This window comes from Engraulis encrasicolus, chromosome 7, assembly GCF_034702125.1.
Source record: "Engraulis encrasicolus isolate BLACKSEA-1 chromosome 7, IST_EnEncr_1.0, whole genome shotgun sequence".
In the NCBI taxonomy this organism is placed as follows: domain Eukaryota; kingdom Metazoa; phylum Chordata; class Actinopteri; order Clupeiformes; family Engraulidae; genus Engraulis; species Engraulis encrasicolus.
The window spans coordinates 38,149,470-38,292,199 of NC_085863.1; the positions used below are offsets into that span (position 1 = coordinate 38,149,470).

The following is a 142,730-nucleotide window of genomic DNA, read 5'->3' on the forward strand; positions in this document are numbered from 1 at the left end:
AAGAAGAGGAGAGGAAAGGTAGCAGAGGAAAGAGGAGAGGAAAGAGAGGGGAAAAGATGAGGGGGAGGTAAAATAAGGATGAGTGGGAGTTGAGGTTGTCAGCAGTGATGGTGTGAATTCTGCATGAGGCTGCCTTTAACACAAACAGTTATGTGGCTGTAAAAAAAAACCCTTACCGAGCCATATGTGCTCAGTACAGACAGTAACAGCAGCAGTAGCACAGAATAGACTTTGCCTTTAAGATGGAGGACTATACCAACTGTGCCCAGATTGATGGGGGGCCTCAGAGCTCCTCTGCATCAGTGCCCCTGTAATTGTACAGAGCCATGAGCTTACCACTCTCTCACTCACCCACCGAACCGCCCATCACCTCCTCTCTTCCTCATCCAGCATCCGCCTCCTCTTCTCCCCATCTAGCTCCTCCTCTCTTCTTCACCCACCTACCTCCTCCTCCCCACTTTCTCTTCTTCCACATCCTCACCCTCATCCACCCATCACCCTCCTCTCTTCCTCCTCCATCTCCCTTTCTCTTCCTCCTCCGCCTCCTCCTCTCTTCTTCCTCTTCCTCCTCTACACCTCACCTCCTCTCTCTCTTCTCTATCTCATTCACTTCCTCCTCCTCCTCCTCCTCCTCTCCTCCTTTCCCACCAACCCATCCACCTCCACCTCTCCTACTGTCTTCCTCCTCCTCCTCCTCCTCCTCCTGCTCCTCTTCTACCCATCATGCCCACTACTCTACAGCTCACCACAGAGCAATGGTGCAGCAATAAAGCAATTCCAAATGATGAACACATTCCTATTCCCCAAGGTGAGGGGGAGGAAGCAGAGAGAGAGAGAGAGAGAGAGAGAGAGAGAGAGAGAGAGAGAGAGAGAGAGAGAGAGAGAGAGAGAGAGAGAGAGAGAGAGAGAGAGAGAGAGAGAGAGAGAGAGAGAGATCCAACCTGCAGCTGATACAACACACCCACACACCACACATAACGCAACATACCAGGCCAACAGGAACTCAGACACACACACACACACAAACACACACACACACAAACACACGCACACACGCAAACACACACACACACACACACAAACACACACACACACACACACAGACACACACACACACACACACACACACACACACACACACACACACACACACACACACACACCATACCAGGGCAACAGACTCACACATACAGAAGTACACTTATAGCACATACACACGTGGGCACAGAGGCGCAATCACACATGCACTAACACATGCACACACACACACGTTTTCCTCTTGCACATGCACATGCGTACATACATACACATATGTGGATTCACATGCCTGCCTCTCATATGTGCATATAATTCTCTCTGTCTGCCTGCCTGCCTGTCTGTATGTCTGTCTGTGTCTTTCTTTCTTTCTTTCTCTCTCTCTCTCTGTCTCTGTCTCTCTCTCTCTCTCTCTCTCTCTCTCTCTCTCTCTCACACACACACACACTCACACTCACAGCGAGAGAGAGAGAGAGAGAGAGAGAGAGAGAGAGAGAGAGAGAGAGAGAGAGAGAGAGAGACTGTCCCTCCAGTGTCACTCTCTGCATGGCGCTCCAAATGAAGTGCACACTTAATTACATCCACATGAGGGGCCCAGCAAGCATGCATACTGTATATACTCACACACAAACACAGACACAGACACAGACACAGACACAGACACAGACACAGACACACACACAGACACAGACACAGACACACACACACACACACACACACACACACACACACACACACACACACACACACACACACACACACACACACACACACACACACACACCATGCCCACATCCAGCCACTGCACCATCCAAGCCAGCAAGTACAGTATAGTATATGAGGGCTTAGACCAGAAGAGTATACGTAGATGTAAGGAATTGGAGATCTTTTTGAAGTAAGTCAGAGCTTGAAATATGTTTTGTCCTCAACTGAGGAGCATCAAGATCCAAGAAGAAATCCAATTGTTTGCGCCTTAACACTTTAGACCAGACGTAACCCCTTTGTGCAGAGCCTATGTTATAACCTTATTGTCCTCAGAATTGTAATGACAAAGTCTTAATCTGTGCACTCGGTAATGTCATTACCAATGGTGTTATAATGTAGTTGAGTCTTTCCAGCAAAGTGTGCAAAGAGCCTCAAATAAAGCGCCTCAACATCTGCACAAAGAGGCTGTGCTGGGCTGCACGACTACTGACCCAATTCTCAGCCGAACCCCCCATGACAATTGGTAGGGAATGTTACTCTATGAAAAAACAATTGTTGTGTCTCATTTAACGTACTGCATGAAGTTCTGAGAGTGCAACGACGATTGTTTTTCCATAAAGTTTACTATTGACCACCATGCGCACATGGTGTGCGTTTACTAAAACCAAAGAACGAGGACGTTACTCCCCAGGACTGATTCTTAATATGTGTGAGGCAAAGATACGATACGATTTTTAAGTCGTGCAATTTGAGCCCAGCTTAAAGGACAGTCCTGATGGTTAGACAGGCGAACATGACAACTCAAAAGATGGACGTCTTTCTTCTGGATGATTTATGACCAACAACAAAGAAAATATAGGGGCAATGCAGGAGAAGCATATTAGCAGCTAGAAACAATGGCGCTGCATGACTGGCTGCCATGCATGATTGGCCAGAGAGGGAAAGCTCATACATTACATATTTGTGACAGTCAGCTGTTTTTAAACCTCCGAATACACCCCCCCCCCAACACACACACACACACACACACACACACACACACACACACACACACACACACACACACACACACACACACACACACACACACACACACACACACACACACACACACACACACACACACACACACACACACCACAGTCTGCAGAACAAGCATCCTGTGCTATGGGGGTTGGGAAATAGCCACTGGTAATAGAAGTGTGTGGTATGCTACAAGTAGCTGACTCCTGCCGACTACGCCATAGTGCATGATGATTACAATAATAGGCTACGTTTTATACATAAAGATGTCACAGGCTAATGACTTCTGTTAAAGGTTACTGTGTTACTGTTTATGTACTGTAGGAGATTGATGGTAAGCAGTTAGAAAATGGCCCAGATATGTCACAAGGGATTAAGGCTATACGTTTGTTTGAAATATTGCTCTTACTGCTAATAGTATAGTACATTCAGAATATCCACAGGACCTCGTTTACAGCCCTCTAATTCAGTTTATGTCAGTTAGTGCCCCTTGACCTCGAGCATGTATATATAACACCTTTAAGGTTTCTATGACAACCAAAGCTGTATCTACTTACCGTTACACTGGCCATGGCCCACCTGCCCCCTGCAACCCCCCACTTCCATGGTCTATGTTGGCTACCATTTCCATTCAAGGTTACTGCATTTGAGCCTTTGATTTTTCACATGCAACACAACTACTTCAAATACAAATGATCATGCTGTATGGCAAAAAAGCCTTGATCAAATGAGAGTTCCACCAGGCTCAAAGGCAGTAGCCTTGCATGCAGTGGGAGGCAGTGGTGGTGGGGTGCCAGTGGGCCAGTGGGACTGGGAGACATGGCCAGGGTGGTTTTCTTCAAGTGGACATGAAACACTAGACAGTGTTCCTCGTTGGAAATATGGATTCTTAGTCTATCCATCCGAGTGGTCTAAGCAATGTCAGTGACACTGGTTAAAATAGAAGTTTGAGAAAGTTACAGTACATTCTTGCAACTGCGTAGCGCCATCATATTCCAGCAGAATATTATATCACTGTGTTGGATGTCTTGGAAATTCTACAGTAGTAAACATTGAAGATGAATATAAGTATGCATTTTTTCAGAATAAAAACAGCAGCATTACACATGTATGTGCACAAATACATCATATGTGGAGTGCTTGCGATTATGCCCCCCACAACCCTTGTTCAAAAGTGTTAGGAAGTCTATATCAGCCAGGCAGTTAAGATAGCTTGCAGACTTGTGACCAGCTGAGTATGATGGTGACAGGGCTGCAGACAGTTCTTGCTGGGCCCAGGAAAAGTCATCTGAAAGGGCCCTCCATCGAAACAATGTAATGGGAGCCCAAGTTTGGGCCCCCTCTCTACCTGGGCTCAGGGCAAATAACCCCTTTGTCCCTCCCTGTTGGATTCCCTGCACACACACATGGATGCCATGCCATGCCAGCTCTCCGCTCATGTGTGTGATGAGTTAAATGCAGGTTGCAGTGTTGATGTGTTGCACTGTGAACTGTGCCATGTAATCATTATGACAAAAGGGGAATCACTGACAAACAGTCTGATGTAAAAGCTGAAGGGATGCACAGCATTGAACTGGTTAGGCAATGGCAATGGTTTGGGCGCTGCATGCAAAGCCTCTATTACGCTTGTTGTTACCAAAATGCTAGTCATGGGAAAACAGCTGTCGTGCCACACTCATAACTTCAATGCAATATTTTATTAAACTGTTTCATCTTACATTTTCATCAGGGTCAGGTTTTCAAAACGTTGGTTGAATAGAAAATTGCATTGAAGTGCTGACCGCTTTCTATAAAGGCATAGGCATAGCAATCATGTTCTGATCTGGAGTAGGTTTTTTTTTTTAGCAAACACTCAGTTCACTGGCGATCATATCTAAAACAACCACAACAGATCATAGGAAAAGCTCTATCCATTTCATGCAGAGCCTCTGTTGCAAGCCTGCTACTACCAAAATCACAGCAATGAAATGGTAACCTATTACGTAGCCCCTTAATGCGCGCCGTACCTCCTGAGGCACGCTGTAATAGACATTGAAATGTAACTAGCATAGCACTACAATACTATGACACAACACAGGCCCTTTAGTAATGCACCACGACTTGCTCATTACCATACTGGTAACAATGAATTTATAAAGCCGCGCCTTAAGGGGTTAAGACTATGCAATGTCATAGTAAAGTGGTTCTGATGTACTGTAGTACAGTGTGTTTTAGCAGTGAATTGTTGGATCACCGGCTATCCAATCTGTGCCAAAAGGCTACAACAACCACAACATATCTAGAGGTTGCTAAACTGCAACAATAATAGCAATGCTTTAGATTAGAATAACCACAACGCAGCCAAAGGCATCTAGCCTGCATGGCTATCCAGTGGATGGCTCTTCCAGTCAGACCTCACACCGTGCTGTTTACTACTACTAATCAATATTTTAGTGACCATGACTTATCAGTCATTTAATTAATTATACTAATTATGGCTGTAATGCAATGTCATGAAAATAGCAATGTGCTTTTAATGTATAGTACTGCTAACAGTTGAGTTTAATCGCTGTCAATCCGATCTGTACCTTGAAGCCCACAATAACCACCACAGATCCTGCACCGTGCTGCACCGAACGATGGCGGCTATGCCTCAGAATCACAGCACAACACATTCTGTGAGGATATGTTGCACCACACTGGTTAGGGCAATGGAAATGTTTCCCATAATAACCACAACACAACCGAAGGCATGTAGAGGGCCGCATGGTTATCCAGTGGACGGCTCTCTTCTTTCAGTGGGTGATGGCCTTAATTGTACTGACCTGTTTAGCACTTGATGCCTAACTCACTGCTGCTCTATGCTATTACGTAACGCCTGTGTGTGTGTGTGTGTGTGTGTGTGTGTGTGTGTGTGTGTGTGTGTGTGTGTGTGTGTGTGTGTGTGTGTGTGTGTGTGTGTGTGTGTGTGTGTTAAATACATGTATGTGTTCCCATGTGTGTATGTGTGTGTATGTGTGCACCCATGTGTGTGTGTATGCTGTGTGGCAGTGGGAGCCACCAAGGGGGGAGGAGAAGCAGCCGAAGAGGACCAGGAAACAAGAGAGAGAGAGAGAGAGAGAGAGAGAGAGAGAGAGAGAGAGAGAGAGAGAGAGAGAGAGAGAGAGAGAGAGAGAGTCTTCGCTTCTCTTCTCTATCCTGTGAGATTTCACGCTGAGAGGGACTCATAAGTGTGTCTTCCCTCCTTTTTTCCACTATTTCACTCTTTTTCTCTCTTCTCTTCTCGTCTATCCTCTCTTCTCTCCTCTATTCCCCTCTTCTCTCCTCTCCTCTTTTCCTCTCTTCTCTCCTCTCCTCTTTTCCTCTTCTCCCGCCTCTTCTCTTTTTCCACTCTCATCTTATCTTTACTCCTCTTACTCCTCGTCCTCCTCTCCACCTTCTGTCAGATTTCACTCAGAGATGGCCTTCTCAGCAAACAAGGTGAAGGCGTGTTGAAATATTCATTGTCATTAAATTACAGTGGGAAATGAGCAACACACTGTAAAGAGCTGTGGAGCTGCCTGGGCTTATGTGTGAGGAGGGAGGGAGGACACACACCAGGGAGGGGGGCTATCAAATATTAACATGGCGACAGACTGACAGACAGACAGAAGCACACACACACACTCACCGGCACGCACACACACATCCAAAAACACACTCACTGGCACATACGTTTGACACACACACACGCACACGTACACACAGGCACACGAACACGCGCACACACGCGCACACACACACACACACACACACACACACACACACACACACACACACTCTCTCTCTCTCTCTCTCTCTCTTGACACACTCACACGCACACAAGCTTGACACACGCGAGCACACATGCAAACACACGCGTTCACCCACACACAAACACGCACACACACACGTACACACACACACAGGTGTGAATACAAGATGTGCAGACACAGGCACATAACTTGCAAGAACCCACCCACTCACATACACACACTCTCACATACACTTTCTGTTTTTCTCTCTCTCTCTGTCTGTCTCTGTTACTCTCTCTCTCTCTCTCTCTCTCTCTCTCTCTCTCTCTCTCTCTCTCTCTCTCTCTCTCGCTCGCTCGCTTGCACGCACAAACACACAGCCCATTATTTAATTCTTTAACTGGCTGTTTCCAACTGTGTAACCCAGGAAGGTGTTGGGCGTGAGAGAGAGAGAGAGAGAGAGAGAGAGAGAGAGAGAGAGAGAGAGAGAGAGAGAGAGAGAGAGAGAGAGTCTTCACTTCTCTTCTCTATCCTGTGAGATTTCACGCTGAGAGGGACTCATAAGTGTGTCTTCCCTCCTTTTTTCCACTATTTCAAGAGTAGGCCTACGTGAAGGGTCTGCTGTCGATGGTTATTGGTGGAGCAGTAAAACCCTAATCAGCACTGCTTGACCTTAGAGAATGGCCAAGAGCCTCAGGCTTTGATAAATGACTGCAAAAATGTACAGGCATGCAGGACTTCTCACTTAGCGCATATTGAGCACAAAAGAAACTCAGAGGTCAACTATTTTAAACAGCAATGAGAAATGGGAGGAAAACTAGACGGGCAGGATAGTCCCATATTTCAGCCCAACGGCAGCAGTTTACGTGTCCATGAATTGGGGGGGAGGATCAATACTCTGTACTCTCAAGCGTACGAATTCACTGCAGCAGCCCCATTTGCAGAGTCTACAATCAATACGTGGGCTTCTATTACCGGGGCCTTGGTCACCGATCGGGTTTCTTGTACCCCAAAGACACCAGGCAGGGGCATTAACCAGGTATCAGGTCCCGATGTGAAATTTGAATGGCACCAGGGAATTCAAAGTGTACAAATTCAATTAATCTTTAAAAAACAAAAAAAGATGCTGGCTCTGGGTTCAGATATATGCGTACAAATATTTGATGGGGCAGTTTCAGTTGACCAAGTTTGGCGGACATGCTACTGTGTTGCCCTCTGGAGGAGGTCAGTGGGGGAAGAGCAGAGAAGTATTCTCTTCTGGTGAACTTGCTCCCTCATGTGGTAATTTTGTGCTACTACAGGTCAGAGGGTGTCCTTCATGGAAGTTTAGGAGAGCCCATTGGGAAACTCCTATTTCAACACACCACAGCACACCGCGAACACAATAAATTGATTTATGTCTCGTCCATGTAAATTGGCAGCCTAACTGGCGCCAGTACCATGGATGGTACCATGCTAACTAAGAATACCTCAGTCACCAAGCAGGTTACTGGTTATTCAATGCCCCCGCGCCACCTGATGATGTTGGGAGTTGAACCGGAAAGCCTTGGTCTACACACTATATAAATGTAGTAAATGTAGTAAAGTGTTAACACAACATAGCTGTTGTTTTTAAAATTGCACGTGTGTAGTATAACTATTCTGCCCTACAAAGGCAGAACAGTAACTACATATACTTCATTACACCACCTGTTTTTTGTAAAAAAAATAAATTAAAAAAAAGCCAAATGTGTCCAATTTCAGAGATATTCCTATATGAAATTTGAAGTAACTTAAATATCCAACCTAATACCAATAGCCTACTTTAATGTCTTTTCTCAATTTCCTATTGGTATGTTTACTGCACTTTGCCTTTGTAGGGTAGTCTTAGGCCTACCATGTGATAATGCTTTAAGTGCAGGGGTAAAAGACAACAGTAAGGTGGGAGGGTTGTCGATCTCTCCTACAGGGATGAACTCGGTACAAAAAACTCTGAGTCTCTCTTTGCAGGTGAAGTGAAGAGACTCTGGCTCTGGGTGTCAATTAATCACGAGAGCTCCATCACTGAACAGTGATGCACAAGGTGACCTTGAATACAGAATGGAGAAAGTTTCAATGCAGTATACCATGAGCAATCTATAGGATCATTGTGCCTGATGACTCATTTAGATGACTCATTTGTGCTGATAAACATATTCAACACTTTCCTCTAAGAGTCTGTATTGCTGAGAGATTGCTGACTTTTTGACTTACTATTCATATCTGTACGTCATGCAGTAGCTTATATGTTAATAAATAAACAATAATTTATTTATTTTTTAAATTTACCTTTTCGTTGAAGTGACGCTTGGACGAGGACCTGCTGACTGCTGCTGACAGATGTTTACCGCCTCCTCCACCACCATGGGCGTAACTATAGCAGGAGCAGGTGTAGTCGCATCAGGGTCCGCCACCATCCCAAGAATATAAATAAAATAAGAACTTGATGAATAATAAATTGAGAACTTCATTAAACTCCGGTCTGTGAAAAGTATTGGCCTGTCTCAACTATAAGTTATCAAAACGGCATTACATTTCCTCAATGAAAGTCAACCTTGATGTCCATGTATTACATCACATCAACCTCTCAGGGCCTGTGGTGGATACTTGCACCAGGCAAAACTTGGCGAACTGCATCCTCGTCATCTGTTGGCAATAACATGGTTTTTTCATCCCTCTGGCAGATATGATGAGATAAGGCAATCCTATTTTGGAGAATAGTGTAATTTTAAACGTATTCAAGGTTTGAATGATCCGTCAACATCGTGTTATGTTACATCCACTCACTTAAGGCAACAAACAAATGGGACATTGTTAACAGAAACACTGTGTGTATGAACTTACATGCTTAACTATGTTGTCTTGAAGGCATAATAAACTAGTCTTAGATTAGGCCTACATGTAAGAACTACTAGTGGTGTCAACAATGATCGATTCTGCGATCCAATCCAATGCGGGGCATGGACGATCCAATTCAATGCGGCAAGGTCCAGAATCGATGCAGCAATTTTTTAAAGTTTCAATTACTTCCGGGGATATTTCGGGAGCAAATGAATGTTAAATTAAATAAGAGTACTTCAAAGCATTGCAAGACTGATCCAGACTGATCCAGAAAACAGCCAATAAATTGTTGTTCAGTATCTGACTACTTGTATTGCCTATTGCCTCATCATGACTGATGAAACATTTGCTTTGCTTTCAGTAGAATGTAATGCATTGCAATGCATTGTAGAATTGAATCGGATCGGATTGAATCGCATCGCATCGAATCGAATCGCTACCTCCCGAATCGTGATCGAATCGGATCGCGAGGGCAGTGCCAATCCACACCACTAAGAACTACTAAGCATTCATCAGTGGGATTTTCAATAGCTCTGCAAAGACGCAGGGCAAATTTCCTTGATTGAGCTTGTGTGAGAGCCAGTGTTTGTATAACTTTATTTTTGATAAGACAGTTTGAGAGACAACAGGAAGCGAGTGAGACAGAGAGACGGGGGAGGATCGAGTAATTAGGCCTACCTTGAGACAGAATCGAAACCAAGTCCCCAGCGTGACAGTGCAATGCCATACCGTTTTACCCACAGCAGGGCACAAATGACACAAACTTTACAATTACTGTTCATAAATGGGCCACCACAGTGTCTTAATGTGGTGCTGGGAGGACAATCAATTGTATTTGTCATTTTGTTTATATAATATTATTTTCTATAAAAAATGACAGGAGCGGGTCAAAATGTGGCAATTGTTCTTCTGGAAAACACAACGCAAACTGAAAGTAGAACTTCAGAGCACTACATTATACGTAGTCTAGCAGTTAATTACTGGGATGATATTGCACATCACTGAGCTGGACTGGAACAAAAAAAAAGTCCTGGGCATTTTTGCACAGTCCCCTCTAAGTCCAGTCCTTAAGACAATACAAAAACCCAATGGCATTTGCCCCTGAGAACTGTCATCCCACCAGGAAATTCTGTATATGGCAGATTACAGTCCAGGCCTACTCCTACAGATGTGGGAAATAAAATACAGAGTCATTCAATATATCCAGCATTTCCATATTATACATGAAATAAAAACACCCACATTAATCATCTGGACACACAAGGTGTGGACATGGTATGCATAGAAAATGAGATGGCAGATTAATTGATACAACATGACTTAATGCCATCTGTAGGTGGTTCCTGTTAGCAGCAGGATGGGAGAATGTAATGTTCTTCTGTAAAATGTGCATCTACTCAAAATAACATGATTCAGATATCCTGGAAATCTCAGATCTCCATCTGCAGAGACAGTCTGCTGAATATGATGGCCAATTATGACCACAAATATATGCATTCACTGAATCAGCATCATGCCTCCACATGACTTCCTTTCTGAATAAACAACTAAGTTGAACGGAGATAGGAATCGTCTCATCTTATCACCTGCTGGGACATGGGAGATTAAATCAATATCAACAACACCAATTCAATATATGTCTGCATTATGAAATATGAGCACCCATGTTTTGTATAGCTAATCTTGGTGCATATATGAAAGGTTCTGTTAAACAGCAGTGGGATTTGAGAATAGCCTACATGTAAATATGTAAAGCCTAATTCAGACAAGCAATACTGAGCTTCCCCCTGCAGCGACAAGCTGTTGAATGTGATGGTGAATGATGACTGCAAACATGCACTGAATCAACATTAAGAGTGCGTTGCAATATGCGACCTTGCCTCCTCCACTTGCTTCCTCCACGTGCTTCTCGTCATGATGACATCACTGACAACATTATATTTCAATATCTTGCAAAAGCTCAATTGTAGAGTCTTTTTCTCATTTGCAATTGGGATGGTGAATGAAAAACAGTCCCTCAAAAGTTGTTGTGGCTAGGCTGACAGCTGGGAAACTATCGTTTTCTCCACGGAGGAGGGGCCAGGAGGCGGGACGAGGAGACAAGCGCAAGTGGAGGAGGCAAGGTTGCATATTGCAACGCACTCTAAGCCTACATGCCTGACAGGAAGCGAGAATCCGGTCAGCTGTAAACTTGCTGAAATATTGTAGTTGGTGCCCTCTACAGGCAATACGTAGGAATTTCACCCAGCCTCTGCCTCCTCAGAAATGCCAGGGGGATTCAGAGAGAAGTGCTCAGTAGTCAAGCTGTTATAACAAGTCAGGGGGATGATGGAATGTATTGTTTATCAGACTTTTTGTGTTGATGACTTCACACATAGCAAGAGACACTGTGAAGAGGCACTGTGAAGCATGTTTTTGTTTTCTCGTTTGTCTTTCAGGACGATATGCTATCCTCTTCCATCCCCCCTCAACTTAAGAACTGCAAAACACTGCATCTTCTTCTCATATTCAGAAAAGCCTATGTAAGTGCACATGGTGATGGTTTAAGTGAGCAGAGCAGGGAGAGTAGGGCGGGTGTGTTTCTGTGCGGGTTCACAATTAATTTAAGACATTGATTGGCTTTAAAATCGCTGCCATCTGGTGGAGTGGGTCTTAATTACCAGCTGTAAGATCAACTGCCCAAAACCAACATCCTCTGCTCCCCACAGAGAAGACTGCTTTCCCTATTTTGTCATACCAAATATTAAATCAAATACCCAACATACAGGCTGCAATCAACAATCAAATAGAAATCCATCGAAATGATACTCATGACAGATTTTTTCCCATCGTTATTTTTGTTTTCTGTATTACTGTGACGGGTCTGACAATCACTAAGGTTGTGGGTGCGCTGCCAATTCACACTTTTAACAATGATATCAAACAAGTTCCGTTTTGAAGTGAAACAGGTACCACAACTTGTTTTAGCCAAAAAAAAACAAACAGTGGCATGTGCTGTATGCTTACGCCTGTGTGGATGTAACATACCTGCTCCGAATGCACTGAATCAATGATGTCCAACATCACAAGGAAAAAAGGCCCATAAGCCTGTTTTTTAGGTGGTCAGTGATTTGGTTGGGTAGCCCAGAAGGCCTGGGTTCGAATCCCAGTAGGGTAACTAGACTCTTGTTACAATGACCCTGTGTGTGCTAATGCAAGTAACGCCCATTTTTCCTGGATTTCACCGAGGAGCATCCAAATTATCAATTACACTTAGGACTAGTTAACGGATAGTCCTTGGTGAAATCTGCAAAAACGGGCATTACTCGCACGAGCAAGGCTTGAACAATTCACTTTGAGAAATACCCCGTCTGTCCAATGCAGTGTCAAAAGCGCACAAGGCTTTTGGCATTGCTTATACAAAAAAAAATGGCAATCACACAATTAAGCTATAATAATCAAACGGCAAAAACCAATTCAACGTTTTTAATTTTCAAAATCTTTTGCTTTTTTCATATTCATGTTATTATCTCTCCAACAGAAAGAGTGCATTAGGTCAGTCAGACCCATGTGTCTCACATTTAATTCTAACCAGCCATTTCCAAACGTTTTTTTGACATTAAAAATAGGCTACAAAATGGAGACAAGCTGATTCAAGGACCACTCCACACACCAACACAGTACACAAAAGGCAGAGGAGCCTTCTCTGTGTTTTGTGCGTAGTTGGTCTCAAGTCAGTGCAAATTGAACATTGGAAGAACAAATGATAAAGACTTTTCCTGGTTTAAAGGCTGACAAAACAAATAAAACAAACGTAATCCTCTTCGGTCATGTTCAACATTCAAAATGTCTGGCTCTTTGAAATTCGTCAACTGTTATGTCGGGTTTTGCGTTGTCCTTTTTCGACAGCACCTGAAACATTTCCTTCTGCTAATGCACTCAGGGGGAGTGGACTTGGGTGTCAAGGCTGTCTTCAATTCAAACACCAAATTGGCTCAGAGTTGAGGGTTGTGGTGGAGGAAGCGATTCAGTTTTGTTAATCGAATGCAGAAATTGTGAAAGAGGGCACATGTCTTTTAGCCACAAATACAGCCAATTTTTTTTTTTAAAGGAAAAAAAAGAACTGCACAACGCAGTTTAACATATTAATTGATAAGAAAAAAATCATGTGGCTTAAATTTGGTCAACAACAGTGTAATAGAGCAATTTTGTAAAAATTTCACAGACAGGTAAAAATTAGTGGCGCTTTAGCTAGCATACGTTAATAGACATGTTACTAATAACAAAAACATGTACTTGAGAATTGCTGTCAGCGTACTGCATTACTGTGGCGTTCATTGGAGTTTGAGCTAAGCATATTGCACTTGAGAAATAATTGTGTGCACTGCCTGTAGCTACTGTATAACGGATTATCTTGTTTGCTTGTCAGGCTGTGTTGAATCTGATGCACTTCCATGACCTTTAGTTATTTTGAAGTAAATATTGAACTTATTGAATTGAAAAATTAAACTTATTTTGAAATAAGTTATTGTGGTGATCTGTAATGACTGGCGGTCCTCAAGGATTTGGTCGAGAAAAAAAAGGAAATGAAGAAAAAAAAACATAAAAGAATCCAATAAAATAATATGTTCAGTCAACAGGGGTCAATTTAAAAAGGGGCTCTAATTTTTAAATGACAAAAACCAGCACAGTGTTAGCACTGTGATGTCTTTGGGATGATGTGAAGTTGATAATGACAGGGATAAGTAATTCCTCTGTTCATCCATGGTACCAGCCATTTACTCTATAATAACTAGCTGAAGTTGGCGGCCATTTTAAAAAGCTATCATTCATTCAACCTCTGTGTACCATTTGCGGGGTCTTCTCCACCACCATTTAACATCAAATGAGCAAGCTGAATATTTCTTTTTTTTACCGGCAACAAAAACACTTAAATGAAAAGGGCAGCTGTCCATTAAAACATCTTCCAAAGATTAACATGACTAATAACAAGAGGAAATATGTTTAAGATAACAGACATTTGATTACTTCCAAGAGGGGGGATAAAAGGCTTTCAAATTTTGGGTCTGTGCTTTTTAACTGGTCTTCAGACCTAGTTATAGAAAAAGTGACACATTTCCTCTTGTTCAAAACAAAACAAACTGATTAGAACACAACATATGACACCAAATAGGAGGAGAGTACTGTCTTTTTTTCCGACTTCCTCCTCCCTTGAACGCAAGTCTTTTTTTTGTCCAAAAAATGTTCCTACTAGACATTCTGAAGTTCTTGGTGGTACTGCGATGGTGACCTCAGGCCATCGCAGCACCAAGCCTGTCGTCTCTCTTCAGTGCAACAAACTCTCAGATTAGATTCATGTCCAATTGCAAAAACATCTGATTGAGTTCCTCTTTTGGTCCCTCTATTTTCCCCAAACGAGCAAATGTGTCGTCACCTAATTGTCCAAGACAGCATGACCTTGCGAAGAAGACATGACGACAGCCATAACAAACTCAATGTCTTCTTCCTCCAGGGGCTTCTTGTTTCGCTGCCTTAAGGATGTGACTTGCTCGACGGTCCTTTGTGAAATATATAGATTGGTCTTTGAAAACCTTAGGAGGAAAAAGACAAGACAGTTATGAGATTATAGAGCTTTGACAAACTGGATGCACTGCAAGCAGGACCATCAGCTGATTCAAGACAAGGGCAGTGGCAGCATAATGCAATTGAAGGAATGTAATTCAATGACGTGTCGGACAGCACAGTGACAAATATGGAGCTGCCCAGCTGACCCCTTTCACAAGATTACAACACAATATTGCAGTCTAAAGAGACATCCGCATCCTCTATTTATCATTAACTGGCAATCAGGGATGTTTGTCTCCGAGTCTCTCTTCGTCAGCTTTGGCGGCATGCAAAACTCCTTCCCTTACATTCTGCTACAAGCTCCCGTACATGTAGCCAAGCTCAAAATGGTTTCTACCGTTTTGAATCAGCTTCAAAGAAATGAAGGCAGTATCTCAGTATAAATCCTTCGGCGTACTGCGTTTTACATATTACTAAATTCTTTTCTGCATGATGCAATATGCAATACTAATAATAAGTACATTTAGTATACTTAGATTGGTTCTTAGCAGGTAGAACGTGCACATAAATAACAATCAGCTACCATACCGTATGTAGGAAGTGTGTGTTCATACCGAACATTGGTTAAATATAACTTTTGCATAGTAAACATTTGCATTCTTTACAACTGGCTCGTAAATCACATTGCACAAGTAAGAATGACATCTTGTTAGGCACATATCAAAGATGTTATGATATCATATAACATAAGCATATATCATAACCAAATAACACACACACCGGTTCTGTTTGATGATAAAAATATGTACATAAGCAAAACAACATTTCCCTGCTCAGCGCAATTTCTCAATACAAGTAGTGTAGTTCTTCATAAAACACCCTGCCGCTCTGAAAAAAAAAACACCAACAACAAGAGCTAACGAGTGAGCTAATGAGTCAGCTAATGAGTCATCAGACGTCATCCGCATTACCTTACCTTGCGTTTCATTGTGCGACCTTCCGACCAGCTCGTAGCTCTTGAAGCCCACCTCGGAGGTCAGGTACGTGGAGAAGTGGTCCGGCTTCATGCGGATATTTACATAGTTCTTGTGGATGGTGTCCTGGAAGGGAAGAGAAGGCACGGTGGAAACTCAAAAGGTGCTGAGAAGAGTCAGGGTTTGGGTTTTTCAGACAAAATCTCTCTCTCTCTCTCATCAGTTAATGCCGACGCTGCCTAAAGAGCAGACATTGTGTAATCCTCACTTCATGATAGCACTGAATCTCTGTGGGTAGACCAAAAAAAAACAAGTCTACAATAACCGAGGAATGAAAGTGACTGCAGGGTTTGGAAAGCCCTCCTCCACCCACCAGAGACTTAAAGGGGTCCCCACGTAATCACCACACTTAATCCAGACAACACTGCTGCAGTGCGGACTAGGATGACATTGTAGCACTATGCAGCTGAAGATTGGAAACACATAGAAAAAGCACACCCTGGTTGTATGTGGCTTCAGCAATAATTTTGCAAATGATCTGATTTAAATTGTTTTTCTCCCTGTATCGCCCATATTGTATTTCTCCCATCAATGAGCAATGCATGTAAACGGCCAAAAGTCTACCACTCAATGCTACAACAACCATTATACACAGCACACACGACAAGTATTTGTGGTGAGAGGCAGGACTCGATATCACAACAAGGATTGGTGTCTCCTCCACTGTAACACTGTGCAATGGTTAACAAAGGGCAATAGTTTTTTTAGTCTGACCTGACCCGGTTTCCAGTCTATTTTGGAAACCATAGCAGTGTTGAGGAAATCTAAAATCTTTGGCCATAAGTAGCCCAATAGCCTTCATTTCAATGCATGGTAGTCTTACATTGCATTACACTTAACATTACACTTAGCTGACGCTTCTTTCCAAAGCAACTAACAGTTGTTTGGGTACAAGGTATTGCTTACAGTCCCGGAACTAAGGTCCCTGTGGTGACGCGCCTTGCTCAAGGGCACTTAAGCCATGGATGAGGGGGTAGGAGACTCCCATTCCTCCTACTGGTAAGGCTGGAATCTAAACCTGAAACTCCCCACATTCCCAAACCTTTTCCCAAAAAAACGTTTAGGCGGTCAGTCTTGGAATTAGAAGCTTGACGTTTCAATTCCTAATTGTTCATGGCTGAAGTGCACTTGCGCAAGGCACCTAACGTCACATTGATTCACTAGTCCAGTGGTTCCCAAACTATGGTACTCGTACCCCTAGGGGGTACGCAAGGTGATGGCAGGGGGTACGCGAGACGATTTAGAATTTTGAAAAAAAAAAAATGCAGGAAAAAAAATCAATAGCCTTTAATATTCGAATCAGGCATGGGCATTGATGTTTTGGATATTGGTTAAATTGTTTCCTTGTAAACATCGTTTTCAGTACACATCTTAATTTATTTTTCCATGGTTAATCGCAAAATCAGCTGTTGAGGAGAGTCGCGTGCGTGGCACATCTCTGTGTGTTCCATCTCCAGTCTGCATAGTGCAGCATCAAATGAATGGCTATTGTTAATAAACAAAGTATCATCACGTTACTTTCTGGAGTTGGTGAAGAGTTTCTGGGACTATGTGCTTCAATCCACAAATACCTGCAATTACGCCAAGAGTAAAATAACTACTTTTGGGATTTTGACAAAATAAGCTTCGTCAGGTCTGGTTCGTCAGGCAGACTGCAGGCTATGTGTTTGTTAGCATGCTTTTAGTGAACTGCTATGTTCATGCAATGTCCTTTTTTAGCCAAGAGCAGTCATCCTACCTTCTAACACCACCCTAAATATCCGTAATTAGCCGTGAACAAGTATGTGTGTTCAATTTAGGTGACTCCTATAACTTTTAGCGCAGTCACAGGTCTATATCCAATTTCATTCAAATTTTAACTTTGTCTACTAAGTTGACATGGCAACTAGCCATGGCATGTTTTATTCTACATTCACACCTCTAAGTACCCAATCCTTAATAAGTGCTGAGAGATCGCTTAACAATAATGCCTGGTTGAATTTAGCAACCTTAATGGGCCATTACATCTCTGGCTGGAAGCCTTTCATAGTGACCTACTGGTGTAGCCTACAGAAAATGTTGCAACACTCTATGCCCATTCATCTGTGCACGTTTCTGTTGATGTGCATCGTGGGTTTTTTTTTGGGGGGGGGGGTTGTACGCGGATGGAGCTGAAATGCTCCAAGGGGTAAGTGATGTGAAAAAGTTTGGGAAGCACTGCACTAGTCCAATTGCCTGTTTGGATGATCAACTGCTTGAATCGAACAGGTCAAAAGCAGTTAGTTTGGAACATGTGGCACTGAATTGTATAGTAATGAATGGCTGATCAATGCTCCCCTTACCGTGAGTTTCTTGCGGCGGCTGTAGGAGCTCCAGGGCTGGGGCTCCAGCACGAAGAGGCCGCCGGGCCGCAGGTGCCTGAAGGCCCTGTGAAAGAGGCGCCGCAGCCCCGCGTCACCCCAGTTGAGGTGCACCCACTTGGTGACGCTCAGGCACAGGATCACGTCATACTCCTCACGCTGGGTCAGCAGCAGCTGATCATTCTCCAGCACGTAGTTCCCCTGCGAGGAGATGAGTAGATGAGGAGAGAGGAGAGAGGAAAGAGGGGAAAGGAGAGAACAGGAGAGGACAGGAGAAAGGAAAGAGGAGAGAGACAAGAAGAGAGGAGAGCAAAGAAAAGAGGAGGAAAGAGGGAGGGACAGGAATAAGGAGAGAGGGAAGGAGGGAAGAAGGGAGAGGAGAGGAGAGGAGACGAGAGTGGAGGGAAACCGGACGGAAAAAAAGACTTGATTTTGATGTTTGCCTTGTCTCAGTGTCTGTGTCCCTGAAATAAATAGGCCACTAGAGACATCAGATCAAACAGCGAAGGAACAAACAAGTAAACAAGTAAACAAGCGTGTCTTACCGGGACAAAGGAGAGATTACCCGGGAAGCTTCCCCACTGCTGGCTGCCGGGCGAGCGAGGGAGCGGCGGGGCCGCGATGGGGCCCCTGGAGATGCGCAGAGACACGGGGAAGGTGCGCCTCCCTCTCGGGGACCTCCTCCCACCTCCACGTCGTCGCCGTCTTCCTTCTCCTCCTTCTCTTCCTCCCTCCTTTCCTCCTTCCTCCATTTTCTCACTTGATTGTTCTTCGCTCCTGTCAGCTGCCACCCGCTGCTCCAAACAGTTCTCTCCCTGCTCCGGCTCCATCTCTGCTCGACTGCTTGGCTTTAATCCCCGTTGCGGCTGCTGTGTGCACTTATCCTTTCCTCTGTCCTCCTCCTTCTCCTTCTCCTCCTCCAACGAAGCCTCGTTCCTCTGCTTGTTCTTTTCGTCCAGCACTCCGTCCTTCCTGTCGTCCGAGGAGTGCCCCCTCTGGCTGCTTTCGTCTTCGCCGTGCCGCGCCGTTCGCATCTCGTCTCGCGCCTGGATCTCGGAGAGGTAGTAGCGGATGTTTTGCCGGGCGGCGTGGATGAGGTCTCCGTCGATGTCCAGGCCCACGATACGGCTGGGCCGGCACTGCTTGGCGATGGCCATGGTCAGGTGGCCCGTGTTGCAGCCCAAGTCCAGCACCGTGCGGCCCTGGAACCACTCGGGCCTCAGCAGGCTCAGCCGCGGGTCCTCGCTCCGGCCCGGGTTTCGGTAGCCGTAGTAGCGCGTGTAGTTGCCGTACTGGAACTTCTTCTTGGGCTTCTGCTTGTTAGGCCCACGGTGGTGGTTGGCGTTGGTGGTCTGCTGTCGGCCTATGAGCCTCGGGCCCGAGCTGGACACGGGTGTTTGGAAAGGCTGCCTGTGCTTGTTGTTGTTGCTGCTGCTGTTGGCTGTGGTGGTGGACGCTCGGTCCCGGCCGCTTCTGGCGTGTTTGTTGTTGGTGGGGCCCGTGGAGGAGCCGCGGGAGCTCTCGGACCGGCTGGAGGCCCGTCGCCGCTTGCGCTGCCGCGCGGGTGCGTGGTGAAAAGCAGGCCCTGTCATCGCTGCATATCCGACATCCAAGCTGCTGGTTGGAGCTGTTTGGCCACCGAGAGACCTCTGTGATGATGGAGGTCTCCTATTGGGTAGGCCGAGGTTCCTGGAGTCTTCGACGACAGTGCCAACAGTGGAGGCACTGAGTCCTGTGGATGGTGAAGTGTTGAGCATGGCTGCCCCCTCGGGTAGAGTGCTGCCCGCCGCCGCGTTGCCCGATAGAGGAGGCGGGAAGGAGGAAGAGGAGGAGGACAGTCCCTCGGCCGTGGCAGACGCACCCTCCGCCGACCTCTCGCCATCTGAGAACTCCGGCTGTGCCAGGGGAAACCCGGGCATGCCCGGCCCTGTGGCACCACCACTGCCGCCGTGGTGACGGTTCCGGTGGCGCCTCCGCCCGCCGCTGGTCTTCAGAGGGGAGATGAGGGGCCCCACGTCTCCCCCCGGCACCCCCGAGTTGAGGTTGAGGGGATCGGTGATGTCCCTGGGAATGAGGATCTCGACCGGTTCGCGGCTCTTTGGCGGCAAGGGGGAAGACTTGGGCGTTTCGGCGTTCAGGGCCCGGTTGACCTCCTCGTCCAATAGGCTGTTGAGATTCAGAGGGTCGAAGATGTTGCCGCCTAGCAAGAAGTTGGTGGGCAGGACGGGGTTGCTCTCCGAATTGGCACGTCGACGCCGCTTCCCAGAGATGGGGTGCTTGAAGGTGGCGTTCATGGTGCTGCGACGCTTGTTGAGCCGCTGTTGTGACTGGATGTTGTTCTGCTGTTGCGGGCCGCTGTTCGACTCCAACTGGGCCTGATTGTCGCCTGTTTCCTGGTCCTTGTCGTCCGCCGGTTTTGCCTCCTGTGGATTCACCTCTGCTGTGCTGCCCATTTTTATTACATCTGGAACGCCGGTGTCATCCTGGCTGATGATGTTGTATTTGGCTGCAGGAGCCTGGCCGGACGTTAGAACATTGTCTTTAAAGCTGCTTGGGGGCTGGCGGTGGTGGGGATGGGAGTCAACTGATCTCCCCTCTGGTTGCGATAAAACAGTCTCTTTGTCAACAGACATCTCTATCATCTTCCTTGCAACCCAGCTGACAAAGGCAATGGCATTGACCTAAAACAAATAGACAGACATTCAATACAGGCAAACGTGACAAGGTATTTTGTGACAGCTGTCTACCTGACATTGATAATCAGGAAATGAAGTTATTTTAAGTAATATTAAAATATGTTAACTGGCATATCACAAAGTTTAAAAAGTTCAAACAATGAGGATGACCATCATTAGACTCAGATCAAGTTGTCATAGTGGCTTGGAGCCAACTCGACACACCATGAAAACAGGTGGCTCCGAAGACGTTACCGCAACGTTGTAACTAGATTACAACTACTACTGTAGGAAGAACTGTGCAAACCTACCTTTGTTTTGCGTGTAACCGCCTCCACGTCAGTGTAAAATTTGTGTATCTGCACGTCACGTTCCTCTCACAGTCATGAATAAATCATGAAACATCGAGACAGAGTCCCATTGAAGGGAAACGCGCACACACACACTGTCACACACACACAGGCAGTGCTGGAGCTAAAATCCCCAGCACTTTCAACACCAGCTACAGTGGCGCTTTCTCCGCCTCCTCTTAAAGCGACACTACCTTTAGCCTCACTCGACTTATTTTCTACATCGACAAGAAAGACAGTCGACTGAGAAGGATTTCCAAGATCACGACAGAATGTATGCAAAGGCAACGTTAACACTGCCAGCGTCACTTGAATCAGCTAGCTGTGTTGATTGTTACCTTGCTAGCTAACGCTACCAAAATCAAAATATTTTTTTTAAGCAGACACGCCTCCAGATTTCACTCCATATCTTTTAAAATGGCAGAATCAGCAACGAAACAATTCTGTGTGAGGATGTGTATGTTAGTGAGCGTTATCTGCTTTTCAACTCCTCCTAAACTGCACTGCCAACTTTCAGCTCATCTGCAGAATCTCACCGAACGGTGGGTTGCTTTGCTTTATATATGGCAAGCGCTTGACTATTTAGATTGAGTACTGTTGCAACCAATCGTTGAGAAGTTTGACGACGCCAGCCGTCCAACTGACCAATCGTCTATTTGCAGGGGACGGTCCGTTCGTGCACAGCCTAAACTCGGGCAGTATAGTAGTCCGAAAAGACGCCTGTCAGTAAATCAATATTCCTGAACAATCTTATGTTCATATTATTAACATACTTTTCCAGTGAACAATGAGTTGTAAATAAAACCATATTCAAGTCCATGTATACGTAAATAAATCAACTACATCTTTGTGAAAGGGCGTCGATTATCAGGCAGGCTTGGACGTATAAAACTGCCTTTGCTATGTAGTAAACAAATCATAAACCAACGGTCACAAACTTAACATCGGCTCAATGGTGAATGTTAATAAAGCACTTATTGTGTCGTCGTAGACACCACGTGTTTTACAGTACACGTTCGATGAATGTATAATTGGAAATGTTAACATACGCACCAAATGTCTGTAGGCTATGTTGTCTCCAGAGTCTCCACTAGGGTAGCTACATGTGGTCAGGCATTATTGTGAAGAGGTGGGAAATGAAGTTTCCGCGAGCACAATGGCCTTCAGACTTTAAGAACTTGTCCAGGCAAGAATGACTGGTCTGACTTAGGTTGAGGGGTTAGGACATTGTTATTATTGCCAATCATCACCCAGTTGTTCCTTCTTGCGTGTTTTGAATGGTCACATAGCTTTCTCTGTGAAATGATTAGTGTGTGAGTGATACGCCTATGTGAAAGTCTGCCACACAGGCCTAGTAATCCACCCTCAAGTTGACCTGTGTAGTTCAGATCTTGAGGTAGAATACCACCAGAATACCACCACTCACTGAGACCAGAAACTCACTGCGGAGTCTTCCTCAATGTTTATGAACTCGCATAACCTTTCAATCAATTCTTATCAAGCCGTAGGCCTAGCTTGTAACTATGCCAGACTGTGCTTAAATGTTGTCAGCAGCCCTGACTGATTGCTGTGAAATTGAAGGCAGTCAATCTTGTTTTCAAAGAAAATGCTCTTTTTTTTCTAGTAGGCCTATGAAGCGGCCCCAAGCCTTGCAGGCCTTGTGAACACTTGCTGGAATGTGTGGAAAATAGGTAGGCCAAATGGTAGGCCTATATGAATAGGAAAAAGGTAGCCTAAATGAAAGCCATTTTGTGTGTGTTTTGGTGTGGGGTGGGGTGGGGGTTGAGGGGTAAGAACAGTGTTGCCAGGGAAACCATTCAATGGCGATTGCACAAGAGCGTGAACTCTTGCCATCCCTTCCCCATACTAACACACTTTAGTGAGTTTAGTAACCTACATGTTGTAGATGACACAGCACACACAATGTGACAACTAACTGCTTTTTAGTTTTTACACCAGACAGATATGGCATGTTTGAGTGGTTTTATTGGGCATATTGGGGGATCTTTCCAGTTCAGAAGGAGTTAAAAAAAATCCAGATTGGACTTTGACTGCCTCATGTCATGCTTATCATGCGGCTTCCTCACACTGCTCTGTTGAATGAATATCAGCACCATGTTTTCAAGTACTATTTTAAGCTGGTGTGACAGTAAGATTGTTTTGCTGTTTCTTTTTGTCTTGCTGCTCCTCATAAGCTCACGGAGGAAAAGAATCCGGATTAACTTTCCTCCTGGTCCATGGGTTATTCCCCTCCTCCAAGACGTCTTGACTGGCTTTGATCATCACGCTGCAGATAAGGTAGGCTACTATATCCCGTCTCACTATGAGATGGTGATGTTGCTTGCTTTCCATCCTTAGCCCAACTGGGAAACTCCAACTCCCATTGTCATTGTGACACAGCACTGCACATCACCTTGTGTTCACTGCACACTGCATACAAACAAATTTGCATGTATGCCTTAGCCGTGCAAGGGGGCAGCCCTCAATGGCGCTCCAAGGGAGCAGTGCGGCGGGACAGTACCATACTTAGGGTACCTCAGTCATGGAGGAGGATGGGGAAGAGCACTGGTTAATTACCCAAAGAAGATTTACATTGGAAAATGTCACTTAAGCCAAATAACCACATAGCTGATAATGAATGTTTGTTAAAGATTATTGTGTCTTAATTACAGGCTGCTAAGAAGTATGGAAACATTTTCAGCGTTTGGAGAGGATGTGTGAAAATAGTCTATGTGTCAGGATTTCAAATGGTACATGAAGTGTTGGTCACACAAGGAGACAATTTCCTGGATCGTCCAGTATCTCCTCTATATAATGAGGCATTCAAAGGCAATGGTAGGGAATGTCTATTTGTACTGTGTGAGTGTAGACATTGATCATAAGCTTCATTCAGTGTCATACAGATTTCAATGGAAAATGTCTTCACAAATGGTATAGGCTCTGAATACATCTGCACGATTACATCAGGAATATACTGACATGGTTGATGTAAAGGAATTCATGTGAGCTTTGGTCTAACTTGTATTTCTCAGTACAGTGTTCTGTTAATATGATGTTAGTTTTGTTGACTACTTACATTTAATTGAGAGGGATATTAAGGACACTTGCATATCTAAGGAAAGTATCCTGTCTCAACACATATCCATTCCATAATTTACACAGTCTGGAAGGAATTGCAGAGCAGTCTCCTGATGATCTCTGATAAACATTGAGAGGGCGAGGGTGTGTTGGGATGCTGAATTATTGATTAAAAACACATATACACTGTAAACCCAAACTTTGACTGAAAATAGATGTGATGTGGATAAATGAACATCAAAGTTATTCGTGTTAATTTGATGATGTTGTCTGGTCCATTTACACCAAAGGGATTTCTGTCAGCAATGGATACAGATGGAGAAGGCAGCGGCACTTTTCAGTGAGCCACATGAAAAGCATTGGCAATGGCGGAAGAACCATGGAGCTGAACATCCTGAAGGAATGTGCACTTCTGTGTGGAGCAATCCAAGAAGAGCAAGGTAAATGATAAACAGCAGATGTTTTTTTTTTATTGTTCATTTAACTCTCTCACTGGATTCCCATTCTTGGGCTAAGAGTCTGACCATTCTCACCCCCTAGGCATGGCTGCTTTCTTATAGCCAGATCATTCCTGTGAACTTACAGTAACATGATCCGATGCACAGTACAGTATATAAAAGCAGGTTTGATGATATTATTGCATTGAAGATATAATATCCAACAACATTATGTGATATTGTGTATTCAACAACAGAGTAGAATATTGATATAATTCATATACTATAATTTATGTATTACAGTGTAGTAATGTAGATTATGTAATGTTGTTTCAATTTTTCATCATCAACTGAACTGACATGATTGCATCATTGGTCAGGGGGTGCCTTCGATCCTCACATGAAAATTAACCATGCGGTGGCGAACGTCATCGGATTTTTAATATTTGGGAAATGCTTCAGCAGCAATTCCCCTGACTTCCAGGCACTTCTCAACCTCAGTGCAGAATCTGTTTCACTCGTGCATACACCTCTTGCTCAGGTAGGTATTTTTTAATACTGTGTTACTGTCGGAAATGTTGTTTAGACTTTATTTAAATGTCCCTGTTGTAGTTATGTAATGTAATGTAAAGGACAGTGTGACAAACTATGTAACACCATGTACCATTACGTACTGTATGTGCACTGTAGAAGTCAAGTAAGTAAAGTGTAATAATTACTTAATATACCAAATATTACTTAAAATCACTTATTATTACATGTTACATGTTTTGGACATGGCTTTTTTTAGGCCTCTGGATCAGATTAGAGTGACCCAGAAACATTAGTCCTTTTTGGTCATCTTAATATTTGTCATGTAAACATTCTCCAGTTCTCCAAAGCAGGGGCCACTTCAAATTCCCCCTGCACTTTAGGCCTATATTGAAGGCAGCCAGCTTTAAACCAGACCCCACCTCCTCTTGGTCCCTTGCATAACTTAATTATACTGCAAATGTATTTTCAAAGATTCCTTTACAAAATATGTTATATTTCATGTGAATCTGCATAACATTGAAATTATGTCGGGGGGCGAATAAACTAGCCTCAAGGTCTGTAAACGGCCCTCGAGACATAGGTTCCCCACCCCTGTGTTAAAGTGATGCAGTGATGTGAAGTTCTGCTTCATGTCCACCTTTGGTTACGTCACAAAAGAGGTGTTGTACATGTTCACTAGTGAGCTGGTTCAAACTACATTGGCTTCCCACCAGGGCTTGACATTAACCTTTTCACCCACCGGCCACTGTGGCTAGTGGTTTTCCGGAGTCACTAGCCATTCAGGTATTCCACTAGCCATAGATTTTGTATTGCTTTTTTTTCTTTATCATGATGGTGTACATCTAACCTCAGAAGATAATGTTCTAAAGCAAGATGAGTGTATAGCTTTCTACATGGAAGTATATCAAGCACATAGATACTGAGTTATTGACCTTTTCTTGAACTTAAATACAAACAATTGATACACAAGGGGCAAACAACAGAATACAGGCGACTATGATGCGTATGTCACACCAAGGAATAAGCTGCCAGCCAAATTGCTAGTGACATTGAAAGTATTACTAGCCAAAGCCAAGTTTTACTAGCATTTGGCTGGTTGGCAGGTGCCAGTGTCAAGCTCTGCTTCGTCAATTAGAGATATTTTAATTACTGCTACAATTAGGAAACTAAAAAACAATGAAACTATGGAAGATGGGTCTTATATTCAGTTACTACTGAAAATAGCCAAGTAGGCCCAAAATCAAGCATGTGTAGTAACTGGCTGCAATTAGCATCATTCTTGACCTGTGAATATATGTATGGTGAATATATGTGCAATGTTGTGTGTGATGTCGTTTGGTATTCTTCTGTATTTATAGATGTATGCTACTTGACACCTTAATTTCCCTCTGGATCAATAAATGATTCTCTACTCTCTACTCTACTCTTACCTTCCTTTTCCTTTCCATAAACACATTTCTGACTTTTTTAATTTTTGGAAGCCTAAAAAAATGCAGCTTAGCTTTGATTTGCTTCTTTAATTTTCAGAAATAAATGTTTGAATGCAGATTTTTCTCATTTCTCTGGTCTTTTAGCTTTATGATATGTGTCCATGGATCATGAGGCGACTGCCAGGACCACATGAGATCATCCTGAGCAACTACTCAAAGCTCGCATACTTTGTAAGGAAGCAAATTGAGATCCACAAGAAAGACTGGGATCCCTTTTACCACAGAGACTTTGTTGACTCTTACATAGGGGAGATCGATAAGGTAAGGCAGGATAAGGGACTTGGTTGCCCATATGTGGGTAGCTCATCTAATAATCTAATAATGTGCAATCTGTTTTGCTATTTGTTTAAAAATGTATTGCTATATCTGTCTTGCATTGAATTACTCAGTATTGGCACATGTTTACTTCCGTTTATTTGAGGTCAAATCTCAACGGCATCCATGTGGGTCAGTGGTTTCCTGACCATTTATATCATAGACATATTATGTGCATCTGTCTATATTGGACATGTCACTGCAGGGTTGCAGATTTGAAAACAGAAGTGCCACTGAGATACCCTTGGCCTTCTTCCGTATCCATACACTACTCTCCTGGCACTACTGTTGTACCTTGCCCCCTCCTCAGATGTGTGATGATTTTAATGATTTGATGTATGTATACTTGGCTAATAATAGATCCAATTCTATTCTATGTATTATTGTACATCAGAGAAGGAAGGATACAGAGGCTGGTTTCAGAGTGGAGAACCTAGCCTACTGCACGCTGGACATGTTTGAAGCCGGTACTGAGACTGTGACCAGCACACTGCGATGGGCCCTCCTCAACATGATTAAGTACCCAGTCATCCAAGGTACCACTATTACAGTACAAAGGGGTCACACCCCCACCTCATCACAGTGCAGTTACATTGACCTCAACCCCAACGCATTACAGTTAGCGCAAGGGCACTTCAGCCATGATGAAAGTATAAGGATACACATTTGTCCTAATGGTGAGAGTGGGATTTGACCCTGCTACCCTTTGATCCTATGAGGATCCTCCAAAACCCATTAGCCCATTGTCTAGATCACGGGTGTCAAACATTCAATCTGGCCCCATATCTACGTAGATAGATATAGCCTGCCCTATAGGTAGATATATATATATAGAGATATACTGTATATAAATAGATATAGATATCTGGCCCCATATCATATCTACCAGACCTATAGAAAAAAAAAAAACGAGAATTATCCCCTCCCGCCCGAAAAAGAGGAAAGTCTCCTGCCCGTTACAAAGTTGCTGCAAGTTTTCAATACATGAGAACATCTTTTTTTTGCTCGCCATTTACCTTCAATGCTCCTGATACACCCTCTGTCATCCACCTGGAGATGATTGACTGCAGAATGATACCGATATGAAGCAGAGATTTGTGATATTTTGCAATTGTGTTACCGGTTCGGCCCACGTAAGTTTAAATTGGCTGTATGTGGCCCCTGGACCAAAACAAATTTGACACCCCTGTTCTAGACACTGTAGATGCTTTCACTTTTCACACAGAGCCCCATCACAAATCCTGGGCTTGGAAAATTGATCCTGCCACACATCTGCTGCACCCTATTGGGTAATCAGCTCAACAGACAAGGAGGCCAGCTAATTACTTAAATATCACGTTTGAAGAGCATAGACAGAGGGCAACACCCAGGACCTTTTCATCTTTCTTAGGCTAAATTCTCCATGTTTGTTCAGAGACCAATGGGGTATTGGGACATGTCACCATGTCTGAGCGATGACCTCATGGTTTTTGTGTTTGTTTACAAAGAGGAAGTCCACAGTGAGATTGAGCGGGTGGTGGGGCGCTCTCGCCCGCCATGTCTGGCTGACCGGGTCTACATGCCCTACACTAACGCAGTGCTGCACGAGACCCAGCGACTTGGCAACATCCTGCCCATGAACACACCCCGTGTGGCACGCAGAGACACAACGCTCGGAGGATACCTCATACCTCAGGTAACGGGCAGCTAGCTGAGTTAGTTTGAGTAGAGTAGAGTACTTTTGTTGATCCCAAACGAAATTAAGGTGTCTGTCAGCGTACATAAACACACAAATAGAAAAAAAAAACATCCAAAAAAGACCTTATACACATTATTGTACATTACAGTAGTTGTCGAGACTTGGGTGATTTTTTTTGTGGTAAATTCTCTCTTATGTCAGACTGATCTCTTTTTACAGGATGGAACAGGTGCTGGTGATGAGTGTTGGAAAGGTTCAAGATTCAAAATTGCATTTGTGTGTAATACACATATGCGCACCACTCAGTACAAAATGTCCCTCTGAATCGCTATATACTGTAGCTCAACATATAGTATACAATGTTGTTCAAAATACCATACTTCCAACCAACCTATTTGTTTTGTGATTGCTTTATGTGAAATGTCAATAAGAAACAGACAGATGCTATGTGAGCCAGTGAAAGATGTTGGGAACATGTTCAGTGCTGTATTTCATGTCTTTAATGCCTTTCTCTGTTGAGAGAATGCGGCGCTAAATGATGAAGTGAAACACATTTTCCTTCTGATAAAATGCATGCTGATTCTTGTAGGGGACCATGGTCATAACCAGTCTGTCGTCAGTGCTCCATGACAAGTCAGAGTGGGAGACGCCTCTCCAGTTTAACCCATACCACTTCCTGGACAGCCAGGGTTCGTTTAGGAAAAGGGAGGCCTTCTTTGCTTTCTCAGCAGGTATGTCAGACTGTACTGTACAGTATGTTGTAGTGTATACGTAATTGCTTTGATCTAAATTACAACGTGTTGCGTTTTACTTACATTTACTTTCCCTTTTCATTCATATCCACACTAGGGATGGCGGTAATCTTTAGCCTCTTTTTTTTTAGCTGCACAGAAAGGACCTGTCATGTCCAGCGGCGTAAAAATAATCACTCTAGCAACATCCCTAGAAGACACCAGATAGATTATTTGGTATTTTTCATGTTTGGTTTTTCCAGACAGGCCAGACCTCTGGCTTAAGGATACAAATATTATGTCAATACTATGTGTATTAATTAACCATCCTCAGTATCGTTAGAGGAAAATATAATGCATAGAGATATGAGACCAATGCAAAACATACTGCACCTTACAGGAAGTGTCCATTGCCGTGTCTTTGCCTCAACTCAGAGAAGAGGATGCTTTTTAGTAATACTATAGAAGAGCTGTCCCTCTGTCCCCTGTCCCCTCAAAATATAACCAAATGTATGTCATGTGCGTTGTATGTGTATGCGTTCCTCTACTCAGGGAGGCGGAGGCTTTTTAGTCATACTATAGAAGAGCCATCCCTCCTCACAAAATATAACCAACTGTATGTCGTCGTGTGTGTGTGTGTGTGTGTGTGTGTGTGTGTGTGTGTGTGTGTGTGTGTGTGTGTGTGTGTGTGTGTGTGTGTGTGTGTGTGTGTGTGTGTGTGTGTGTGTGCTCCTCCGTTCAGGGAAGAGGATGTGCCTGGGAGAACATCTAGCCCAGATGGAGCTCTTCCTCTTCTTCACCTCCCTCCTCCAGCGCTTCTCCTTCTCCTCTCCACCGGGGCCGGAGCTCAGTCTAGAGGCCCAGGGCACCGCCGTCATGGCCCCCAGGCCCTTCAAAGTGCACGCCTCACCTCGCTGAGATGAAGCCATGTGGCTGTCTGTGGCCCAAACAGGAAGCTAGCCACTTGCTGACTTGCCACTTGTTTGACTTCACTCTCTGCGCTGTACATCTTGTGGTATTGTTTCAGCACTTAGAGAGACTTAGACCAACAACTATGAACTGAACCATTTTATCAATAGGCAGACAAATTCCTCGGGCCCCACCAAAACAATCCACTGTAAGAAGCCCCAACAAACAGCCCCACCATGGCAAAAATAATTCAAGAGGGCCCTGTGACTATAGTTTGCCAAGGGCTGCCAAATGGTTAGAACCATCACTGACTCTGTATGAGTGTTAAATTAGAGTCTCTAAGTGTTGAATTAACACTGCTAAACTTTACTACGGAACAAGTCAAAACGCACAATACGCAGGCATCAAGGCTGTGGCACTCCCAGTCATTGCTAACTTCTTCTTAACACCAAGGGCCATCTTTGGTTGCGCACAACCAAAAAGGGTTAAAGCTGTTTCTGCAATGTTAGTTTGTACTGTTTATGCTCTATGTAAATACATAATTTCTTAAATACTGCAACGAGCTTGTTGTGCAATAGTTCACTCCACTGAATGTTTAGTATGCATCTATGTATAAGTAATAAACTTGAAACAGTTGAGGGATTTGTTTGCTTATCTGCCTCTGTTGAATGAATGCTCTGTGAGAGGTAGACCTTCACTGCTGCTAAGAAAAGTTAATAACCCATTACATTGTTTTGGTTTCTTGGGGGACTACATGTACGTTATAGTAATATGGACTTACCACAAAACCAGTGATTGTGGCATAATGATACCTGTCCAGCCTAGCCTCCATTGCTCTCCATGGCCGAAATGCTATTGGATTTAACAGTAAATAATGTGTGTGTGTGTGTGTGTGTGTGTGTGTGTGTGTGTGTGTGTGTGTGTGTGTGTGTGTGTGTGTGTGTGTGTGTGTGTGTGTGTGTGTGTGTGTGTGTGTGTGTGTGTGGCGTAGCTAGTGAACAGTAATGTGTTATCACATAATTACAAGCTTATTACAGAAACCATGATGAGCTGTGAATCCTCACCTTCGAATGCAATCATGCAAAATATTTATGCAGATTCAAAGTATACATTTTTATTATAAATTCAAAATATTTACATTTTTATCTGCTAATTTATGATGAATATGGCACATGATTTCAGCAATCACTTCCAAATAATGGCCACCTGGGGGCAGTAGTTGTCACCTAATAGAAGTAGTGTTTCGGTGGGCTTGGAAAGGACTTTCTGAAAACATTAGCTCAAACCCGTTTCAGATTGACCACCTTGGAGGAGCTTGTGTTGTTGTCATAAACGGGTGAGGTGAGTGGGATCAGTACTTTATTGGGTAGTTGGCTTTGTTCTGCCTGCGTATCTTGCAATACACATCATTCGTTGGTTTTTGCTGCAGTTTTAAGGATAAAAGACAAAAGCTTTAGAACTAAAAAAAATCTGTCTCGCATGGTTCGTTCCAAACCTCGAAGGTTTACTACCCAGGCAGGCAGCATGTTAAAAAAAAAGTCCACATGCTGCGTAAATACGTGCAAAAAAAGGTGCATGCAAATCTAATGGGGCCATCTCCAGAGCATGTAACAATGTTAGGCGATTGGCTACATTATTACCACGGGATGTGAAGCAGAATACGCCGCCAACGCACACAATGTTACCTTAGTGCTGCTGAGCTATGTGGAAAGTAGCAGCATAAAAGAAAACAAGGAATATGTTGCTTTTGGCAATGATTGAACTCGTATAGGTATATTGCCTGTGCAACCCTAAAGGATCCTGGGGTCAAAGATCATGTTCTCACCTCTGGACATAGCAGTAAACGGTAGCTATTGGAAATGGGGGCAATTCTCAAGTCAATTCTTTGGTCGAACTAGTCAGATCAGTGTTGTTGCTGGAATCCGTTTTTCTCCTGAGAAGCTCAGCTGTGTTCTTTCTTTTACAGCTACATGTAGTCCTCTGAAGACATACGTGCACTTTATGAGTAGGGGTGACTACTCATAGACTTGTTGGAGTAGGTTGGCTGAGTGCAGCATGCCTCTTGTGGAGTTCATTGCAGGATGGGTCTCAGGTCAGTGTTATCTTGGTATAAGGAAATTATGTATATCTATTTGCTATGCAAAACTTGTGTATAAAAGACCATGCTTTTCAGGTGCAGTGGGACTAGCTGTGGGACACCCCATGGACACAATAAAGGTAAGCAAGCACCACACCTGTGCAATGATGATGAATATGTTTGAATATAAAAATGAATACACACACTTCTAAATGTTCATACATAATGTAAAAGGAGCCCACCCCATTAAATTTGCACGATGTCTGCCTCTGGACAGGTACGGATTCAGACTCAGTCCAAGTACAAAGGAATTGTGGACTGTGTCACAAGGACCTACACACATGAAGGGGTGAGTGTACAGCAGGACACCGCAAGCCAGAGATGGCAGCCAGTGTTGAAACCTTTTACACCACACGCTATGCTAGCTGTCTTCACATTTCATTGACATGATAAATGGACTGTATTTTTATAGCACTTTTCTGCTCAGAGCACTTTACAATGTCTGCCTCACATTTACCCATTCCCACGCCGGTGGTGGCAGAAAAGAAATGTACAAGAAATTGCATAGCGCTCTAGTTGTCCTGCAGACTATCTCACAAGTAAGATTTTGACCAGGCAATGTGGTAGAGGCTGCCACACAGGGTACTAATCTGCCATCAGGAGCAATTCAATCCGCTTACGTACCTTACACATTAATGTAAGAAATAAGTCTTAAAACGAGCTGATTATCATGAAGGTGCCATATCAAGAGTGCTGATTAGTGTACTTATTATCCATAATAGTCTAGTGTTCAATAGTCCATTGGCACCAGTAGACAGACATAGCCTCCTAACCAAGTCAGCTTACAAGTTAATAAGTGACGTCCAAGTGAAGTGTCTGTCCGGCATGCCTTTTCATCGTCCCCATTGTTGTCCTTTTTTTTTACAATCAGATCCATGGCTTTTTTAAGGGCATGGCATTCCCTGTCTTGAGCGTTGCCATCAGCAATGCCGTGCTCTTCGGTTCCTATAGCAACGCTCTGGACTACCTGACTCAGTCTCAGAGGGGCGAGCGCAGCCACGGCAACCAGGCATCCGCAGCTGCGGTCTTCACAGCCGGCTGCATCTCAGGTGTGGCGCAGGTAACACACGGAATACTAATGTCATTAGCCCTCCCTTTAATGGTGTACACACATACACTCAGAGTCATTTGCATTTCATTATATTATTATAATGTGAGTTAATGATTTAATTAGAGGTGTATTATACAATATGTATAAATGTGTAAGTTGGTCTATATTGGAAAAAAATTGTTGCAAGGAAGCCAGGCGGAATACCTAATGCTGAATATTTAAAATAATGTGCATTGATGTGTAATATACATCAATGCACATTATATTTATATATATAATGTGTGGGTCTGCTTTCTTCTTCTTCTTGATCTTCATTTTATTATTTTTCTTCTTCTCTTCTCTTCTCTCTCTCTCTCTCTCTCTCTCTCTCTCTCTCTCTCTCTCTCTCTCTCTCTCTCTCTCTCACACACACTCTCTCACACACTCTCTCTCTCACACACACACACACACACACACACACACACACACACACACACACACACACACACACTGTCTGGTTTCATCATGAGAGTTTTTCATTTGCCGTAATTACAAATGCATTCCATCCGGTCTGCCTCTGCATAAATAAGTCCTGTGTAATTACTGCCCAATACTCTGGGCGCCGGTCTTGTCAAAATAGGCTTGTGTCCAGCCACGCTCGCTGCTCACAGAGGAATGAAGACATTAAAAATCAGTTGCTGCACCCCCCCCCCCCTCTCTCTCTTGTTAAAGATTCCCTTTTTTATTCTGTGCATATTATGTATTTATTATGCTTATCCATATTACATCCAGCACCAACGCTAGCCCTCAGGCAGTAGCTCTCCACCCCACACTTGAGCAACCATGCTGGGCACCGGCGAATGAACACACAGGCTAGATATGGCTGAACCTACCAGGGGGCCCCTGACTGGTCAAAGGAAGCAAAACTACCATAGTGAATGAATTAGTCTATCATGTCAAATAGACAATATTGTTATGTACTCCTCTCCACAAGTTTACAAATTATTTTATATTACTGGCTCAGAATGACAATCTGTTTGTAATTTGGGGGGGCTATAGCAACCTGTAGCCTAGGGGCCCCTGGCTGTCTTACTCCAGCCCTGGCATGGGGCAACCCCTCTGGCATCTTTTCACTCACTCTAGTCTTGTCTAGTCGGGCCTGCCTGTGCCTGCCGTGCCTCTGCCTCTCTTTGTGATTCAGGCGGCTCTGTGTACACCTGTCTGCCTGTTACACACACTGCCAATCATCTGCCATGCGCCGTGTATGATTCCATCGCGAGTCATTTCCTCCTTTCAGAGCAATTTTCAGATACAGAGATGTCTTCTGAAGTGATAACTGGGAGACCGCCACTCCAGAGAGGACTAGAGTGTTGTGTAGGGATTGAGAGCTACTCCTCAAAATGAATACATGCAGCTAGAAATTGAAGTTAGCCCTTGGCGGCAGTGACTAAAATGGAAAAGGCTGTTACGCTGGGGACCTGGGTTCGATTCTGGCCTTACATCATCTCTCAACACCCACCCCCCTCCAATCTTTCTCTTCCAACCATTTCCTGCTATCTTTTCATGGTCACTATCTTAAAAGGCAAAAAGGCCCCAAAAATACTTTAAAAAGAAATATTTTTTGGCAGAACTTTGTTCTTTTTGGTGGTCAGCCACCATGTTGTGTGTGTGTGTGTATGTGTGTGTGTGTGTGTGTGCGTGCGTGCGCGTGCGTGCGTGCGTGCGTGTACAGTGTTTTTTTCATTAGTTATCACATCAGCCCTATTGTAAATAAATGTACATCTGTACACATAGTAATATACCGTCTTAATTCATAAGTAATATTATATGCATATAAGATCATTTTGTCCTGGGCCCTGCCTGCACTATACATGCAGTACTCCTGTGCCCCCAGGTGTTTGTGACAGCTCCCATTGACCTGGTGAAGGTGAGACTCCAGAGCCAGACGAGGAGTGTGAAGTACCGGGGCCCCATGCACTGCGTGGCCGTGATCCTGAGGGAGGAGGGGGTGCGGGGCCTCTTCCGGGGCATGTGGGCCCTGGCCCTCAGAGACGTGCCCTGCTACGGGCTCTACTTCCTGCCATACGAGCTGACCGTCAGGATGCTGACAGACAAGGACAGACAACCAGGTGAAGTGCCAGCTTCGAGAAAATGTTTTCTGATGCACAATTAAGTTGTACACTTAACAGTTTTGAATCTGAGCAACTACTAATTTATTCTTCATTTACTTGTACTTCTAACAATTTAAATGTAGGAACTAGGCATATGGTGCATGGCTATTTGTGAAGCTTTTGTAGCTTGTTTGAAATCGTAGCTTGTAGCTGGTGAAGTTTGTTTGAAATCGTCAGGCTGGCTGGTTGTGGGCTTTGATTTGCATTCTGGACATTTTGGACAGAACGTCGCCTTACCGCCTTACCACATCACACCCAGCCATGTGACACTCTTACATTGAGATTTTTCAAAAAAAGTTACATTTTGACATCCAGCTGTCAATAGGCAGACAAGGCAATTGCTTAGGGCCCTACCAAAACTAGGTGCCCAACAGTCATCCCAGCCATGGTAAATGTTGGAAAAATAATTCCATAGGGCCCCATGTCTATATTTTGCACAGGACTCCCAAATGGGTAGAACTGCCACTGCCAGCCAATCACAATCCAGACAGCAAATACCAAACCGTTTTTCATCTAGATGGAATTGCATCACTGACCTATGGCCTCTTACCCCGCAGGTACGTTTGCGGTGCTGATGGCAGGTGGTGTGGCGGGGGTGGTGACGTGGGCGTGCGCCACCCCCATGGACGTGGTGAAGGCCCGGCTGCAGATGGTGGGGGCGGGGGGCCAGGCGTACCGGGGGGTGCTGCACTGCATCCAGGAGAGCGCCCGGCAGGAGGGCGTCCGGGTCTTCTTCAAGGGCCTCCTCCTCAACAGCGTCAGGGCCTTCCCCGTCAACGCAGTCACCTTCCTCAGCTACGAGAGCCTCATGTCCTTCCTGACGGCAAAAGGAGCCAATGGCTGACCTGGACCGCTCCTTTTGACACTGGCAGAGCTCAAAGGTGCCTGAAGTGTACTGTGGAGGAGGGGTGGGGGTGGCAACATGTCTCAGTGGGCTAGTGTGCCGCTCCATTACACCGGGGAGCCGGGTTCGACTCCTGCCCAAGGTCGTTTCCCTATCCTTCTCCATGTCTCTCTCCACCCTCATTACCTGTCTCTCTCAGTGTCCTATCTGATTAATAATGGTGTAAAAGCACACAAAAAAAACATTAAAAAAGAAACAGGACTGTAGCATCACGGTTGCACACTGGTGCACATTTTGGCCAATTCAAAAGTAAGACATGGCGAAATGTAGCAAAGCGGTACAACACTACAGCTGAACTCATCAGACTTCCTCCCTCTCAGATAAGCCAATAGCCACATCTGGGGGACAAGTGTTCTACAACACTCCTACATTCATGACTAATTTAAAGTAACTCTCAGTAGTTTTTATATTCTACTATCTTCTACAAACAGAAGCAGAATAGTCTCTCATTAGAACTACAGACATGGCCTGCTCTCCAAAAAGCAAATTCAGAAGCATTTTTCATCCTGTTACAAGTCGATGGACCACTGAAAGAATATTAGAAACATTTTAAACTTGAAAGAACGACTTAATGTTGCTTTAAGATGTAACCAAAATGGGACTCTTTTTGTTTTTGCATAGTTTTTTTTAACAGTGCCTTGATCCAGCCAGTCTATTCTGTCTGGTGTGTCTGATTGTTTCATAAAAAAATAATCAACCTCATAAAAGGACACGCACAACTAAAAAGGGAACTTTTGAAGTCAGCTTCAACTTTGTCCATGGGAGCAGTATGTGAGAAATGCCACTGTGAAAATACTCATGGTTGATGGGACCACCACTTGAAATCAAGTTTCACGAGGTTACAGCGCTTGTCGGTGCTGGAAACTTTGAGAACACTACACATAAATGTTTACACCATCATGCAGTAATAATTACAAACATGACCTGTGCCAACATGTACCGTTGTGCTCAAAATAATAACAGTGTCAACACTGCTTTTTAAGATTATTTTTTTTACTTTCTGTAAAATATTATAAAATTAAATTATCTTTTCCCATTTTCTTGCATTGAAGTAGAATGTGCATTTCCCCCGATGCATTTATGTTCATTTAAGTACACTTTATTTGAAGAATTTACATTCACTCACCTTTTTAGAGACACTGCTATTATTTTGATCATAACTGTATTTCTTATCAGTATATTATGTACACTATGTAATAAAATGGCAGATATTCTGTCTACAAATGAATGTTAATGCCATCATGCAGTACGTTGAAACATGACCTGTGCCTACATTAATCGTGTGAAAATGATATCGAAGACGACAGAAATTGATCATTTTTGTCTACAAATGAATGTTAATACCATCACACAGTAATACGTTGAAACTCTGCCTGTGCCTACATGTTTTTTTTATCATTATGTGTATGCAATAAATAAGACAACAAATGTGTATTTTTTTTGTCATCCAACTGTTTTATTTAAAGGGTGGTGGAGCTGACAATGACAATCCTAGGCCGTCAAATCCCAATCCTTTCTTCAGTCCTTCACACACTCTTATCATCCTCCCAGAAGACTATTGGAAACGTGTAATGCTGAATCACTTATTCTGAGCCTAGAGATCCTGTGTATCTATTTCACTTTTCCGGTCTCTTTTGGTGATTGTGTCTGTGAAGACTAAATCAACTAGCCCTGTTTTATCATTTCCTTCGTGGGGGAATGTTATCATTCCCTAATTCCTTTCCTTTAGGGTTTGGAACAGAAGTTCTGGGACGGATTTGGCCTTGTTACCAGAAAACCAGCTATTCAGCGAATGGGGTGGGGTGAGAGAGGGGGGCAGACATTTTGAACATTGACGACGTTCACCTTTCCCATCAGTAATTATTCTTTCATCGTCATGAACAAATGTTAGCAAATGGATAAGAAATGGTGTGTGTTTCAAACACCTCCCTCCATTAAACCCTTCTCTCCAATAATTGTTTCTTAAGACGGTAGTTTCAGACCCTATATATGAATTAAATTATTTAGTAAAGGGATGGTAAACTCAGGCTATAAATCAACAGCTTGAGGTAATAACAGAAGAGCCCTTTGAAAAGGAATGACATGTACACACTGGACAGAATACCCTTTAGATCGACAATACAGTAGCCAAGCTTTGGTCAAGTATCTTGTATTTGATGCTCACTAGGTTTTCAGAGATTGACTACACTGACTACAGTCAATCAGCAGAGACATATATTCTATTGGAAAGGGTGTTTTTAATCATTACATTAATTTCATTTTCTTACTTTTACTTTACTTCATTTTAAATTGCTAAACAGGAAATGCAGACTTTTAAAAATCATTTTAAGACAATGGTAATAATACATAGTTAACCAACATCTCTCACAAGGTTCAATTGTTCAAGTGCAAAGCTCTTGTCACATTCCAGAATGTCTGAGTGTGGTTTTGGTGACAGTTTTTGAAAACAGGAGACAGAAGAAGTTGACAAAAATCGACAAACATTGTTCAAACAGAAATCAAACTAATCCTATGACATAATCTACAAATGTGGTCCTAGCCAGCTCAAGTAAAACCCACGGTCCGTTCTCACTGAAGATAAATCTCTATGGAGGATGAGAGATGAGCCAATCCTATCCCTACAACACCTTTTCACCTCCCCATGGACGGACACCCACCTAATCTCAATCTTAACCCTACAAGTGGTGTGTGTGTGTGTGTGTGTGTGTGTGTGTGTGTGTGTGTGTGTGTGTGTGTGTGTGTGTGTGTGTGTGTGTGTGTGTGTGTGTGTGTGTGTCAGAGACAGAAAGAGAGTATGTGAGAGACACGTCACATGTATGCTTGTGTGTCAAGTTGTGATGCGTGTCCGAGTGTATGCATGTGTAAAACAGCGGTCATGTTTTAAGTGCTGACCCTCCCCTGCTTTGGTGAGAGTAGAGGAAAGGGATGAGATGGAGTCCATGGCCCTGAGCCCTGCGCTACCGCAGGTGGATGGTCCAGTCAGCGCCCGCGTTCACGCCAGGCTTGCGCAGGGTGAGCAGCTCCGCATTGGCATCAAAGTCGAACTCCAGGGCACTCTCGGTGCCATCTGCGGAGAGAATCAAACATGGAAAACACTTTACTTTTAATGGTCCCCAGATGTGCTGCTAGAAATCCTGGTCCCCATGAAGTATTATCAGATTTAGCAAGGCAACACTAGGACAATATAGCTTTACACAGCCCTGTCACTGCTGAACTGTCCCAGCCCCCCGCGTCATCATTGAGTCCCCGTTAATGTAGTTCAGAGGTTTGCAACGCCACCTTGACCTCATCATTAGCCTCCCAATGTCCCCCTTAGTATTAAAAAATAAAATAGACTAATGATCCCCAATTGCAACTGAGCACCTTCTCAACGCTCCCTCCCACCTCTCCCTAACGCCCCCTGGGGGGGCTGTAGAGCAACATGCAACATGTAACATTGTTTTTTTTTGTTTTTTTTACATGTGGTGACATACATGCATTTTCTAAAATGAAGCGTAATGCTGTTGGACTGACAGATGATTGTGATGGAGGAAAGGCACTGACCCTGAGTTTTGAGGGTAGCAGCATTAGGTGAGGAGACTCCCATGAAGACCACCTTCTCCACCCAAGAGGCCGTGGAGAAACTGGAGTCTGGAGACAGGTTGCTGGAAATACAACAGGAAAAAAGCAAATATCTATTATCACTATTCTATACACATGACAAAGTAAAATTGGAGATAATCAGTTAAACATTAAGGAGCAGACTTAAAAAGTAAGTTGACAAATATTTTTTCCAGTAAAGTACAATGTGCCACACGTATTTAAGTATTACTAAGTATACTAAGTATTTGTACTTTGTAAGACATTAAAGTTCAAGCCTCTCCTTGTCTTTGTTAAATCTTTCTATGAGCAAAATCCATTCAACAAAGTTTAGAAGACTGAAGACACAAACCTCGATGTTAGTGCGCCTTCGGCGAACGTCAGACGTCTATGAATGAACTGCCTCTGCTTGTCGAAATTGAAAGAGTGCCCATCGTCGATGTACAGTTCCCCTTCGGCAGTTCCCTGTAATCATTCAGAAAGCATGTTAATGCAATTAACTTCATAGATCAAGAACTTTCAGCTCTTGCGCTACTTCTGGGAAATGTATTTTTCTGTGGCTGTAGGATGATTTAATTGGATCATTAATAAATAGTGACATCAAGACCTCAGTTAAAATATGTTGGAAACAGCTAAAGGAAAAGATACTAACGCACTATTTAAAAACACAAACCCACATGCTGGTTGACCACATATTTCCATTAAATGATTATACATTATTGACATTATATGATATTGCAAGTATATCATTACAGCATATTTACCTGTGCATTTAAAGCCACATAAAGAGTATAGGGGTCGTCCTCCATACAGGCGGATGACCTGCGCATGCGGTCCTTCCTACTGATGATGGAACCACCTCTCTGGAAGACTGGAATCTGAGAGAGACAAAGCAGCCAAATGTTACATTTAGCAGATGCCTTTTCATACAAAGCAATTCACAAAATACATTACATTATTACATTACATTACACTAAGCTGACGCTTTCATTTTATTCAAAGCGACTTACAGTTATTATTTGTCAGGGTATTGGTTACAGTCCCTGGAGCAATGTGAGGTTAGGTGCCTTGCTCAAGGTCACTTCAGCCATGGAGATGTAGGGAGAGGTCAGGGGGGATTTGAACCTGCAACCCTCAGATTGAAAGACCAACTCTCTAACCACTAGGCCACGGCTGCCCCAAATACATAATAAGCAACACACAATATTTGGGAAATAAAGAGTATAGTCTAAACAGCTATGGTGCATATGAGCTGGGTTAGTTCGTCTCTAGTTTAGATCTTGCAAAAATGTGTGGTACAAATACACAGCATTCCTATAGTCCATTTGTTACTGTTCCATTCTAGATTTTGCTAAGACTGTGCTGCATCAGCTTGTATGTTTAACATGCAAAGAATGAAACATGTAATAGTAAAATGCAAACAAGATGCACAAAGATGACTTACGGAGCTCATGGTAACAGGAATGTAAAGGTTTTGGTTCCCATTGTGCTTCTTGAAGGTATGGACATCATACCAAAGCTGTGACACGCAAAATAAGGAGAATCACCATTTATAGAAGAGATACCTTTCATACATTCATTGAAAATAAAAGGTCCCTGAGTGAGTGTATGAGTGAACCTCTGTATTTGAGTGTGTATGAGTGAACCTCTGTATTTGAGTGTGTATGTGTGAACCTCTGTATTTGAGTGTGTATGTGTGAACCTCTGTATTTGAGTGTGTATGTGTGAGAGTGTGAGCGTGTGAGCGTGTGCTTGCTTATGCTTCCACATTCACCTCAGCCTCTCCCGGCAAGTAGGCGGTTACCCCTTGTGACCTTTCATCTGTGACTGGATGAACCAGCAGGTCCTTCCCTGAGAGACAAAAGAATAGGAGGGAGAGAGAGAGAGAGAGAGAGAGAGAGAGAGAGAGAGAGAGAGAGAGAGAGAGAGAGAAAAAAGAGAGAGAGAGAGAGAGAGAGAGAGAGAGAGAGAGAGAGAGAGAGAGAGAGAGAGAGAGAGAGAGAGAGAGAGAGAGAGAGAGAGAGAGAGAAGAGTAGCATACAGAGAAGTAGTAAAGGGCATTATAGCAAGAGTGTATACATTACAATGTGACACAAGAGGCTGGAATGGGATTTGTGTGGCGGTGTTTACCCAGTAAGAATTCATCCTCGATGGCGAAGGTAGCCACGTTCTCAGGGTACTCCACCCACAGGGGTCTGATGATGAAAAACAAATATCACTGCTGATGACTTGGCAAAAACATAGCAATAGGGATTCAAAGTAATAACAGGACGAAAAACATGTGTATTTGAATGCGTGTCATATGCTATCAGGATTTCTCCTCATGACCAAGTGCCCTGTGCACAAAGGAATCAGACAACGGTGGGATCGCCTGTGAGTGCGTGTACAGGTCACATGCTGCTCATGTGTGTGTTAAATTCCTAAGTAGATGACACACACACACATGCACACACGCACACACTGCATGATTCAGTTTGTCTGTGTGTCATGCTCGTAAGTGTTTATCTTATGGCCGGCTGCTTTCTGCCCTAAGAAATAGTGCACATGCCTGTGTGCGTGTGTGTGTGTGTGTGTGTGTGTGTGTGTGTGTGTGTGTGTGTGTGTGTGTTGCTCATAAATTCAGGTAACCTCATGATATACTGACCAGTGCACTTAGAAATTATATAATTGTGTGTGTGCGTGCGCGCGTGCGTGCGTGCGTGTGTGCATCACAAGTGTTCCCATCATAACAGGCTTTGTCTGTGCATGAAAGATAAGACATTGATGCATGCATGCGCGCATGTGTACCTGTTTGTTTGCACATCTGTGTGTGTGTATATATGCGAGAGAGAGACTATCGTGTTCACCTCATGACGGGCTGTCCGGTGCGGTAGGCGTTGTAGAAGAGCTGGTACCAGTAGGGCAGCAGGGTGTAGCGCTGCCTCACCGCCTCCCGGATAAGAGCCGTGTTGTCGGGCCCGAAGAGCCAGGGCTCCCGGCGCGGGGTGTCCAGGTGGGCGTGGGCCCGGAAGAAGGGCTGGTAGGCCCCCGCCTGGTACCAGCGCACCAGCAGCTCCTCACTGGGGGACTTGAAGAAGCCCCCGACGTCGGCTGGGAGTCGGAATAAAAGACAAGCACACCTTGAAAAAGGCTTGTGTGTGTGCGACTCAAAACGCATGCAAAAACATAAAATAAAAAAGGACTGAATGGAGCAGTGGTTCTCAGCCTTTTTTGAATTAACGCCCCCTTCACCTCATCATAAGCCTGCCAACACCCCCTCAGTTGCCATTGGGGGATATTAGTCCATTTTGTTTTGTAATACTAAGCCCAGGCTGCCCCTCTCAACTGTATCCGACTCAACACCCCCCTAGGGTTCCTTAACGCCCCCTGGGGCTGTAGAGCCCCCGTTGAAAAACACTGGAATAGAGAGTGGCTCAGAACTTCTTTTTATTTGATAAAGACAGACACTGTATACATACACTGATAAGCACGGATCATTATTAGGAGAGATGAAAGGGCAAGTAAGCCTTCAAATGCTAATGTTTTGTCTGGGGTGTCTACAGTAGACTCCAAATGAGTGTGAAGTTTAACTGGAGCAGTTGTAAGCAACATTAGACTTCCTGTTGAGGCTTGAAAGATGAAAAGCATTGAATAAAGGAACAAAACATCTTACAACCTCCCGAAAAGAAATCTGGCTGCTCACTGTACAAATTCATTCATTTGGATAACATGATCTAAGAGACTGAGAATCTTCACAGACTTTGAGGACGTGTGCGTCACAGGCTAACATGTGCTAACCTCATAGCAGGATGGCCCTTAAAAATAGAAAATGGTTCACACTTCAGTGTTTTTTTCTCATGATGAGCTGCTTTATGCCTTAAGGAATGGTGTGTGTGTGTGTGTGTGTGTGTGTGTGTGTGTGTGTGTGTGTGTGTGTGTGTGTGTGTGTGTGTGTGTGTGTGTGTGTGTGTGTGTGTGTGTGTGTGTGTACACTGACCTCCGCAGAAGGAGATGCCCACTAGTCCCAGGCTGAGGCACATGGGGATGGACATCTTCAGGTGGCCCCACTCTGCAGCGTTGTCACCTGTCCACACCGCACCTGAGGGATGACATGACAGAGGAATACGGATGCTCAGTGATGTTGTGTACAACAAGTGAAAAAAAGTCATGTGGTCTGCTACATGTACCCCTTGTGCTTCCCTTGCATTTTACAATGTGTTGTTTATGAAATCAGCCTTTGTCCTCCTGTTAATTTATCTTTTTTAATGTTATGTGTGTACTCAAACACATTTGTAAGTTTGTGTGTGTAGAGATTTTCTTCAATGTACATGTACAGTATGTGTGTAGAGATTTTCTTCAATGTACATGTACAGTATGTGAGGTATGTGGGGTGTGGTATGCCCTGGACCAAGGGTAAGTCAACAACATCTTACAAGAGAGATATACTGTATGTATCAATTCACAAACTGTAGTACCCACCATAGCGCTGGGATCCTGCGAAGAAAGCCCTGGTCAGGACAAACGGCCTCTCCACTCCACCAGAGCGCTGGATCTGACCCTCAGCAGTGGCCATTTGCTAAGGAAGGAACACAAAACCCCTCAGTATTCTTAGTCAAGCTATGCTGGGTCTATTGGCTTGCCAATTGTTCTGCACCCACTCTCCCTTCTGGAAGTTACCTGAACACTTTGGCAGAACCGGTGTGCGGTTGGGTTAAGTTTACAAGGTTACCAGAGTTATTAAAGACAAAATACTTTAATTCACAGAAATAAGGGGAGCTGTGGATTATCTACGAAAGGAAAGGGATAGCGGGTGTGCGAATGCTTTTTCTAAAAAGCCGGCAGCGCAAATGGAAAACAAAGGAGAGGAGGGAAATTGTCACCTCTGCTCATTTTCTGCTTGCTTGCCCAGAATTATCCACTCATTAAATGTGTTTATTATTACTTAGCAGTATGGGGTAGGCCTAATCTGCTATCCTCAATGTGATGTGATTAATGTCGGGACAGTCGTTGCCGCACTGGCAGATAAAACAAAATCCTGCCACAACTTGCAAACTTGGATTTATTTTACTAAGCTAGCACCCTGGATATCTTATTAAAAAGTCTACAAGGGGTCCGCAACCTGACATACATCATCCACTAATTCGATTTCTTACAGCGCATGTATACTTCACTAGAACTCCAGTTCAGAGCTTATGGCAATAGTTCAACTATATACTGAATGACAGACTATGAGCAGACAGTCATTAGACCACAGCGGATATCTGAAAAACAATTCTTGTCCTTTAGTTATTGGGTTAGCACATCACACACACACACACACACACACACACACACACACACACACACACACACACACACACACACACACACACACACACACACACATATTGGCCAAAGCCATTTCCAGCGTCTTTGCTGAATTCTGGTTGAGAGTGCAACTGTTCTACAACAAACCAGTGATGGGCAACCTGGATTCAGAAGCTACAATCCCAGTGTCACATATACCAAACAAACTGGTTTTACATGTCCAGTTCGACCAGTTGAGCATTCAACCAGGCAATCACCAGGTTGAATTGGACAAGGAGTTTATTTCAAGCAAAGCCAGGTCATTTCAAATATGTGGTATTGGACTGTAGCTTTGGATTCCAGGTTGCCCATCACTGCAAACAGGGTCGTCCGCTCCACTCCGCTCACCACGTAGAAGCCGTAGAGGTTGTGCACGTCCCTGTGCTCCCAGGGGCCATGCAGCGCGTCCTTGTGCATGGTGACCTCGGGCCCGTTGAACACAGACGGCTCGTTCATGTCGTTCCAGGTGTACAGGTTGTCCATGCTGCCCTGGGACACAAAGGATATTTGTCACACGCACAGAATTACAAAACAAAACATGCAGTGCAATTAGGGTTGTCCGACTGTACTGTGTGCATAGCTGTGTAGGTGTAGGTGTGTGTGTGTGTGTGTGTGTGTGTGTGTGTGTGTGTGTGTGTGTGTGGTGGGTGGCTGGGGGTTATAGTGTAATAGTGCGAAAGAGTCAGCAAGTGTGTGTGTGTGTGTGTGTGTGTGTGTGTGTGTGTCATAGTGGTAGTGTTAAAGTGCAACAGTGGTTAAAGTTCCCTGGGTTGTGGGTCGTGACATGGGTCTCAGGGACATAGTTAATTTAGCAGACAATTAAAAAGTAGCGGTACATGTCCCAAAAGGGACGCAGGTACGGTCCCCAGAGGACCCTGTTGGGGCTAAAATGTCACATTTGTGCTTCATTTAACATTACAATTGTTTATTACCTCCGCCAAGGAGGTTATGTTTTCGGTCGCATTGAGAGTAAATAGAACTTCTATTTACTCTCAATGCGACCGAAAACATAACCCTCTTGGCGGAGGTAATAAACAATCCAAACAATTGTAATGTTAAATGTTTTCGGTCGCATTGGTTTGTCTGTCTGTCTGTTTGTTTGTTTGCCTGTCAGCAGGATAACTCAAAAAGTACGGATTTGGATGAAACTTTGTTGAGTTTTTGGAAATGACAAAAGGAAAAAAAGTGATTACATTTTGGTGGTGATGATACAGGAAGATCATCCAGAAGATTCTTCACCACTGTGGGATAGGCCCAATTTTGACATTCCAGTTTCTAGCTCCACAAAAAGAAGGCAAAAAGACTTGGAAAAAAATAGGGTGTAACGGTCAAATTATCTATCAAACAGCTTCCATGGCGGAGGTCTGCACTCTCTGAGTGCATTTCTAGTTCTTTGTTGTATGCCAACATGAGGTATGGTCGTCTGGCGTTTGGCTTCAAAATAGCAGATTAATCCGTAGAGGAGTTTTGGTGACCTAGGTGAGGTGTTTGGAAGGGCAACAGCTCCATCTAGAAGTGTGTCATGGCTTCAATTCTCCTCATCAAAACCACTGGGCCCTTCTATTATGGGGCTAATGGCAGTGAGGATAAACCCACTTAACCCACTTTCAGGCTGTGTATACAACTACCCAGCTGAAAATGACTCATTTACAAGCTGTATTGATATCTGTGCTGCCCATTACCAAATTTGATCTTTTCATGAATATTTACCAAGTAATTAACTAATATTTACTAGTATGACCAAAGTACAGTACGTTTTGCAGCAAAAGAATTCAATTTATGAAAAGATCCACCATTTTTCCATGTATGAAAAGTGGAATTTTCCCACTTAGAATTTGATGGTGGCGGTAAGCATTCGTCAAAAAGGCAAGATCTCTGAATGGGCAACATGAATTGTGGAAAGAAACGGCTAAACATTTTACACAGTCCACCTTTAATTACTACATGTATGCATATAAAAAATCAGAGTAGTGAGCTGAAGAAGCAAATTACCTCGTACTGGTCGTAAGCAAACTTGCTAGCCCACCAAGTTCTCATCTCAGGGTTGGTGAAGTCTGGATACCCTGCATTCCCTGAAAACACACCACCAGGGTGAGTTAGAAGATTTTACATTATGGATGTGACAAGGCATGAGAACAGAGTATAAAATACAGCCCTCTCTTGCTTATTCTCTTTACTAAAAAGTTGAATGGACCATATCCAGTCCACCAACTTTTTAGTTAAGAGAAAATGCAAGAGAGTGAGGTCTTTTCTACTCCGATTATTCTCACTTTTATTACTGAGCCTTATTGGATGTGGACCCAAAGACCGCATTAATTGTCGCTGAGTTTGAGTGCACCAACAAAAGACATGAGGAAGCACAAAATTTCACATTTGCTGCAAAATCTACGGACCAAAAGAGCTAATCCTGTTAACATTTTCAAGAAGCTTACCTGGCCAGCACCACCCTTCGTAGTCGCCACCATCTTTGTTTTTTATGTAAAAGTCCTTTGAGCGAATCTCATTGTGGATCTTGTAGCCACTGTCTACCTTGATGTGGGGGTCCACAATGGTGACCATCTGTAGGTGAAATTAAGGGGGGGGGGGGTTGTTTGTTTTTTTAAAGGAAAATAAAGAGATGGAAAAGCACATAGCTGACTTGTGTGAATACACAAATGGCAAGTACAGTGTTTGAAAGCAAATATATATTATTATTATTAGAGAGCCAGATATACATATTTACGTAGAGTGTTATTTACCTTTCTAACCGATTAAAATGGGGGTCATTTTAGCTGTGGATGGTCACAGACTAGTGTAGATCACTCCGCCCAGGGTAATATAGTCCTATAACAACATACTGTAACAAGAGCATGCATGGTATTCTTGCTGATGTAGTGCAACAGAATACTTGTTTTCTTTCTAACCTCAATTCAGTGTCCCATTTTAGATTGAATTTAAGACGCTCTCCCTGTTTCAACTACCTGGTGTGAACAGATGTTTCGGTCATTTCCAGTTAATATGAGCCCTTTTTTATCAGACACACCGGTAATTATGGTGTGTGTGTGTGTGTGTGTGTGTGTGTGTGTGTGTGTGTGTGTGTGTGTGTGTGTGTGTGTGTGTGTGTGTGTGTGTGTGTCCAGACCTTTCTTCTCTTGTCCTTGAGGTTCTGCAGCATCTCCCGTGGCTGAGAGAACTTGTTTGGGTCCCAGGTGAAGTAGCGCTTGCCGTCGGTGTGCTCGATGTCCAGCCAGATGAAGTCGTAGGGGATGTCGTGTTCGTCAAAGCCAGCGTCCACCTCCTTCACATCCTCCTGGTCGTTATAGTTCCATCTGCACTGGTGGTACGCCAGAGCGGACAGCGGAGGGAAGGCCTGGGTGCCTGAGAACAACAAAATGTCTCTATTAGTATTGACAAAGACACAAGGGACTATTCAACTCACTGATTTTATCACTGTAATATATAATTTAATTATTTTTCTTTCGCACTTTCTTTAGCACTTTTATGACTACTGTATTCAAAGGTGCTTCACAGTCGTGAACTACACACATAGGGTAATAACATAAGACAAGAGCACAATCATATACCCACTGGTTTATCTACACAGTACATGCATTTGACAAAGAGGTTTGCACAATAAATAGTTAATTTAAGTTAATTAAACATTTATTAGTTAGATAGAACCAAACACACCCGATCAAAGGATAATAGCTGACTCTCAACAGGAGGTGTATGTGTGATTTAGGTTGGCTGCTATCGTATCTGGGGTACTATACCTGTGAGGGAGGCATACTGCGAGAAGACGTCAGTGGGGCGGGGACCAAGCATGATGAACACATCGATGATGCCACTCTCGGAAATCCAGCGTACGTTTGTCTCAGGCACTTCACTGTCACCCTGCACACAAAATGGGAATGGAAATGATCTATGACTCGCAGACAGGTTTCAGGCTAGGCCATCATTAGCGTGTGACATGGTTTAATAAAAGTAAATTAATGTGATGTGGGGGTGCCATGGCTCAGTGGGCTAAGGTGCCGCACCATAAATTCTGGGACCCGTGTTTGAGCCTGGCCCAAGGTTTCTGTCCCCGTCTATTTTTATTTATTTTTTTTTAAGTTTTTTTGGGGGCTTTTCAGCCTTTATTGATTTTTGTGAGACAGGATAGTGGAGGAGAGACAGGAAGTGAGCTGGGAGAGAGAGATGGGGAAGGACCGGCAAAGGACCCGGACCGGGAATCGAACCCGGGTCGGCCAAGTGGTAAACGTGTGCCCTACCATATCAGCCACGGTAGGGCCTGTCCCCGTCTATTTTAACCGACCTGTCATCATGAAGGCAAAAAGCCACAAAAGAATAATAATGTACTAAAGGACTGAATGGGCACCTGTGTGACGGAGCTGGTGCCGATGTCCACCCAGGTCTCAGCGGCATTGAGCCAGAAGAGGCCCATGGTCCTATCGGCAGTGTGGGACAGCAGCACGGGCACGGCTCCGTACAGAGCCATGGGGTTGTAGAGCTCATACTGGAACACATCCAGGTTGTAGAGCCGATACGGATCCCCTCCTCTGTGGTAATAAGAATGAAAAAAAAAGAGAGAGAGTCCAGAGACCATGTGTTAACAAGGACAGAGGAGAAAGAGAGACCAGAGAGCGAAAAAGAGCAAGAGAGCAATCTGGGGTTAAACTGCTGTGAAATTATGCAAAATGGGACTTGTAGAGACTGCCCGCTTTCCATGCATTACATTTACCCATTTAAAAAGAGGCGGCCGTTAAATTTAGAGGAAGAAAAAAACATGCAGCAGATGGAATATTAGATGGAAATAGGTGATGAATAAAATATGACGCACTCTGTGCTTTTGAGTTTGAGGCTGTCGGCGTGCTCTGGAATGCCGTAGACATGTGCAACGTCGGGGAAGGAGAAGTCCAAGCTGATGGAGGATGGACCTGAAGAAGAAACACAATTTTAATTTTTTACACTTTTTCATTAAGATGAACCGTATGGTTTACCCACGGCAATACCCACATTGCAGTTTCTTTACTTAAAAGTACCACAATGAACAGGGGGAAAGACAAGTTACAAACATTAAAATGTGTCATATGTTGGACTATTGTAAGAATTCCTATTTCAATTAAACTCAAAATTTTGTGAAAGAAGGTTCATTCAGAAGGTAAGTTACTCTATAAATGAAAGCTATGAAGAATATTGGACAGAGCCAATTGTACCACTGCAACACCTGCAATACTAGGAATAAATACACATTGAACATTTAACTGGCTCTAGAGAGAGACCTAGTAACGCGCTGGTTTACCATTGGGCTTAGTATCTGCATGAGACTTGAAGGTCTCGTCCCACATGCCAGGCTGATCCTCTTCCTGCACCTCATCTGCAGCCTCGACCTGGGACACACATGGGACCAGACACCAGTTAGATGGCACAACACTTTCAGATACAGGTTTAAATAGAAGATACACATATAACGCTAATGAATAAATGTTAATTCTAATATAATTGTTATATAATATAATATAATATAATATAATATAATATAATATAATACCTGCTCGGGTACATTTTGTGCCACAGCATCTGGATTTTCCTCTGGGTCTGTCTCACTTGAACTGGGATAAAGAACAAAACAATAGACAGATGCACACACAACAAAGGCACACAAAGACAAAAAACACAGCCACACGTGAAGTCAGCGAGAATTTACACCAAACACAGAAAAAGCAGCACAAGTTGTATGATGGTATAAGAGAGTTTGGGCCATAAACATGACTACATACATTTGGCATATCATCACTGTCTGACAGAAACCTCATAACTCCACATTTTAATAATTATTTTATCATTTATTTAAACCTATATACATTTTAAAATATAAAATCAGTACTATTGGTGAGCATATGAGTTTAAGAAATTATCTTAATACCAACTATAATGTTATATTAATTCATTTATTTTGAAAAATAGTGATTTTCAATAATTATACAATACATAAAAGTATAAAATAATTAATTAAAAGTTACAAGGTTATAAAGAGTTACAAGGTTTCTGCTGTACAGTTACGATAGTTAAGACACTAAAAGTTACTTATAAGCATAGTAGAAACTACTCTGATAGCCTTTAGTTATTCCTCTTTCTATGTGTTAACAGCAAGCAATTCATGAATATGACCCAGTCTCCACTGTCCAATCACACTCTGATCAGCAAATGGTAAACGCTGTCATCAGAACAGCATTCAATTATGGCATGCGTCTATGTAGAGAAACATAGACCGTTTCCTATTAGCTTTAGAGGCTGCTCAGTGCAGCGCAATCACGTGTTGTAATCATACCAATCAATTCTCATGGCAACTTCCATCACCAAAACAATGGGATACTGCAGACTATTTAACCACACGATTGGCACAATTTCATTGGAAAAACAAAATGAGGTAGAAACGTTGGAAAATCAATAATGGCAAATTTAAAATGACAAACCACAGAAATCTGGGCACAGAAAGTAAAAGAAAATATAGCTGCAAGCAGCAATGCGGGGCCAAGCAGTAAACTTGCCAAAGTCGCCACGGCAACAGAAGGAACTGCAGCGCCCCCTTTGGCCCAAATCTCGCCAATGTTGGGGTGCATTTCTTGGAGGGGAAAATGGGGAGAGAGACGGGGAGGGTAGGCAAAGGACCTGGGCTGGGAATCAAACCCGGGTCAGCCGCATGATAGACGAGTGCCCTACCGGTTGGCCACGGCAGGGCCTGTGCTGCCCTTGATTTATATTGAGTAACACATTTCCATTCCCTCTCAAATTAGTCTATAAAATATCAGCAAGTCATTTCTATACTTGAGAGGCTTGCTTTTTGGACAGCAATTATAATCCTCTGTGATCATTCTATTTAGTAAAATTGTTTATATGACATACAATATTATGGAAAAGAATCGGGAGCCTACTGAAAATAGATATGTCCTTGAAATCCTAAACATAAGAATCCTATAGGCTGCAATGTAATGTTGGCCAGCCTTTTGAGAGACTGGTCTGAGGAATTGGTGTACATAGAAGTAACGTGTGTGTGTGTGTGTGTGTGTGTGTGTGTGTGTGTGTGTGTGTGTGTGTGTGTGTGTGTGTGTGTGTGTGTGTGTGTGTGTGTGTGTGAGACAGACAGAGGAACCAAGAGAACAACAATGCTCTCTCTCTCTCTCTCTCTCCCTCCCTCCTTCCCTCTCTCTCCCTCTCCCCCTCCCTCTCCCTCCCCCCAGAGACCCCCGCTGAGAATGGTGTCAGTGAACGTGCGCAGGTGCCGTTGGCAAAGGGGACAGAGAGATGAGAAAAATCCCTCCATTCTTTCCACAATTTTGAATGGCTGCTGAGAGCTGATAGTTTTTCCAATCGTTACGAAAATCCATACCTGGGTGCAGCATAGTGTGAAGATGACCTGTGTACCAATATTTTGAAAATTGGGAGTACGGTTCAAAAGCTACAGGCAAAATTGTAGCTAAAATTTTGACCTGCTGGTGGCGCTACAGAGTTTGAGCTGGGGATCTGATTTTTTTTGTGGTAGGTCATGGGATGGACTACTATGTGTGTACAAAATCCCAGCCTGATTCGACAAACGGTTGCTGAGATATGACCTCACTTCCTGTTTCGCCACGTTTACGACAATTTTGATTGGCTCTCACGGCTAAACGATAAAAGATATCCAATATTCCTGAAGACCCCATGTGTAGCTCAGTACAGAGATACTATATACCGAGTTTCGGGCGAATTGGTCAAAAATTGTGGAAAAAATAGCATTTTTATTGAATTTTACAAAATCCAAAATGGCGGGAAAACTATCCTGGCGGAAAATGACGTCATAGGGTGCGTTGGATTCGTCTTGGCCCAAGGATTCCAGGGATACCAAGTTTATGAAAATCGGCCCAGCGGTTCAAAAGTTACAAGCAGAAATGTACCTGCAACTTTGACCTGTTGGTGGCGCTAGAGTGTTGGGGCTGGGGACCTATAAATTGCTGTGGGTAATGCTGAGCCGGGCCCGAATGTGTGTGCCGATTTACAGCATTTTCCTACGTACGGTTCTATGGGCTGCCATAGACTTGCAGAGGGAGAGGAATGGTGACTAGAGAATAATAATGAAGAAAACCTACTAACTCTATAGGGGCCTTCGCCAGCTTCGCTGCTTGGCCCCTAAAAAGAAAACATAAAGCAGCAAGGAGTGCAAGAACAGCACGTAAGATTTCCCGCTGAGCAAGACGTGAAGCTGCAATAGCTCTGGTATTCAAGTTCAGGGCAATCTGTCTTGGCAGTTCTCCAAAAGAGAAGACTTTAAAGGAAATTAGACATTAGTTGCTACAACCTCCAAGACATCACGCCTATTGCTGGAATTTGTCTTACATCTACAGCACAATATGTCACTACCTTTAATACTGTAGCAGAAAGGGCAGTTTAACACGACGATTACAGCATCTAATCTTATCAATTGGATCCCATTTACATAATGCAGATGGCACAGAGGGTGCTCTGGAGTCCAGAAGGGGGCATGCTTTGCTTGGTTTTGGCCTATGGCACAGAGCACAGCCAAGCAGACTGCAATGAGGACTTCTGCAAAGTTACTGGGGGCTATTAATAGATTACTGTGCGCCGTCCCGTGCTGTGACTTTGTTCGAGCAGCAGAAAATGTAATGCATCGCTTTGTGTCTTGGCAAAATTAAAGTTATTGGTAACACTTTATTTTGGGGATACATCTATTAGCACTAATACATACAATGTGCCTGTATAAGTAACTTAAAAGGCATGTACAAAGCAAAATCAAACATTTGTTAGGCGTGTATTCGCAAATGTCTTTTTCATGCACAATAAGGGATTTATTACCAATTTAACCTTAGTAAGGACCTAGTAGGCCTTAGCGTTTGCTTAGTACATGCCTTACAACTTACTTATGCAGGCATTAACATTGTATGTATTAGTGCTAATAGATGTACCCCTAAAATAAAGTGTTACCAAGTTATTTCATAAAGATATTTGTCTGTAACCTTCTTAAAACAGTAACCATGTGTGCAAAACAATGGCATGCTTGAATAAGGACCACAACTAATAACATCTCTCCACATGAAACACAGAACAACATACAGTATCCATGCATCACACATTATAACAAACTGTAGAAAAAGGAGACGTCTTTATAGGATTAGAAAGAATAGTTAGTAACACTGAAAAAATTATTGCAACAGTGCAGCGATGAGCTCTAGTCATTGGTTACATTGATTACATAACAAGACACATTGCAGCTAACTGCACAACCACAAAGGGCCAGATTCAATGTCACCCGATTCCACCATGTTGTTTAAGGTTAGCCTTCACCCATTTCAAGCTATGACATATCTTTGTTGTGAGAATTATTATATTTTTCGATAAACTTTTTTTTTTTTTTTAACAAAGGATGTATTGTATCTGTCCCTTAGTGTGGTGAGCAAGACACATGTAGCATTTTAATCACATGACTAAAACTGCATGTTTTCATTTGGCTGTATGCTGACAATTAGGTCTACAAGCGCTGCTACGCAAACGTCAGCACTATTTTATGCAAAAATTGAAATTGTGCTACTTCAAGCCTTTGATGTACCTGATGGGAGCATACAGACAAATGACCCGACTCACTAAATGTTGTCAACAACAGACAGGATCAAGAACTAGACTGAGCAGTTACCTAGAGAACACGCTCTTGATCTTATCCCACATGCTACCGACTGTGCTAGTTATTTTATGAGAGATACTGGAGAGAGCATGTAGAGATGGAGAGAAAATGGAGGATAGAAAGAGAGAGAGAAAGAGGAAAGAAAGCATGGAAGAAAATAAAAACACAGAAAAAACTCTCATCAACATGTGGCAATGGCTTTGGTACAACAAAATGCATATGTGAATTCATGTCCAATTATTACAGTGTTCCTTTCCTTTAATGGGGATAAGGCACCAATCCCAAAAAAATCATGTGTGAATGTAAAAACAACAACTTTTTGCCTTTCACCCACTCTTCACACCATCCACTATTGTCAATAATGAATTCAGATTTATTAATGAACCTAGGCTACTAAATGGTAAATGGACTGCAATTATACATTGCTTTTATCCAACGTGCTGCACAGCATAAGTAATGTCTAGTGCTTTGCAGATAAGTTTTTCGTTGCTCCGGATGAGGCAAAGCAATTTTCTGCTCTTCAGCTCAAGATAATCAGATTAACGGTAGAAGGATGTATAACGTTTTTAAAGCGATACTGTGCCCTTTTTCAGAAATAAGGTGATTTACACCACCCTTGAGTTAAATGATTGAGTTTTACCTTTCTCCTGTACTACATTCTCTGAGTATGGCAGGCAGTGCACATTTAACCTCCAAGATAGCAATTGCTAGCTGGACCCATAGGATTCAACATGAATTGCTATCTTACAGGTAAAATTTGCACTACCAGACTCAAGAGGACAGCAGGAAGGACAGGAGAAAGGTAAACTCAATTATTTAAATGAAGGAAAGGTTTAATATGAGCTTATCTTCAAAAATGGTACAGTATCGCTTTAAGCATGAGCAGCAATGCTTAGAGGAAACGGCAACACGTTCACACACCAGGGAAAAAAATGGCAGGATGGAGAGTCTCTAGAAAATGGCAATCCAAAAGGACTAAGGCAAATAGGTGTAAGGGTCAGAAGCTAGGAGAAAAGGGCACCGTTTAGCAGGCAATCACGCAATCCAAAGAAAAACTGGCCAAGGTGTGTCAGGCTCGGAAAAGGCATGGCTTTGTCAAACAGGCTACAGTGTATGTGTGAAAGTGTACAGTATGTGTGTATGCATTTTTGTGTGCGTTTTTCCATACGTTTAACAGGCACTTGTGTCTGTATGTGTGTGTCTGTGCAATAGGACTATGTGTCAGCATGTGTATAGAGTGCGTATAGTGTGTGTGAGTGAGTAGAGTATAATGAGCATGTGCATGTGCATGTGTTGCGTTGTGTGTGTGCTAGAGAGACATGAGGCATCGCGTGCGTGTGAATTGAGCAGAGCTGGCCGCAGCCTGACAGACTCACGTGTCCTTGCGCGGGCGGAGGCGCTCGAACACCAGCAGGCCACGCGAGTTGAGGGACAGCAGGACCTTCGCCCCCTCCACCACGTCCAGACGGAACGGACGGGCACTGATGATGACCCGCTGCTCATCTGCCCCCAGGGAAAGAACAACGCCATTCTCATCGCGATCGATCACCGAGAGACTGCAGTACAGTAAAGTGGAGAGAGAGAGAGAGAGAGAGAGAGAGAGAGAGAGAGAGAGAGAGAGAGAAATCATTGGGAAAAAATCATTACAGAATGTAACGACAGTGTCAGTAATTAACAGATACACTAATGAGGATGACTTCAGGCGTTGCGTGAGGTTACAGTCGCGCTTGACCTATGACACAAGAGAGCAGCGGCTGCCAAATATCAACTGGAGAACACATTAAGAGAAAGTCACCTTACTTAAACTACCATCACGAGATGTTATCCACACACCATAAGGTCATAACACTAACCATGTGTACTACACTTCAAGGCAAACAACAAGTAAACCACACATACTGTATATGAAGTATTTTAAGAACCTTATCCACTGATGTATGATTAGTATGCATTTGCCCACCTTGCAAAGTCTGTACAAGCTGACAAGCAGTCATTTAATACACCACATTAGTTATTCTCATGTGCTTAAGACATATTAATCAGTGTAGTTGTTGAAAGCTTGTAACATTTTCTACACTTCTTATTAAATAAGAAAACAAATTGTAGTAGAAGTAACAAATGTTTGCCATTTTTACTTCAGTCTTTATTGCCATCTGATTCTCATTTTATGTTGCACTACAGTTCACAAGCACTCTTCTGTTCAAAGTGAGGCCCAACACAGAATGGCAATCAATCTCAAGGGATTTTCTCAAAACACAGGAAGACAGTGTGTGCATATACTGTAGTTGCTGGTTTGGCAGATACTGAGATGGGCTTGTTTTAGGTGTTTTTGGAAGAAAAGGGTTGCATGAAAATTAAGGATGCACCGATACCACTTTTTTGAAAACCGATACAAGTACAAGTACATTAATGTGTGTACTTGCCCATACCGAGTACCAATACTGATACCTTTTACCACCAAAATACAATGAAAATAAATGCATGGCCTTGTTTTTTTCCATCTGTGATATTTTTATTGTCCATTTCCATGTAGATTTAAATGTTAGTAAATGTATGAGGTGGCACTTTTTTCCATGCTGTCCACAGAACGTGACAAGATTTTGCATTGTTTTGTGCAACAGCAGTATCGTTCCTGGTATCGGCAAGTGCTTGACGAGTACGAGTACGAGTATAGTGAGCAGTATCGGGTGCCGATACCGATACCAGTATCGGTATCGGTGCATCCCTAATGAAAATCAGTTTGTAGCAATTGATAGCTTTTTTTCACCCCAGTCCCCAGGTCATGGAAAAGCAAATTTGTCAGTGGACATTCCCATACGTAGAAAGTGGACAAGGCACAAACAATTATTTACATATAGTAAAACACAAAATGGCTGGTAGCTCAAAAAAGTCGCAGTATCTTCTTAAAGTATATTTGTTGGGTGTTCTTGGATGAAGGGGATCCGTTCAATTCAAAAAAGGGAAAAATCCAGGCAACTCCAGGTGAAAAAGAGGAAGTCCATTAAAAAGCCTTTATTGTCATAGGGCTAAAACATGATTAAAAAAGCCAACATGTTTCGACCGCACTGGTCTTCATCAGGGCTTTGTCATCAGGACAAGGAGCATGGCCTCACCTATAAGGTGACACAAGGGTCATGTGACCCCAGAGTAACTCACCTTATAGGTGAGGCCATGCTCCTTGTCCTGATGACAAAGCCCTGATGAAGACCAGTGCGGTCGAAACATGTTGGCTTTTTTAATCATGTTTTAGCCCTATGACAATAAAGGCTTTTTAATGGACTTCTTCTTTTTCACCTGGAGTTGCCTGGATTTTTCCATTTTTTGAATTATTTACATATATTGTTCTTTCTGTTATGTACAGCATGGGTTTCTGACTCAGTGTTCTATTTTTCAAGAAAGAATTAGACATGGCGAAATTAAATCTAAAAATGGGTGTGGGGTGACGGGGTGGGGTAGAATAAAAAATGAACAAAATTGATTTGTTGTCTCATCGCTGTTTAGAATTAAACAAATTCAACTATGGTCAAACTTACGGCTCGGTCGGCGGGTCTTTGATGAGAACGTCTGGAACCTCATATCTGGGCTTGAGGGGTTTCAGTTCGTTGATTTTAACCCGTGTCATGTTGCCTTGCAGCCGGTACAGCTCCAACAGCAATCGCACCTAGTAGCACAGTGACAGGGAGTTATGGATTTTCATTGAAATGGAACTAACTAGCTTTGATAGATGGGGGGGGGGGGGGGGGGGCTTAGGTACCTTGTTGTTGTCATTGATGAGCTGCAGAGTGAGACGTGAATCACTGAGCTGCATTGTCTCCAGTAGAGCCCTGTATGGAGATGGTCCTGGCTTCACATCTCTTTGACGCCTGCAACAATGCACAGAAAATGATGAATGACACATTTTGTGGTAGCTGCATTTGTCTACAAGTGTCTACATGACACCACAATTACATATTTATTAATAATCTATACCCTACCATCTTTCTTTATAATAGTATCTTTATAACAGTCACCCTTCGCACTCAAGACATTTAATCTTTATATTACAATTTTCCACCAAAGTAAAGTAAATTTACATGGCTGAATTAAATAAAACACAACTTGTGCTAATTGCAGTCCAAGAATATAGGGGTCTATTGTAAAACAACATCTTACTTGCAGAAGGCACTTTGATCACATGTTTTGAAGTTACTACGATCCACCGCGTCGGTACAACAGACAGTCAGCAGCGTCAGGAAAAGCAGCCCCATCCTTGGCAAAGGAAAGAGATAAGGTATAGATATCTTCCTGATCAGTGGCTATCAATAGTAATCCTTCCAAACCATGGTCGTTAACTACTACACAAATACCGTATACAGTATATTACAACTTAGGCTTTAGCTTTAGGCAACACACATAACCGAGCGATACATGTTATGAATGCAAAAATTAGTTCAAATGGTTTCATCGGGACATGTAATACCAGTCGAACGGTGTTTGCCGATTGCGAACTATCGATTCTACACCAAGTTCAGCACAATAGATCTGCTTCTCGGTGGATGGGAAGTCAATTAAATGTATGTGTCTACACATATTTACAAAGGTTAACATGGTGACTATTGCTACAGCAATCCGGGAGCAAATACATTTTCGTTAAGCTCATTAACTTGAAGACTCGTTAATAGTTTCATTACCTGTCAGAGGGAGCCGCCATGTTTCCCAACTGTATTGACCTTTACCCCCCGTATCACATGACTATAAAATCTCTAAACAAGTTCAACTATTTTCGTGGCGAAAGATAAAATACTATATTTTGGCACACTATCAGCCGTTTCTGTGATGTGTGTGTTCCTTTGGGTAATGTAAGCAGTGAGTCTACAGTCTGATTTCGTACAGTAATGTTTTATTTTATTTTTATTTTTCCGGTTGACCATACGTCCTGCCATGAGTCTCAAAATGATTGGACGAGAGCCATTTGGAATCCTTTCTGATTGGACATTGAAGTTAGCTATACTCATGAACGGCGTGACGTTTTCCATGTGCGTTACGCCCATTTGTGGGGGAAAACAGGCAATGCAAGTCAATTGGTGATGTTGGGGTTTAATAAACGACAGATACGGACCTGTAGATAGCGTTGTTCACGCGCAACATGCCGAAAACGTGTTGTGTTTCCGGCTGTTCAAATAATATAGCCAAACAGCCGTGGCTGAAGCATGGGATGTGTTCATTTAGGCTAGCCGATGTAACATGTAAGTCAATGAGACATTCGGTTTGTTTTCACCCATAAAGGGGCGTAACGCAAATTTAAGAGCAAAGTACCCGGATGGCCGTTCATGAGTATCTGGCACCCCACCAGCAGCAGAAGATGGGTCCCACTAGTTTGACGCCCTCTCGTGACTTCACATGGTAATCAAATATTTCTAACAAGCGATTTAAGGTTAGGGTTAGGGTTAAGGTTAGGGTTAGGGTTAAGGTTAGGTTTAGGGTTAGGTTTAGGGTTAAGGTTAGGGTTAGGGTTAGGTTTAGGGTCGTATGACGTAAGCGGTAAGTACCGAAAGGGCGTCGTTCTAGTGAGTCCCGCAGAAGATAGCTGTTTTGCGCATGGTAACTCCTAGCTCGTGCTTTTGCCGAAGCCTAGGTAGTGTGCTCTATAAAGCGTCGATTTGTAAGTATAATGTTAATGTTATATGTTAGTGTGTTTAGGGTGGAATGAACGCATAGATGTTGCCAGGAAGAATACTGAAACCTGTTGCTGAGGGTGGTGACCCAACCACATGGCTTATTGCAACGTGGTTTGCCAGTTTGACGATGGTGGAACATCTCTCTTCTTTCTGTACGCTTGCCACCTGTTTTGAACACTGCTTGCAGGCTACTCGTAGAAAATATATGGTCACAGCCGATTTAAAACCTCTCTGGTATGGTTTACTAATGCATGCTACTTTGTCACCGGACAAGGGAGTCCACCACGACAGCCATTTGCTAGCTGTAGCCCTCGTGCTAGCTAACCACATTGTTTCATAAAATCTGCTGCTACTTTGCTACTTGTGTCGTGCCATAAATCGAGTCCCTTCTAGAACATGACTGCCCTCATTGAAACCAATGACCAATTTCCAGATATTTGTACCTATTTTTGCAGACAAATCCGACACAATTTAAGATGGAAAGCCTATCAATAAAGCATCTACATTCCTTCTGGAAGTACTACAAAGAGCTGGTTACAATTTCAGTATTATTTCTATAAAAGAATTGAAGAATTGTCATATGCGGTTTCATTCAAATAGCTCATATTAAGTAGAGGACGAGTAATGTTTCATAAGCATATGTTTAGTTCATTAATCATGTAATTCATTCTGTAAAAATTAGTATAATTTTCTCTCAAAAAACGAGGGCAGTCCTGTTCTGGCAGGGGCTCGCTTTTTGGCACGACACCTGTACTTAACATAAAATAAAATCCTCCTCATATTGGCACACATGGGATTACGTGTGCCCATGTGTGTAATCTAAAGGAGGGACAGTAAATCCATCAAAGTTAAGACTGTTCATATAATCAGATGTGACTCAGTTCTTATCTTTTGATACAGATCATTAAAACTTTTACTGGTAATTTGAGATCATCATACAGCTATGTTTGTAACGCTTTTTTTTGTCTGTCATTTTAGGTCCATGACAAATGAGGACAACCTTGCATCAGCTACAGAACTAAAGCAAGGGAGCTAGCTGGGACAAAGCTTCCGCACATCCCCTTTCTGAAAGTATTTCAGGTGTGACTTTTTGGTTTAGGGCAGGGATGGGGAACCTTTTTCATTCGAGGGGCCACTTCAAATTCCTCCTAGGGCGGCACTATGATCACAAGCAAGGATTTCACCTTGCACTTTAAGCCTATATTGAAGGCAGCCACCTTTAAAACAGACCCACCTTCTGTAGGTCCCCCGAACGTAATTGTATTGCAAATGTATTTGCTTAGATTCCTTTACAAAATATATCATTTCATGCGAAGCTGCATAACATTGAAATTATATCGGGGTCTGGATAAAACTGCCTCAGGGGCCGTAAATGACCCTCGAGATATAGGTTCCCCACCCCTGGTTAGGGAGTGGTTTACAAATGTTGCCAAGGCGTCCACATTTGTATTTCTTTTGCTCTTTTGGCTCTTTTGGTTCTTTTGAGATGCATAAGGCAAACCCTCCTTTTTCAATGTCCAGTGTGCAGTTTTTTGGCAGTTTTCCAGACTCTGTTCCCTATTCATCAATATAGATAGATCTACTTGGGTAAGCGATTAGGTCAGACTTGTATCCCAAAGGTTGCCAGTTCGATTCCCGACTCACCAGGTTGGCGGAGGGAGCAATTAACCAGTGCTCTCCCCCATCCTCCTCCATGACTGAGGTACCCTGAGCATGGTACCGTCCCACCGCACTGCTCACTTAGGGCGCCATTTGGGGCTGCCCACTTGCAGGTGAGGTGTAAATGCAATTTTGTTGTGTGCACTGTGTGCTGTGGAGTGGTGTGACAATGACAACGGTAGTTGGTGTTTCCCAGGTGGGCTTTAAAAACCTGCAAAACCTACCAATAATTATTTACTTGCTAAGTATTCATGAAACGGATGTTGCTAAGAGAAGCTCATGGGTGAGTTTATGAAGGGTGTAGCTAAGGTGGGAAGTCCGCAGTCTCCACAGAGGTGAAGGGAAATAGTTCAGATAGATGTTGGGGTGGTACTTTGCAGATCTGCACCCACCACAGAGAAAGCGTGCAGGTAAGTGCAGGTGGTCTATGCAGTGAGTGCAGTCACAGGGAGTCCTGTGTTGTGATGAATTGAATAGCTGGATGGCCCTGGGGACAAAGGACCTTCGTAGCCTGAATGAATCACCATGGAGCAGGAGTGCCAGTTTTGACGAACTTAAAACAGTTAAGTTTCGTGTTTCTCAATGGGCCTCTACGGCGGGGCGTTGAGAAGGAAGCAAATTGGGGCGTTCGTTTATTTTATATTAAATACTAAGGGGGGCGTTAGCAGGCTTATGATCAGGTCAAGGGAGAGTTTGTTCAAAAAAGGTTGCAAACCACTGCTTTAGTTAAAGCACAATTCCATTGATATTAGTCGCAGTACTGCAAATTTGAGTTGGTATGCCTAGTGATAAGGTGACGCAAATCCGTAGCACCGTAAACTGCTTCTGAAGGCAGGTTGCTGATGATAAGGCATAGGCTTCAGAGCATTTATCAAATCAGTGATTGGTCCAGCCATTTAGGTATTACTACAGTCAAAGTTGTTAGCACCCTTACATTTGTCTTCATTAAGCATTCTGTGGGCTCTGAAAGGCATAGCCCACTCAGCATCAGGCCAGCCAAGAGTTGACATGAAATCAGCGTGTCTTTGAGCTTTCAGTTGAAAGAGTGAGCAGATAAGCCTGCTTGCATTTCCCACCAACATGGCGGTTTCAGATCACCACAAATGTCCAGTTTAATTTAGCTCATTCCCCGGCACTCTCATCCCTGGTAATTTGATTGTCAGAATTGATGATAAACATCACTTTTTTTCTGAACAAAGCATGTCCAAAATCCTCTTGTGCAGCCAACTGAGATAAAAGGTGCTGGTGGTGAATTGCAGGTTCTCAATTCAATAAAAGAAAGAAGAATCACTGCACACAATTCATCTTTTTTATTGAACTTGAATTACTTTTTTTTGTGTTGTTGCAAGAGTTGCATTGCCCAATACAAGACGGTCAGATTAGATCGTACCCAACCCAATATTCAGCTAAACACCCTGCACAGCCAGGCGTGGATGGATGATTGCAGGGCTGGTTTTGGCTGGCCTCCCTGCTGTGAAACCTTTTGCTGGTCATCTATGCAGCGCTGCATTAGATCTTTAATCAACCAAAGAGGACACACCAATTCCTCTTGTGGGGTTCTGCCATGCATTGGCTTGCCAATGCAGGCCGGAATTAAATTTAAATCCCTCACTGCTAACATACAGGGGTGGTGGTTGGAGCTGCTCCATCCTGTCACTGATATGATGGCTCTATTCCTCCGAGTGCCTGTGGCAGCTGCCTGGCCGGCAGTGCTATGGGGTCAGGACTTCTTTTGTACCTCGCTGGATTAAATTAACAGCTGTCACATCGGATAGCTTTTAGGGAGTGTCAAGAAAAGTGTAAAGGAAACTCCTAACCTTGCTTTAATTCATTTGGATGAGGTCACTTTTATATTTATTTATTAGAAATGTATAACGTTTCAACACTTGCAGTTGAACTTTTCAGTGAGTTCTGTTAATGGATAGATAAACCTGTTAAAATAATTCTTTTTTTTACTCCTGTAATCGACATGTCGACTACCTTCTGTTATCGTTATAGTAATGTTGATGTGTTGACACAAAATCAATGTGATTCCATTCACACACCTCTGCAACCTTAATTTCCATTTTAACCAAATGTACTTTGACTTTTTTTGTTGAAAATAAAATAAAAAATAAAGAACACCTGTCATTTTACTTATTTTCCCCTCCACTACCAATTTCATAACTCGTCTGTTTTGAAAGTGCATAATCCTATTGCATGGTGTGTAGCTAGTGTCTTGTGGGGGCTATATTTGGCTCTCTTTCAGGCAGACTATAGCATGGGAAATGAGTGATCTGAGCGTGGTTGGGTTACACAGAATTTGGTGTGTATTGTAGTAGGTAAATCTTATGTGCAACATGATGCATAATGAAATTATTCAATAAATTATTTACATTTTCCACTTATGCATGATTTCACTTATCATCTGGCACATAGCCCAGTACTATTTTTGTTTTTGTCTTTTTTTATCCTTACATTTTACACTTGGGTAATTGTGTTCCTTTTAGACTAGACTGAAGTCCAGAGTATGAACTCCATGAGATGCTGCTTGTTATTTTAAGCAAACTGGCTGTTAAACTGTTATTGCTACTTGAGAGACTGACTGCTGTGCCCTCATGTGAGGAGCGGAAACGTGCATCCTGTAAATCCAATTACTTGACTAAAGCCTAATGGTGGTGCGATGCAGCTCAGCCTATTTACCTTGCTCTCGTGACGCAGGCAGCAGAAGTCACAGCAGAGATTTGGCTGCGAGAAATGGGGAAGGGATTCTTTTTAGCTAGGTTTTGTGTTTCAGCTGAATGTCGCTCAGTAGAAAAACCGTTGAAAATGAGTCCTATAATGGAAAGAAGACTGGGAATCACTGGGATTTTGAAGACACTATAATAAGCTCATTCAAACTTATCTCGTGTGCAACGGATATTATGTTTGGGGGCCAAGGAATAGTTGTTCCATCATTTGTAAGTAATTCTATTTCTACATGAATTGCAGATATCATTTGAAATGCATGCATGGTAGATATCAGACAGGTGGATCACCTCCATCTTGTGTTTCTAGTGTCGGCCCCAACCTGGAGACTTGATTGAAATATTTCGTGGGACGTACCAGCACTGGGGCCTGTATGTTGGAAGGGGTGAAATAGTTCACCTTGCTCCTCCTTGTGAGTATTGTTGTATCATTTTGGCACCTTAGATATGCATGGTGTGTAAAACACAAGGGACTGCTTTGGATAATAAATGCAACCCAACTTGCTGTGCTGCATAACATTTGAGATGCCAGTTAGTCTATTGGGCTGAGCCATATTCTCAAGATGTTGTCTGTGCATGGCTCTATGAGTAAAGATCCATGGTGTTGTAGGTTGATGTATACCGATATACAGTACCATTTTTCCCCCTTGCATTAATCTGTAAACCAAATTACATTTGAATTAGGGGTGGAACAGTTCACAAAATTCACGGTTCGGTTCATATCACGGTGTCAAGGTCACGGTTTTCGGTTTAGTTCATGATAAATGGTGCACTGGGAATATTAAACCATATTTATATAACTGCAATTATAAAGTGATGATGAGCAAGTTGAATCAGCTGTCGTTAGCGTCCCAAATGCCCTCTTTCAAGTGGCTAATAGAATCAGACTTATCACTAAATATCCTACATGTGGTTTGTATAGGCTTATAATGTGAAAATGGTGTGATTTTAATTGTGTCATCCTCTGATTGGTCTTATATACTAATGTGTTAATCAGAGAGACTGGATAAGATACTCCTAGAATCTCTGTTTTATGTATTTTTCTGGGCAGTACATGAATTGCGGTTTGCCACGGACTGCATTTCACGGTTCGGTATGGTGTGTGAATTGTACGGTTTCGGTTTTCGGTGCGGTTTGTACCATCCCTAATTTGAATATGACTTAATGTAGATAACAAAATGATATATATTTTTAAAAAGCATTGTCTAAAAATGCCACTTTTTTTCTATTTGCATTGTTAGACCTCTGCCTTCATGAATGTTCATCCTGTTGTTTACACTACAACACAGCATGAAGGATAGCTGAAACTAAGCCGGCTGGCCCTAGATGTTCATGTGTGCTTTGCGTGCATATCCAGACTGCTGTGGCTTGTACATAAACCCACCCAAACAAAAGGCTCCCAATTCAGTTACTGTAAATAGACCCCACACACACTGCATATGGAATACATTCAGCATAATCTCACAGACCCCTGAGACATTCATAGCTTTAAATTATGGGAATTTGAGACACCCTGACTGTTAATGGACTGTAACGTTCTTAATGTCTTGTGTGGATTGTGAAGAAGCGAAATATAAGACAAAGTCCTGTGTGAAAACACATGGCTTACATTATCATTTAGCTGGGGAGAACAATGTTGCCCTGTCATGACATGGCCTCCTGGAGAGAGATAAGGCCAGGTATGATCCTGTATGTCCACCCACACTGATTTAGTCACCTCTATCTCTCTCTCTCCCTCCCCATTTCTTTCTTCTGCTTTTCTCCTCCACCCACCACTGTTGTATACCCTATTTCTATTTGGGTGGCGCCAAAGAAACAGAATGATATGCATCTGGTCTTGGGCAAGGGGCCAGGTAGTCATCTCTGATTGCTCTTGTGTTACCCACATGGTTGCATATGTGTGCCCCTCTTAGCTGAGATTGCAGGGCCCGCCGCCTCGACGCGGCTGATGTCGGTGATGTATGACAAGGCCACCGTCATGAGGGAGGAGCTGGCGGAGGTGGCGGGAAGCGACAAGTTCCACGTCAACAACCTGCTGGACAACAAGCACCGGCCGCGGCACGTGGCGGCCATACTGCGGGATGCCCACAGGCTGCTGGGGCTGGAGCTGCCCTACTGCGTGCTGTGGGGAAACTGCGAACACTTTGTCACAGAGCTCCGCTACGGCAGGGCAGAGTCCCAACAGGTACAGAAAGACACTTTCAGGAATGCACCCCCTCACCTGATGTTAAAGGTGCACCGTGTAATATTTTTTAGCAGTTACTTTCCAGAATTCGTGCTCTCTGTTCACAAATGTGACCTTTTTCACACCATCAAGTATTCATTATAACTGGGAAAATTGTACTCTCCATACATGAAAAGGTGGATCTTCTCCATGTCCGCCATTTGCAAAGTTGGCAGTAGGCAGCACTGTTTCAATGAGTTGCAATAACAGTCTCTGGCCACCATCCTACACAGTGCTCCTTTTCATGTTTTGCAGAAAATTCTCTGCAGTAATGACAACCCTGTGAGGATGGTGTATCTTCTTCCTGAATATGTTAGTGTGCTTCATTTACAAACTTAACTTTCCTTATTGTATACTGTCCATTTAATGTTATTAGGGGCCAAGCAGCGAAGCTGCCTGGCACCTTATAGTGTTTCTACTGTTTCTTATTATTTTTCTTTCTCCTTAGGGAGTCTATGGCAGCCCATAGAGCCGTATGGTCGAAAATGCTGAAAATTGGCACACGCGTTCAGGACCGTGTCAGCATTACCCACAGCGATTTATAGGTCGCCAGCCCCAACCCTCTAGCGCCACCAGCAGGCCAAAGTTGCAGGTACATATCTGCTTGTAACTTTTGAACCGCTGGGCCAATTTTAAAAAAATAGGTATCCCTGGAATCCTTGGGCCGAGACGCTGCATTGTCATTTTTCGCCTGGATACTTTTCCCGCCATTTTTAATTTTGTGAAAATCACTAAAAATGGATCTCCTCCCTCAATTTTTGTCATTTTTTTATATCTTTTATCGTTTGGCCGTGACAGCCAATCAAAAACGGCCTAAAAGTCGCCAAACAGGAAGTGAAGTCATATCTTGGGAACCCATGGTCACAATATTTTGCAAATTGTCACAGTCATTCTTGTCCATCCCATGACCCACCGCAATAAATTTCAGGTCGCTAGCTCAAAATCTCTAGCACCACCAGCTGGTCAAACTTTTAGCTACATTTCTGCCTGTAACTTTTGAACCGCACGCTCCATTTTAAATCTGGTGGTACCGTTGAAATCCTTGGGCCAAGACGAATCCAACGCATCCTATGACATCCTCGTCAGCCAATCAAAAACAGCCTAAATGTCGCCAAACAGGAAGTGAAGTCATATCTTGGGAACCCATTGTCACAATCTTCTGCAAATTGTCACAGTCTTTCTTGTCAGTCCCATGACCCACCAAAAAAAAATTCAGGTCGCTAGCTCAAACTCTCTAGCGCCACCAGCTGGTCAAAGTTTTAGCTACATTTCTGCCTGTAACTTTTGAATCGCATGCTCAATTTTTATTCTGGTAGTACTGTTCTATTCCTTGGGCCAAGACGAATCCAACGCACCCTCTGACATCATATCCGCCATAATAGAATGTCCGCCATTTTGGATTTGGTGAAAATCAATAAAAGGCTCCTTATCCTTCAAATGTATGCTGATTTTCACAAAACTTGTTACACATGATCTTTGGAGCACTCTTAAGTGATCCCTAAAAGGGTTTTATTACATCTTTTACCGTTTGGCTGTAACTGCCAATCAAAATCCTCCAAACAGACTCCAAACAGGAAGTGAGGTCATATCTCAGCAACCCATAGTCAGAATCTTTTGGGAATCGTCACACACATTCTTGGCTATCCCATGACTCCCCACAAGAACTTTCAGGTCTCCAGCTCACTCGCTAGCGCCACCAGCAGGTCACAAATCAAATTTTGAGGTATATTTCTGCTTGTAAAAAATAACTGTGCATGTCTCTGACAGTCTGCCTGCTCAGCTCTCTCAGTTGCCATGGCGACTTAGGCGGACGTACTGCTTGCCCCCGCATTGCTGCTTGCAGCTATATTTAAGGTTATTTTCTTAATGTTTGCTGAAATGACAGCAAGGTCAGTTTTCCCGGGCCCAGAGACAAGGTTGGCCCAGAATTGGGTCCTCATTACATTGTATATATTGAGAGGGAAGGCCTCTCAGATGACTTTGTCCTGAGCCCGGCCAAAGCGGTCAGCTGCACTGTTTCTGAATGTTACGTTTTTGCAGTAAAACCTTCCAAAGAGGTGGGGTTGTGGTGTTTATTTTTCCTGAAAATAATGGCACTCCTATATAATCTTATAATGAATATTTACTAATAACTAATAAACATATATATTTCTTGGTCTGACCTACACTAACTTAGTCTAAGTAGCTTACAGTAAGTGTAGCTTACAGTAAGTGTAGCAGTCAAAGATGCCGCTGACTGGTTATTCAAAATGGAGTGCACAAATATCCACATCCACTTTTTCATGTATGAAATGTACATATTTCCAATTCAAAAATAATACTCAGAAATTGAAATAATACAACATTTGGGAATGGATGGTACTACTACTAAAACTACAGTGCTAATAAAATTAAAAAGATATACTCTACCTTTTTAAGTAGTTTATCACTCAATCAGTATTAACTTCATTGCTAATTTTATGCAGTATACATACACATGCATTTACTGTTGGTTTCATATAGTGTGACCCATTGTGTCAAGTGTTTCTGTGAAGCTTAAAATGACAGCCCCACCCTTTGTTACTCATGAGTCATGACCCACTGTGATGGCAGTGGCACAGGGTAATTTCAAACCTCACAACATGGTTAAAGGGCAACTCCTGCCAATTTCATTGTGCTGTTGTATTGCTCACGCTACCCTTGACTTGTCAGTACCCGGTGACGCCGCAGTTTTTGGCCCAGCCCTTTCCGAGATATGAGGTATTGTAATGGGGGCAACTTTTGTTTTTAAATGAGCATAAGCCTACTCCAAATATTTTCCCAAAAGGTATCGCTGTTTGCTAGCTGTCTGCTGATGTTGCATAACATTTTGGATGTTTTGGGAATAAATAAAAAAAATAAAAAATTGAAATGTAAACAAAAGTTGCCCCCATTAGAATAGCTCATATCTCGGAAAGGGCTGAGCCAAAAAATGCGGCGTCACCGGGTACTGACAATTCAAGGGTAGCGTGAGCAATACAACATCACATTGAAATTGGCAGGAGTTGCCCTTTAAGTCAACCCGGCAGAGTCAAGGAAGTCTTAAACCTGCTATTGGATAGGCCACAGGTGTAATTTATTGAGGACTCCAGAGCTCTTAGGCTTCACCTAGTTTACTACTGAGCCCGGTTCTTGGAATACCCCCCAAGTCAAGCTGGTAGGTGTTGTCACGGTGGTCCCCTTAACTGTAAAAAGGAAACCCTACGTCACACACTGTTTGTTTGTCCTCCTCAGATTCATTATGCTGTCAAGATAGGTGTTCGAGCGCTTGCAGTCGGTCTGAAGATTCTGACGGAGGCATCTAGACGACAAGGCAGAAACAGAATCACATCACTGGCATCCACCAAACCAAGTGCAATATGTTCATCCCAGTGCTCTGAAACCCCCTAGCTTTAGCAGTCACATAAACTTCATGTCATGTCTCAATTGTTTGTATTTGATGTACTTTTCATATATTTGCAAAACATAGTGTTTATATTTTTGTATTGTTATTTCACAGCACTGTCTCTCAACAACTATATTAAAATAATTGCATACCATCCTGTCGAGCACTGCTTGAATCTTTTGGTGGGTGAAATTGAAAATTAGGACACAGTTTGCAAGACATCTGGCCTTGCCTCAGCGCCATCTTTCCTCCCCGGCGAAAAGAACAGGGCGGCTTTTAGAGGGCTTTCCCACTCTCAACATCACGATTGCTAATGATTGAAGACGTCTGAATTACTCTATGTGTTGTAAGCTATTGAACAGGGAGTAATCAGAGAAGGCAACGTGACTCCCTTCCCAATGCTTGATAAACACGATGTGTATTTGGCTCCACCTGTAGGTGTGCCGAAACACTGCGGGTGGACACAGACCAACAGACAGGTGGGCCAGATAACCTTCAATCATCGATGACGTTGAGCCTCGCAACACGAGGCTGGAGGAGGACAGGACAGGAGGAATTGGAATGACACCGAGGGGCAACCACTTTATGCACATGCATAGTAGCCACCTCAAGCTGTAGTCAGGGCCGGATTAACGCACAAGCCAGATATGGCTGCAGCCTGGGGCCCACACCAGCCAGGGCCCCTTGATTGGTCAATTTAGCTGAGTTGCAGATGCTGTAATGAAAAATGTACCTCTTGCTAATACTCTCTGTAGTTGGCAGACTTAATTAATAGCTCGGAATTATGACACCTCTTAACCCTCCTGTTACCCTCAAATTTTGGAACATCCGTGATCCTTGGGGTCAATTTGACCCCAACCACTTAAATGTCTACAAAATCAGTATGAAACAACACTTTGGCACATGTTTATGTCTCAGATATGTATTATTGCTCTGTTGGTGACATAAAAAGTCCTTTCAATATATCCTAGCACCCCCACACAAAGCCTATACACCAAAAAACTTAATCCATGACTAGGCGAAAATTAGAAAAAATACCAATAAAATGTCATTAATTGGTATAAAAACAGATGGACAAATATTATTTTAATTTTATTGGCTCCATATACTCCCTAAATATGAATTTCTATAACTTATAACATTTGAAAAGAAAAAAACAAATTTGATTATCAAGGATATTATCTATCTATTACCATATCGGTCAATTTGACCCTAAAAGAAATAGACATATTTCCAAACATTCAGAAGGTTTTTTAAGTCCAACATTCATTTTTTTGAATGTTTGAATGTGTATTTATAGCACAAGTATAACAGTTAGGTAAGAAAATGGATACATTGCCAACCAAGAGTTTCGGGAACAACATAGAAAATCATTGTTTTCTACATTGTGTCTACGCTTGAATTAGTGTGCACATAAGGAAAAAAGTTTTGCATGTGCTCCTTGTAGACATATTACATGGTCATGGTTGTGGGGTAATGTTTGAAGGAACAGGGCTAGCAACTTGTATGTTTACTTCTATTCAATATGTATGCCCACTGGAGAACTTGTGGTATGGATGTCAATGTGTATGTCCTTCACAAAAGTTACAGCTGTTGCTGTTCCTGCCTTCTCTATGACAGGTAGCACCAGTTTATAACCAAGGCTGCAGACAAAGATGTCAATTTGGAACACAATACTGAAATGAGGAGAAGAATAGCACCATTATATCTCTCAACATAGCAAACAACCTTGAGATCGTCTCCATCTAAATAAGTACAATGGCTTGTCACCATCAGAACCGTCCATTTCAATATTTGGACCACAGTCATAAAGCTTCTCTTCAAATATACCATCACTTATAATTATGTATGCTGGGCACAGAACAGCATGCACAGCAATGCTGACTATATGTGACCCTTCTTATACTAGTGTTTGTGTGTAGTGGGAGGGTGCAAAAGTAGCTCCCAAGGTACAGGAATGCGGGGGGGGGGGGGGGGCTGGGAGTTGCTGTGGTGGGTGCCATGATGGTGCTTTGGGTACAACAAGGTTCAGTTGGTGTATTTTGTCAAAATGTCAATGCTGTATTAGCCACCAATGTCCAAAATGTTGCCGTGAATTACTTTTAGGCCTCCCCCATATCATAAGCATTTTTAGTTATCAGGGCCCAAACAAAAGCAAAATGTTCAGAAGAAACATGGCTGAATAGCTTATTTTCATGTATTTCACATTATCTAAACAGATTTTAACATTTATTTGCAAAATATGAATGTTCCATTTATGTTTTATACACTTGAAACAATTGGGGTCAAATTGACCCCAAGGAACACGGATGTAACCTAAATGTGTACAGCACTTAGGGAAAACATTTTTGCTGAAATTTCACGTTTTTCACATTCATCCCATCTATTTAGGAAAAGTCATCAAAGATGAGGCAGAAGAAATATGTAGGCCTACTTCATGTATTTTTCAGGTGTTAAACATTGAAAGGGGTCAAATAGATCCCAAGGATAACAGGAGGGTTAAAATAGTCCTTTTTTTATCCAACGGGGGTTTATTTTTTTACACTAATTGATTCAATCTGTTGTAATTATAGGGTTGGCCAATCGAATACACTTCCATTTCGTCTAAACAATATGAGGGACATTCCAGGATATTGGTACATTTCCTGTCCCACCACTTACATTTCAAATGTTCATTTCCAAAATATCTGAATTACTATTTTTTGTGAACAATGTACTTGTTAAAAGACAAACTGTAAAGTTTGGTGGAAAAATAAGCTACTTAAATATTATTCAGAAGGCCAAATATCTTTGGAACACCCCAAAAAATGGCCGTTTTCTCTTGTCCCACACATTGGGTTACCAACTCCTTTGCCAAATTTCACAATTAAAATAAGCTCTAAATAAATTACTTCATCTTGTATGTTGTTATGCATCTGCTTTACTTATGTAAATGTTATTATATATATTATTGGTCTACATTGTATTGCATGTTACAATGTACAATACAATACAAAATGCGCGCAACCCTGTTAGCATGGGGAATTTTACCTGGCAGGGAAAGAGTTAAAAACATTTGCCTACTGTCACAAAGGAAGTTTCATTACAAGGACATTTTCTGCCCACATGGCAAGACCAAGGGTGAATTCTCTAACAATTTTTTAGGTTTTTCATATTGTAAGACTAACATTGAGTAGAGTCAAAATTTACTTTATATATTTATTTAACCATGTTTGTCCTTGATCTTGTACACATAAATTAATTTTACAGTTAGCATCTGTTCCTGGGGTAAACCACAACTTAGCCTAGATTTGCAACCCTGTTACTGTTGTATTTTTATTACATTGATTATTACATTGAAAAAATTATTTGATACCCGAGCTTGACGAATCAAACTTTTTGATAGTATATTACCTGTAGTTAATAAATATATGACAAAAAATTATCAAATTGAAGATCAAATTTTCAGAAGTGACCACCCCTGAAATGTACCAAAATCCTGGAATGTCCCATGAGGCAACCAACTTCACCTTGAAACTGCAGTCAGATTTGTGGTCATGTGGGCCTTTGATGGTGGCGATGAAAAAACGTGTCCCTCATCATAAAAGTTGCCCATCCCTAGTGTAGACACGGATCTGTGGTGTGTAGACTATGTACACAAAAAATGTAGTACTGCCAGAGACAGTCCATTATGAATGAAAATAATCTTTGGTACTACCCTAAACTTGTATTACTTCTGCCCTAGTGCCCGGTTCCGGATTCTAGAATGCGATGTGGCAATCAGTGGCGTTCTAGAATCTGGTTCTGATACATTGTATTATCGAAGTTCCAATACCCAAACAATCTCTGGTATTATGATTATGACGCGTCTGCTGAGTTTGCCAGTAGAACTAAATAATGATTATGACATAGCCACCACCCGTCTTTCAAAATCAAATGGAAGGACTGGAACTTCAGATGAGATGAGATCTGCCGAGATGTGACTGCGCGGATGGAGGCCAAAATGGATAATCAGGACGAAGTCGGAGTGGAAATAGGCCTACCGGCAGTGGAAGTCAAACACCCATGTTGTAAAAATGTATGGTGACTGACAAGTTCGAGTTTAATATCCAAAAGGCATAGACTTACCGTTAGTTTTCATGCGTCACATACAATCGCTAACGACCATACTTTTTTCTTTCAGGGGTTGTCAAAGTTTATGGCCAAGCTGATGTCCATTACCATGACAACGACACAAGTGTACTTCACGTTAATACTGTTGAGCATCCCTTACCAGCTGTACACGTTGTTAAACGATTTTCGGTATCACTTCAAATTGCTTGACTATCATTTCCCCAGTCGCCGCCACACACTTTCTGTTATGGTAAGTACTTCCATATTTATCCAAATATACATGAACTGGCAGCTGACAATTTGAAAGCTCTTGTATTAATTTGAGTTAAGCCATCATCAAGTCATGTAGCTTGTATGTCACATCGCTGTGTCCCCTCTTGCAGATACTACACGTTGCGACGTTTTACTGGTCATTATTGGCAGGGATATACTCTTTTCAGTGTGGCCGCAAGAGGCAAGGCTGTTTGTTTGTGGTAGCAGTGAGTAAGTTTCACAGTTCAAACCCTCTTCTCTGCCTGCTTGTTTGTTTTTGATGTTTGTTTGTTTTTTGAATACTGTGTTTCTCCAACAAACTCGAGTAGCCTAACTGCCTCACAATTGTTTCCCATCTCCTCTTCTCTGTCCTTTAGTTTTGAACCTGGGCACTTTTCTAACCAGGTGCATTTTTGAGTTTATGATGTTGAAGTACAGAGAGGAAGTATGAACCTACTGACAGCCACCACTGTCTCTCTGCTGCTCCAATGCTTGTGAAGACCATTCTTTCAAAAAGATCTGAGGACTTTTTGAAACCAACACGCAGAGCACTTTACCTATACCTGAACACAATGTACTAAATAAAGTGCACACAGAGCAGAAACAGGTATGGAAATTTCATTATTTAATAGCAGAAACGTGAAGAAAATGTCCTTTTCTTGCCGAGGGTCAGTCATTTTAAAAACACAGAACCCAGCATAAATTAACTTCATAAACTAAACTTAAAAAAAAAAAAAAAAAACTGAAATGGAAGTGTGCAATTTATCTCTGTGTTTCATAGCCATGGCTGTGATTTTTAAAAATCTGATTAGGTGGCGAGGGAAGAATAACCGTTTCTACATTTCACAATGAAACGTCCAACTAGCCAAAGTGTACGTGAACATTACAATGAATCTCTCTGAATGAGTTCTCCAAGCAAGACCTAATTTGGAACCATTTAAGACCAAAATTAAAGGCATTTTATTGTAATGTTCTCTTGTTCTCCCATAAGACGATTGGATTGCCTTGAATATTTTCTGAAATAAGTTACATATATTCACAACATACCAGATAGAATTTATAGCCTGAATAAAACCATGCACTATGGTTAATATAGTCTAGTTGTTGGTGCAAAGTAAACAAGTTTACAATGATGTACTTCCTCAACGTACTGAATCAGGAGAAATGTCTTTTACATTTCCAGGAATTTAACCCATGTAGGATGCAACAAGAAAAAATAATGAGACAAGACGGAAAACATAAAAGAATTCAGTAGGCATAAAATAGGAGAGATGATCAATAGCACAACATGGGTTTAAAAGTGGGATTTAAAACAAAAACAAAACAAAAAACATATCCCTCATGAAAAAGATATTGACCTGTGTAATCAGAAGACACATTTCCAACCCGATGAGTTGCAGACAGTAAATGAAAACCCATGTGCATAAAGAGCTCATAACCCAAAAAAGGGATAATAGTGTTGTTGTAGACATGACTGTGTTCAGGGGGAAAAAACAACGTAAATAGGTGCTGGAAGTATTGATAATATATCTGTAAATATCTCCGTGCGGCCTCCGTGGAAGCAGCACTGCCCCCTGCCCTGTATCGACACATTCCAGCCAGGGAGCCTTGCTTGGTCTCCAACTCGTGGTGGTCCAGAGGAGGCAGAGTTCCTCTCTTGCTTCGCTGTGCTCCACAAAACAGTACAAAAAAGCTTTTGAAGAACTCCTGCGGCTAGCTAGTTAGCACTTGATCTCTATACCGTGGACCCGGGAGGTGCAGCAGAGAAGAAGAGAGATCGAGAGAGACGAAGACGGACAGAGAGAGAGAACCAGTCACATGGGACCCACCCGGATGTTGGGGTTAAGCATAGGATCCAGGTTGGGGTCGGAGTCTGCAGAGGCACGGCCCAGTTTAGCCATGATGATGATGAGGGTGAAGAATCCGATCACACCCACTAGCAGTAGCATGAAGACCCTCTGCTTCAGTGTCAGGGCCTTCCTCTTGCCACCCATGCGATTCCTGAGGACCAAACGATGCATTTTTATGATGCATTGAAATGTCCATTTTAACTGCTACTGCACTCTAACAACATTGCTATGACACTACAGAGACTTGTTCATTGTCATTTTGGTTACTACATGTTACTTATTCATCCATTTATTGTTCATGTCGTTGTTATTATTATGATAAGTTTAAACTACACATTTCAATCTTCTGTGCTGCCCATACTCGTTACATAGACTTTTGACAATAAAGTACACTTTAACTTTGACTCATAATGGAGGATTTCCATGAAGGGGTTTTAACATGGGGACTCTTACTTGAGGATTTGCGCAAACCAACTCAGAGTTGGACGCCGCCGGTACTTATCGTCATCAAAGTCGATCTGAGTCACAGTGGAGCCAGAGTCTCGTGTGTCATATACCTTTCTTGGAGATGAGGCTAAGTTGACATTTAAAAAAAAAAAACACACACACACACACAAGCAACAAAAAGTTAGCAGGATTTGGTCTAATACATTGTATTAATACCATGGCTCAATCGTAAACTAGAAGACATATTTCTTTAAGACAAGCACCAAGTACGGTGCTTTCATTGTGCGGTGAAAGGTTCAATACCTTAACTTGTAAAAGTCTCTGGAAGATGTACAGTATATGTTTACAAAATGTATTGGCATTCAACACAGTGCAAGATGTTTTGGGACTTTTTTTTTATTACAAATCTTTCCATTACTTATCAATGCAAAAATATTACATGACATGAAAGTATCTTGTGTCTTGTATTTTGAGTTTCAATACCTGAACTTATCGTAATAGAGTCACTGGTGGAGGCAGCCATCATATTGACGACAGAGTGTTCCGCTGTAGTAGTAGTAGTAGTCGTATGTCTCCCGTTGGTCTGGACCATCAACTCCTCCTCTTGTAGCTGGGCAGAGGAGGGGGCCGGCTCTGGCTCGTATGTGTGTGAGGGATATGCTGTCGCAGCATAGGTTGCAATGGGTTCCGCGGCAGGTGCTAGGATAGAAATAAAGACAACAGAGTACATCTTCAATGCTAAATCTTAATCGGTGCCATTTAATTCCTTACATACCATAAAACATTTCTGTTGCTAACCCTATTGAGTATTTCAATGAGTGGTGTGTGTGTGTGTGTGTGTCGTATGCAAACTCTAACAATGACAAATTGGAGCCAATTTCAAAAAGTGATCCCTTGCCAATACTTGAGTGCAAAAAATAAGCGAGCACGCTCTCCTCAAGCGACCTTACAGTTGAGTTTACATTAATACAAATGACCACATCACAGTACGGCTTGTGTTGCCAGAGCAGCAGCGTCTTCATATCAGAGATTGTTTGCATTTCCGTAATCGAGTCACATGGCCGATGTCACAAACCTAGTGTATAAGGCACAAGTCACAGTGATGTGGCCCAATAAAAATGCACTCAATAAAGCCTATGCCCCATCTCTATGTGACGTACTATTACATCACTACATGTATGAAGGGGTGTGGTCACACCTGTTCCTGTGTCATAGGCTTAATCTCCCCACTCCCATCTCTTCTACCTACAGTGGCACAGTGACTTAGTGCTATGTTTGGCACACATTATCCTGCTGAATATTAAATAGGATCATGTCCACACGCATGCGCAAACACACACACACACACACACACGCGCGCGCATGCGCAAACACACACACATACACACACACACACTAGCCATAAGAAAACACAGTAAACAATGGACTCACGGATTGCTCGGACAGTATCTTTGTTTGTTTAACTCATTACTACAATTAAATATATGATCAACAAGACGCCTCTCCTGCACTACAAAACCCACACCGCAATATTTCAAAGTCCATGACGGATTTTGGTTAGATGCACTCCATCATGATGCCTAAAGTGATGTATTGGCCACTGTTTAACAGACTTTCAGTTGTCAAGCAGCTGAGTGGGGGAAGTAATGTTCCCAATGCGCTAGCTGTATTTTTTTAGTATTATTATTATTTATTTTGGCTGTATTCAGTCTTCACACTAGCCCATCCCAATTGTTAAAATGACAGCTTCACAGTGCAAAATCCAAACAAATTTAAATCTATAATATTCAGGCCAACCCAAATGTAGCCGAGGTGCCAGTGCATAACCATTCAAAGTGTAAAGTGTGCAAAATGCAGCATGCAGTGAACAGATGATATACAAATCCCACCATCACCACTTGACTAATTAGAGCAAGTCATCACACAGATGTACAACACCAGCCTATGCCTATCTGTAACATGATGAGTAATCAACACTTTCAACTGGAGCTGCAATTGAGCCACATGTTGCACATCATCTAGATTTGTGTGTGTGCAGTCTGGGCAAATAACAATAACATCATGATGTAGTACACATAAATGGAAACAAAACAAACAAGATAACAACAACAAAACAGAAGAGGTCACTTACTGTCAAATGTGGACCAGTCATTGTAATCTGTGACATCTTGTGTGGTGTCCTGTGCCTCTGGTGCCTCTTCAATCTTCAGGTAAGCAAGTAGCATAAACACAACACTGAGGTTATTACAGAACACCAGGCATGATATTTCACACGTAATAACAATACCATTCAATGTTATGGTATTTGACAGCAAATGTTTTCATTTGTTTACAGAGAAGCTGCACTCTTTTGAATTTTTGTATTTATTCAGTGGAATAGTGTGACAGACAGAGAGACAGACATTTCCACCAAAGACATCTTCAATGTCAGGGAGGATTTCTTTAAAGGCCAAGTGCACTGTTTGGTATATTAAGCCCATTTTCTGAGTTGTCTGCAATGCTTTAGAGTCCCCCTCACGGTTTATTTCATGTTTCCTGCTGCCTCTGTTATTTGGCTGATTTGGATTTTGACTCAATCGGATTTAGAATGGGCGTCTATGGGTATGTCCACTTAACATTTGTTTTCAAGAATATGTCACTCATATTCGTGTTCAGGGGTATTCACTGGTATTCCATAACAGTTTTCTGTTGTGTTTTATATAGCATTTTGTAAATACAATTTTGTTTTGTTCATTCACAAAATGGCAAATAAAAAATGACAGAAGCCATATCTCACCATAGTTCCAAATTGTTGGGAAAATGCCAGTGAACACCCCTAACCACGTAGTGAGATACATACTTACGAAAACAAATGTTTAGGGTGATTTTTAAGAACATATTTGGACATGCCCAGAGGCAGCCATTGTAAAGCCAATTGAGACAATATGCAAATTAGGGGGGGCTTAATGTTCAAAATAGGGCACTTGTCCTTCAAGCAAATACCGATTCAATTGCTTGCACCCCAAAAAAGTTTCTGGAGTTTAACGGACTTCCTCAAACACAGATGAGGTAATGTGCAAATAATCCAACACAAAAATAATCATCATGTAGGGCTTTTCATATATTCCTAAAATACACTTCTCAGGCTTTATCAAAGCTCTTGTTTCTCACCAGAGGCAGGCCCAGGCCGGCTCTTGCCCAGTTGACTGAGGACAGCTGCTCCCTCAGGGTGTCTGCGATCGGGCTGGCCAGGTTAGATGGGGGGAAGACAGGGCCCTGACAGGAGGGGCACTGGTACCCAGCTGGGGCCGTATACAGGGGTAGCGTTGCAGCCAGGTCATTGAGGCATGACCAGTGAAACAAGTCTGGAATTTAAAGCAGGTGGGAGGTTAGTAAAGTATATATGGGTAGTCTTAATTAACTGAATTGAACGTGTGTTTGTCAACAAATGATCCTTAGTGTTTGTATTTAACGGTTTCACCATACAGGCATATTGTCGAAAGGCATCAAGAGTAAAGTATAAAAGTAAACAGGGCTCTAAATTAACACCAGCCAACCGGCCAAATTCTGGTGAAATTCCAGTTTGGCCATCTTACTAGTGCCCTTTGACCCATTAGTCAGTATGTATTTGGTTAGTGAGATTAAACATTTCTAACAAAGAAATTAATTGAAGGCCCTGGTAGTAAACCAATCATTGTATCAGTTCTTCTTATGTGATTAGAAAACCTGTACAGTGGACAGTTTGTTTCTTCTTTGTTTATGTATATTTATTTGGCATGTACTGTGGAAACACATTTAGGTGCTAGTAATGCCAGTACAGTCACTAGGTGGGCCTACTAGAGTACAAGTATTGATACCAGACATTACATTACATTTTAAAAGCCTTTTTCTTACCATAACAAACCAGTCTCACAGTGTCCTGCGCATTGAGTGGGTTGTTGCAGAGGGAGCAATTGGGGTTGTAGTCGCTGTCCTGTAGCCATTGTAGGTATGACTGCACTATGCACTGGTGACAACAGGGGTGACAGAAGACAGAATGACTACCTGTCAGTACAGCCCCTCAACGTTTCAAATACGCATTGCAATAAACTGAAAAGGTTCTTCCACCGACCTTGTTGTGATTAGACACTAGGCAATGTTCACAGACGTTGACACGATGCTCGAAACAGAATAGGTTGGTCACCTTCCTCTTAGGACATTTGCAGAGACCCATGACCTGTCTTTAAAGCTAAGCAAAAATATTTTGAAGACAAATCTTGGTTACTCATTTAATTTACAGATACTGTCATTTAAGCAGCGATAAAGAATGTATCCATCTCTGTCCAAACTCGTTTTAGCAAACTAAAAAAAAACGGGAACATGTTTGTAATTGGTAAAATAGAAGGAACAAAAAGCAATACACATCGGAAATTGTAGTTAGCGAGCTAGCTGACTACTTCAGATAGCTATGGCTAAATCAACAGTTTAGCATCGACATATGGGAATATAAAGTGGCACAAACAATGTATACCACATACCAGAGGAATGTAGGGTCTCTGATGGTCCCAGATGACACCTCGGAGTATAAAACTATGTGTTAATCCAGAATGTAGCAAAGAAGTTGCATGGAACTAGCTGGCATTTTGCTGTGATATTTTTTGCCACGTCTCTTCCGCTATTGTCGCGTCTGATTGACGTCACAGGTACGTATGGATGATGGGTGGAGGCCAGGGGAATGGGATTATCAAAACAGATTAATAATTCTACCACCTTCAACACCTATCCACACATGGATGATAAACTGCCTGGCACAACTCAATATACAATTTCTTTTAGTGGTACAGAAGATTAAGAACTAATTATTTCACCCACCATTTACCATTTTAGTCTTTTTTATTCATGCAGTTTTTTATTTAGTTTTCCTGTTGCCCTGATTGTTTGTTGGTTTGTTGGTTTATTTTCATTTTTTTGTTGTTGACAAATGTGCACTCCAATGTCCCAGACTTAAAGATGCAATGTGTTACATTTTCTTTTATAATCTTGCCAGAACAATGGGGCTACCATGTGTTTAGGCCTATGTGTTTTTGGTAGGCTTTTCTACCAGAAGTAGGCCTATGCGTTTGTGAATGTGAATAGGCTACAACAGAAATGTAAAAACATTACCAATTGAACGTTAAGGCCAATAGGCACAAGTCTCACACAAGGTCAGACACTGCAGATGTGGCCTGATTGATGCCGATGTCAGGTGGACTATGCCTAGAGCCAGAAATTCTTTCAGGTAGGCCAATAGGCCTATACAAGAGTGCACCTTCCTTCATTCTATATTCAATCTTTGGTGAATAATACAATTTCTGTACACAGATGTGAATTGTCAGTGAGTTGTCAGTGAGTTTCCGGTGGGTTACATAATAGCACACACAGTCTACCACTCTAATAATTGATTAGTGGAGTGGACCTCTTGTCTGCATATCACAGTTCTGATAGGGACGTGTATGTCATCAAAACTGTTTTATTTGCTGCATGGTATTGAAAGAAACATTTTTTTAAGTTGTTCAACAATAGAGGCAATAGTGTGCAATGGTTGTTCAGTCATTGTCATTGCATGTGAACCTACAGTACCATGATGAAATTCCTCATTGGAATTCAATGCATGTAATTATTCTCTGCCAATCATGAACCATCATTGACAAAAAAGAGGCATTGAGGTCAGGATAGAACGCGTGTTCAACGCACGGATCAAGCCTCCAAGCAGCGGATATGCAGCAAAAACTTATTTGGCTGCTGGTGCTGGTCCATGTGCACAGTGTCGTTGACTTTAAAAGTTGTCTAACAAATGGTCAGCATTTTCTTTTTATTTAAGTTTGACTGTGTACCCTCGAGCTGTAGCAACACTCTAAAAGTAGCCTATTAAAATATTAGTGTGTATGATTTGTAGAAATAAAAATAGCCTAAATGAATAGTGGTTCATAGTCTATTCTGTGATAAATCACATTATCACACATATTTATTTAGGAAGACACTATTGCAACCATATTTGCAGAAAATACCATGTCACCAAAGAGGAAATAAGTGAAGTGCATTTGGTTTATGCATTTGGATTAAAAAAATGCCCTGTTGCATAAGCAAAGAAAAGAGGAGCAAAATAAATGTAAACTTTACATGCATCTCCTTGCATGCCTTGGATTGTTTATGTTTTGAATGTCAGGACTCAGAGGAAATGCACTGGTTTGTTGGCTTTACAAAGGCACTGGTATTTAAACCGTATCTGAGTCCCTTGTCATTTAGCGCTTGCTTGAGGGCTGCTGGGTCTGTTTGATCTGTTTTATTGATGGATGTCCTTCACGCGTCCATGGACACTGGAAAAATTAGCCCTATCACATGAAGGGGGGAACCTCGGCTAATAAAACTCACGAAACAACTGTGACCCTTGTCATTTGGATGTATCTGTGGCGTTAAGCAGAGCTCTTCTGTCCTCTGTCTTCTGTACGGGAAATAATTTGTTTTTGTCAAAAGAAGTTGTTCTTTGATCACTGGATTAACCATATTGTTTTTTTCTCCATTGGTTGCTTTCAAAAGACTTTCCAATTTTGTGGATTTTCTAAAAAAAATTCCAAAGAAAAGGTAAGAGTAATTTGTTTTGTATAGTCATTTACATATTAGTGTGCATTCTTTGAAAATATCTGCTTTATGAGCTTTCATGACTAAAAAGCAACAACTCAGTTTATTCATGTACAAATTTGGACTAAGTTAACAAATAAAGTTAAATAAAGCTTAAATAAATCTTTGTTAGTGCACACAGAACAAAGATGATCAGTAATTTAATGAAACAGATGTTTTAGACTTTGTTTCATCCAGCTGCAAGAAGCATTTTAGGTCACTTTAGACACAGCAGTGTAACACGCCCAGGCTATGGGAAAGTACAATTGCCGTTCTTTAAATACTGTACAAAACATGATTATGTCAAAGGGCAAGTAAGCGCTTGGGGAGATGTCCCACCACCAGACCACCCACCATGGCCACCACCACCACTCTCACTCCCATCACCATCCACACCACCATCACCACCATCACCATAAGGATTCACATGCGAAAGATGACCAAGACAGCCATCGGTGAGTGACTGCCATCCTTTTGACCTTTTACATTATCTACACTTTTCCTGACGTGAAGAGCAAAATATTTCAACATTTCACCTCTGTTCACATTTCATGTCACATCTGATAACAAATTAATTGAATAGCATATTCAAGAAGAACAGTTGCCCTTGCATTATTCTTCTAAAGATGGATGAACAGCAAGAATTTAATGTCAATCGTTTTTGTATACAAAATAATAGTTTTTGAAAATAAAAGTACGTTCACCAATTACCCTTTTTCACCATGACTTCAGACAAGTACTATTTTAAAGCGAAGCAGGTCCGACTACTGGTTTGAGACCGTTTTGTCTCCATGCCACTGGATGCAACAACTTATGCGTGCTTCGAATACATTGAAATGTTCAGTTCAGTGTTCAATGTTCAGTGTTTGAAGTTGTCTGACATCACACAGACCCATTTCTCATTCTTTTTACATCTGCACTGCCAAGTGTTCACAATGCCATTATGCTTATGTTCTCACTGCAGCCGTGATAGTGTTCACCATCGTCGACATAGTCACAGCCATGAACATCACCACGATAAGTCCCATCATGGACCCTCTGACCATCATCACCATCACCATCATCATAAACACCGCCGTCACAGTGAAGGCACCACTTCCCGTGCTTCGGTCACCTCCTCCAACTCCTCTCTGATCTCATCCAATTCATCTGACTCCTCCAGTTCCTCAGATTCCTCTGGGTCCTCCTCCTCCTCCTCTTCCTCCACAACCTCCAGTTCCAGTTCCTCATCCTCAAGTTCTTCTTCCTCATCCCCATCCTCATCCTCCACCTCCTCTTCATCTTCCTCCACATCTTCCTCATCTTCCTCCTCCTCCTCCTCACCTTCAAGCTGGTCCTCAAGAAGCAGTCTGAGTGAGGAAAAGTTTTCGAAGAAGAAGAAGAAATCTCAGGGACAGAAACCCAGACATTCGTTGTCCATGACAGACATCTCCAGAGACAATGATGACGAAGATGCAATGCCTTTGCTGGAAAATGAGCGTGCGCCCAGGAAGCACAAGAGAGAACCGTCCCACCATTCCAAGGCGAAAAGCACCTCGAAAAAAGACGATGCTAGCATGCGAAAGGCCAAGTCAATGGAAGCTCTGACCCATCAGCATGACAAGCAAGACAACGAGGATGAGGATAACGAAGATGACCATGTGACTCGGAGGAGGAAGTCTCAAGCCAAAAAGAATTTCACAAAGGAGAAGATGAAGTTCTCTGCATTCTTAAATGAGATCACTAGACAGGTCTTAAGTCCCCATCGACTTACTTCTCTAGGAGTAAGCAGCAGCGGTGCGGCCCACAAGTCCCCCAGTCCTGGCCCGACTCCGCAGAAGTCCCCAAGGTCAGAATCCAAGCCAGGAAGCAGGGCTGGCAGTCGTTCCAGACCAACAAGTGCTGCCTCCAAAGCCAGCACGCACACAAGCAGACGTTCACATTCCAGCAGCCACCCTCACTCCCGCAAGCATTCTTACTCCAGCAAGCATTCCCATTCAAGCAAGCGCCGTCACTCAAAATCACACCACAAACATCACAAGCACCACCATCACCATGATCCACACACTTCCAAAGACAAGCATCACCACCACCACCACCACCACCACCGTCACAGCAGCCCCAGCAGCCAAAGCGATGTCACCTCTAGCCTCACCATGAGTCGGTCCTCCAGCCTGACACATGACAGCAGGGGGCGCAAGCACCACCACGGCGACCATGTGACCGATGGAAGCACTACTTCTGGAACCATGACTCCACACAGCAGGAAGCACTCCCGCTCCCATTCCCATTCGTCTCATCACTCCCCCTCCTCTTCCCATCATCACCACCACCATCACCACCATCACAAGCAGAAAGGCCACCACAGCCCAGGTGAAGAACACCACCACCATCACACACGGCATCACTCTCAACATGGTTCCAGTCGCCGTGGATCCAGTCACCATTCCCACCACCACTCCGAGGCCCATGAAGATCATCCCCTCTCTCGTCACTCCTCCCGTAGATCATCTGTCTCTTCCTCTCACCCTGATGACACAGAATCTCAGGCGTCACACCATCACCATCACAAGCCCCATCAACACAAGTCCCATCATCACCACCACCACCACCCTCCACACAGCCCTGACCGCGAGCAAGAGTCGTCTCAGCACCCTCACAGGCATTCAGACTCACACCATCACAAATCTCACCACAAGCATGCCCACCACCCTAAAGGGGATCATCATCACCATCCGAAATCTGGTGACCAGCACCACTCCCAAGAGTCTTCACCTGACCATGCAGAGATCGAACATGGTCATGCCCATTCAGGTGATCACCATGATCACCACCATCATGGCTCTAAAGGCCATCACTCCCCCTCAGGTCATCACCACCCTCACCACTCTGAAGAGTCTGAACACCATAAGCCTCACTCTAGCCATCACCACCACAAGCACGACCATGGGTCACAAGAGCACCATCTCTCTCATTCGAGCAATCTTGATCATAGCCACTCACCAGAGCACCATCACTCTCACTCAAGCGACCTTGATCATAGCCACTCACCAAAACTCCATCACAGCCATTCAGATGATCATCACCAACACTCTGAACACCATCACTCTGAACATCACCACCATCACCCAGAGTCTGAACACCATCACCACCATTCAGGCCACCATCACCACGAGCATCACCATGGTTCCGAACACCATCACTCCCACTCAAGTGATCTTGATCACCCCTCGCCTGAGCATCGTCATGAACATCACCATGGGTCTGAACACCATCACCACACCCCTTCCGGTGACCACCATCACCACCACCACCACCATCACCCTGAATCTGAACACCCTCACCACCACCATCACGAACAGCACCATGGTTCAGAGCACCATCACTCCCACTCAAGCGATCTTGATCGCCCGCCGTCCGAGCACCACCACTCCAGCGATAACTTGCATGAACATCACCACGGGTCTGAACACCATCACCACCATCACAAGCATCACCATGGATCAGAACACCATCACTCCCATTCAAGTGATCTTGATCGTCCAGAGTCTGCACACCACAGCTCCCATTCTAATGAACACCCAGACTCGGAACACCCCCACCACCACCACCACCACCATTCTGGCCATCATCACCATGAGCATCATCACGGATCAGAGCACCATCACTCACACTCCAGTGATCTTGACCATCCTGAGTCTGAACACCATCACCACCACCACACCCATTCAAGTGATCACCACCACCCTCATCATCCAGATTCTGAACACCATCATCACCATCTTCCAAAATCACCATCACCTGAACGCCACCACCACCACGATCACCACCATGGATCTGATCACCATCACTCTGAACACCATTCTGAGGGTCACCATCACCACCACCACCATCCAGATTCTGAACACCATCACCACGATCATCATCATGGATCTGAACACCATCACTCTGATGATCACCATCACCACCACCATCACCCAGAGTCTGAACACCACCAGTCCCATTCTGATCACCCCCATCACCACCACCACCCAGAACATCACTCCCACTCCGATGATCATCATCACCACCAACATCACCACCACCCCCATTCTGAGCACCACCACCATCATCAACACCACCACCATGATTCTGGGGATTCCGACTCTGCTTCTGAATCTCATCACCACCACCACCAACATTCCCCCTCTGATTCACACCACCATCAACATCACCACCACAAAGGGGGTCATCACAGCCCACATGCACACTCCCCAAGGCACCACTCTCCCAACCATAGGCCCATAACACCAGGAAGCCACTCGGGTGGGGAGTTCGAGCCACACTCCAGTAAATCCAGCTCCTCCAGAAGCATCGTCAGCCCCACGAGCCAAGATGACCAGTCAACATCCACTTACATGGGCCCTCCACCAGCTTACAGAGTAAGTGATGAGTTTTGCCTTCATGGTAGCAGTTAAGTAGTCAGATACATTAGCTGATGTCTTTCATTTTGTATATATAGTATAGACAACTGAGGTACTAGGTGGCCGCAGCCTGGCTTGCCTTTAAGCAGTTGAACAACATGGGATGGCTTTTTTGTCATGTATTCATACAAGTTATCTTCGTGTTGTGTCTTTCAATCTACTGAAAGTTCCTTCTAAATGTAAAATTAATTATTATTATTATTATTATTATTATTATTATTATTATTATTATTATTATTATAACGATTATTATTATACATTTGTATGGGATAACGAAGGCAAATAATATGTTACCCTTGTGTTCAAAATCCATCTTAAACACATTCAATCCAATTAACATCTCTGAGCAGAGTGAGCTGCCGCAAAAGACCAAAATAATGAACTGTTTACTTTGTGTCCTGTTTTTCCCAGACAAGGGGGATTTGTGCAAATCCTGAAATCAAATATTGAAACTCTCTTTGTTTCATTTGTGCATTACAGGACAGCTTCTCGGAAGTGGACAAAATAAGGTGAGCTTGACTGCTGGCCAGTGCTGCTGGCAAGCCCAGATCCTTGAAGCATAAAAATAATAATAATAAAATAATAATTCTATTGTAGATTGCCGGCAAATGAGTGACAGTGCTTTATTCAACCACTGCCAACACAGCTACAGTTTTTTTGTTGTTGTATTTTTTGGGGGGCTTTTTTGGATTTTATTATTATAGAACAGTGTGAGAGTAGACAGGAAATGATTGGGAGAGAGATGGGGCAGGGCCGGGAAATGACCCCGGCCGGACTCGAACCGTGGTCCCCGTGGGCAATGTAAGCCCAAATGTGGGGGGCTCAGCGTACTGTGAATTATGATTGGAATAAAAGATGTTGAACACAAATACCTATAATTTATTACATGTTCTTACTATATGTCTACTGTTGCCCTGACTTGCACTTTAATGTCTGCATGTCTTCTTGTCTATGTCTGTCATACCTTAAGTATGTCTACTGTATGTCTATGTTTTATGTCTTTGTCCTTGCATGGGAAAGTAAGGAATACTACAGTATTAATTTCGGTTCTTTGTATGGCCAGTGCATTTAAAGAAATTGACAACAAAAACCCAGCTTGATGACTTGAGATGATAGCTTTCTTTCGTGTGCATGTTCCATATTAGAAAAATGAAGCATTTCTTCGTATCTCCCGTGAACAGACTTCTTCAGGAGGAGAACGATGACCTGCAGCATTCTCTGCTTCAGACGGCCGTCCGCATGGAGTGTATGGGTGCTGAGTTCAACAGCAACCACCAGCTGCTGGAGGGCGAGCTGCAACAAACTCGAGTGGAGCTCAGCACCCTTATGGACAGATTCAAAAAGTAAGGATTATTACGACAGATGCTATGTGGATTGTTCTCCATTTTCTCATGTATCACATAACGTTTTTTTAAAGAAAAAATACTAGCAAACAATGCAAAGTGTTAATTCAAGACTAATAGAGTTTATTTAGATTTTGTAGACTGGAACACCCGCGAAGTGTTGAATTAACACTGCTTTTTTTACGGTGTATCAGTAAAGACAGGAGGATTATTAGGATTAGGATTATTTTGTGGATTTTTCATTCTCAAATATATAACAAACAAATACACACTGAAAAATACACACAAATACACACACTACACACAAATACACACACTGAAAAACACACACTATGCATCTTAAAATATTGTTTTGCCTCATGGCCTCTTCCTTGTGTCGTTTCAGTCTGCAGTGTGACTACACCGACTCCCACAGCAGCACTCTCCCTCGGGACAAGAAGCATCAATGTTTGGTGAGACTATTCTCCACATTTCACTTTCAGATGACGGTCAGAGTTGTGTGATATCATAGATTCAGATGAATATTGCAAACTGTAGATGTAGGCCTACCTTACAAGAAATACTTTGACCTATTCAATAAATGAATGCTCTCTGCTTTGGAATTCAGTTCGCTATGAGTTCATGTCTCACCCCACTCTCTCTTGCTCTCTCTCTCTCTCTCTCTGCATCCCCCACAACTCTGTGCTTGATCATTAGGCTGAAAATATGGATGGGGAGCGAGACCGTTTGAACCAGCGCATCTCCCAGTTGACAGAGCAGCTGGCTGCTGCCAAGATGACCATCCACAACCTGGAGGCTATTAACGTGAGAACTCAATCTCAGGCTCCTCCTCGCGGTGAAAAGAGCTGTCCGCGAAAAATAACCGCAGCGAAAAAGCGTACTGCTGCTGCACGTAATGAGAACAGAGCACGGGGAGGTTCAGGCGCACCGCTGAAATGAAATGAAATGAGCCCCATCTTCCCGCCCTGCCCTCTCTCTCTCTCTTCCCCCCTGGGTGTTTGGTAGACAATACAAGATGGATCCACACTAAGAATGTCGAACTATTTACAAAAAAAAAATCCCAAACACTCCTGGACTATTTTTTACTTTTCCACGACAAAGACTAACAACACAGACAAGAAAAAAGGCACACATACAGTATATAGACAGACATACATAATGCCCTTCCTTGACCTACTCTGTGTTGTACACTTTAAATCACCAATGTCTGTCACAGTTAGTCTATGTCTGTCTACTCATTTCATTTCACTCCAAATCCATACAGTGCATAGATACTAGATGCTTTAGTCTGTGACATGGATGGATTTGGAAAGGTGCTGTCATGCAATCCAATAGAGAGTGCCTCAACTCTATTGTGTTCATGTCCCCTAATGACATGAGCGATACAATCATTGAAATTTGAAATGGAACGTTATCTGTGCCCTGCATCTCTATATTTTGTTGTCCAGATGCCAGATAGTGACTTGTGGATTTATTCCATATACGTATATTCATTCCATTATTGAACTGTACAGTACATGTGGACTATTTGATTAGTTAGCCCTACCTCTTCATCACCCCCCTTAGGTGACAGCAGGGATGCAGGGAGCCACGGAAAAACAATTACAGTCAGATGACAGTCAGCTCCCGCTCGCAACCGCCCCCCCTCCCGCCCAGTTCATGGACCACCGCGGCAGCAGTGGCAGCAGCCATTATGAAAAGTCTGCAGACGACCAGCCGCTGGGAACTCTTCCAGAGGAATCCGAGTCCGAGTGGTCAGAGATGGGAGATGACGTGCAGCGGTGCGTGGCGATTGGTCACCGCCGCCACCACCACCACGAGAGCACGGCCGTCCTGACCTGGATCCAGGGCCATCACGGTCACCACGGTCACGGTCACGGTTACCTCCAGCAGCGCTGGGTGGAGGGGGACACAGAGAGTGAGTCGGGCGCGGAGGTTGAGGAGGTCACCACCCATCAGCATCAGCACCACACCAGCCGCCCGCTGCAGATACCCCACCTCCAGTTCACCGTCCACCCGGAGACCCTCACCATCCCTCTGGCCGACGTCTGCCCGACCTCCTTCCAGCAGTCGCAAAGCGATCCTGCCGGAGGAGAAGGAGAGGAGGTGGGGGACGAGGACTACCAACCGCAGCCATCCAGGAAGCTGAGCTCGCCCATACGCATCCTGTCAGCCAGCATGGAAAGGATCAGCGAAGTGGGGCTGAAGCTGGAGGGGAACCCGGCGTCTACCGAGCTCCACCATCCCAAGGGAGAAGCCAGTGGGAATGCCACCGCGGAGCACATGGAGGAAACCAAGATCATCGTCAGCTGGAGAGAGGCCCATGGAGAGAGGCATGGTGATGGTGGAGATGGAGGCGAGGATGCAGGTGGAGGTGGAGAAGGAGGTGGAGGTGGACATGATGCAGAGCCTTCGGGCAGACTGAGCCCCCTACAGGAGGCTGAGAGGTTTCTCCATGATTACATCACTCACGTCCCTCCAGCTGTGGCAGAAGAAATGCTCAACGGGGAGAGAACCCAATTCTGAAGTCAGTACTGTGCACTTCTGAAGATGGGGGCAGGGGGTGCTGGGCGGGTATGGGGATGGGGTGGGGAGAGACTGGAAGGAAGAGGGTGGGTGTAGAATCTATCTAAAACAAAAAAAATGAAGTCTAATCCATTTTACAAGAAGAGAAATTGGACTTCAAAGGCCGGGCATTAATGCCACACAAAATACAGTCACTTTCGCTTTCCCCACTTGAAGTGGTCCTAACAACCACAAAAGCCAACGTTTTTCACCAGCACACCCCGGCCACTACAGTCGACTACAGAGAGGTTTCGAGACACTGCCAGTTTTTGTTTGCAGATGCGCTAGGCGCGGCGCATAATCTGACTGGGCTTCGCCAGTCAAAAAAAATCAAAGATACATCCTGCACAGTATGCATCGCTCTGCTCTGCTGTGCTGTGGTCTACACTCGGAATCCAGCTTTGATGTCCTCCAGAGACGGCCATCAAACAGGCAAGGCAGCACGGCACTTTGATTCATCCCCATCGCCCTTGGATACGCTGTCCTACTTCGGCCTCTCATGTCATCTGAGTGGAGATCTTACAAGGCAAAAAAATAATAAAATAAAATTATGAAAAAAAAAACCTCTCACAGTTTGCCACTGTACTACAAGGCGGGATAATGAAGAGATATATCTCTTTCTTTCTCTGTGGGGTAGTAGAAAGACAGCTGAGATGAAAAGTTTGAAATACATAAAGTCATCAAATGCGATGTCTGCGTCTTTGCATTGTCATTCGTGACTTCTTCATCTACAAAAGATGTTTACTAAAGGGTTAAATATGGATGTGGACATAGTAGTAATGCATGTATGCGGTGGTTGCTAATGGGAAATAAAAAAGGAAGTTGTGTTTAATTTGTATGAGCGTAGCAGCACCTGTGCGTGTGTAAAAAAAATGGTTGGCCTGAAAATCTTTTCAAAGCAAATGATAAAAGAAAATGATAAAAGGGTGGGTGAATAGGCTTTGCTTTGAAAAGTTTTAAGGAAAAAACTGCACGAGATCTTCTGCAGTTCCCCCATAAAAGATTTTGGGGTCAAAAGGTTCATCTAACTTCAGAATTAAGATGATTGATATGATTGACATTCACTTTTATTGGAAATGTATTGAACGTTGTATTTTATGATCAAAGTGTTAGCTTGGCCTTGTATATATTTGTACATGTTGTTGTATGTTTGATGTGCTTAGCATGTACAGTATGTACTGCACCTTCTTGTAGAACCAATACAGCTTATAATCAACCACTAGACATTTCAGAAATATACACTGTAAACACTTATTACACTAAAACATTATTTGAATTCAAATACACTTAGAAATCCTCCTCTTTCTAATTTCCAAATGTGTTGTGGGGTTTGTATGGGTGTATATAATAATGAAAGGATTTACAGAAATGAGTTCAGGTGAAAAAAGAGAGGTTACAATTCTGTGAGGAGCCCACTGTGATTCATTGAGTCACGATGGTAGCAACAGAGATATGTATTGTTTGCGTTTAGACTGAGGGACTATTTTGAACACAGTATAGGTTCCAGTGCAGAATGTGAACACCATGTTCCAAAACTAAGAGCTCCTGCATTTCATTTCATTTTCTGGGACAAAACATGCAGTCCTGAACAACCTTTAACCAATTAACCAATTTCACCAATAACCTTTCTATCCTTTATTTTCGTGCTCTCTGTCCACTCATTTTAAAAGGGAATTCCAGCCAATTTCAACATGCAGTGATGTGTCAGTACCGGATAGCACGTCATTTTTTTGTTCAAGCCTTTCCAAGATCCTGGCCAACTAACTGGGGACATGACATACTCATACTCATACATACTGGGGGCATACGCATCATCCCATTTCAGAAATTATGTTAACAACCCATGGCCCCAGTTAGAAGGCCTGGATTACGGAAATGGCTGAACAAAAAAATGTTGGTGTGGGACCAATACATTGGCATGGTGAAATTGGCTGGTATTTTCCTTTAAGTGTATATACTGTTGTGTGCGTTCCTGCAAGTCACTCAGTGTTCAGTAGCTGTGTTATGCAATTATTGTTGTCCCAGATACCACCCTGTATTATAAAATATTTACTATGAATCATTGCTGTAAACTATGTGTAAGCACCAATAAACAAGACGAAACTCAACATGCCTGCAAATCAGTTATTTTGACAACAGAAACATACGCTGTTGTTTACTCCTTCAGTTCTGCCATCATCCACTCCAAAGCTGGGAGAGCACTGTGCACACAGCAGTCTGTTAACTCATTCAAATGAGCCTGTTACCGCAGCATGGGCTACATAATCCTCACTTTCACTCTCACTCTCAGCCAGCACCATCTGCCCCCCGCCTCACTTCCTTTCACACCCCCCTGGGCTATATTCTATTCCATTCACAAGATATTATTAAAAACAACATGGGAAAACAGTAGTTTCTCATATCTCAAATGTACGGTGCGGCCTTTCTCTCCCCCCCCTGTTTTCAATGTTTATATTCATTTGATGAGCACTCTGAAAATGAAAAAGAAAAAAAAACCTTGAAGTCTGTTTCAACCTCTTTGAACTTTCAAACAAACAACAATCGCACACTCAAACGAGCTAAAGTGCTTGGGTCTACTCGGTCAACAGCCCCATATCATTATGAGGTATTGTGTCTTTGAACATGCATAGAGCTACAATGCATCAATGGCTGCAAAAAAAGGGGAAAACTGGTTGTTTCTCCATCTCACTCTCTTGACCCGTCTGACAGACAATCACAGAGGCCTCCTCTCCTACTACGCTACTACGGCGAGGTTTAGTTTGCTGAGCAGACAGTGGCCTGGATTCCCATTGGAAAGGGAAGTTTAATAGGATAGGTAGAGGATTAGAGGTAAGATGCCCTGGAGAACCCTCAAGCCTTGGCCCCATCCAGTGTGTCTCCTACCCCACCATGGATACAGAGGTGCAAGGGTAACACACTCCAGGCCAAAGGAGTATTGCACTTTTTTTAGGTAAGTGGGGTTTTTTGGGGGGAGGTTTCACCGAACAGTTGTGGAGTATCATTGCAAAGTGGAGTTGGCATGGAAGGATTTAACAGGGAGCATTTCCAGGAGCCTGATATTTCTTCACACCATCAACCAGCAGCAATTCAAAGGATTTATTTCATTTTAGCAATTTGAAGAATCTAAACCAATTGAAACCAAATCAATTTTACTTCTGTGTTTAAATTTGTGTGGCCTTTCTAGTTTGGATAGGCCTGTTTTTCAACCACATTGCTTGTGTCTTTGTTCCTCGACTGAGTCATCATCGTCATCATCATCATCATCATCATCTAATCTCGTCTCTCCCTCCCAAGTTCTTGTGTTCTGGACGACCTCTCGGGAGGAGAGGAGGAAGAGGAGGCCTCCACAACATGGCGTTGATGAAGATGAAGCTCTCCTTTGCCAGGAGGGTGAAGCTGGCCCAGAGCCTCTGGCTACTGTCCTGGATCGCCACCCTGGCTGGCTCGGTCACCTTCTTCCTTGGCTGTTTCCTCAAAATCGAGTTACGCAAACGGTCTGAGGTAATGCACACCTACCCAAATGTAACCTCTCAATCTCACACTGTTCACATTCACATTGGTTGAGAGAACTATTTGCATAATTTTCATTGCCTGAATTATAGCCATTCAATTATGGCTGCCATTGTGATGGCAACATGTTTTTCTACGTATTATTATATTTGTTGGGAGCAGTTTTTACCCTTCTGATTATGCAGTCTTCAACACCTCTCCACACCCTCTTTGCATTATTTTCCTACTGTTAAAAAAATCACCATTTTGCAGCTTTATGGGTTTTAAAAATTCAAAATGACACTAAAGGACCTTTATTGTTGTCTGCTGTATAAAGAGGTGAAGGTGATGTAGGCCCGTTGTGTGGCTGTGAAAATAAAGCTACGAGAACAGAGGTATTATAAGCCGCTAATGGGATTAGCATGTCCTCCATTATGAGCTGTTGACATATTGGGAACAACAGGTGTATTATAGTCGGCCATGTTGTGAAGCTAGCACATAATATGGCCAGGTACAATATGGCTGACATAATATGGCCACACAAATATGGGTGCATTGAGGCTACATTTTGTCTCAATGCCGTCCATTAATCATAATTGTAACTGGTGTGTTGTTATTTGTCAGCAAGCTGGGCATAGGGGTCAGTTTCCTGGGCCCAGGGATCAGGGGGCCCCAGAATGGGGTTCTCATTACATGCTTTTCAGATGACATTGTCCCGGGCCTAGTCGTGGTATGAAGTTAGCACAAACTTACTATAATAGGGCAAAACAATTTTGGCACAGTGGCCTAGTCACAACAGGGCCACATAAATAAGGCTGCATTTACAATTGTATGTTTCATTTAATATAGTCACAGACTGTCGTGTAATTGGAATGTTCAGCAGGAGTCTGAAGTTGATGATGTGCGTCATTAGGGTGTTTTAGGTATTAATTTATTGCTTCACATGATGAAAACCGTAAAATATTAAGCAGTCCATGTGGACTGCTATGAACATCTAAAACAACCATCTGAAGACCCAGAATGATGTAAACATTCTATCAGAGCAGGACTCCTCATTCAAGATGGATGCCCAGGCCTCCAAACGCTTTGCACAGAGCATGGAGTGGGTATATGGGAACCTCACGTTACGCTGCTGAGGATAAAGCTAACGTTGCCTGCATGTTGCTCAGGAAAACAGAATGTTTATTTCACCTGTCTCAGCCCACCTGTAAGTTTAGATGAACGAGAAAGCCCCTGGAATGTGCCAGTGTTTTCCGTGCACTCTCATAGGACAAGTTTTAAATGATAAAGCAGCACATCTTTTATTAACTGAAAATGCCATCTGTTATTTATATCACAAATAATACAAATTTAATTTGCCATGCTATGTTTGCATCTGAAATTGGTAAACAAGTTTATGTATATTAGGCCACATCCATGTTAGCAACATTGACATCTAACTGCTTCTTCAATCAGCCATCACGTAAAAGATGGGTGTACTTTATAGCTACGTGTATGTAACTATATTTTAAATGGCCGAAATATGACCTGACACACAGTCATATTTGCAAGGCCGTTTCAAGGCTTTTTGTGGCCCTAGGCTCTTGTGGTCCCTCTTCTCATCACACTATTAGGGAGTGGCCACCTCAAGAGATATTTCGATAGCAGTATCATTCAGAGATGGGACCAAGTCACTAATTTGCAAGTCACAAGTAAGTCTCAAGTCGTTCCAGTCAAGTCCGAGTCAAGTCACAAGTTAAGACACATTTGACCAAGTCAAGTCCAAGTCCAAGTCGTACCAAAGCCAAGTCAAGTCCAAGTCCAAGTCTATTTTTTTCCAAGTCACTTACAAGTCACCTTACATTCTATGGGCAACATTGACAATTACTTTTGGTCATAAATTCATTACCTCTCCACACTGCTCTGCATGTCTCCCTTCGTCAGTTGTGTTCTAAACAAAAATAGTAGGCCTACTGGTATTGTTTAAGGGCAATTCATTTAATATTTATTTTTTTCATGTCATTTCTTGACATACAAATGCAAAAAAATCAGTACATATAGACTTGCCATACTATTGCAAGTCATTGCAAGCTAAAACTGGCAAGTCAAGTCAAGTCTCGAGTCAATAGTTTGCAAGTCGAGTCAAGTCACAAGTCATTCTTAATATTGGCAAGTCAAGTCTCAAGTCAAGTCATTTGTGTGCTCAAGTCTGACTCAAGTCCAAGTCACGACTCCCAAGTCCACATCTCTGGTATCATTACACTTTTCGGTCTCCGAATTTAAGGAGCTGCTGCCACACTCACGAAGTTGTCATTGCTGTAATTTAGATAAAAGTACATACGGGTAACCAGTCAAATATCAGGCAGTTGCCTAGTTTGCTTACCTGGTTGTGACAGGTCTGTATGTTTGACGCCTTCCCCTCATTTGTGTTTATCTTCCATACCATTCATATATTCTATCATTTTCGGCATTGACTCATATTTTATTCTGTTAGGCTATTTAAAAGAAACACCATGTTATAGTGGAGGTTGCTTATCAGTCATGTGGTAGATCAGTATGGCTGTTGTATTGAAGGCCCATTGTTTTCCATTATTGGGCCTACGTGCTCCAATTTTAACTTCTTATGGATGTGGGGACATAGCCCATTAGGTCTTGAAACATTCTTCCATAGTGTATATCACTCTTGAACATTAAATGGTGCAGAATAAAGATACTTTAAGGTTGTCAGCAGGAACGTAGAGAGTGTATATGAAAACCGGGAATTGTATTACTTGAAAAGATAGGAGTCAATATTCCACCTGCTAGACCACATAAGAATGTGGATGAAAGTGGATATGACCCACATTCAATCCTGGGTCCCAATGGGCAATCTGCCCGCATATGGTATGGATGCCCACCCTTGACATTAAATACCTTTTCTGGAGAGGTCCTGTGTGCCAAGGCCCCTTGTCTAGATCAATTAACACAAAACTCTGATGTTATAGAGTTGTCTTGTAAACGCAGCATGACCTTGTAACCCTCCCCCCTATATAGGTAATGGCCAACACTGATGTGTTCATCGTACCTCACACCCTCATGGTCGTGGGCCTGGGCAGCTTGGGCATCAACTACTTTGCCGCCCGCATCTGTCAAGACGCGCTGGACCCGGCTCGTTTCCCCACGTGGAAGACCTTCCTGAAGCCCTACTTTGCGTTCTCGATGTTCATTGCCACGCTGATGTTCGTGGCCATGCTGCTGAGCTTCATCATGAAGTTCTCCCTGCAGCCCTCTCTGGCGACCGGCCTGAGGAACGGCATCCGCTACTACAAGGACACCGACACGCCGGGGCGCTGCTTCCAGAAGACCTCCATCGATCGGCTCCAGATGGACTTCGAGTGCTGCGGGAACGACGACTTCCGGGATTGGTTCGAGGTCCAGTGGGTCAGCAATCGCTACCTGGACTTCACCCTGAAGGAAGTCAGAGAGTGAGTGTGGTTGGTTACTGGCGTTGAAATGGCAGCGCAAACACAGTTAGTCATACAAGGGCGTGTGTGCAAAAAATGCAAATGTTTAGGTAATAACTGTAATTATGTTTCATTCATCAACATTATATCAGTTATTAACTTGGGCAATAGTAGCTGCCTTAAAGTGAAGGGATGTGAAGCCATCCGCGGCAGTCAATAATAACTGATGTAAATGTTAATGATGCAATACATGCAGTTGATTAGTCACAAAACAAATATTAAATCTACACTGTACTCATTAGTGGATAAATGAATGGGCCTAGTGGGCCCATGCAGGCACAGGGGGCCACAGGTTCTGCGAGTCCAAGACCAACTGAACTCTCTCCCCCTACTTATCCAAGAGGCCTCAAGTACCAGACAGTATAGTGTGCTGCACATACATACGGTCTGTCAGGTAAAACCCCATAAGGGCTGCCTTCTTTTGTTTGGGAGTTCAGGTTTTTAAACCTGTGCACTTTACTGTATATCTTAATCCGTCCTTGATTCTACCGAACACAACAAATCATGGCCAGCATTGCAATAGATCCTCATTTATCCCTAAAATAAACCACGTGCACAAGTACAGTAATTATTTACATCTAATAACCTTATTTACCTTATCTTTTAGTTAGGAAGTCAATTTCCTTTGAGTCCCTCTAGAAAAGCTACCAGCACACTGTAGTAAAAAAATATCTGCAAAATCTATTTCATTTCCTTCTTCAGCACACTTTTTGTACAGGTCAATTCATTTCACTGCATGCATAGTCCACGGACGTGGCTCTATGATGTGACCAATGAACTATCATTGTATCCTTATCCTTGTATCCTTGTATCATCCCAACATTCGTTCTTTTTCCTCTGACAGTCGGGTCAAGAGCAACATCGATGGCCGCTACCTGTTGGACAGTGTGCCGTTCAGCTGCTGCAACCCCATGTCCCCGCGGCCCTGCATCCACTCGCAGCTGACCAACAACTCGGCCCACTACAACTACGAGTACCAGGAGGAGGACCTCAACATCTACCTCCGCGGCTGCAGGGAGGCGCTGTACAGCTACTACACCTGTCTGATGAACGGCATCGGGGCGGTGGTGCTCTCTGTGCTACTGGTTCAGGTAAGAGGGGCGTAGAAAGAGAACAAACGTGAAGTGAAAGCCTCACTGGGAGAGTCGAATGGCTATTGTGACACATCACAGCACATCACATAGAATGAGATTGCATTTAGGCCTCAGCTGTGCAAAGGTTCAGCAGAACAGTTCACCTGAAGCAAGTAGTGTAGGATGATGGTATCATGCTCAGGGTATGCCTGCCATGGGGGTTTTATGGGGGAGAGTGTTGGTTAAGGATTCTCCCCAAAAAGACACAGAACGTGCACACATGAGTAGTACAGGTGCGGGACTAAACAGACAAAAGCTGAAAGGAAATTATAACAGTCCACAACACCAATCAATGCTTCTAATCATTCCCTCCCTCCATCCAATCTGGCGGTGTCTGGAATCAACCCAGCAACCCTCCGGCTACAAGGCCCGACTTCCTAAATACTTGCCCATACCTGCCCCTCAAGTACAGTAAGTGCGTAAAGTAATGGTCAGGGATAAATATTCCATTTGATTCATATTCTGTGAGGCAGACGTCTGTTGAATGTGCATAGTGCACAATTAAGCATGCTGCCAAACTGAAAAACCCTCTACAGCACAAGAGGAAATGGTTATTGTTTTTGTGATAGATGGATGTAATTAAACGTGCCAAGTCTAATGCATGCCATTAGTTTTTCCAAATAGACATGGGCCTGCTGTTCAGACAAGCATAATATTTCAAAGTTTGCTTCTCCTATGGATGTATGGCATGTGCCAGATACTTCTCGTGTACGTGTTCTCGTGTCTCGTGTACAAACAAGGCAGAAGTGCCATTCTGAATTTTTATCAATTTTATAGATTTATATATTTAATCACATTTAATCACTCCATGAAACACCTGGGTAATCATCAAAAGGTTGCTGTGTACTAGCAATCGTGCAGTTAAGGTTATTCAGATCTCACTTCATCATAACAAACTTGTAATACATATTTGCCATTACCTGAACTCACTGTGCCCTTTTTGAAAAACACTCATTTGAGAATCGGCCTATCATCTCCAGCCCTTTGCAGCATTGCAATATTTTCATGTCCAAATTACTGCTTGATGCCGTATTTTTGCAGTGTATAACCACAATAACACTGCAGCAATACTACAAGAGTAATACTGCAGTAATACAATAGTAAAAAAAACATTTGTTTATAATGCGTTGAAATTTTTTTCATAAGGGTCTTTTTTAGATATATATTTTGCCTGTTGCGATACCATGCCATACCATATATGGGGATCCAAGTTCGAATACAGCCTGGGTCATTTCCAGAACCTTCCTCATCTCTCTCTCTCTCTCTCTCTCTCTCTCTCTCTCTCTCTCTCTCTCTCTCTCTCTCTCTCTCTGTCTCTCTCTCTCTCACTGCTACACCAACGACCCAGGTTCGAGTCTGGCCCATGTCATTAGCAGACCCTTCCCCATCCCTTTTGGGGACAATAAAATTGAAACTTGAACTTGAACTTGATCTCTCTCTTCATTCGCTTCCTGTCTGCCTCCCCTACTGTCCTATAATCAATAAAGTTTTAAAAAAATCTAAAACAACTGCTACCTTTGTCTGTCTGCAGGGCTCGGTGCTGGCGAGCCTGCGGTTCCTCCAGACGTCGTTGGAGGCCATCGAGGGCCAGGAGAGCCAGGAGGAGCTGGAGTCGGAGGGCTACCTGCTGGAGAAGAGCGTGCAGGAGACTGTAAAGGAGTGGATGGAACCCGTGCTCAAATTCGTGCAGAGGAACCAGGTGGAGGAGGGCGCCGAGGGAGAGGGTGGAGAGGCGGCACCTGCTTGAACATGGACACAACAACCACGACTGAAAAAAAAACTCACGTCTCAAAAAACAGGGGTGTCAGTGTCAGCCTCAGAGAGTAAAAATCCGACCACACATTCAGTCCACATTTGGATTCTAAGAAGCACCATGTTCACTAGATGGGGCTTCAGCTAACTGGGGAAATTGCCCGTGTGAAGTGCATGGAATCACAAGGCAGGATTTTTGCCTTCTGAGGACAGGATTGACACCTCTGCGCCTCAGTACTTAGTGGACGTGTTGACATGACACCCCTTTTGAATGTTTAATTTGGTACATTGGTAAAAATGACAAACAACAAACTTCTTATACCACTTAACTTCAGCGAGAATTCCAGTCTCAAAGCGCTGCACAGTATGTCCAACATACATGCTGTCTTCAGCTGAGCCTGAGTAAAATGTTGATGATTTCCCATGACGTTGTTAAATTTTAATGACGAAATAAAACACAATTCATGTTGAAACCTTTTATATGCAGTCGATGGCCCAACTTCATATGCATATTCATATGCAATTTATTGACATATCTTTAGAGACCCCGAACTGAAATTTTCACATGATTGTTGGTCCCTTTTTGTACTTCAGTGGTTACTGTCCTTATTATTCTTGACACAAATTGGCCAATGTTGTCCTTGATTAAAATTGTTTTTTCAACTTAAGCACTGACAACACCACAAACAAACACCTGTATCCTGTTGAGTAACCCACAAATTCAACTGTTACTTTTAAAATGCTGGCTTTAGCAACTCATTGCTCTGCTATGTAACTGAAGAGATTTTACTGTAATATGTAAAGCAAATGGAACAGAATAAATATTGAGGTTTTGAAACTGCTTTTGAGGACAATTGCTTTATCTTCTTTTAATCCCAAAGACATCTTTTCATGTGGCTGAAATTCAAAAGAAATTCAAAGTGTTCTGTAAGTGATGGTCCTCTCTCGTCCTTCCACAGTTCTAAGCTCCTGATTATCCTATAGATTGATTTTTTTAAAATTTAGTAGGCCTAGGCTACACTCAACCACTGTGCACACATGCACATCCACACACATACAGAGAGAGAGAGAGAGAGAGAGAGAAAGAAAGAAAGAAAGAAAGAACGAAAGAAAGAAAGAAAGAAAGAAAGAAAGAAAGAAAGAAGGAAAGAAAGAACGAAAGAAATCATTAAGAGGTTATACAAAGACAGTATGCCTACTCCCACACAGCCAAGTAGATAATCACTTGCACAATGAGAGACGCATGCGCACCCCTCTGAATGTCGCTAACTGAAATAGGATTATGAAGATTGGTGATAGATGTCAGTAATGCAGTGAGAGCCCTGGGTGTCTGTGTCCTCTGCCTGATACCTTTCAAAACTCTGCTAATCCATGTGGTTAATACCTGAATATGCTGCTCAAGCACTACAGATAGTTGTTTCATGTGTAGGCCTACAGGAGCCGAGGGGGGGGGGGGGGGTTGACTGATTTTGACTGAGGTCTTCACACATCTTGGTGTGTGAATGTCATATGTCATCAAATAATAGCATATATAGCACCACCAAAAAGTTGGATTTTTAACAGATGGATTTTCATTTTAGATCAGTTGAATAATCATTCACTAGGCCTATTCAGCTATAATGATCTATCATTACCATTAGGCATATAGTCTAATCATGAGGGCAGGCCCACAAGTTTTACTACTAGGCTATAAAATCGTCAGAGGTTTTATTATAAAATGTTGAGATACTAATCATACATGCAGATGGTAGGCCTATGTGTTAAGCAGTAAATGGGGCAAAGCATCAACTCAGAGAAATCCTAGTGAACGCCCTTTTCATTTCAACTTCAAAGAAAAAAGACAACAATCAGATTGGATCACGTCGGCTTCCGTAGTTTTGTATTTCAGTCTTTACAACAGTTTTAAAAAGTCATTTTGGGGTGTATTTTTTCTTTTGAGAAAATATATATTCACTGGAAGCAATCTTGTGGAGTATCCAGAAGAAGCGGAAGAAGATATATTTTTATGTTCTCTTTTACGCGTCACTGATATTATTTTAAACTGATCAGCAAGGGAGTTTTAATTAACTGTCATGGTTGGTAGTTTGTCTGAGCTAGCTGGCTCACCATCTGGCTAGCTAGCGTAGAGAGAATAGTACTAGAACCACAGAGAATCTGTGCTAGAACCTAGTCCGTTTTATCGTTTCCTATGTGCGATTCGCCCATCTTATAGCATTGCATAATCTGGAGACATTTGTTGTTATGTGTGCGCGCGAACAAACAAGCTTGTGAAGAGATACCTGCCAGCGATACACTGTTGCTGAAGAACACCAGCTAACGTTACCTACAGGTCACTGCAAATGAGTTGCTACAAATGTATCCAGTTGCAGATTGTTAGCAACAAGCTAACTGTCTTGCGACAGTTTGTGTCGGAGTAGAAAATACGGAAATGGTATCCACGTACGGGCGACAGAAATTAATTGACAGGAGTTCATAGAATAGAAAGGTAACTTTCGCGAAGCATTTGTGGATCGATAGAGGACATACATCGACTTTATAAGACCTTAGCAGACCATATCAGAGATAACTTAGCTGATGATGGTCGTGTATTTGGGTCGTGTAACCCCTGCAAACAACAGGACAAGCTTATGAAGATTAGTCAAAACAGCAGGATGTCAAAGGGATTTAGGCTACGGTGGTCATAAGTGAAAAACAAAACAATGACTGCCATCAGCAACAGACAGTTGGATGTGTTTACTTGCACTTTAATACAGAATAATCAGTAATCAGTGTGCATTCTGCTTGGCGTGGAGTTGTAGTTTAGATGCTTCACTTGTACACCGGAAGAAAAATCTAGTCATTTCGCTGTTTCGTGTTTGAAATCCCAAAATATTTGATGAGCACTATGCCTGGAGACCGTAACAGTAGCAGTGACAGCAGTACTAGTGGCGAGGACTCCGATAAGGAGACCAGGAAGAAAGTATGTACTGTCAAACATGAAATCACTAATGGTAAGTCGTATCACTTCTTTACAGACCGTCATTAAATTGCCATAAATGTGCTACTGTAGGCCTATCTTGTATGCGTTTAGTTTGACTGATGGCAGTTCTCTTGCCATTCTGCTTAAAAGTGTTGTTGATCTTGTAAGTGCACAGTCATAACATAACAGCATGCACTGATTTATATAATTATGCACATGACGACCATAACAGACCCACCCCAGCCCAATGCTGGTACACTGACTTGCACTGATGCTCCACATTGATGTCCCTTGCCCTGTCACACTGCCATGGGTGATATTGTCAGATGTCTGTGGAGAGCTTTTGAGTCGTTGAGGCAAAATGAGTTGTGTCACATAGTATGTCAATGTCTGCTTGCAGCGAACCTCACAGGGCACACTGAGAAAGTGGGAGTGGAGAACTTTGAACTTCTGAAAGTGCTGGGCACTGGAGGTGAGAGAGACTTACTTTTCTGTATGGGAGTGTTGAATGGACAGTATGCATGCGGTTGGTTTGACACTCTCTGTGTTATTATTTATTCCTGGCCTGTTTTGTAGGCCTACTTGTTTCGTGGACTTTCAGTATTTCGGCCCCACCACTGTATCCGTATTCTGGTTTTGCCAGACATAAACGTTCCAGTCAAGCAATACAAATGTTCCATGTCCCTCTGTATGAATGAAACTAGACCAGGCTACTATATGGCAAGTACCGGTAAATCAACCAATGTTACGTAATCAGCAGCTATTTGCATAATAATCTCCACGACTTTAATGGTAGCCTGCACCCCCCAGTGGGAGATTACATGCTTTAACATGTATGCGTTTCTTGTCCATTCTCCTTCTTGTCCTCTCCTGTGCCATGCAGCCTATGGGAAAGTGTTCCTGGTGAGGAAGACGAGTGGACACGATGAAGGGAAGCTTTATGCCATGAAGGTTAGTAGAGGCTCCTCTCTCCGACTCTGCTGTGTCCACAGGTGTACCATTTGTTGATGTTTTATTACAGAAGGCTTGGTGTTTTTAAAGGCTGCATCACTGTAACGTTTAGGAATGCTTCTTGTCCACCTTTGTTGGCTGAGACGTGTATTGGGAAAGGCTTGAGGTTTGAAGGCCAGTATTTCACAAGCAATTGAGAAAAATACCCTCACCCAGTTACCTGATGAAGCTCTGAGATCAAGGTGTGGTGTTTCCCAAATTGCTGGAGAATTGGTCAGTGTGTGGGATACCCTCTTGGATTTATAATCCCTGGCCTCTGAAGTTTGATTTCTATAATAAGGAACAGGGTTTGCCATTGACTTTAGCCAGACTTTATTGTCAGTTTTCACTGAAATTCATTTTGCATCCCTGAGCAAGACTCGTTTAAGACTTTCTAATAAGACTCGTTTTATAACATCACAAGACTATTGCACAATGTGCAATGCATGTGCAGCATAAAGCACAAGGACACAAAAACAGAACCTGGGGTCTGGGACTGGAAGCCCACAGTCACAGATAAAGGCAGACAGAGGACACAGGCCTATATACCGACAGACATACATGCCTACCCACATACAGTACGTGCAGTACATTACATAGTACAACCCACATAGCTTGTAGACATTACTATCATAACTTCAACATCACCAAAAGCATCAGTATCTCTATCATTTTTTTCCAGGTAGAGTATGCCTTATCAGAGTGGCCTATATTCTGTTGTTTGCCCCTTGTGCATTAAGCACAATTGCTTGTTTTTAAGGTCAATAGAAAGCTCTGTTACTCAGTTTCTATTTGTCTGATCTATTTTAATGTAGGAAGCTATGCTACATAATAACACTGATATTGCTTTAACACTTCATCATCTGAGTTAATACGTACAATATTATGGCCATGAAAAATAACTGACAACAAATCTGTGGCTAGTAGAAAGCCTGAATGGCTTAAGACTCAATGAAAACCTCTTGCCACTCATGTCATGCCCTAATGAGGAAGTGCATTGCTTATGGAGTCTTGGCTTTTCTGTGCACTTGTGTCATGATCTTTGCCATGAGTGACACGCCCATACTTCTTGAAAAGTGCATTGTGTCACAACGGAGACGGTTATTAGGCGTATCCACTCTGTGACTCGTACCTTCATTAGTTATATTATTGTGTTAATGATACACCTGAAACACATTGTCTTAAAAGAAATACGCCACTGATATTTTAGAAATAAAATCATTTTAGGAGGGAAAATGTCAATTTCTGTCTCCGTTTGCAGGTGTTAAAGAAGGCGGCCATAGTGCAAAAGGCCAAGACCGCCGAGCACACTCGGACTGAAAGACAAGTGTTGGAGCACATTCGCCAGTCTCCCTTCTTAGTTACACTGCACTATGCTTTTCAAACGCAGACAAAACTACACCTCATACTTGGTAAGAAGTCCATGTCACTTGAGTTCACACATTACTAACACCTTGCCTGTTTTCTTTGCATGCTAATGCTTGTGAAATTGCACAGTATGTGTCTTGTCTTGTGTATTACTTTGGCATTGTACAATGCATGTGTTTAACCCATTGATGCTGGATGCTGCGTATATACACACCATGGACCTAGGTGCTTGAAACGGCATTGATGCAACATTCAGGCTCATGAGATTTGAGATAAAATAAATTAAAAATGTGGGTATGTTAGAGCTGAATGAACACAGAGTAATGCAAGATGAGGGTCTTTTTGAATGCAACTTATTTCATGTTTTTATGTGCTTCGGAGACTGTGATATTTAGGTTTTTATAGGTTGAGGGCACATTTTCCCAAAAAGGGCTTAAGCATTTAACAAGCATTTTTTTGCAGATGCCTTAACCATTAAAATGGGTTAATGCACTGGTATACATTTGCATTGAATGCATGCGTCAACCACAAACATTTAACATTTATTTAGTCTCATCTTCCAATGCTTAAACCTGTGAAATGACGTGTGTCTGATTTAAGTTGCTTGCTAAGTTACTTGGGCGTTATACAACATAGAGCCATGGAGATATTCATGTGTTACCTTGTAGACTATGTGAGTGGTGGGGAGATGTTTACGCATCTGTACCAGCGAGACCACTTCTCTGAAGAGGAAGTTCGCATCTACATCGGGGAGATCATCCTAGCCCTGGAGCATCTTCACAAGGTGAGAGAGCCTTTTAGTAAGAAAACCTTTTGTAAAAAAATATGATATGATGGGGATGGTTAGGAGGAATGAAATGGTTTCAAGGGGAGTGTAGTTGGGAAAGCTCAGCAGAAAATTCAAGGATGATCTGATAATGATGACATTTGGGATTTTTTTTCTGACATGGAAACGGTACAAGAATCTCAATGACCTACACAGAATGTACTTAACGAGAATACAGGGAATCCCAGTGGAATTTGGTTGGGAAACCTTCATAAACATTTGAAAAAAGTATCATGGGAATGACTTTCGGATTTGGGTGATATTTTGTATTTGGAAACCTATGGATATCTATGGACTAAACAGAATGCAGTTTATAGGAACACATTCTTTAGGTTTTTACGAGTCTGTTGTTTCCCCTAATGTGATGTCCAGGTATGCAGTGCATGTAATGACTGCCAAATGTGATGTAATGCCGATGTAATGCTAGGAGGGGCAATCAGACAGTGCCTGAGCTGTAAGCGCTCTTCCAATCCCCCAATTTCCCTTCACCCGCAAGACTAATACATTGGACAACAATCACTTTCTGAGACACTGTTTTAAACAGATGTTTATTGAAAATGCCAAGGCGCTGGTAAAATATTTAAGTTTGTGTACAGCTTTATGAATAAGTAATGTTTAGTTGTTAAGCTGAAGCAACACGTAGAGAGTGGCAGGCAAGGGGAATAATGTCTTTTTTTCTGTTGCTGAAGCTCTTGAGAGATGTTCAATGTTCAGTTAAGAAGAAACTCAGAGGAATTCTGAATGTATTCAAATCATTTCAGAGATTTGTGCACAGGGCTTACACGAACAAGTCAATCAAAGTCATTTGAATAGAGACATTTGCCAAGACTGTTGTGTGTGTGTTTATGCTGGTGCGTGTGCAGCTGTGCGTGTGAATTTAAGCGTGCATAAATTTGTGTATGTTTACGCTGGTGTGCCTGTGTGTGCGCGTGCGTGTGCGTGCAGCAGTCAGATATTCAAATGGAAAACAGAGTGGGCTACATCTTGTCAGTTGTGCATGCATGGGTTGTAGCATGACAATGGATTCTGTCAGCCCAGCTGAAGGCTTCATAGGCCCTCCGGGAGAGGCTGTGTTTTCCTGACTCCTGCAGAAGATGCTCAGCTTTCGTTTGTCTCCTCAGGCTTTAATGTATGCCACAGCCTATCAAGGGCTTTTAAAACACGCAGCTTTGGCAGGTCCTGCTGCACACGCTGGAAGTCAAGTCAGGCACTTCCATTTTGTTTTTCATCCTCCTCCCTCCTTGCTGCTGCATTTGGATGTGATGTGTTTGTTTACTGTTTAATACTGGCAGAACTTTTGTGGGGGCTTTGAGTGAACTAATTTATCACACGGGTTAATGTTTGCAACTAACGACTACCTTGCTTACTTGGTGGAACTTTAATTGTTGAATTTGCAGTACAGTTTGTCTTTGAAATAACATTTTCCTAAAGAAAAAAAAAAGAAAAAACTTGCATCTGTTCCAGATGACTTTTTGACGCTCATTTCCTCAAGTCATTGTGAACTTGTGTATTCATTTGGGCGGTCAAGTCTGTGCAAAATAACCTCTGCGTTCCTCTCTCGCTGTGAGAATTAATTGAATTCTCCCCCATTATATTTGCTGCGTGTTAGTGCAGTGCAAATTATTTCATGTACTGTTTAATGAACTGAATGTGAACCCACACTTAGTTTGTTTATTTTAGTAGTGTATGCCGTGTGGAGTCTGCACATAGAGCCTTGTTTAATTGAATCCTAAACATACACAGAAAACGAGTACTTGACATAAAGCCTGTGTTGTTTTGGCCATAGAGTGACTCTCACACTCAATACAAAAATATTACCATAATGCCATGTTTCTGTGCCCCGTATATCATTAACGGGCATAAGCTGATTAACTGGAACAATGGCACTGGTGCTTAATCGACTGAGACGATATCTAATGATAATGAAAGAGACTCTACTATAGCCAAGCACCGCCTGAAATACTCCATGTCATATAAGGGGAATAGAAAGCAGCAATACCTAATGAGGCATACGTGCATGCTCTCTCTCTCATGACAACAGTGTGAATAGTCTTAAACCACAAAGCTGCACATGATTTCAGAGTGTGTGATTGTAGGCATCTATTCCTTTATGCTAATAGTGCAGCAGTTCATCCATTTTGGAATGAAGGCATGCTAGATTGGGGAAAGTAAAAGAAAATGTGGTGCTATGGTCTAATGAGGTGACGGTATTCCATTGAGTGTGTGTCCTGAGAATGAGCTTGGCACACTGAGGGTGATTTTTTTTTTTGCGTCTGAATGATTGAGAAAAACGGTAAGGTTGTCAGGGCTGTAAGTGGCTCCATTTAAAAAGAAATTAAGTAACAGAAAATTAGGCACTATTGAAACCCCGAATGGCCTTGGCGCCACAGTCGTCAGGGTGTTCCGGCTGAGCGCCTTTATTACCGCTTTGTGTGCTTGTCAGCGGCCGTGCCGTGCTCCCCCTTCCTTATTTTTTTAATTCTGCCCGGCACCATCTCCTTTTTTTCAGCTTGGCATTGTGTACCGGGACATCAAACTGGAGAACATCCTATTGGACAGCGATGGCCACGTGGTCCTGACCGACTTTGGACTGAGCAAAGAGTTCCTGGATGAGGAGGTACAGTGTACACACACACACACACACACACACACACACACACTCGTGTGTATCCAGTATATACGTGTATACTCCTGCCCTGCTCCCTTGGGTGCACTATTTGACTAGGGCAAATTCAAAACTTCCATTTGTTTATTATGTACTGCCCTACTGGGTAACACTTCAGAATACTCATGAACGGCCATCCGGGTACTTTGCTCTTAAATTTGCGTTACGCCCCTTTATGGGTGAAAACAAACCGAATGTCTCATTGACTTACGTTACATCGGCTAGCCTAAATGAACACATCCAATGCTTCAGCCACGGCTGTTTGGCTATATTATTTGAACAGCCGGAAACACAACACGTTTTCGGCATGTTGCGCGCGAACAACGCTATCTACAGGTCCGTATCTGTCGTTTATTAAACCCCAACATCACCAATTGACTTGCATTGCCTGTTTTCCCCCACAAATGGGCGTAACGCACATGGAAAACGTCACGCCGTTCATGAGTATAGGAATAAGACAAGTGTTAAGCAAAATCAAGGGTCAAACTAGGGCCTCATTGGAGATGAACAAGAAATGTGTGAATGCATGCCTAACATGCAATGTTATTGATTTTGCTTACTTACACACTTACACAGACAGTTAGACATGTATTGGTGGTTAATACATGACCCCTAAAATGAAGTGTTACCCACTGTTGTATGAAAGTAGACACTGCATATGATTTGAACAGGGTGTTACTAAGTTCAAGCAAAACAAATTCATAGGAAATATGTTTATGTACTGTGCAAGTCTGTGTGAATGATTGAATTTCATATTAAAGTTAATGTATGAAGACAGGAATACTGACAGGCGTAAGGAAGTCTGTCAGATGGATCAAATGAAGTCTTTATTCTTTAATACAATCATAAGATGTGTTGTTGATGGATATGTTTTTGTAGTGCAGTACCTGAGATGCCATTAAGAGTTTGGGTGCCTGCACTGTTTGTCGCTCTTGTTGCTGTTTAAACCACTTGACCTTTTTCTAATCAGTTGTTTGTGGCCAATTGAAGAACCTGTTGGAGAGACTTTGCGAAGCAATCCAGCTTTCAGACAGATGGCCGCTTTCAGATAAATGCTACGAAAATTGAATTCAAGCTATCTGATCTTCCTTTGATGGGGGAAGAAAAAAAAGAAATGCCAAGTCATTTTATGTAGTGTTTTTAAATTACAAAGATGGCATACGCTGTTAACAAGAACACAGATTGACATTTCAATACTCGCAAATATGCAGAATAGGCTGGCTCACAACGAGAGGAGTACTAGAATAAAAGGAGCGAGGGCATTGCAGGGCTATGCAAAAGGCGGCACTCAAAACCTCTCTGCCCGCTGTCAGGTAAATTCATTATGGGGTTCGGGGGGAAATAAAAATCAGACCACTTGCGTACAGTGCGGTGTACGTCATGCCAACTGTAATATTAAAAGTAAAAGTGTGTAATTGGCTTTGACTGGAGCGATGTAATGAGTGTACAATCTTTGTCAACAGAAAGAGAGGACCTACTCCTTCTGCGGCACCATCGAGTACATGGCGCCGGAGATAATCCGTGGGAAGTCAGGCCACGGCAAGGTGAGAAGTGGAGCGCAGAGTGGTGTAGTGTACACACACACACACACACACACACACACACACACACACACACACACACACACACACACACACACACACACACACACACACACACACACACACACACACACACACACACATTGACATACGAACCCATGTAACACATAACAAGGTGAGAAGTGTAGCGCTGAGTTTTGTGTACACACACTCCTACGCACGTGCACACATCATGCACATAGACATGAGCACATGCACACACATCTACTTACACACACACACACACACACACACACACACACACACACACACACACACACACACACACACACACACACACACGGACACACACACACACGGACACACACACACACACACGCGCACACACACGGACACGCACACACACAACCATATGGGCATACTGTCACCCCTGTGAACCCTGACATTGAACCCTGCACTGTTGGCCTTATGTGCTGTGTGCACTGCTGTGAGCTTCCGAAAGGCCGTTATGGGATGTATTTTTTTCGACATGTAAACTCCTGCTGTATCGAGAGAGGGAGGAAGGGAGGGAGGGGCGGCGGCAGTGTTCTGTCACACCGCCAATAATTTTGACATCTCATCCAGAGCCGTCAGCCGGCGAACACGTCTCATTATGCAAGTCGGGAACAAAAGCTCACTAATGCATAAACATGGCTGCCAAGTCGGGGTTTTGTTATTGCACTTGACATTTCGTTGGCTTCATAATCGTTATGCTATCAGACAGCGTGTCATTCTTGTCCGCATTGTCGGGGTACGAAAGCGCTTGCTGCCGATTATTGTTGTCTGCGTTTGCTATCGGAAGTTTTCTTAGGGGGAAAAAATGTAGACCATGCCAGTAAGTGTCAGACAAGTAATGTATAATACATTGGCAAAGGCTGTTTAAGCAAGCAAAAGAGGGCGAGGAGCTATGCAGCTAATAAGGGCCGGTATTGATCAGGTATTGACGAGCCCTGCAGTCTCCAAATCCTCTGCTATTGTGCACTGTCTAGGCCTGCATTCCTGCAACCTCTGAATACAATAACGGATCCTGTTACACAATGCAGTTTGCAGTTTGCACATTGCTACGTGAGTTTGTTTGAGCAATGATGACCTTGTGTAAAACAGATTTCTTTCCAATGTCTGCTCCTGTAAGTCTATATGGTGATGACGGCCTGAATGATTGGACAACTTTAAAGCACCTTGTGTCAACATACACTTTACTGATAAAAAGGGAATGTTTAAATTATGACAACAGTATACGTGTGTCTGTTGTCTGACATGCTTCAAAGTTTTGTGTGTGTGTGTGTGTGAATATATCTTGATGCTGGCGTATGCAAGGGCATGCATCACACAATAGCCATATTTTGCATAGAGTCATCAGTAGCGATTTGTATTCCTTCTTTGTCTTGTTTTTCTTTTATTTTTATGATTTCATGCTCACCAAAACAAATCTCTATCTTTCTTGGCGCGTGTCTCTCGTCTCTGTGTGCAGTCGGTGGACTGGTGGAGTTTGGGCATCCTGATGTTTGAGCTGCTCACCGGAGCCTCTCCCTTCACCCTGGAGGGGGAGAGGAACACTCAGAGCGAGGTGTCCAAGTAAGTCACTCTCCAGACCTGACCAGGCACCATCACCTGCCTGCCTGTCACTCTCCTGACCAGTCACTCTCCTTTAGTCACTCTCATGACCAGTAACCATAGACTGTCTGTCTCTCTGTCTGTCTGTCTGTCTGTCTGTCTGTCTGTCTGTCTGTCTGTCTGTCTGAGAGTGCTGGTGCACCCATCACCCAAAACATTCTCCACAGTGTTAAAATGTGGTTGAGTTTGGAGGGTAAAAAAATATCTTAATTTCCTTCTTCACAGCCACTGAGAAAAAAACTGTCCCTGTTGCATTAATTATGTAATGTACATATGTATGTACATTGCATGTTAAGTATAAGTACATAACATGTTGATACATGTAGTTACACCAGAGATGGTCTAAAAGAATCTTTGGTTACACCTAAAAAAAGACACCGTAAAATTAAATGTTTCCTTTTTTACTGTACTATTCATTGGGTACAATGTAACAAATTATATAAAAACGTAACATTATGTACTTGAATTGTACCCTTAGTGTTGGGTATGCACAGTAGAAGTACACAATATTACATGTTAATAAATGTAGTTACACTAAAAAGACACCGTAAAAGAATAGTGTTTTCCACTCTCCTGACCAGTCACCCTAGCCTGCCTGCCTGCCTGCCTGCCTGCCTGTGCTGGTGGATCCAACACCACCCCCACAAGTTCTCCCACTGTGTCTTTGAAAAAAAAACCCTCCATTTCTACAACCACTGAGGAAAAAAAGTCATGCATTTCAATAAATCCACTGAATACTTTGGAAAAGGAAGGGCATTTGGTACAGTATAATGATGTTGGGTGTAGGGTCTAACAAAGCCAATAATATTTCCATACTTTTTTCCCACAAGTAAGACCGTATTAAGGTTCCACTCGAATTGGCATAACATCATTGGCCTTTTAAAAAAGGAATAGGAATAGGAATGGTTGTTTAATTTCTTTTCAGTAATTAGGCCCAAACTGCAAAAGTAAACTTTGCAATTTGTCATACTTCTAGGTCGTGAGAGGACAAAAATGTTGGCCTAAAATGAAAAAAGTTGCTTGAAATTTGAGGAGGAGAGCTGCAACCAGTATGCACTGTACAATGTCTCTCTCATAACCATGTGAATTGTTTACCTTGTAAATGGGGATGGTTACGATACAGTATTATTAAACTTCATATACACACTCACCGGTCCCTTTAATAGGCACACTTTTCCAGCTGTTCATTAACGCAAATTTCTAATCAGTTAATCACACACTGCCAACTCAATGCATGGCCCAGCATCATAATGAAGGTAAAAGGGGATCCCACCCAGCACTATGAAGGTGGACCTAAGTGGCCGGTGAGTGTATATTATTAATATTATGCTGAATTGTCACATTATAATCTTTGCTGTTCTTTTCCTCTTAGGCGAATCCTGCGCTGCGAGCCGCCGTTCCCGTCCCTGATTGGTCCGTTGGCCCAGGATCTCCTGAGGAAGCTGCTGGTGAAGGACCCCCACAAACGCCTGGGCTCCGGGCCCAAGGGCGCAGACGACATCAAGACGCACCCCTTCTTTAAGGTCTGACCAAATAACATCCGCTCTCCATTTTACATTATTGTTCATTAGTAGATTCTTTCAGGTCTGCACAACCACAGGAGCCCTGATTTGGTACCATTTCATCCTTAATCACACCAGTTCTTGCAAATTCTGGGCAACTCCATTGTCCCATGGAAGTCACATGGTATGCACATGGAAGAGGGAAAACTAAGGGACTCCTATTGGAACCTCTTCTCTCAATTTCACATTATTGTACATTAGTAGGTAGCAGTGATTTGACAATACTATTGACAATACCATTGACCCCCATTTGCACTCATTCACCATCTCATTCCTACTCCCCCATCACATATCTCTGCTATGCTCTGATGTTTTATTCCCTTGTTATATAAAAATAAAATATAAATACAGAAAAGTGGTATTTAGCTGGTAGATTTTGGACTGTAAGTGGCTTTTCCCATTCTTCAGTGTTTGTTTAAGGGTAACATTTTGTACAGTTTATCATAGTTCATGCACAGCCTCATAGCGCATCAGCATGTCTGATATGTCTTTTGATTTGTATGGAGCATAAATTCTCTTTTTTGTGCCCCACGAGATTGGCCAGGTAGAGATAACTATAATTCCTTTTCATCCACCGTCAAAAAACTCTCCTTTGCACGTTGATTTAAGACATTCTTTTTAAGTGGGCTTATCTTGGCTTTAATCTTATCACGTCGAATCTGGCCAGCCGCTCGGTGGGAGTGTTCTGGTTTTTTTAGGCAGAGGGGAGAAACATTGCCGTCTGCCTATCTTCCGAGTGGACCGAAGCCAGCAGTATTAGTCAGTTAAGAGCAGAGCTTCTCCCTCAGGAAGCTGAAGGGAAAGAGTCTGGTATACGGAGCAGCTTTAGTCTCTCTCTGGAGCAGTACAGAGGATTAGAAAAACAAGTCTAGTCATACTTCAAAAGAGGGAGAGGCTTTTAAAGAGAAGTTTCGTTTCTGTTTTCTGTACTATCAGGCATATCTTTATGCAGTCCCTCTTATAGTGGTGGCGTGTGCATACAGCCAAGCTCTACTCCTTTACATTTTTCATGCCTCAATTCTGAAAACACACACACGTAGAGTTGTATATACACACACTCTCAAACTGAATTTGCAAGCATATGTGTGCATGCATGCATGCATGCATGCATGCATGCTCACACACACACCGTCACTGATACACACATATAAACACAGTGTCATTGATACAAACACACACACACACCACACACCACACACACACACACACACACACACACACACACACACACACACACACACACACACACACACACACACACACACACACACACAGCAAGTAGAACCACAAGCTGTGTTTGCAACGCAGGGTGCCCTGGGTTAATGGAATATTTGCGCTGTCTCCCGGCACGGCAGGGTCTGAACTGGGCTGACCTGGCGGCCAAGCGTGTGGCGAGCCCCTTCCGGCCGGAGCTCCGGAACGAGCTGGATGTTGGCAACTTTGCAGAGGAGTTCACCGGCATGGAGCCCGTCTACTCCCCAGCCAGCACGCCCCCCAGCACCGACCGCCTCTTCCAGGTACACAACACCCATCTCCTGTCTTATATCCTCCTCTCCCTCCCTCTCTCTCTCTCTCTCTCTCTCTCTCTCTCTCTCTCTCTCTCTCTCTCTCTCTCCCCTCCATTGCCATGGAGCCCATCTACTCCCCAGCCAGCATGCCCCCCAGCATTGACCGCCTCTTCCGGGTACGTATACCCTCTGCTCATCCCTCCACCTTCTCTCTCTCCATTTCTCCATGTCTCCATTTCTCTCTCTCTCTCTCTCTCTCTCTCTCTCTCTCTCTCTCTCTCTCTCTCTCTCTCTCTCTCTCTCTCTCTCTCTCTCTCTCCCCACCCATTGCTTGTGTGCTGCCTCTTCTGTCCTCCCTCATACCCCTTCCCCTCCTCCACTCTGGCACTCTGATCTACCCCCTTCCTCCCCCTCACTCACCTCTTCTCCTCCACCGGCATGGAGCCTGTATACTCCCCAGCCAGTACCACCTCTCAGCACTGAGCCCCACCCTCTCTGTCTCTGTCTCTGTCTCTGTCTCTCTCTCTCTCTCTCTCTCTCTCTCTCTCTCTCTCTCTCTCTCTCTCTCTCTCTCTCTCTCTCTCTCTCTCTCTCTCTGTCTGTCTGTCTGTCTGTCTGTCTGTCTGTCTGTCTGTCTGTCTGTCTGTCTCTCTCTCTCTCTCTCTCTCTCTCTCTCTCTCTCTGGCTCTCTCTCTCTCTCTCTCTCTCTCTCTCTCTCTCTCTCTCTCTCCCCATCTCCTCTCTGCATCTCCAATCTAACTCCACCGCCCCACCCCCGACTCTCCTCCATCCCATATTTTTCCTCTCCTGCCTTCCATCACCCCCTACTCCCTCCACCACCCCCATGATCTCCCCTGTCCCTCTCTCTTCTTCCTCATCCCCTATCACTCCTCTTCTCCACCCCCCTCTTCCTCTCTTGTCTCCTCCTCCGCCACCCCTGAGTCCTTTACCCCAACTACACCACGTCCTTTTCACTCCTCATCCCCCTCTCCTCATCCCCCTCTCCTCTATGCTCCCTTCCCACTCTCTCCTTCCCACTCACCCCTTACTCCCTCTCCACCAGCTTTGCTTTAACCCCCTCCGGACTCCCACAACATGCTATTGCCACCTCCTCTCTCTCTCTCTCTCTCTCTCTCTCTCTCTCTCGCTCTCTCTCTCTCTCTCTCTCTCTCTCTCTCTCTCTCTCGCTCTCTCGCTCTCGCTCTCCTCCATCAACCCTATCCCCCTCTCAGCCCCCCTATGTACAGCTCCTCTTCCTCTCTCTCTCCATTTCCCTCTCTCCTCTTGCCGCTCCTCCTCCCCCTCTTCACCAGCCCCTATCCTCCTATGCTCCCCTAGGTCCTCCCTCCCTCTCTTCCTCTTTTCTTCTTTCCTCCTTTCCTCTCCTGCATCGAGTCCTCTCCTCCTGTGCTCCCCTAGGTCCTATGCTACCGTATGAACTGCACACCTGCATTGCTCCACCTCACTCCTGCCTCCACCCCCTGTCTTTCTCTTCCTCTCTTTCCTTCTCGCTTCCTCTCCTCCTCCAGCCCCTATCCTGCGCTCCCCTAGGTCCTCTCCCCCTCTTCCTCTATTTCTTTCTTCTCTCTTCCTCTCCTCCTGTCCTCCCCTAGGTCCTCTCCCTCTCATCCTCTCTTTCTCTCTTTCTCTCTTCTTCCTCTTTCCTCTCCTCCTGTGCTCCCCGAGGTCCTGTGCTATGAACTACACACCTGCAGGGAGGAACCAGAACTGGGTCACACAGCACTTCATTATCTTTACACCTTAAATATGCATCGGACAATTTTCCCTCCATCATGATCTCTCTCTCTCTCTCTCTCTCTCTCTCTCTCTCTCTCTCTCTCTCTCTCTCTCTCTCTCTCTTTCTCTTTCTTTTCCCCCTAATCTTTTTAACTTTTTCTCTCTTCACTTTTTCCTTTCTTTATTTTTTCATGTCTCTCTCTTTCTTTCTCTTTCTCTCTCCACCATCTCTCTCTCTCCCTCTCTTCCCCGGTACCCCCCTATAGGGAATTCCGTTATTAAGCCGTACAGTAAAGATTGATCAGAGCTCTCTCTGTGCAAATCTTTGATGCATGAGGTTAAGTTGTCCTTCCTGCTTTAAAAAAAAGTTTAAACACCTGCTAGCCTGGTGTGGTGTGAAATCCCCCAGTACACACACACACACACACACACACACACACACACACACACACACACACACACACACACACACACACACACACACACACACACACACACACACACACACACAGAATAGCACTCACCATATTGTGCTTATTTCTGCTGCTTCCTCTTCCTCTTCCTCTTCCTCTTCCCCAGGGCTACTCGTTCATCGCTCCCTCCATCCTGTTTAATAAGAATGTGGTGATGGGGGACTTCTTGGAGAACCAGGTGAAGGTGGACCGGCCAGGCTCAGCCACCATGCATCGCAGCGCCATGCTCAAGGTAGAGTCTTATTTATTCCATAAAATTATAATAAGTTGTTTTTAGGCTGATTTGCCTCACGGTTGACTGTTATTTTATGTATTATGTGAAATAATCACTTTTTTTTTGGACTGATTCGGAGCCTGATGATGAATGGAGATTGCAAGCGAAATGACAGTAGTGACAATATCTTTTATATTTTAGACTTTTTTTCATCCAGTAATCACTTTTTTTACTTCTTTTTTGTTAATCGTAGGCAGTATTGCATCAGAATCATAGCATAAACAAAGGAAGTATACAGTATATCTACAGGTATAAGGGCATTAATATTTCAACATCAGATTAACCCACAACCCAGAGACACCTACGACAACACCCCACAGATTCAACTCTGTCAGAGCCCAATCCTGCACACGAAAACACAAATTACAATTTTAGGTTGTTTTTAGGCTAATTTGGGCCATGATGGTGAAAGGAGATGGACATAGTGAGCGAAATGACATGGTAATGACCGAGAAGGAGACAGAGTGTGGGAGAGAGAGATGAGGTGGGGTGCAGTGCAGCGCCATGAAGACTTTTTAAATTGTGTTTATTTCATAAAATAAAAAATGATATTACATTATTCATTTTTTTTTCTTTCAATTTCGTTTTTGGGCTTTTATTGCCTTTTAATGTGCAGGACAGTTTGAGAGGAGATAAGAAAATAATGGGAGAGAGCGAGACACGGGAGGATCAGGAAATGACCTCGGGCCGGAAGTCAGTGCCCTAGCCATTTGAGTCCCAGCTGGGGCCACATTATTCAGCTTTCCATTTAATTTTCAGGTTTTATTTGGATCTGATGGGGAAGGGAGATAAGTAGATAGAAATGGTGAGAGAAAAAAGCTTTCCAATTGCAATTCATTAACAATCCAGGCCCATTGGAATGGACCGCATCCCATGTGAAAAAGAAATCAGCCGAAACTCACATGATGATTCATACATGGCTGGCTGTACACGTTTCATACAGTGCATAACATTAAAGTGGCCCATTTCTGTAAATTAGCTATATAAGATCCACGAGGGCGAAGACATGTGGAGCTATGTTTATAAATCATTTTGTGAGTTGCATGTACTTCTTTTTCATATGCCGTTTTTTTTAGAAATGGATGATTAGTATTCACTGCTTTGAAAAAGCCGCCAGAGTCATATCCTAAGTGGCCAGCTGTTTGTATAGCTCTCTGAAAACATTTTCACAGTAATGCCGCCATATTAGCCATGCCTTAAAGCACATTTGCATATGTATGTGCTGCTTTATTTATGTACCACACACACACACACACACACACACACACACACACACACACACACACATTCACACACACACATTCACACACACACACACACACACACACACAGAGCTGCCGCATCTTCAGGTCCATTAGGGACACTACACCATAAATCCTCTGCTGAAGTTTTTGCTTTCCCCATACTTTTCTCTCTCTCCACCTTTGTACCTCTCTCTCTCTCTCTCTCTCCACCTTTGTACCTCTCTCTCTCTCTCTCTCTCTCTCTCTCTCTCTCTCTCTCTCTCTCTGTCTCTCTCTCTTTCTCTCTTTCTCTTTCTCTCTCTCTTGTTCACTCAATGTAATCTTTCTTCCTCTTCCTTTCTTTCTCTCACTTTCTACGTCTTGCCCTTCCTTTTTGTTTCTTGCCCTCCCGATCTTCTCACCTCTCCCTGCAACTCTCTCTCTTGTATGTGTGTTCTTGCGTGTGTGTGTGTGTGTGTGTGTGTGTGTGTGTGTGTGTGTGTGTGTGTGTGTGTGTGTGTGTGTGTGTGTGTGTGTGTGTGTGTGTGTGTGTGTGTGTGTCCCACCTGCTCTCAGGACTCTCAGTTCTTCCAGCACTATGAGCTGTGTCTGCAGGGGCCTCCTCTGGGGGCGGGCAGCTTCTCCGTCTGCAGGAGGTGCCGACACAAGCAGAGCGGACAGGAGTACGCCGTCAAGATCATCAGCCGCAGGTGGAGGCAACACACACACACACACACACACACACACACACACACACACACACACACACACACACACACACACATCTACACATACATACACAGGCAACACAGACACACACACACACACACACACACACACACACACACACACACACACACACACACACACACACACACACACACAGGCAACACACACACACAAGCAGAGCAGCCAGGAGCAGGGCTTTGAACCGTTATTTTTTTCCAAACGGTTCGTTCCGAACAGAAACGGAATTATAACGTTTCCGGTTACGAGTTCCACCAACAAATTGACGTTCCCGAACCGGTTAGAACAAAATAATACTGTTCCTGGAACGGTTCATTTCGTTCCTGTCAGGAAGAAAATTCTCGGTGCGCTTTAAACGCCCTTCTCTGCAATGTCTAACAGTGATGCAATGTAAACTCGCCCCTTTTGTATGATAGTGGTTTCTCTTATTTAAGATGTGGAGTGGAGACTTTGTAATCCCTCTCTCAGCGAATGTCTGATGTTACACAGGACGTGAACCTTAGCCGTCATGGTAACGTGCACAGGAAAATCATTACTATTTTTTTTTAGTTTGAGGAACGGTATTAACCGGTATTAACCGGTTACCATTATTTTTAAATAAGTTCCAGAACATAAAAAATAGTAACGCTTCCAGTTTCGTTTCTGTTCCCTGTAAAATACAAAAAGTTCCCGGTTTTCGTTTTCGTTCCTTGAACCAGTTCAAAGCCCTGGCCAGGAGTATGCCATCAAAATCACAAAGGCACAGGTAACACACACATACACTAAATGAAAACAGACAGTTTATTAGGGCTCTGCTTCCTACTCTGCTGGAGGGAGTTTTTGAAGTGGTTAACCTCAGTAGTGTAGATGTGACTACGGTATGAGTAAGTGTGGGTTTGGTGGTGTGTGGTTTGCGTTTGCATGTGGTGGGATGTGCTAGTGTAAGAGGGAGTGTGCTGTGAGAAGGAGTTTGGTTGGTTAGGTGTGTGGTCTGAAGCCACCGTTGGAGTATGGTATGGGTGGCGTTTGGGCGAAGATGCTAGTGCTGTTGAGGCGGTAACCTCTTATGCATGTGTGTGTGTGTGTGTGTGTGTGTGTGTGTGTGTGTGTGTGTGTGTGTGTGTGTGTGTGTGTGTGTGTGTGTGTGTGTGTGTGTGTGTGTGTGTGTGTGTGTGTGTGTGTGTGTGTGTGTGTGTGTGTGTGTGTGTGTGTTGCAGGATGGAATCCATGTCACAGAAAGAGATAGCAGCTCTGAGACAGTGCGAGTCTCATCCAAACATCGTCAAACTGCACGAAGTCTACACCGACCAGGTACATGCATCGAATACACACACAGACACACACACTCACACACACACACCTGTCTAGCAGTACTGTGCAAAATTTAGAGTTGAATTGGGATTAGGGATGTTAACCAGTAGCCGTTTAAACAGTAGTTGACCGGATCAATGTTAACCGGTTAAGTAGCCGCGACAACACCGTGCTTTCACGCCATGGTGAATAGCAGAAGCTAAAGAGTCCTAATCTAAACGATAACAGTTATACTCATTACTCACTTGGCAAGTCGTCATGTGAATTAAATTATATATTGAAGTTGGATTAGCCATATATAGTATATATATGCCACCGGTTAACCGCCCCACCCCTCCCCGTCTGTTATCACACCACGCACACACGTGTTATGGGTGTTGTATTATAAAGGGCGATATGATCACTCATTATCTAAAAACTAAAAACGATAAATGTCAGCATGAGTCGTCCCATGGCAGAATTTATTAAGCGCAACCACAGCACAGAGCCAACAGTTTACCGGTTGCTATAGTGACTATTTGTACGCCGCTGGACAAGACAGGTATTGTCTGCGCTGGTAAAAAAAAGGCTTATATGAAAAATAAAATAAAAAACATTTCAATGCTGTGCATATCAGGCACGCAAACGTTGTATCAGTTAAGATTACCGGTTAACTGGTTAACTACAGGTTAATGAGGCTCAGTAGCCGGTTAAGATTTTTACACATTTTTGCCATCCCTAATTGGGATGAGACCTAAAATTTTGATTCAGTTCCTGAATTTTAACTGTATATTGAATTGAGGTATTGAACAGGAAAGGGACACGCGCACTCGAACACACACACACACGCTTCTGCGTGCACACACACACACACATGCGCACACACACAGTTATCTTCTTAATTATCCTGCCCTAATCTTGATTATTGCCACCATCATTCAAGTCATATCCACACATACATATTTTACATCTTCCCTCTCTGTAATTCGTGGAGCCTTCATGATATGCTAATTTATGTAAATGTGTGCCATGCCTCCCCACTGGCCATCTTAATTTCCTTCAGTATCAATAAAATAGCTCTACTCTACTTCACTCTACTTACCCTTTCCCTCCTTGTATCACACGGTCACCCCCCCCCCCCCCCCCCACCAACAACTTGACTAGTGAAGTTCAGCCAACTGCCAAGAATATGTTGTGTGCATGTATGTGTACATATTCTCTGTGTAATATGGTCGAGCTCTTATATTAGTTTACTTTTCCAACTTAAGCGTTATCTTTATTAGTTTAGTCTCAAACAAGTTAACCCTTTGCCTACCAATACCACACACGCACCTGTTGATGGAGGTTCTGGGACACACTGTCTGTTCTCTCTCTCTCTTATTGGTGGAGCTCTGACGTTAGTTAACTCTTTGTTTGCCAGTACCACACGTACCTGGTGATGGAGCTGCTGCGTGGCGGGGAGCTGCTGGATCGCATCAAGAGGAAGAAGCTGTTTGCAGAGTGGGAGGCCAGCAAGCTGATGAGCCACCTGGTGTCAGCCGTCAGCTTCATGCACGAGGCCGGGGTGGTGCACCGAGACCTCAAGCCAGAGGTAACGCACGCTCTCTACTGATCATTACTGCATATTATGTATTCACTTAAAGGTGCACTGTGTAGGATGGAGGCCCATTGAAACTGCAGCCTATTGCCAAATTTAATAGTTTCACGAATATGTTCTTAATAATAAACCTATATTCACTAGTATGGTCACAGTGCAGTGAGGTTTGCAGCTAAACATGTGTATTTCTGGAGGGGAGGGCATAATTGTGGCCCTGTAATAGAAAGGTAGCAGGTTTGAGTCCTATATCATCCAATGGCTGAAGGGCCATTAAACAAGGCACCAAGTGCCACATCGCTCCATTGGACTGTAACTAATACTGTAATAACTGGAAGTGGCTTTGGGTAAAAGTGTCAGATAAGTGTAATGTAATGTAATGCAATGTAACTTAACCATTCTGGCTGCTGGATTAAAACGTAGACGATAAAGTGTGTGTGTGAAGTTTGCAAGCCCAAGACATCAAAAGTGTGTAAAATGAAATTGATGGGAGTCCTGATGTTACGATCTTCATTTTCTGCTTGAACCAAATAAGTATTGACTTCATTATCCATGATCAGACCTGTCTAGCAAAAAGTTCAGAATGTTCAGTTCAAAAAGTAAGATCCATCACTACCACATTTTTAATGTAATGAGCTCTGGATCAGATAATTTGAGAAGGTCACCTTTCCTGGGGGGAAAACACGGCAGGATTTTAATTCTCTGAACTCAAAATTTCCACCTCTGCATTTGATGCAGTAAACCTGTTATACAGTTACAAATGTGAGATTACGCTCAACTTTCAGGTCCATGTCACACCATTTGGGACAATGTAAAATGTGTGACATGATGTATTTATAGCATAACTTAAGGTTCAGTATGTACAGTGCAAGAACAGCATTACTTGTTGTGATACTGTACTTGCCAACTCGAAATAGGAACTGTGCAATAAAGTGTTGCCAAATAAAGCCCAGAAATATCTCATTGTGCTACCAAAGCCACTGAACACAGCCATCACTGAGTGCACATGATGTCCTGAACCTGCGGTGACGGGGGTTTTAAATAACATGCAACGTGATAGCGCACATATCCGGTGCCTGCCTATCAGGGATGGGTGCAGGATCTAGATTTTTTAAAAATTTGGAATTAAAATAGAAATGAGAAAGATTGGCACAGTTGTGTGTGTTTTTTTCAATGAGAATAACATTTCCTTGTACATTTCCAATGGGGGTTTTAAAAAGTGTTCACACAACACCCTGTCTGCCAGGTCAGGCATTCTTATTGCTTTAAAGTCTGGAGCAGGATGATGGAATAATGCTTGCAAGCACAAGATTTAGAAAAAAAAAGTACACTATAGGGGGTAACAAACTACCTTTGAGTGAGTACAAAAGAATAAAAGTCTGATGTTAGACACGGGCAGATAGGCAATTGAATGCTCTCAAGCAGTGCAAGAGAAATGATTGGAGAGCGTTATTGTACTCTTGTGATGGGGAGATGGATGAGTGGATGGATGGATGGCCTTTATTGATCCCTGGCTGGGAAATTGAAGTGGCTGTTGCAAGACTGTTAATAAGCCCTATATTGTCAGTTATTCTTTGGAGATGTAAAGACGATGGTGAGAAGTTTTCAAACAGCAGCTTAGTTTTAACTGAAGGACTGTGTTTTGTTGATTTGCTAAGTCCAGTCAGATATCTAATACTGTCTGTGTCTCTGGTAATGGACTTGATCGACTTCTTGCTGTACTGGTAAAGTAGAGTACTTAACTGAATGCAGACTGGCATTGACAAGTGCTTACAGCAAGTCTTTCTTAAACAGCAGCTTGGTTTTAACTGAAGGACTGTTAATTTGTTAATCAGATGTCTCAATGCTGCTTGTGTCTCTTATAATACACGTAGCTGTGATTTGTCTCTTGCTCTACTAGTGATGCCGTACACTTAAGTAAATGCAGACCGTCATTGGTGAGTGCTTACTCCTAAGCAGGGAACCTCACACTTAATCAGGTTCCACTTGAAGTGACACTCTTCTCTCACACCACCTGCGCAACTTGAGCAGTGTGACCCATTTCTGTGTCAAATCCGAGAAAATGACAGAAACGTCACTGTTGCTAGTTCTAGGAAGTGTTATCAACAAGATCATCGAGACAGGTGCAGGATGGTGGAGATACACGCGCACACGCACGCGCACGCACACGCACACACACACACACACACACACACACACACACACACACACACACACACACACACACAGCCAAGATGCAGCTAGGTCTTGACAGGCAGACAGTTGAATCGTGGTGTGGGCGTGTGTGGGCATCCGAGGGCTACTTCGTGCTTTGTCAGTGGCAGGTCGACAATGTGCATGGCGAGCGAGAAGTGGTCAAAAATAGAGATGGCGGGTGGTGGATGGTGGTGGTGGTGGGGTCTGGTTCGAGGTCTTGGCAGTGGAGGGGATGGAATGTGAGGTTGTGTGTGTGTGTGTGTGGGTGTGTGTGTGTGTGTGTGTGTGTGTGTGTGTGTATGTGGTGGGGGTCTAGTAGTCGGGGCTTGGCAGTGCCAGTGGAAGAGATGGAGATGGAATGAGAGGGCGGCATGATGCCAGCCTCCAAAAAGCTGGCAGCAGGTTAGGGAGATAGCTCCGCTCTGCTCCACTCTCCCCTCCCTAACCAACTGTGAGGAAAGTTTTGCCTCTCGCCATCACCCGCCTGCTGTGCTTGTTAGCGGGATACGCCACCTAGCTTGAAGGCACCACAGGAAGCGATTTAGCTCAGTAAAAAAGACAAGAATAAAAAACACCAAAAGTAATGCCTTGTTTTTTTAATGACTTGCATGAATGACCTCTTTTAGACTCCTAAATGACCACTAAAAGCGCGTCTGTCCATGTCTGTGTGTGTGTGTGTGTCCATGTCTGTGTGTGTGTGTGTGTGTGTGTGCTCTTGTGTGCTTCACAACGCAACACACACTCGCTCCGCGTTGCCAAATAATCATAAATTCTGGCTCTTAACAAACTCTGCCTACTGTCGGTCTCCAGTCCGTTGGTTCCAGGGCCTCTGTGTGTGTCTTGTTTGCGTGTGCGCGTGCTTGTTTTCTGGGACAGTGTCTTTTATTCGGTGCCTGCTTTCATCTCCAGAGCCGCCTGTACTGTGTGCTGGGAGCTGCATGGGGCCAGTGTGCCGGTGGCGTGTTTGTCATGTTAGCTCCCCCGGTGCCTCGGAGGCCGTGCTGTCGTCCATTATTAATTTGGGTCGCTCAGGCACTCGACACTCGGCGTCTGTGACTGTTGCGGTGGCAATGCCGCCTGTCTGCCTGCCTGCCTGCTTGTTTTTTTTTTTGCTTCAACTCACTCTTCATCTCTTTTTCCCTGGGTAAACTGTGCTCTTAGGCAGGGAGAACTGATATCATGAGGGGTGGTGCTGGTGGTGATAGTCGCTGTGGTGTTGGGGAAGAGGAAAAGAAAGAGGAGGAGGAGTTAGATGAGAATGGAGGTGGTTCATAGCAAGTGTTGTTGGTAGCCTATCCAAATTCTCTGTGGGTATACAGTGGTCTTTGGCAAGGAGAAATGATCATGGTGGTGATTGTGCTAGTGAAGATGAGGAGGAGGAGGAGGAGGTCTAAGAGGAGGATGGAGATGGGTTTTGAGTATCAAGGGTTCTTGGTAGCCTATCCAGATCTCCTCTGAGTAAGCTGTGCTCTTAGGCAGGAACACTGATGTCATGGTGGTGGTGCTGAGAAGTAGGAGGAGAATGGAGATGGTTTATAGCAAGTGTTTTTTGCAGCCTATCCAGATTCTCTCTGGGTAAACTGTGGTGGTGGTGGGGAAGATGAAGGGAGGATGGATACGGTCTTGTGTGTAGCAGGTGTTCTTGGGACTAGTCTTTCCAGATTTCCTCTGGTAAACTGTGCTCTTAGGCAGGAAGGAAAGAAGAGGGAGGAAAGAATAAAGACGCTGTCCAGACACTATCCACACCTGATTTACTCAGTAAACTATTGATGTGATGATGGTGAGAAGAGAAGTATCTGCATGGTTTATGTATATCAGACTTCATACAGCACCTGTTTAATATGGTAAACTACTGAGATGATGATGATGATGATGATAATGATGAGAAGGAGGAGGAAGATCTGGATCTGTCTTGCCTATCAAGGCTTGTTGTACCCCACTTAGAGACCCCCTTCTTGATCTTATCTGCATGTGTGAAAGACATTGTCTGCCTGGTCATAGAGGACATACTGCACAGCTCTGAAATGCTCTGACAGCAAAGCAAAACATGTGCAAGTTTATTTTTGAGGAGTTTGTTTGCGACACATTAAAGTTTAATGCTATGGGGTTACCGCTGTCAGACCAACTTCGCAAAGCGATGTCTTGTCGGCATAAATTGTGTACGTCTTTTTTGCTGGTTATTGGGTGTTTTAAAATGCATAAGCGAATGAATTATTTGCATTGTGGTTACATTTTGTTAATGCAAAGATTACATGAAGTATTAATCAGGGAACTGCAGTTGAAAACCGCTAGACTCCAGAGGGGGTAAGTGGTCCTGTGGATGTGAGGAAAGGAAGGAGTCGGCAGAATGGAACCAAAGGAACTGAAAAAGCTGATTAGGTCTAACAGTGCCTCCGCTCAGTGGTATAATTTTGCATAAATTTCATGTACAAGTTACAATTGTACCCTTGAGTCCTACATTTTGGCTCAACCAAACGTTTTGGGTTACTACTAATCCGCGATTGGTTTTGTTGGAGGGCAGAATGCAAGCAGCATCAAAAGTTAAATGGGCACATGCACAGTATACTCCAGTGGTGATTTGGGAAATTCAAATAAGGTTTTTGTGATGTAAAAAAAAGTGACAGAAAGAGAATAATTTTACACATTTTCCCACCTTAAATCTAAACTATTAACCTGTACAATGCAATTGAAAAACAATCTCAAAGCTTTAATGGGAAAACATTGAAAATAAAAAACTTGATGAAAAGTGTCGCATAAATATGCATATCTTTTAAACTATTACTTTGTTGCAGCACCTTTGGCTCGTATAACATCACTCATGTGATCTTTTCTCTCTCTCTGTCATTTTTTTACATCACAAAAACCTGGCATTTGAACAGGGGGTGTGTAGCCTGTATGTCTATGCCCAGTTGGAAGTCAGCTTATGTCTATAGGGTGTTGTAGGGCTTCTTTTAAGCTAACTGTAAGAGTCTGGTTCAGCAGGCAAGGTCAGGGCTGGATCACACGGCACAGCAAGCAGCAGACGAGTGGAGGGGGTGAAGGTGAGGGCATAGGCATCCACTGTGTTGCCTGGGTCATAACTGGCGTGCTCAGAAAGCTGCGAAGGGCAAAGGTTGACTGCATGGATGCTGGCTCACGACTGCCTGACTTTATGTAACGCGGCTATTTTGCTTCTTTTGACGCTTTCTTTTTAACTGTTGATGTTACAGCAAAATATTCTCACGCTGCTAAGGACAGAGTTCAAATGAAAGCTGACTTTGAGTGGATGAATGGTGAGCTTGCCGTGTACAGTATGTCCACCACCACAGTGTGACCGTTGACCCTGTGCTCATAGTTTTTTAGTGTGTTGGTGTGAAAAGCCTCTGTGTTATTATCGTCCCAGAACCGGGCTGTTCAGAAGTGGGATTACTTTGTAAATACATGTCTATATGCCTGTGTGTGCCCTCATCTTGTGTGTCCACCAACCAAATGCTGGTAAAATGATCAAAATGCCTGCCGTATTTAGACATCATTTTGTCATATTCGTGTTTACTAATTAATACAACTACTACTATTGCTACTGCAACACACACACACACACACACACACACACACACACACACACACACACACACACACACACACACACACACACACACACACACACACACACACACACACACCATAAAATAATGGTAATACTATTGACCGGCTGCTGAACTGCATCATATTTCTCAGTGGCTGATTAAAGTTCACATTTTTGCACAATTAACTCCTGTTAAATGTGTGTGTGCATGTGTGTGTGCGTGTGATTTTGTGTGTGTGTGTGTGATTGTGTACCTGTGCATGTAGAACGTGCTGTTTGCGGACGAGGGTGAGGACGCGGTGCTGAAGGTGATTGACTTTGGCTTTGCGCGTCTGTTCCCGGCGGGCAGCGCCCCCCTCCAGACTCCCTGCTTCACCCTGCAGTACGCCGCCCCAGAGCTCTTCCACTCCACCGGATACGACCAGGCCTGCGACCTCTGGAGCCTCGGAGTCATACTGGTACACATACTGTACACGCATAGAGATACACACACCACCATACTGTGGCACACACTCACACACACACACACACACACACGCCAGATACAACCAGGCCTGCGACCTCTGGAGCCTCGGAGTCATATTGGTACACATACTGTACACGCATAACGATACACACACCACCATACTGTGGCACACACTCACACACACACCAGATACAACCAGGCCTGCGACCTCTGGAGCCTCGGAGTCATACTGGTATACATGCACGCATAACGATACACACACCACCATACTAGAACACACTCACACACACACACACACACACACACACACAGACACAGACAAACACACTCACACACACACACACACACACACACACACAGACACAGACAAACACACGCAGACACCGATATGACCAGGCCTACGACCTGTGGAGCCTCGGAGTCATACTGGTACACATACTGTACACGCATAGAGATACACACACCACCATACTGTGGCACACACACACACACACACACGCCAGATACAACCAGGCCTGCGACCTCTGGAGCCTCGGAGTCATACTGGTATACATGCACGCATAACGATACACACACCACCATACTGTAGAACACACTCACACACACACACACAGACAAACACACGCACACACCGATATGACCAGGCCTGCGACCTCTGGAGCCTCGGAGTCATACTGGTACACACACCGCCATACTGTGGCACGCGCATGCACACACACACACACACACACACACACCCGATACTAGCAGGTCTGGGACCTTTGGATCCTCAGAGCCATACTGGTATTCATACTGTACACACGTAAGGACACACACACCTTGTTGCAGTGTGGCACACACACACACACACACACACACACACACACATACACATACCAGATGCAACCAGGCATGCGACTTACAGAGTCTCAGAGCCATGCTGGTTCACGGGTACACACCTTTCCTGCACCCATGCACTGAGCCACACACACACACACACACACACACACACACACACACACACACACACACACACACACACACACACACACACACACACACACACACACACACACACACACACACACACACACACCATATTGGTACAGCACACACTGTCTCTTGCTTTCTCTCGCTCACATGCTCCCTCACTCTTTCTGACAGACACATACATAGAGAAAAAGACACTCAGACACACACATGCACACATAGCTGACATTGAGTCTGTGTCCCAAATCACATTGGATTTACACTGCTACACATTAGCAGAGACGGAGAAAGATGAGAGGGAATAGAGATGTGCAATTAACTATTAAGTCCAGTAACTAATTTAGTTGATCAGGGAATAGGTTACCGTAATCTAATACATAATACAATAATCACAAGAGTGTGATTTAGCACAAGTCATTAAAATGTAAAAAAGAAACATTGTCACATTCATTATGAAGTAACAAGAATCCTCTGAGTTTATTTGTTTATCTGTGTGTCTGTGTGTGTGTGTGTGTGTGTGTGTGTGTGTGTGTGTGTGTGTGTGTGTGTGTGTGTGTGTGTGTGTGTGTGTGTGTGTGTGTGTGTGTGTGTGTGTGTGTGTGTGTGTGTGTGTGTGTGTGTGTGTGTGTGTGTGTGTGTGTGTGTGTCTCCCAGTACACTATGCTGTCAGGTCAGGTCCCCTTCCAGACGGAGAAGAAGGGCATGACCTCATCGCACGCCAGTGACATCATGAAGAAGATCAAAGAGGGAGACTTCTCATTGGACGGCGAGGCCTGGAGGGGCGTGTCCGAGGAGGCCAAAGAGCTTGTGAGAGGTGAGTGGGCCCGTTTAGAGAGCTTAACGGCACTATAGAGGTTTTTGGACCATTTTGAAGCGTCCATGTGAGAAAAGGATGATTTGCAGGGTTGCTGTGGCACACTGTAGCAGAGCACCTGTACCATATCGACCAGGGTTCGAATACGGCCTAGAGCATATCCCAACCATACCCAATCCCCATACTCTGTACCCATTTCGTCCTGTCACATCTTCACTATCCTATCATAATAAGGTATAAGAAGGAAAGATGCACTGCCTACCATCAGATTTTTGTTGTGAAGGAATTAAGTGGTAGAATCTGGCAAGACTGTCCAAAACGACGCTAGTCAGTAGCAGGCTAATTCTGAAGGAGAGCTCGGCAATGCTATACGCATGTACTGTACACCGTATGCTACTGTATGTCTTAAACTTGTATAATATACAATGGGCAAGCAACAAAATACTGTACCCTATTGTAGATTATCATACCCAAGTACAGTAAAAGATCCCTACCGAAATCGGTATTGAGCCTGAAATTATTACTGGCCACAGCCAAGTTTGGCTGGTTTCCAGGTGCCAATGTCAAGCCTTGCTGTACGTTCGTTAGGACATTATTTTTTATCCCCACTCTTTTGGTATGTATAGTTGAACCTTTGTATGGTATGCATTTCAAAATGACACAAAAAATGCTGCATCCTGTACCTTTAAGATTGCATGCAACGCTATAATAACGTTCCCTCAACCGTGTCTGGCTTATCCACATGTGTCATCATCAAAGATTCATCACAGGCGAACCGCAGGTCACCGCGCGCCCTATCCATCACGGCGTGGCCATGTGCTGAAAGGCGAGGTCTTAATTATATCCCCTCTCATCGTTATTAAGCGATGCTTTCAGGAAGAGAGAGAAGGGCAACAACGGGGTCTTTTTAAACTTTCCACTCACTCTAGGAGTCAAAAAGGAGGGTCAGCGACACCAGAGGTCAGGCATCACAAACTCACAGAGTGTTTCAGAGAGAGACATTTTTTTATATTATTTTGGTGGAAAATAAAAAACCCAGTCAGGGCCCCCATTTTTCTCTCCCCTCCTTAATATGGGCTGTGACACTCTGACCAGGCAGTTTGGCCCCTGCAAAGAGACGAAGCCCTGACTTTGCCATGACCCACCCTGGGCCGGCCACTTTTTCAGTCTCATTGCGTCTCTCTGCGGTTGATCTCATAATAAGTGATGGTGAGACCGCCACCTTGCTTTCCCTTGACTCCCTGTATGTGTGTGTGCGTGTGTGGCCGCTGGTGTGTGTATTGTGTTGAATCCTGTTGTGTGTGCGCGTGTGCGTGTTTATGTGCACGGACGTGCATGTGTGTGTGTTTGTCCGTGTGTGTGTGTATGTGCGTGCTCGCGTGTATTTTTCGTCTTCTGTGCATGTGTGAGTGTGTGTGTGTTGTGTTGAGTATTTGTGTGAGTATGTGTTTGTGTGAGTATATGTGCGTGCGTGCGTGCGTGCGTGCGTGCGTGCGTGCGTGCGTGCGTGTGTGTCTGGCTGCCGGCACGTCTCCAGGCTCTTGGCCCGCGAGGCCACGGAGGAGTTTACTTCCTCATTCACTCGATTTTTAGGGGGCTGCGTGTGACCCAATTTGTCATTCTCTCCTGATAAATGAATGCGAAGCTGGCTCAGAGTTATTGGCACACACAGAGGAGACGCACACGCACACGCACGCACACGCACACACACACACACTGCAACGCACACTCACACTTTCAGACACACACGCACGCTACAACACACACACGCACACTAGCACTACCCCACACACTCACTCTGACACAGCGTAATGCATTGTGCAATGTCTTCCGGCCCCCTTGTAACTCTCGTTTCCTCAAATCATACACTTCCCCCCCCTTTCAGACGCACGCTGTCAGTGTCGTCTCGTGGTGCGCTGTGCTGCTCTCTGCACTTCTCCCTCTTCTCTTATACAAATTCGTTGTGAGTTGCACTTTAACTCGCACGTCGAGCTAAAGTGTAGCTGACAGCTCCAGTCCCCCCACTCGCAGGCAGGCACGGCCAACCTGATCGTACACAGGTTTTCACTTAGAGATTGTCAAGAGCTTGAGAGTCGGAGGGAAAAAAATAAAGCTGAGGAGTCTTGGTCCTTTTGCAAGTCGTCCCGGCATTACCTCGGGCTTTTGGAGCTGTCAAGTCGAGCCACAGTACACAGCAAACTGTGAAACGGGGCCCCTTTTTCACATGAACGGTCTCTCACACCACAGCACCACGCACAGGTTTTCTGTCTCTATACAGCATAATACTGTATGCCTGTGTGTGCTTTTTATTATTCGTTTTTTCTTTTTTTTTTTGTGGTCGGGAAGGATGGTGGGAGGGAAGGGTGGAGGGAGGTTAGGATCTTGAAGGAGATGCCTGGACCATGGGAAGCTTCAATAGAGGCCTTTATAATGTCAGAATTCTTTCTCTGTGTGTCTGTCTCTCTCCGTCCCTTTCTCTTTCCATCTCTTCCTCTATTATCACTCACTTTTCTGTCTCGATTTTATTCCTGGAAATTATATTTCTGACACATTTTCTGTCTCTGACTCTGTCTCTGTCTCTCTCTCTCGCTCTCTGTCTGTCTGTCTGTCTGTCTCTCTCTCTCTCTCTCTCTCTCTCGCTCTCTCTCTCTCGCTCTCTCTCTCTCTCTCTCTCTCTCTGTTCTGTCCATCCTCCTGTTCTCCTATTCTTATCTGAGGTGTCCTTGACCGTTAGTGTGTGTGTGCAGGTCTTTTGATGGTGGACCCTGCATACTACACAACTGTGCTCTATTTCCTCTGTCCATCCTCCCTCTCCCCCATTCTAATCTGAGGTGTCCTTGGCCGGTGGTTGTCTTTGCAGGTCTGTTGATGATGGACTCCGACTGGGGCCTGAAACTGTCCCTACTCTACTCTACCGTGCTCTACTCTATTCTACTCTTCTCTCTCTCTGTCTCTCTCCCTTTTTGTTCTGTCCGTCCTCCCTCTGTCCTATTCTCATCTGCGATGTAGAGTCGAGTAGAGTAACTTTATTGATCCCCGGGGGGAATTAAGGATGTGTTGTCCATCGGTGTGTGTGTGCAGGTCTGTTGACAGTGGACCCAGCTTCTGCTCCTATGCTAATTTACTTTATGTTGTCCGTCGGTGTGTGTGCCGGTCTTTTGGCGGTGTGCCCTGCCTTCTACTGTTATGCTAATCTATGTCGTGTTGTCCGTTGGTGTGTGTGTAGGCCTGTTGACGGTGGACCCTGAGCGTCGTCTGAAGCTGAGTGACCTGAAGGAGAACGGCTGGCTGCAGGGCACAGCCCACGTGTCCTCCACGCCCCTCTGCACCCCCGACGTCCTGGAGTCCAGCGGCCCCACCGTCAGGACCTACGTCAACGCCACCTACAAGGTACCACACCGTTACTGTCGTTACATCGACGCCAAAATCTGATACATGTTACTTTCAAGCTTAATGTGTGGACTGGGCTTTGGTTCACACATACAAATACAGTTGATATTATGAGAACAGTTTGATAACAGCGTGAATTGTGGGTTTTGCCTCAAATTTTTTGAATGCACTTGTTGGCATGAGCTGATATTTGGAGAATGATATCCTGAGACTTGGCAGGTGAAGGTATGCCAGGAATGGGCCTGGTTGCATTCAGTTAAGTTCCCAAATTTGGCAGTGAGCTGGGGATTCAAATTCCACATCTAGGAAAACACGACCCATTTGATTTTGTAGGAGGCAGCCAAGAAATTACCTCTGCATTCCTCCAGTGCTGAGGTTGAATAATATGAATAGTGTTATCAGCTATGTGTAAAGCGCATTCAAAAGCTACAATCAGATGCTTGCATCTCATACATGCCATTTCAATAATTATCTCCCCTCCCTGGCTGCTAGAATAAAGCGGTGTTTTAAAAAAATCATTGGTTGGAACAAAGATGTGGTTCTGGGTTGTTGCTTCTGTTCTGAAGACGCTTGGCTCATCAGAGCAGGCCACATTGTTGTGAGGCTACCGACCCGTGAATTCCCCGAGAGTTTTTCATTTGAGCATAATCATTCGTCTACTACTCCACATCCCAAACAGAAGAATAGTACCACTATTTCACTATCTCTTGTGCTGCTCAGTGTGCTGGCTTTGGGTCTTATTTCTCATTCCAAACATTCTCTCTCTCTCTCTCTCTCTCTCTCTCTCTCTCTCTCTCTCTCTCTGTCTCTCTGTCTCTCTGTCTCTCTCGCTGTCTCCCTCTCTGTGTCCGTGTCTCTGCCTCTCTCACTTCTTTCTCTCTCTCTCTCTCTTTCTCTCTCTCTCTCTGTCTGTTTCTCTCTCTGTCTGTGTGTCTGTCTCCCTCTCTCTCTCCCTCTCTCCCCCTCTCTCTCTCTCAGGCGTTCAACCTGGGCAAGCGAGAGGGCGTTTTCCTGAAGAGTGTGGACAACGCTCCCCTGGCCAAGCGCCGCAAGCTGAAGATGACCAGCACCGGAGTGGAGACGCGCCGCAGCTCCTCATCCTCCTCCTCCTCTTCCTCATCCTCCTCCGCCACTGCCGTGACACCGCAGAAGACGCGGCCAACAACGGCGCCTGCCCCAAATTCCACCAACCCCTGAACCGGCTTGGTGGTCAGAAGGCTTACACCAGGCTAGCTACCGAATCACTTCCCAGAGGCCGTCCAACACGCACACTGAGGTGGTCGACAGGGTTCTGGATGTAACAGAATCCAGCAAAACTGCTTTTTAAAAAAGATATCAAACACAATATCCAAAAAAACATGACAGATGATGTCACGTGGCATGAATATGCCACATGGGACAGTTTATCTGGTCTTGACAGCAAAGGGCTCACTTTACAGTGGATATTTGAGGTCTAGTGCAGGGCTAACAATGGGTTAACCAAAATAGTGGGATAAGTGGATGTACATTTTACGCAAAAAAAAACTAAAATCGTTCCAAAATTTTATTGGTGAATTGTTTAGCTACTCAATGTTGGCGCTTCTTTAAAAAAAAACGCTGGTCGAAAAGAAAACGTCCTACGCTGATCGTTTCATCTGCACGTTGAACCAAGTGTTGAACAGCTGGACTTGTGACAGTCTTGCTTTTTATGTCCTTCTTTTTAAGTTGTTCGCTCGAATGTACCTCGAAAGAGCTTGCATTTTTACTCACAGCACTGTGGTGCTTTTACGACATGTCGTGAAGATGTTGAAGTCAAAGTTGATTTTTTTTTTTTTTTAATGAAAAAAGGGACATTTATTTTAGGTGGAAAATAAGCCATGAGATAGGCAAAGCCATAGGCTCTGAGAGGACCTTTTGTCATTGACCCCTTGACAAGAGAATAGTTGAGAGAGGACTGAGACAAAAATGAGTGATAATACTTTTTTAAAAAGCTATGGATGGCTTTCAGAATAGATTAAGGGGCCTTATGGCGGACATTTTTAAAATCTTATCATTCAGAACAGCAAATAACTAAACCTGCGCTTGTGGCTCGGGTTGTGTATAACTGTGTCCGTGTACTTGTTGTGAGTTGACTCGGAGCATGCCTCCCAGTATATTGAGGGGGGTTGAAGCCCCCCAACCCCTACCCCCACACCCCCTCAAAGCAGCAGTCATTAATTTCCAGTGTTTCCTAGACTGAACTGGAGCCATTTCACTACTACTATAGCACCTCACCTCCCTGCTGTTCTTTCATGGGGCTATCAGATCAGCCTGTGGTGCCACCTGTCCGGCTCACTTTGCCCCATAGAGATAGTCCTTCAGAAAGAGAGAAAGAGATGGTGTGTGTGTATGAGAGGTGAATAGAGAGAGAGAACAGAGTATGTGTGTGTGTGTGTGTGTGTGTGTGTGTGTGTGTGTGCGTGCATGCATGTGCGTGTGCTTGTGCTTGTGTGTGTGTGTGTGTGTGTGTGGGGAGGAGGGTGTATGAGAGTGTAAGTGAAATCTATGTATGTGTGAGAAAGAAAGACTGTATGTGTATGTGTGTGTGTGCGTGTGTTCACTTGCTCGGGTGCACCATCCTTTACAGGCAGTCTGCCACCCTCCATCCCCTAGCCCCTCATCCTCCCTCCTGCTCCCCCTCACTGCCCTTGCCAGGAGAAACAGTCCACACACACACACACACACACACACACACACACACACACACACACACACACACACACACACACACACGGGGTTGCTGTCAGAGCTCTCTGCAGCAGCCGCAGGCTGTGTGGGGGTGACGCAGCTCTGTGCACTGGAGTCCAGGCCACGACTCACAGACTCTCAGAGCACTGCACACAGCACAGCACGCTGCACACGTGCTCCAAAAATGAACTACTAAAGAAAAAAGACAAAACCAACCAAAAGGGCTTTGTCACATGACCAGGCTGAGCGAACGAACGGATGAACGAACGAAGGAATGAACGAGGGAGTGAGAGAGCGCAGACAAATGACTTCTCACACACCGCCACCTCCCAGCTGTCTTTTATACCCAGCTGGGCCAAATGATGGTGTGACAAGAGACCGAGCAAGAAGACGGGGGGGGGGGGGGGGGGGCGAGAGAGAGATGAGAGACGGAAGATAGACAGAGGGGGAGGGAGGGATGTAGAGAGGGAAGGGGATGAGAGTGATGGAAGATGGACAGAGAGTGAGGCGGGAAAGGAAGGAAGGGAGCATGAGAGCGATGGAACGTGGACAGAGAGGGAAGGAGGGATGAAGAGGGAGAGATTGGGCTCCCCGCAGGTGACCAGAAGGCACCGACCACCCACCCACTGTGCATCGAATGTCTTTCCTCTCCTCCTCCTGCACCTCTTCCTTCCTCTCTCTATTGAAAACTTGCATTAACAACCAACAACACTGAATCTTTGTGGCTGACCATTGTGAAGTACAGGAACAGTGGACTCTTGACATGTGGACGTCACTTTTATTAACCCAGCATTACACTGATCGGATACTGTACTGTACTGTACTGTAGATTTTCCTCTTTTCTCCCTCAGAAAAGGAACACTTTTTACTGCCAAGGACAAGGATTGTGTTGCTTCTCTCGGATCAACATTTTCTTCGACTGTCTGTTTGGAAATGAGTAATGTAGTATCCAAGTTGACGAGATGGTTGCATGCATATTTATATAGAGTGTTAATGACTATTGGGAGAGCTGCGCGCCTGAGTGAATTGTGAGTGAGTGAGTGTAAAGTGAGTGTTTAGAACCTTGGCACTGGTTGAAGTTTATCCTCCCTGTTGGGATGCCTGTTTAAAAATTGAGAGATAAAATATCAGGGCTGGAAGTCAAACTAGTGTCTCGCATCCCTTCCTGTTGCATGTGCCTCAGTGTCGCCCCACCTCCATGGACGAAAACAATTACATCTTCCTGCTATCAACCTAGGCAGAGCTATTTCGGGGGGGAAAGGAAAATAAAGTCACCGGAGCATCTTCAGTTGTGGAAGGCAGTTTTCTGTTATGTTGGGCAAGTGCCAAGACTTACATTTGATTCTGAAGAAGACGTGGCAACGTTGAAACGTTAGTCTTGGCACTTGGCCCAATAAAACAGAAAACTACCGTACAAATCTGAAGATGCTCCGGTGAATTGTTCTTCTGCACTTGCTAGTCCTTTCCCATGATGCAACAGATTGTGAAGTGTACAGTAGGAGCGCTGAGGTTATCTTTCCCTTCTTCGCAATTTTTGGGGTGCTTCCCCCTGATCAACATTCCCATTGCATCATGAGATGACCTTTTAATTGTACTTTTGCAAGATATCGAGTAAAACCTTGATCAGCCTTGGCGTCATGAGGCCATAAGCAACAGGGAAGGAGGGGAGGAAATGGTTTGACTTTCACCCCCACTATCAGGTGTGACCACCGTTTGGGGAGGCCATTGGCCCGTGTGGTCTAAGACTGCCATGTCCACAACCATGCTCTCGTTGGTCATCTCTCTATTCAGACACCAAATGAACTCTTTAGTATTATCAACATTTGGATCTTGTGCAAGTTGCTTAAATGACACCAGTCATATAAGAATTAAGTCAGAGTTGGTTACTTTTAAAAAATATTCCTTCAAGTCGCACAATTTTAATCTTTGAAATATTTTTTTTATTATGAGCTTTAACTCACTTAACCTTTTTTTAGTATTTATTGCTTCTGTTGTTCTGCTTCTGTGTTGTTTTTTGATGTAACTGCAGTGCTTTTCTGTCCGGCCTTATGTGTAATAAGAGTGTCGTTGAGTAATTATGTAATCCTATGGTTTGTGTCCTTACTGCCTTGTGCACCAGAAAGAAAAAAAAAGACGACTATTGTGAAATAATGAAACTGTACATTTCTGATAATGGATCATTTTCCACGCTTACATGCCGATAATTTTGTGTCTTCAGTTGAAATTATGAGAACGCTACTATTTTTATGACTATTTAGTAACTGTGTTTTATGTTGTTGTTTTGACCCGCATGTATGTTTATTTTTTTCAGTTAAATAACTTCTTTAATAAGTTATTCTGTTCTTTCCTTTTTGCCAAAATATTTTGTAAAAGCAACAAACATTAAAAAAGGAGATCATGAATTTAAACGTCATGTTTTTCAAGTTTGTCATCTGCTTGATTGTGCATTGTTTAGATACTGTAGACATTTAGAGAATCAATTAACAATGCACTTCCTGAAATGCATTCCTTTTGAAGTCGTATTACTATCCAAGCAGTTCGAAGTATAAATTATGTCATAAAGTTTCATAGTACACGGTGATGCACCTAATTTATTCCCCCATTTACCCTAGAGATCTACATAGATCTAAAATGCACAATTAACTGTCATATATTATTTGAGGCTACACCATTTAGCTCCATGCAGCACTGCTTTACAGTCAGTTGAGTCATGCTCTTGATTGACGGGCTTTGGCATGGACTCTCCCTGGTGGATATCATGCAGTTCGAAGACACAAACACCAGGGGTCAGTGTGGCGCTTGTCGCCTTGATGGCATGGCACAGCTCATTGGGAGGAGGAGAGAGGAGAAAGCCATTCGATTTTCTGGCTGTGATGTGGCTGCCATGCCATCATGCAATTAATCAGAATGGAGCTCTGAGTGGATTCATTTGCATGGGAAATTGTGATATATTAAGCATGACACAGATGGATATGGATCGAAAGCTAAATCAAAACGATTCCATCAATTACAATCTCCAGCCTGGACGTGACCCAAGGATTGACCTGATATATGTTCGTTCAACGCCCATCATTTGTAGTGAATAGTAGTAGCCTATAGGCCTACTGCATACATAGCCTCCACTGGGGGATTAGACTGTTGGGGGCTGTGAGAAACAGTGCTGTATGCGGGGTCTTTTTTGTCACGGTTGGACTGCTAGCGCCTCTACCCAGTTGACTGTTGTAGTATGGCCTACAGGAGACGAGGCCAAGAGAGGCCGCTAACCTGTACCACATGCTGACTTTGTCTTACGGTATGTTTCCTCACAAGGCCGCTGAATAATTAACGCGCACGGGGGGATAGTGCAGCCCTACCGGTGTCAGTAAGTGCGTCAAGGTTGATTTCATAGCAGATCCTCCACTTTTCCCTCTCTCCTCTCATCAAACTTTCATCCGCGCGCGCGCTATCCAAAAAAAGCTCTCCATTATTAAGCAGCTCCTCGTGACAGGCCGCATTCCATGGAATACAGCGAGCGTCTACTGTACCTTCACGTGTCCAACTGAACTTCACGCCCAGAGATGCAGGGTAACATTACTTTGCTTTCAAAGTAGCTAGACTACACAGATAACAGGCACCTGGACTTGTGTATAAGCTATGAAAAGCTAGTCTAGTTCGCGTTGGCCAGAGCCTACAGCTGCAATTCACCCATAAAGGAGAGCCTGGTAGGCCCACTTGCTTTGAGAACAGAAATGTGATCCACAATGTTAAGCAGACTCCCACAGAAGCAAATCATAGAACTCAATTGTAGAAGTGTGCTTTCAGTTCTTTGGGGGAGACTG

The 142,730-nt window shown here is 43.5% G+C and overlaps 8 protein-coding genes and 1 long non-coding RNA gene across 15 annotated transcripts; 6 read left to right on the forward strand and 3 right to left on the reverse strand.

Moving 5' to 3' along the window:
- Nucleotides 1-12,825: 12,825 nt before the first annotated feature.
- mepcea (methylphosphate capping enzyme a) lies at nucleotides 12,826-22,420 on the reverse strand. Of its 2 annotated transcripts, none has more exons than XM_063203447.1 (5): nucleotides 22,370-22,420; nucleotides 18,837-20,972; nucleotides 18,274-18,492; nucleotides 15,895-16,018; nucleotides 12,826-14,944 (listed from the first exon to the last, which is right to left on the reverse strand). In XM_063203447.1, exons 2-5 carry the CDS (start codon nucleotides 20,931-20,933, stop codon nucleotides 14,886-14,888), a joined length of 2,499 nt encoding a protein of 832 aa, XP_063059517.1. In that variant the 5' UTR covers nucleotides 20,934-20,972; nucleotides 22,370-22,420; the 3' UTR covers nucleotides 12,826-14,885. The 2 variants fall into 2 exon arrangements, with proteins under 2 accessions (XP_063059517.1, XP_063059516.1); XM_063203446.1 differs by lacking the exon at nucleotides 22,370-22,420 and adding an exon at nucleotides 21,278-21,860.
- Nucleotides 22,421-23,383: 963 nt separating this feature from the next.
- LOC134452829 (cytochrome P450 2J2-like) lies at nucleotides 23,384-31,208 on the forward strand. Of its 2 annotated transcripts, XM_063203448.1 has the most exons (9): nucleotides 23,384-23,614; nucleotides 23,989-24,151; nucleotides 24,685-24,834; nucleotides 25,212-25,372; nucleotides 26,940-27,116; nucleotides 27,565-27,706; nucleotides 28,658-28,845; nucleotides 29,438-29,579; nucleotides 30,322-31,208. In XM_063203448.1, exons 1-9 carry the CDS (start codon nucleotides 23,417-23,419, stop codon nucleotides 30,495-30,497), a joined length of 1,497 nt encoding a protein of 498 aa, XP_063059518.1. In that variant the 5' UTR covers nucleotides 23,384-23,416; the 3' UTR covers nucleotides 30,498-31,208. The 2 variants fall into 2 exon arrangements, with proteins under 2 accessions (XP_063059518.1, XP_063059519.1); XM_063203449.1 differs by lacking the exon at nucleotides 23,989-24,151 and having other exon boundaries at nucleotides 23,533-23,614; nucleotides 30,322-31,204.
- A 278-nt stretch (nucleotides 31,209-31,486) lies between these two features.
- Nucleotides 31,487-38,154, forward strand: LOC134452830 (solute carrier family 25 member 45). The gene is made up of 7 exons (XM_063203451.1): nucleotides 31,487-31,829; nucleotides 32,455-32,580; nucleotides 32,662-32,705; nucleotides 32,843-32,914; nucleotides 33,497-33,685; nucleotides 35,550-35,784; nucleotides 36,384-38,154. The coding sequence occupies exons 2-7, from the start codon at nucleotides 32,544-32,546 to the stop codon at nucleotides 36,668-36,670; spliced, it is 864 nt and encodes a 287-aa protein (XP_063059521.1). The 5' UTR covers nucleotides 31,487-31,829; nucleotides 32,455-32,543; the 3' UTR covers nucleotides 36,671-38,154.
- Nucleotides 38,155-38,947: 793 nt separating this feature from the next.
- Nucleotides 38,948-60,000, reverse strand: LOC134452831 (neutral alpha-glucosidase AB-like). Of its 2 annotated transcripts, XM_063203452.1 has the most exons (25): nucleotides 59,957-60,000; nucleotides 59,439-59,534; nucleotides 59,041-59,149; nucleotides 58,820-58,947; nucleotides 56,663-56,842; nucleotides 55,299-55,364; nucleotides 51,165-51,225; nucleotides 50,916-51,003; nucleotides 50,454-50,550; nucleotides 49,992-50,172; nucleotides 49,387-49,507; nucleotides 48,756-48,991; nucleotides 48,067-48,193; nucleotides 47,627-47,706; nucleotides 45,983-46,123; nucleotides 44,768-44,864; nucleotides 44,286-44,387; nucleotides 43,156-43,399; nucleotides 42,440-42,504; nucleotides 42,084-42,160; nucleotides 41,754-41,828; nucleotides 41,074-41,187; nucleotides 40,662-40,774; nucleotides 40,274-40,374; nucleotides 38,948-39,797 (listed from the first exon to the last, which is right to left on the reverse strand). In XM_063203452.1, exons 1-25 carry the CDS (start codon nucleotides 59,974-59,976, stop codon nucleotides 39,688-39,690), a joined length of 2,829 nt encoding a protein of 942 aa, XP_063059522.1. In that variant the 5' UTR covers nucleotides 59,977-60,000; the 3' UTR covers nucleotides 38,948-39,687. The 2 variants fall into 2 exon arrangements, with proteins under 2 accessions (XP_063059522.1, XP_063059523.1); XM_063203453.1 differs by lacking the exon at nucleotides 55,299-55,364 and having other exon boundaries at nucleotides 59,957-59,999.
- Nucleotides 60,001-60,841: 841 nt separating this feature from the next.
- On the forward strand, nucleotides 60,842-71,076 carry LOC134452833 (phospholipase A and acyltransferase 3-like). Of its 4 annotated transcripts, none has more exons than XM_063203456.1 (5): nucleotides 60,842-60,927; nucleotides 61,922-62,023; nucleotides 65,639-65,741; nucleotides 67,242-67,513; nucleotides 70,805-71,076. In XM_063203456.1, exons 4-5 carry the CDS (start codon nucleotides 67,277-67,279, stop codon nucleotides 70,958-70,960), a joined length of 393 nt encoding a protein of 130 aa, XP_063059526.1. In that variant the 5' UTR covers nucleotides 60,842-60,927; nucleotides 61,922-62,023; nucleotides 65,639-65,741; nucleotides 67,242-67,276; the 3' UTR covers nucleotides 70,961-71,076. The 4 variants fall into 4 exon arrangements, with proteins under 4 accessions (XP_063059526.1, XP_063059527.1, XP_063059528.1 ...); XM_063203457.1 differs by having other exon boundaries at nucleotides 61,922-62,014; XM_063203458.1 differs by lacking the exon at nucleotides 65,639-65,741.
- A 3,781-nt stretch (nucleotides 71,077-74,857) lies between these two features.
- Nucleotides 74,858-76,178, forward strand: LOC134452834 (uncharacterized). The gene is made up of 5 exons (XR_010035523.1): nucleotides 74,858-75,012; nucleotides 75,118-75,297; nucleotides 75,431-75,530; nucleotides 75,677-75,906; nucleotides 76,081-76,178. It is a non-coding gene; the product is annotated as an uncharacterized LOC134452834 (long non-coding RNA).
- On the reverse strand, nucleotides 75,908-82,226 carry zfpl1 (zinc finger protein-like 1). The gene is made up of 8 exons (XM_063203454.1): nucleotides 82,093-82,226; nucleotides 81,687-81,803; nucleotides 81,470-81,581; nucleotides 80,747-80,940; nucleotides 79,728-79,800; nucleotides 78,080-78,295; nucleotides 77,603-77,723; nucleotides 75,908-77,300 (listed from the first exon to the last, which is right to left on the reverse strand). Exons 2-8 carry the CDS (start codon nucleotides 81,786-81,788, stop codon nucleotides 77,114-77,116), a joined length of 1,005 nt encoding a protein of 334 aa, XP_063059524.1. The 5' UTR covers nucleotides 81,789-81,803; nucleotides 82,093-82,226; the 3' UTR covers nucleotides 75,908-77,113.
- Nucleotides 82,227-95,912: 13,686 nt separating this feature from the next.
- Nucleotides 95,913-102,412, forward strand: rom1a (retinal outer segment membrane protein 1a). Its single transcript, XM_063202228.1, has 4 exons — nucleotides 95,913-96,062; nucleotides 99,063-99,493; nucleotides 100,377-100,623; nucleotides 102,197-102,412. Exons 1-4 carry the CDS (start codon nucleotides 95,913-95,915, stop codon nucleotides 102,410-102,412), a joined length of 1,044 nt encoding a protein of 347 aa, XP_063058298.1.
- A 1,890-nt stretch (nucleotides 102,413-104,302) lies between these two features.
- On the forward strand, nucleotides 104,303-138,623 carry rps6ka4 (ribosomal protein S6 kinase, polypeptide 4). The gene is made up of 18 exons (XM_063203460.1): nucleotides 104,303-105,407; nucleotides 105,777-105,848; nucleotides 106,260-106,327; nucleotides 107,628-107,778; nucleotides 108,403-108,518; nucleotides 111,070-111,177; nucleotides 112,689-112,769; nucleotides 114,277-114,380; nucleotides 115,792-115,942; nucleotides 117,337-117,498; nucleotides 119,806-119,931; nucleotides 121,773-121,906; nucleotides 123,140-123,233; nucleotides 124,633-124,803; nucleotides 130,834-131,025; nucleotides 132,657-132,816; nucleotides 136,043-136,206; nucleotides 137,185-138,623. The coding sequence occupies exons 1-18, from the start codon at nucleotides 105,293-105,295 to the stop codon at nucleotides 137,401-137,403; spliced, it is 2,388 nt and encodes a 795-aa protein (XP_063059530.1). The 5' UTR covers nucleotides 104,303-105,292; the 3' UTR covers nucleotides 137,404-138,623.
- Nucleotides 138,624-142,730: the final 4,107 nt, after the last annotated feature.

Excerpts from the sequence above, each read along its gene's own strand:
- LOC134452830 (XM_063203451.1), top strand. The coding sequence starts at position 32,544 with ATGCCTCTTGTGGAGTTCATTGCAGGATGGGTCTCAG. Across the intron at positions 32,581-32,661 it reads CATTGCAGGATGGGTCTCAG|GTGCAGTGGGACTAGCTGTG; the intron begins GTCAGTGTTATC and ends CATGCTTTTCAG. Across the intron at positions 32,915-33,496 it reads GGACCTACACACATGAAGGG|ATCCATGGCTTTTTTAAGGG; the intron begins GTGAGTGTACAG and ends TTTTACAATCAG.
- LOC134452829 (XM_063203448.1), top strand. The coding sequence starts at position 23,417 with ATGAATATCAGCACCATGTTTTCAAGTACTATTTTAAGCTGGTGTGAC. Across the intron at positions 28,846-29,437 it reads GAGGATACCTCATACCTCAG|GGGACCATGGTCATAACCAG; the intron begins GTAACGGGCAGC and ends TGATTCTTGTAG. Across the intron at positions 29,580-30,321 it reads CTTCTTTGCTTTCTCAGCAG|GGAAGAGGATGTGCCTGGGA; the intron begins GTATGTCAGACT and ends TCCTCCGTTCAG.
- rps6ka4 (XM_063203460.1), top strand. The coding sequence starts at position 105,293 with ATGAGCACTATGCCTGGAGACCGTAACAGTAGCAGTGACAGCAGTACT. Across the intron at positions 132,817-136,042 it reads GGCCAAAGAGCTTGTGAGAG|GCCTGTTGACGGTGGACCCT; the intron begins GTGAGTGGGCCC and ends GTGTGTGTGTAG. Across the intron at positions 136,207-137,184 it reads ACGTCAACGCCACCTACAAG|GCGTTCAACCTGGGCAAGCG; the intron begins GTACCACACCGT and ends TCTCTCTCTCAG.
- LOC134452833 (XM_063203455.1), top strand. The coding sequence starts at position 65,383 with ATGTCGCTCAGTAGAAAAACCGTTGAAAATGAGTCCTATAATGGAAAG. Across the intron at positions 65,742-67,241 it reads AGTTCACCTTGCTCCTCCTT|CTGAGATTGCAGGGCCCGCC; the intron begins GTGAGTATTGTT and ends TGCCCCTCTTAG. Across the intron at positions 67,514-70,804 it reads GCAGGGCAGAGTCCCAACAG|ATTCATTATGCTGTCAAGAT; the intron begins GTACAGAAAGAC and ends TGTCCTCCTCAG.
- zfpl1 (XM_063203454.1), bottom strand. The coding sequence starts at position 81,788 with ATGGGTCTCTGCAAATGTCCTAAGAGGAAGGTGACCAACCTATTCTGT. Across the intron at positions 81,582-81,686 it reads TAGTGTCTAATCACAACAAG|TGCATAGTGCAGTCATACCT; the intron begins GTCGGTGGAAGA and ends TGTTGTCACCAG. Across the intron at positions 77,724-78,079 it reads CTCTATTACGATAAGTTCAG|CCTCATCTCCAAGAAAGGTA; the intron begins GTATTGAAACTC and ends ATGTCAACTTAG.
- LOC134452831 (XM_063203452.1), bottom strand. The coding sequence starts at position 59,976 with ATGGCGGCTCCCTCTGACAG. Across the intron at positions 59,535-59,956 it reads ATGGCGGCTCCCTCTGACAG|GATGGGGCTGCTTTTCCTGA; the intron begins GTAATGAAACTA and ends TCCTTTGCCAAG. Across the intron at positions 47,707-48,066 it reads CGAAGGGTGGTGCTGGCCAG|GGAATGCAGGGTATCCAGAC; the intron begins GTAAGCTTCTTG and ends GTGTGTTTTCAG.
- rom1a (XM_063202228.1), top strand. The coding sequence starts at position 95,913 with ATGGCGTTGATGAAGATGAAGCTCTCCTTTGCCAGGAGGGTGAAGCTG. Across the intron at positions 99,494-100,376 it reads ACCCTGAAGGAAGTCAGAGA|TCGGGTCAAGAGCAACATCG; the intron begins GTGAGTGTGGTT and ends TTCCTCTGACAG. Across the intron at positions 100,624-102,196 it reads TCTCTGTGCTACTGGTTCAG|GGCTCGGTGCTGGCGAGCCT; the intron begins GTAAGAGGGGCG and ends GTCTGTCTGCAG.
- mepcea (XM_063203447.1), bottom strand. The coding sequence starts at position 20,933 with ATGATAGAGATGTCTGTTGACAAAGAGACTGTTTTATCGCAACCAGAG. Across the intron at positions 18,493-18,836 it reads GTAATCTCTCCTTTGTCCCG|GGGAACTACGTGCTGGAGAA; the intron begins GTAAGACACGCT and ends ATCTCCTCGCAG. Across the intron at positions 16,019-18,273 it reads GCCGCCGCAAGAAACTCACG|GACACCATCCACAAGAACTA; the intron begins GTAAGGGGAGCA and ends CTTCCCTTCCAG.